The following is a 123,103-nucleotide window of genomic DNA, read 5'->3' on the forward strand; positions in this document are numbered from 1 at the left end:
GATCGAACTGCGCTGCAGAGGCTCCTGGCAGCCTCGCAGCCCAGCGCTCAACTGCTGTGCCACCAGAGGAGGCCCAGATCGTGGTTTCTTTATGTCCTTTGTGAATTAGTAGTAAAGCTTGGCACTGGGCAGACTTATTTTGTGTGATTCTGATTGAAAAGTGAGTTCTTTGGAGGAAGCCAGTAGATATTACTTGAACTAAAGACAGACTGAGTCCTCCTGCCAGAACTATAGAATTAATATGGTAGCAACATCTAGATCTCTGAGACTTAATGCTAAAGTAATTTAAAACTACGGAGCATTTGTGAGAAGGTAAAAGGAGAGAATTGCTAAAATAACATCATTATCTCAGAAGCAACTACATAAATGCTGCTTCTTTATAATTTTCACACTGAAGGTGGTAGACTAACAGATGGAAGGAATGGATGATGCATTCCTGACACAAATTATAGTACTGGCAGTGAGGCAAAATGAGGGACTTTCTGGACATCTGCTGGAAGTTTCAGTTGGCTAAAATCAGAGTATATGGTAAGTTCTTGACTTGTCTTGTTGATGACTTCAACTCCCTAAAGACAGAGCAAGAACAGAAACAAGGGTGAGACAAGCACAAGGAACTGGGGTGATAGTTCATGGGTGAATGGGCGGTGGGAATTTCACAGGGACTATAACCAAGATGAAAATGCATACATTGTACAAAAATGAAAAATTATGTGAAAAATATATAAAATAAAAATTTTTTAAAAAAGAAAAGAAAGTGCTATTCTAATTTTGACCATCTCCTCTAAAGAATTGGTGGAAAAGATGGAAATCCTTCATGAAAAGAATGCTGTTTTGGTAGTTAGTCTAGCTGGGTAGGGAAGGCTGGGGCTGAACTGACATGTTATTTAGAGATTATGAAGGTCAACTTCATAAACGTAAGGGGAAAGATAGACTCGTTTCCATGAGATGAAGTCCTACAATAAAAGAGTTGTGAGTGTATTAGATTTCTATTGCTGCTTTAAAAAAATCACCACATAATTCAAAACTAACAACCCAATCCTTCTCTCAAGGGTTTTGGGTCAAAAGTTTGGGGATAGTGTAGCTAAACTAAATTCTCTTTCCAAGGTTTCACTAGCTCAAACTTAATACATTATCTGGACTGGGGAAAATTCTAATTCTAAGCTCACTCTGGTAGTTGACAAAATTCATTTCTTGAAGTTACAGAAGTAAGATCATCATTGTTTTGGTGATTGTCATCCAGGGACAAGTCTTTGCTCCTCACTGCTGCTTGGGTTCCCTCTTATGTGTTTTATATGGTTCCTTCCTTTTAGTAACAGCACATTGAGTGCATCTCACTTTTTAAATCCCTCTGAATTCTCTTTCTGCTACATTTCTCTGATTCCATCTGGAGAAAGTTCTCTGCTTTTAAGGGCACATGGAACTAGACTGACTACACATAGATTATCCAGAGTAATTGCCATTTCTTAAGGTCTGTAATTTTATTTATATCTGAAAAGTTCATATATCTTTTCATTTTTTTAAAAAAAAAATTCATTCATTTATACAAGCACTGGGTACAGTCAGAAGCGTGGGAGGGTGAGAGAATTCACCAGAGCCAGAGTGGAGAACAGAACAGGCTGACTGACGAAGTACACTGCTGAGGGGAACAGCAGGCGGCAGGAGAGGTCTGTGTGCCATGTGGGACCCTTGCCCGGCGGCCGGGGATTGAACCAGTGCTGCAGAGGCTGCGGGCAGCTTTGCAACCCAGCACTCAACCGCTGTGCCACCGGGGAGGCCTATCATATATCTTTTCATTTAAAAAGACATGGCTAGCTCATGAACATATCTGGAGCACAATTCTGTATACCAGAGGGATTTTCTTGGTAAGATTGGAAATATATAAATATCAAAGTGAGCATGAAAGAGCCAGATAAAATGTCCCTTGATCTCAAACTTTGCAAGAGTATGTACAAGAAGATTTTAAACACTTAAATTTTAAGAATAGTGTCAAGAAGATTAGCACTCTAATTGAGCTACCAATATTTTAAAAAAATTACTGAAAGAACCATTATGTTTACATTTTCAAAAAGAAAACAAGTGGTCTTTTAGACCTGGAATTGACTGAAAGAAACATAACTTTCCTTTAAGATAATGACTGGAAGAAATTTAATTCAGGAACTATAAGAACTATCTGTTTTAAGTGCTAAAATAACTTGCATTTTTGTCTGATCTGTGTGAATATGTGCTAGGGTGGTGAGAGTGTTTAAGGAGGAACTCACCAAGCATAATCTTTGAGACATCATGTTTAATGGGAGAGACTCAATCAATACAGTGTATGAAGGCATTGACTTTGCCTATTTTATTTAGTAGTTTTGACAATGAAATATGTAAAAATACAGAAAGATTTAACACATATTAAAATATTCTAGAATTCTAACGTGTTTATTAATGCCTACTACCAATGAATGCTCATTCTGCTGTTATAAATCTATTTTGACACAAATGCACAAAGATAATATTCTTTAAAAGATAAGGAAGGAGGGCCTCCCTGGTGGCACAGGGGCTAATGACACCGCTGTAAAGCTCTCACCAGCCACTGCAGCATGAGTTCGATCCCCCACTGTCCAGGAAGCAACCCGCATGATGCAGCTGACCTCTCCTGTCTCTCCGCTGTTCCACTCAGCTTTGTATTTCAGGCAATCTGCCTTTTCTGCTCCCTACTCTGTCTCTGGTGAATCCTCTCACCCCCCACACCTCTGGCCTACACCCCAGTTCTTGTATGCATAAATAAAGAAATCTTTAAAACAAAAATATAAGAAAGGCTGTACAGTACCTAAAAACTCTTTACTTGTGTGAGACAAAAGTATAAGATTATATATACAAATTCTAATATTGATTTCTAGTTTAAGTACACACATATTTTCTTACTTTGTCAGGGGACCCAGGATCAGAGGGACCCACTAGCTAAGAGCATGTCTAACACCCAGATCTTGTTTTCTAATGCTATTTGCCAATAAAAGAAACTGAATGTCCTTGGAGATTGGGGCAGTAAATATTTTAGATGAGCCTGTAGTATATTATTGTGTCAGTAAAGTAATAAAATGCAAGCCACGTTGAAAGAGGTCTGTCAAAGGAGTACAAGATTCAATTAATAATTCTCCCAGTGCCCAAAGCTGGAAAATATATGCAACCAAAATAAAATAATAAATTACAATACAGTTTATAAAATAAATGATTGCATAAATATAGAACTGAGGGAGAAGAGACAAATATCATTTGCAAAAGAATTCCATATAATTTATGCCTATACTGTGCCCTTACGTGGTGGCACATAACCTAATTTTCCCTAAGTGAGAGCTGGATGCAGTGATTTCATTCCAAAGAGTACATTTGAAAAGGAGTGTAGGGAAGAGTAACATTTCAGTGGAGAAACTTGACAAATACTATGTTAGCCAACTGAGCACGCTCAATATCAACAATGACAAATTATGTTGATAGTTTGTACCCTTGATGTGATGTGATAAAAATGACAATTTACTCTTGTGGTCTTCCTTCCTGTAAATCTGTAACCACAGCCTAATTTTGAAAAATATATACAAACAAACCCAAATAGAGGGTCATTCTACAAAATATTTGATCAACAACCATCAAACCTGTCAAGGTCAGGAAAAATAAGTACATTGTCACAGTCAAGAGGAATCTAAGGAGATGTGAATAAAAGGAATGTGGTATACTGGATGTGATTTTGGAGCAGAAAAAGACCACTAGGTAGTAACAAAGGAAGGATGAATAAAATGTATAAACTTTCATTAATAATAGTGTTTCAATATTGGTTCATTAATTGTAATAAATGAACCATAATAATGTTCATACTAGGAGAAACTGACTTCATGGGAACTTCATGTACTATGTACAATTTTTCTGTAAATCTGAAGCTGTTCTTAAAAAGTCACCATCTCTTGAAAATGTGGATTACATAATTCATTTATATATATATATCACATAAAGCAGGATTATACTGTATTACATAGATTATGTTATATAATGTAAGACTTGATAAGAGAGTGTGTGGATGAAAGGGCACTATTCTATTAACTGGGTTTCAGCTTCTTAAAAAAACAGCTTGTAAACTGATCCTATTATGATGGTAGGGTAGATCTTGGGAGGTTGCAAAAAATGATAGTACATTTGAAATGAGGTGGAGATGCCAGATATGCCTTAGCAAAGGACTAAAGAAAGTTCAGAAGGATGAGTAATATAAGATTTTTGTACCCAGATAAAATATTTCCTAGTGTGGCTCAGAGGACCGTGTCTTAACAGGAGATTAAGAAATGTGCTATGGGGAGAGGGATGGACATCAGTAACATTGAGAAGCTCAGTGGTGACTCTCCTTTGTTGGGCATGGTTGGTGGTAGAAATACTATGGAAAAGTTCTCTTGTGTTAATAAGACAGTAGCTTACAGGATGAGTAGGAATCAGGAACAGCACCTAAACAATAGAGACAAATTGGATAATGTTAACATAATTGGCAGTTAACCAAATTGCCCCAAATAGACACCAATGCTGAGGGAACTATGCCAATGGCTGATCAATCTGAGTGTTCCTAGGGAGAAGATAAATTAAAAGTGGATAAGAAAGTGGCTGATGTCACCCAGCAATGGAAAATTATCATCAGTCATTCAATTTCCATTTATGAGTCATTTATCAGAACAAGAGTCCATAAATTGAAGAACAGGGTGATCCTTGTAAAGATGGAACCACAATAACTCAAATGTATATAGAAATGATTCCTTCTGTCAACTCCTCTAAATTTTACTACTATTTACCAGGATAACAACACACTGAAATGGAAATTTCCAAAAGCTTTGAAGGCTGTTCATTTCAAACCTACAATGCTATTATTAAGAAGTCATTAGAGGGCCTCCCCGGTGGCGCAACGGTTGAGCGCTGGGTTGCGAAGCTGCCCGCAGCCTCTGCGACGCCGGTTCGATCCCCGGCTGCTCCCCGGCCACCGGAGGAGGGTCCCACATGGCGCGCAGACCTCTCCTGCCGCCCGCTGCTCCCCTCAGCAGTGTACTTCGGTCCTTCTGCCTGCTCTGCACCCCGCTCTGGTGAATTCTCTCACCCTCCCGCGCTTCTGACTGTACCCAGTGCTTGTATAAATAAATAAAATAAAAAATAAAAAATAAAAAATAAATCTTAAAAAAAAAGAAGTCATTAGATTGGGGGCTTATGGAGGCCAGTTGATAGTTCTGGCATCTCTCACTATGATTTTAAGGAAACCATGGATCACCTATGGTAATTACTTGTAAGTTTCCTGATACCTGATATGGATATAGTTTATGTCTGGAAGAACCATCACAGTGTTTCCATGTATGTAAATACCAGATGTCTGTAAATTAGACTATCTTTGCCACTATAATAAATAAATTTGAATTACAATGTAATATTATTACATCAGAAATGTTTTGAACCACCTTCAAATATTTGAATACAAGCATAGTGATCCTCATTATACATATCCATGAATTTACTAAAGTGTCTCCTTCAGAATCAGTAGATTGCAGTGAATTACAGGGGAATACTATAAATTTTTCCAAATAATTGAGACAAGAGTGGTTACATCTGTGCAAACAATGTCTGTTCTATGTGTAGTGTGGTTAAGACTGACCTGGGAGAGCATGACATCAGCCCACCTATGGTATTGATGCTATTGATCACACAGGCCCCTTGGTTTTATGGAATAATCTCAATAGCCTTTAGTTAAAATAGGTACAACCACCCTGGAGGGAGCAGTGCCCTTGGTATCAGGGATGGGAGAGTACACAAAGGAAATATACCTGCCCCTTCCCTCAAATGCTGCAGAGCAGAGACAGCGGGTGCTTAAAGCACAGGCATTTATCAATAGATCTGATACATGATTCTGACATAAGACCTTATAATATATGAGCTCAAGCCAAAGGGTAGAGCTCAAGCTGTTGGTATTCCAGAACCCAAAACTGCCTCCACTACTGTGTCTGATGTCAATAAGTATTATACAATACACCAGTCAGGGTCATTCTGGAAGCCTGAGCTTGTATAATCAAGAAACAATTCTCTCTCAAGCTTAACCTCTAGGGAAAAAGCTCATCCAAAGGCCTTAAGATGAACTCATCAGCAGAAGTACTGGAGCACCTTGGGTCATATGGTTGACCCCATGCATAGGACTGAAATTTGGAAAGTGCCTGAAGGGGAACCATGGGGTTCAGGAATTGCAGAGGTTTTGGTCTGGGCCTGCATCTCTCCTCTGGGTGAGTCCTGCTGGCTTCAACTGACCCCAGGCACAGAAGAGGAGGGGCTTTGACAATTTTGAGCAAAGTCCTTCAGTATCTAGGGCCCCTTGAGGAACAGAACCTGGGACAGGAGCACCAGTTGCCTAGAACTAAGAAAATTATTGGTCTCTGTTATGAGCTATATGGGCAGCAATGTGTCTGTTTCCCATATATGAAGAATGTGTGGATTGGAACTCGTTTGGTACACAGTGAAAGATTACTTAATAATGACAAAATTTTCACTTAGGGTACCAGTTCCTTAAATGTAAAGTATGTATAATAATACCTTTCTCATAGATTTTTAAAAACATTACTGTGATACGTTGTGTGATGTTTTTGAAAGAGTGACTGGCACAGATACACTTTATACATATTTGTTTAATGAATGAATGAGAAAATGATTCCTGGTTCTCATTTACAGAGGTTGAGAAGTTGTCAATTAATTAAATATAAATTTCGTCCTCTCCTCTCCTTTTTATCTTTTTCAAAGAATAGAATCCCTGGTGTTCCATTTAGCACTGTTTACCTTAGTGCCTGCACACAGTAGGTGCTTAATACATTTTGTAGAACACATTTAATTTCACACAACTAAAATCAATTGATTGTAATGGCAGTTCTTTGCCTTGAAGTATGCCAGAGCATACATAAAAGTTTCTAAGTTTTTCTTAGAAAAACTAAGTGTGTAGAGACCTTGAAAATTCTGAGAAAAATCTGGGCTTAGGTTTAGTTTGAGAGACTTCTCATTAGAATAGATAAATAGTGAATAGGTTAATGTCCTTGTAGTTATTTCCATTTTGTCTTCTACTTAAAAATAACACTCAACAGCTCAAAGAATACAGAAAGCCTAATATTTTGAAGCACATAGAAAACATGCTCCTTTTTCTTTTATTCTTTAGTTGTGTACATTTTAAAACAGAAAAAAATTTAATATTTAACTCATTTATACAACTCATTCATTTTAATAAAAAATAGACTGAGACATTCATATTGTAGCTTTCCCTGGAAAGTATTTGAGGGCTAAGATTATTCTTTTATACATACATAAAACCCTCAGTCTCTGGCATATTTTATCTTAAAATAACATCCAGCATTTGAGAAAAATGTATAATTCTTTGGTAGCTAAAAGGTAGAAATACTCTATTGAGATTTTACATATTCTGGAAGTGAATAAAAGAAAGCCTGTGTAATCTTATATGAACTTGAGGTCAAAGTCATCAAAATGTGTACTCTTTAATTTAAAAAATACACACAAAATAGCATTAATATGCAAAGCCTTATCACAGTATCTTAAAGCATTGGCCACATGTTTCTTACCTTCTTCATATGATCGCATTAGGATGGCAGCTGTCAGTATGATCTTCTGACATAAATTCAGGAGTCTGATCATTTACATCGTCGTATCCCCAGCTACCCATGAAGAGGTCCATCTGCTCTGGAACTCTATGCTGTGAGGATTCCCAAACCACATGGAGAGACAGTGAAAGTGAGTAACTGTAGTACATTCCCCAGAGGATTTCCCAGCCAATAGCAGCAAGCTCAACCAGCTTTGGGAGTGACCACTATGGATGTCAGCCCAGGAAAACTTCAAATGAGTCTAGTCCCAGATGCTCTCTGGCCACTATTACATGAGAGACCCCGAACGAGAAAATTCTAGCTGAGCCCAGTCAACTCTGAGACCCATGAGATACAACAATGCATTTCTTCAAAGAAAAAAATATTTAATGTGAAAAAATTATAAAGTGAGATAACTTGTATGCATTGGATGTTGGTGTATGTAGGAAGAATTAGGACTTTTCATGACTTCAGTTATAGCTGCTTCACTGAAACTCTCTCATTTATGCCACACACAGTCATTCAGCTTATGCTTGGTTATGTTCATGAAATCCATTAGTGAATGATGTTCTGTAAGCAATTGTCACTTTGAATTCATTTAGATAAAATCTATTGGCAAGAGGGCCTAACATGGCACATGGGACTTGAAACTCCTACCTTTTTTTGCTTTTGAGAATCCTCATACACTATCCAAGAATTGGTAGAAGGGGTAATTGTAGGGATTACTTCATTTTTTTATTGCTTCTTTTTTAGACTCAATACCACCACAGAAGTCCATGCACAAGTCTATCAGACTTTTCTGAAAATATGAATTTAATAATATACTAATGGAAATAGTTTAGAATTGAATATTAATTATTCTTTGTTCTAAAATATTCCCTTTAGTCACAAGAAAGTTTTATATGCATTCCACCATAGCAGCTGGTATTTAATATGCATTTATGTTTCTTGTTGGAGGAAAACATAGATGATTTATTACATGCTTCTGGTCTCTTCTTTATTTCCTTTTAAGCTTTGGTTTTCACAGTTGACATCAGAATTGCTAAATGAAACAAAAACTTAAGTACATAAAGGAAATGTCTTAATAATACAACATTTACTAACAATTAGTAATTGGTAAATGTCATATTTAATTTTATATTTTTGCCTCTACTACAGAGTTATTAGACATCTTCTGAAATGGCAGGACCTGAGAACTAGAACAATTTTAAGGTTATAACATGTTTAGGGATGTCAAAGTCATATCCAAAAATCAAGTCATTACAAGTTGTGTTTCTTCTTTGCTTTTATGATAACACCATACATGTCTACTTGACCATTCAAGATACATGGGATTCATCCTTATCTTGTTTCTCTTTCCTTCATTTCTTAAATTCAAATCTTTTCCAATGTCTGTTCTCCCTGTTGAATAACTCTTGAATTTTTTTTTTTTTTTTGTTACTGGTCTATCCCTACTGATCACACCATGCAACATCCTCCTAACTAGTTTCTCTGTATCTAATATTGACTCTGTTCACTGTTTTTCACATTGTAGAAAGAGTATATTTCTAACATGAAAGTTTAAGTGGTTCTTCCTTTGCTCAATTCAGTGGCTCTTAGTGGCTTTTATGACACAATCTAAAGTTAGATGGCAAATATTATAGGCCACCTGTGCATGCTTTTAATTTTCCTTTTCTCTGTACCAAAGACCCTAGTATCTGTTAGTTCCCCATGGTTTTAAGATACTGATTTTATCCGGGCTCTAAGGATTGAGCAGAAAAAATGGGTGAGGTCCATTTCAATATCTAACTTTCAGGTGACCTAAGTTGACCCAACCAAATAAATTTCAGATTTTTTCTGTAAATAAAAGCCACCTTCTCTTTTTTCAATTCTGGGTGTGAAGTGGAAGTAAGTAGGTTTGGGAGCTGTGCAGAGTCACTTTGAAACTATCAGCACAGATGTTGGGGTGCCAAGAATGAAGTCAGTAGTGAAGAATTGGATGCGAGAAAAGGAAAGAATAAAATAGTTCTTAGTCTAATTGTTTGCACAGCTAGCTCAAGATTTAGAGGTGTTTTTTCTGTGCTTGGTGCTGAAAGCATCTGTTGAAAACATCTTAACTGAAGCTTCTTTCCCCTCAGCTTAAACTGGACAAAAGAATTTTATAGATGGCCTTTCAATTCATTCTTTTATCTGTGGGTCTTTGCACATAGAGTTCTCCTATATTGAACAGCTTCCTTTTTTTCTGCCCATCTCTCAAAAATGTGTCAAATCTGAGTTTTGATTTCAGAAAGCCTTCCTTTAATTTTACAGTTCATACCTCTGCTTAAAAATTAAATATGTAGGACCTCCCTCGTGGCACAAGGAGTTAAGACACAGTCTGTGAAGCTGTCTGCAACCTCTGCAGCATGAATTCAATCCCCGACCGGCCGGGGAGCAACCCACATGGTGCAGCAGACCTCTCCTGCCTTGCCTGCTTCTCCCCTCAGCAATGTACTTCAGTCAATCTGCCTGTTCTGTTCCCCACTGTGTCTCTGGTGAATCCTCTCACCCCCTGCATCTCTGGCCTGTACCCCAGCTCTTGTATGCATACATAAATAAATCTTTAAAAAAATTAAATATGTAATAGTTTAGGTGGTGGTAAATGCTATGAAGATGAATAAATTAGGGGGGAAACAGTAAAGAAATGAATAAACCACAAAGTTGAACTTTTGTTTTCTGATTGTAATGTTACAAAATTTGAGAAACTTAATTCTGTTCATGGAAGCTATTCTTAGCAATTGTTTTCTAAAGAAAAGGCTTTAATTTGTAAATAAATTTCTAGCAGTTAGAGCACTGCTTGACCATCTCTGAGGTTTTCTTAAATCTCCCGCCACAATACCTTTTAGTGCAATAATATTACAGTAATATTTCTAAGAATCTATCAACACCTTCTTAAATTTTATTCATTGTGTTTGAATAGTTCATATTGTTATTAAATATAGATTATTATAGCTTAAAATAGTAAAGTCTAGATAAAATTATGAATATTTAAATTCCTCTATCATATCTTTGAACATACTGTCAATTTAAAATTGCCTTTAAAATGATTTCTCAGTCACTTTTTTCATTTTCTTTCTAGACTCACGAATTATAAATTATAGTATAGACCCACCTATGAGAAAATACTGAAAAAGAGGTAGTTTATAGCATCTTTGAAGTGGTTTTAAATTACCCTAATTTTAGTTTTTGAAACCTGATATGATTTTCTTTGAAACTGTATACATATACTATAATAAAGGAAAGAAGTTTTTGTTGTTATTTTTATGAATACTGATTGACCTTTGAAAAAACTGGGAAAATTTCCATTTTTTCCTGCAAATTATAGTTACTTGGAAATACAGGTTTCTGGTCTGGCAGCAACATTTTGCTTCTGGTTTCTGTTTTTTTGTTTTTTTTTTAATTATGTACATAGAGCCAGACTTTTAGTTTTCTTTAGAAGGTCTGTTTTCCTTTACAACACTAACAAAAATATCTAACATATCAGCATTTCTTTAGTCATTTTACATAAAAAGTGATAGGAAAAAAAAATTAACCAAGAAATATTTTGTGCCTATCACTGTGTGCTCACTACTCTCAATTATTTGATCCAGAATATTCATATAATATTATTAAAAACTATCAAATAGAATTCCATAACATTACATCATGAAATAAAAATTCCTTGGGTTGTTTGGAAATATTTCTGTGGAACTAAGATAAATTCTGAAGCTCTGAAATCTTAAAGGGTAAAGAGGGAAAGGATATTTTCTTTGGGAGACATATGAATAAACTGGAGTATGTAGATTTAAGTGGACATGAAATAATAAGAAGTTTGCTTAACTTTTTATTTAATTAGTAACATGTGAGAGGGATAGTGTTACATACATTTGTGCTTTCATATTTTTTTAATTTCCAAGTGAATTTTTCAGATGGTTATGCTTCTTTGCATTTTCATCTTAAATGAGATTAAAACCCAGGCTTCTAAAATTTCCTGCTTTGTCAATACACCTTGTCTGGGTGTTTGGGATGAGCAGGGCTCAACTTACACAGTGAATAATGGCCACACCTGCTTGGTGTGTTAGCCTCGAAGATGCCACCTATTGACCCTCCCTCTTTGTAGTTACACCTATGTGTGCTCCCCTGTTACTCTGTGCCAGGATTGTCTGTGTGATTAACAGCAATGAACAGAAGTGTTGATATGTCACTTCCAAGCGTGGATGTAAAAGACTTCAGCTTTTGTCTTGGGACATATCTCATTTGAACTGCTTTTGTTAGAGAAGTTATCAATGCTGAAAGTTCGGCTCTACAGAGAGGCCCACTTGATAGATAATGGAAGCCCCATCAGAATTCACGTGATTGAACTTTAAAGATTTATTTATTTATTTATACAAGCACTGGATACAGTCAGAAACATGGGAGGGTGAGAGAATTCACCAGAGCCAGAGCAGGGAGCAGAACAGGCAGACTGATGAAGTACACTGCTGAGGGGAGCAGCAGGTGCGGCAGGAGAGGTCTGCGTGCCACGTGGGACCCTCGCTGATGGCCGGGGATCGAACTGGTGCTGCAGAGCTGCGGGCAGCATCACAGCCCAGCGCTCAACTGCTGCACCACCAGAGGAGGTCCGCACGTGATTGAACTTTAAAATGGATTTTCATCCCTTTGCGGACTGAAGTCCTGGCTAACTAGACAGCAATCTCACGAGCGACTCTTACTAGACCCATTTCAGTTCCCCTCTTAATTCCTGACTTTCATAAACTGTGAGACAATGCATATTTATTAACTTGAACTTCTAATTTTTGAGGTGTTACATAGCATCAGAGAACTAAACTACCTGTAAATTTTTCAGTTTTTCTTTTGGTTTTATAAAGTGTGTCTGGAGTTCACACAGTGAATTTTCAGTAATGGAAATCTGTAGAGTCAAGAAAACTTACATAGATTGGCCATTTTTCCACGAAGTAGAAGTTATTTACCCTAATTTTGCAGTCTTATTTTCCCTTCAGTTCATTGCCATGTTTTTAATGAAAGAATGAAAAGTACATTACTGCTGATTATCCTAGGCTGATGGACAACTCTTACCAGGCAGGGGAAAGGTGTTGGTTAGGTAAAGGAGGTCACTTTTTATCTTTTAAAGCCTTTTTTTTTAAAAAAAGATTTATTTATTTATGCATACAAGAGCTGGGGTACAGGCCAAAGTTGTGGAAGGTGAGAGGATTCACCAGAGACAGAGTGGGGAACAGAACAGGCAGATTGACCGAAGTACATTGCTGAGGGGCACAGTGGGCGAGTCAGGAAAGGTCTGCTGTGCCATATGGGTAGCTCCCTGGCCAGGGGATTGAACTTGTGCTACAGAGGCTGCGGACTGCTTCATAGGTTGCATCTTAACCCCTTGCACCACCAGGGAGGCCGCTTTATCTTTTAAAGCTTTAACAGATATGTTTTAATCTCAAACTTACTATCAGTGCCTGAGCTACAATTTATTTTATCTTTAATAACACTTAACAAAAGTATACTTTTTTGAAACTCCCCTACTTTCTAGTAGTTAGTTTCCCCCTACTTTCCAGTTTTACCCTGACTTAGAATCCATACAATTCATCAGACTCTGTGCTCATTGACTTGGGCCTCTCTTGAGGGAAGCCTAGGTCTTGGTTCTAGAAGGGCTGTGCAGTATCCATGACACCCAAACAATTTAACTTTGTAATGGCATAGCACTGGCGCAGTGAATCGGGTCTCACTGAATTATTTCCTCACTGAAGAAAATAACCCAGAGATTCCTCTGGGGCCCCCAGAACTTGAGGCCCCGGTTCATCTGGTGCTGTGATGGACAGCTGTTGGGATTTGTCCAGTAACCAGCAGCTGAAATAAGCTCTCAGCAGGGGTTCTCCCCGATCCTGTACCTTGGGCAGCAATTCCTAGTATTCAGATATATTGTAGCCTTAGAAGCAGGCACTCTCCTTGGGATCAAGAACGGATATTTCCTCCACCAATCCTTTAATGCCTGACCTGCCACCATACATCACATCCATGCTGATTTGGCCCACCACTGGCTAGTCATGCTGCTGCCTGAAGGTCTTAATTCTGGCCTGGTCCTTAGGTGTCAGATCAGCCAGCAAGTCATTCAGATTCATGGAGGAAGCACTGGGACACAGGACAGCAAGGATAGGCAGGACACATTCTTGGCTCAGAAGTGCCAGGGGGCCCTCAGTGAGTAAAGCCCTGGCATGTGAACTCAGGAATCTGTTAAGGAAGTGATAAGGGGAGAGAGCCAGAGCTGTGCCCACATGACCTGGTCGAAAGGATGTAGCTGAGGGAAAGGATAGATAAACCTGGGGTGGCACCCAGCTGGGGAACCGCTTCTGTTTTATTTATTTTATTTAGTAACATCCACAAACACAATGTGCACCAACAAAGCAACCCCCTCTTTAGTCATGTTGTGGTGGAGCTTTTTTGTTGTTCTATGGTGATAAAATATATAATTTTCATTTCAATAAAGAATTAACTGTATCTAGGCTTTAGCACTAATATGTCAAAGGATACCAAGCCACTGACCTGCACTGAAAATATGTCATTTTCCAGATAATTTCTCATTTAAAATTGTTTTTTCATCAAGACAGTGGATTTTTCTTGTAGCAGTAGCTCCTCAATTGGAGTGAAATCATATGATTATGCAGCCTTGCACAATCTGCTTCATTTCTTTGGCAACAACTGCTGAAAGGACATTAACTCCAGGGAGCCTTCATCAGGCTTGAAGTGCTGTGGCATCTGGCATGTTAATCAGGGATTTTTGTAAAGTCAGTGAAAACAAAATGTCTCCTATGTATTTTTAATTTAAAAAATTGAATGCTATGGGCATTTAAATATTATCACTGTAGCAATTGAATAACCATAATCAATCTTTTTGTCTATTGAAGTGAAGGTATTATGGGATTTCCTAAGATTTTAGGAAAAAAAAAACTCTTGTTCCTGATATTGTGCAATAAATACTATTCAGTTCATCTTTAAAGGAAAATTAAATGCCCTTACTAATTTTTATGGAATAATTTTTTAGATGGATTCTACAAAATAAGCAACTACCAGTTAACTGAATTAATGGTGTATACATGTGTCATATTTTCTGTAATTTCCTACTTTTTTTTACTTTCATATTTTATATTTATGTACTATATAATTTTTACTGTTACACACTATAAGCAATAACTAAGATACATACAAATATGTCTTATTCCATGCCTGGAATAAAGTGCTTGTGTGTTAAATTATAGGCAATATAAAAATATTACACTTGTCCAAAAAGCAAGCAATACAATTAGCATGTAATTCTCAGAATCATTGAATTTTAGATTGAATTTGGTGCTTGTCTGAAAGATCAACCTCTTAACATACTCATTTTTGCAGACAAGGAAGGGAAAAAAATCATTGAGTTACCTGCTCATGATTTTTCAACTTACTAGGTTCATATGTTCCTCATATTCAGTGTTTCCTAATGACCCATAAATCCTTTTTCCTAAATATCCAGGTAGAAACATTACTCACATGAGTAAATTCTTCAACTGTAACTTAGCAAATAGATGAGATCGGTCTATTATGCACCAAATAGTCCCTTGGTTAGTTACTATTTAAATCTCAATTTGTAGGAGAATGAACTCTATGGAAAGGTGGAGATAATTTACTGGAAATCATTAGAGTTTTGCTTCAATCATTCATTCTTTCATATAATGGTTACATATGGATTATTTGTCAAGTGTCATGCACTGTTGGAGGAGCTGAGGTTATAATACTATATAAGTACTTTCAATAGGAGACAATAGAAAGGGATTATACAGACAAATGAATGAGTAAGCAGGGTACTTACCTGTGAGGGGAGGCAGAATACACCACCCAAAATGTACCATGTCAGCACATATATAATTTTGAGTTGAAAACAAGTAAGATCTAGCAGACCCCAAAAAGGAAAAAGCTTTTTTACCTCTCCCTTGACTGTCTAAAGTTAGGTAGAAGGCAGCTACCAGAAAGAGAGTTATTATCAGAGATAATTTTTCATTCCAGAAGGACTGACCTGTGTAGCAGGGAAAACATCTGTTTACCAAAAGTTCGCTCTTCTCACCTTGTGAGTTGTCTTCTCTTTTGAAGGCCTAGAGCTATGTTCCCTTCTTAGCTCAGGACAGTGGATAAGCCTTATTTGTCTGATGGCCTTCGAATCTTCGTGTCTTTGCTGTACTCCTGTACATATGTAATTAAGTTTTTTTCCTCCCATTAATCTGTATTATGTCACTTTAATTATTAGGCTAGTCAGTGAGCCTAGAATTAAGGAAGGGAAAAATTTTCTTCCTATACATCTGAAAATCTGAATTTTTAACACCCTGCTACAATGGAAATATGCACTGTGAGAGATTCTATATATTCTTTGAAGTAGATGAAACATTGATTATATTTTAGTGTTATGTATCTGTAGAAATTTCTTCAGTAAGGGCATTGTTTACCCTTTCACCAGCATTACACACTAGGATATTATGGACTTTGGAATCTAGGACACCTGGATTCCAATTTGTATTTATCATTTATCTTATTTGTGACTTAACTGTGTATCTGTATTTTCACCTGTAAAGTGGACTTCACATTATGCCTAGCCATATTACTTACTCACTAAATTCTATTTTTCTTTTCTTCCATAGTTCTTGGGGCTTGCACCATGTTGAGAAATTGATTTAGTGTCTGAGAGAGACTTGAATATACCTCCCATTGAAGTAATCTCTTTCCAGAGTCTACTTCTATTAGAAGTATAGTGGGAATAGTTACCAATTTTGTATTCTATCTGGGCACATAATTGAGTCTTCACTAGGCCTTTTAACCCATTTTATGGGTGATAAGACCAGTTATCCTTTTCTTATATCTTTTGTCATTTGTTTGATGGTTAGAAGTAGTGTAGCATGGAAAAAAATGTTGATGAAGTAGACATTTAGTCCATGAAAATTCAAAAGCACAATGGCTGTCTATTTCTACAAGAATGTTTTATGCCTTCCTCATGGTAGAATATATACAATGTAGTCAATTTGTCATCATCTAGCCTACTGATTTTATTGATGCAGGATTACATGCTGATGATCTAGAGTTAGTCACCACTTCCGAAAAACATGGTGATAGTTTTGACTGGTGGTAGACAGATCAGTCTTCATAAAGACAATTGGCATGAATATTCTATGTCCATGCCCCCATGGCCATCCATCTAGCTCATGAGCCCACTGAGAAAAGTATTAGGTTGTTGGAAAAGAGGGTAACCTACATCCAGTATGGATAAACATATCCGTCAGATTATTAATGGCTTACTTCACTGTGGAAGTGTTTTGTTGAGTATTTCTTCCCTAACGTCCTTAGTCACAAGTCTTTAATCTTTGTTCTTATGAGTCCCTGATCATTAGCCAAGTATCCATTAGCCACAGCCCAATAATTGGGACAGCTCCTTACATCATACCATCCATCTTTCTAGGAGAAGTGGACAATGAGATATATGGCTGATATTCTGTCTGTTGAAAGGGTTTCCTTTAGTCTATGACCTTCAGAGTCTTTCAGGAATGTGGCTTTTGGATCTGTGTCTGGGCTTTAGACTATTTCAGTCATCTATTTGTGTCTGTGTCATGTGGTTTCGATTATAAATACTTTATGGCAACTTTTAATATCTAATAGTAAATACTTCCTCCCTGCAGTTTTCATTAAGATATTACTGCCAATCCTTGCTTGCTTCTTCCTCTATGTAATTTTTAAAATCATTATCCTATTAAATAAAAAAAAATGTTCTAGGCTCTATTTAGAATTTCTTTAAATTTATACATTTTGAGGTCAGTTCTCCCCAAAAGGGCCTGATGAACTTTTTTCACTAGGTGCAAGAGTAAGCTTTTTGTCACCTTGTTATAGGAACTAGAGGTCAATCTAGGGCCTGTGAACCTTGGGATTTTTATCACTATTATTTAAATGATGCAGGTACATAAGCATCGAGGACCTTCAAGACTTGAGAAGCTTATTTCTTGCTTGAGTCCTTTGCCCATTTTTTTAAATCAAGGAAATAATCACTGCGCCCCCTTTTTAAAATAACCTAGAAGAAGGGAGGTTTGGAGTTCTCATTTGATTGTAGAATCTCACCTTTGCTCTCAGCATAAGAATGAGGTAACCCCTCCTTGTCTGTCAAGTTAACTTTCCCCCTGCCTCTGCTTAATCTCTCAGTTCCGAAGCACAGAATAAATATCCCTGATTCATTTTGCTATTCTTTAGAATTTACAACTATGTATATGTATATTAATAAATGGATTGTTTTTCCTTTGCCTACCCATCTAATGCTGTATTGATTACTTGTCCAGCCCAAAAAGAATCCAAAGGATTCTGAAAGCAGATTCAGGAGTACGGCTAACTAAAAATATTGAGCCAGTCAAGTGCAGTTTGATGCTATAATTTTGTGAAGAAAATATTAAAGCATAATAAATGCAAAGATGATTATAAGTATAGGTGTTATTTACTGATAAGTTACATAGTGGAATGCAGTATTTTACAAATAGTATTTTAAAATAATTCTTAGGTATCACATTAGTGTTAAAGTGACCTTTAGTTATAATCAAAATATGAAGTATATTTGAGGTTTTGAACTGTTAAAATTTGCTCTCCTCATTTTATGTAAAAACAATATTAACTTAGTCAAAGATTCTCAGGAAAATAGAGGTCCTCCATTAAGAACAGTGGGCCTGATTACTTTAAGCCTAATTAATTGCTTAGATTAACATTCACCTGACAATGTAGAATGTAATATTTTAAAACTTGTATTTCTGTTATGTTCTTATTGGATTAGCAATATACAGAAAGGATTAGTAATATACAGAAATCCCTTTATCTCAATTATTTTTCTTTTCCTCACTTCTACCAAACCTTGAATCTTCCCAAACTGTAGCATTAACATTTTATCATTTCCCCTCAAATTTATCTGTTATCTCCACAGGTGAAGTATAAAAGATGAAAATTAAACTGAAATTAACCATAACCAAAACATGATTTCACCATAACTCAGTACATAGTCTCTGATGAATGGAAATCTTTTGTCTTAATATCCAAGAATGAAAGTAAATTACATGGAAAAACTGCCAATAAAGAAAAGGGGAAATGAATGAGTTAATTGCAACTAGAGGGCAAATGATCAATCTAGGAATATTTCTGTGTTCTTTAATTATGGTGCACTCTTGTGATGCCAGTATTCAGTTATTAAATTCAAGCTACTACTGTTTGACAAAAGGTATGTCCCAGGGCATAATAGAATGCAAGCACTTGTTGTACAAATAATACTAATTAGAATTTTTGTTGAATATTGAATTGGTGACTAAAATTTGGTTTTGATGTTTTATTTATATTCTACATGTGCCCAGCTGTATTTGGATGTTTCATTTTATAAAGAATTATTTTTCTATTTTTTTATCTTTTTGTATCCTTCCAATAATTCTGTTAGAAAACCATTTTTCCCTCTTTTTGTAAAGCAGAAAATTGAGAGTTAGTGAAGTTAAGTGACTATCTGACACCAAACTGGTGCATATCAGAACTGACACACATATAAGATTTTCTGGCTCTTTTTCCTGTATGATGATCAGGCTAAAAGAAATACTATGTATGTATGTTGTATACTACCAACATTCATTGAATGCTAATTAAGTACTGAATGCTAATTGTATACCACATTGCTCAAGGTGTTGAGGCTAATAACAGCAGGATCTCTTACCACATATAGATAACTTCCATTAACATTTTTGTTGAGTTAGTATGTTCTTCAGTAAAGAATTTTCTCTTTTTGTTAAGCTTATGAAGGTAAAATAAATGTCATCCTCTCTGAAAAGTGTGAAGAATCAAATTCCCTCCCAGATTGCTTTTATTAGGTACCCGTGGGTAGGTTAGGAAATGTCAGTCAATGCTAGGAACTAGCCTAAAAAAAAAAAAAAAAAAAAAAGCTCCTAAGTCCAATAAGCATTAAAACCTAAGTACAGTTTTCTGCCATTTGCTAGATTTTGCACAATTTTAGCCAGAAATACTGTTGTGCTCTTCTTTGTGCATACATGACATCAACTAGTGAATTTTTCCAAGTGCCACTTTTTAATGAGTTATTTACTAAATGAAGAGGAAGGACATTTACCTTTTTTTGAGTTGTTTGGCATATGAACTCCTAGTAGTTTTTCACAAGGAGCAATTAGTATATACTTTGAAATGACTTTTTTATCCTTTGGAAACAACTTATTTTTGAACTAGTAATGGGAATTTTTTTTTATCCTCCAAATTTTGATTTTATAAATGCAATTTCACACTCTGATTAAGGTTACTAAAATTATGGAGTGGAAAATATTTACTTTTAACCAAATGTTTTTGGAAACCTTTCTCTCAGTCTAAGCACAAATTCTCTGAAGCATAAATAACCTGATAAACTGCATACAAGAAGTGTGATTCTATTTATAATTTTGTATGGCGGTACTATCAAAATTCTAAACTTGAGACCACCAAAGTGAGGTCCTTGCTGAAAAGACCTATCGGTTCCTGCTGCCTTCCCATTGCCTTCGATATCCAGATGCTAATATAGTGGCTTTGAGGAAAAGCAATTGTAACATTTGTATAAAATACAATTCTGGGATCATGGAATTCAATATGGATTAAATCCTACCCCCTACTTTTAGAGACTATATTTAATATTTCTTCTGTGATGCTTGAGTAAAAGAGTACACTAGGGGAATCTAGTCTTTTGATAACCACTCATATATTCAAGAACACATCCACACACACTACAGATATCTGTCCGTAGAAAGACAGATAGATATAAGAACCAGTTCAAAAAGTTTCACAGTAAAACCTGTGATCAGATCATTTCCCTGCCTGATCCCTTAAATCTCCCATGTGCCCTTGACCCTGTTGAAATATGTCTCAATTTAGCTCATTCTTGAGCTTTGTTAATACAAAATTTTTAATGTAGTAGGAACTTTCATGTTTCTTATTTTTAAAAATGATAACAATTGGGGCTCCCTGGTGGTGCAAGGGTTAAGTCTCAGCACTATGAAGCTTTCAGCAGCCACTGCAGCATGAGTTCGATCCCCAGCCAGGGAGCTACCCAAATGATGCAGCAAACCTCTCCTGTCTCGCCAGCTGCTCCCCTCAGCAGTGTATTTCAGTCAGTCTGCCTGTTCTGCTCCCCACTCTGTCTCTGGTGAATCCTCTCATCACCAGACCCACCCCCACCACTAGCCTACATCCCAGCTCTTGTATGCATAATTACAATAAATCTTCAAAAATTATAGTAATTTATCAATCTATTATATACGAAAATAAGCAGTGAGGAAAGTGGCTATGTGAGAAACAAGAGACTAACGTTAATTATCACAAAAGACTCAGTACAGTCTTATGTCTGAAGACATTTGCCCATCAACCGTTGAAAGATGGATATAAGAACCAGTTCAAAAAGTTTCACAGTAAAACCTGTGATCAGATCATTTTCCTGCCTGATCCCTTAAATCTCCCATGTGCCCTTGACCCTGTTGAAATATGTCTTGAGACTTCCCCTTGGCCATGGACTCAAATCATGATTCCTAGTCTTACATAGCCACATTCCTGATTGTGCTACAGCGTGATTATTTTTCTCTTAGGTGACCGCTCTCAAAAATTCTTTGAATGAATACCTATGAATCAGATTCCTTAGACAAATCTATGTGATGGAAGAAAAAAAGTTTTTTGAGCATTTTTGCCTGCTCCATAGGGTACTGATATATATTGAGACATATTTGTAATTACATTTTTGAAAAAAAGCTTTCAGCTTATGTCATGATCATTCTCATTGGATTCTAAATGATTTTGTTTTTGTGGTATTTTCCTGTCCCATTAAGATTGATGTGAAGTATTGTGGGATGTTTTTTGATAAACAGCGTAAATTAAGTTAACTGAGTGCTTCAGTAATAAGCATGAAAATTTGCTTTGTAGTGTAGTCACTTTATCAAAGGTTTACCACAATCCATTAGGAAAAATTGTTCCTGCCTCACTATCCATGGAAGGTACTTCAACCATGATCTTAAATTTATACAGATTTGCACGTTTTTTAGGTCATTTGATTCATTAAGTATTTCTTTTGAAATTCCACTCCTTCAGTAAATCAGTTTCCTCTTCCCCTGAGTTTTTAATTTTCAACACATTCTGTTATATAAATATGATGCTTGGGATGCTTGCTGGCATCTGTGATAATTTTGGCCTTATATATATGATTTGTAACATTCAACTTTTCTTCTAATATGTGAGGTTTTCTAGGGTTCTTAATTCAATTACCTTCTTCTGAGCTTTTTACCCTTTGAGGAAAGCTTTTTTTAAACTTAACAATGTGAAAGAGATTATAGCCATAATACACAATACATTTAAATGACAGAACTGTGAAACATGATCCTGTTGAAAGAAAAGCTGAGAAATGATGACAAATTCATTTTACATTTTCTTCTCAGACTCACTGGCATTTGCATTTAGATTCATTAGTGTGCTTTTGATTTGGATACAGAATTTTGAATACACATGATTACACTTCATTGAAGCTTATATTGAGACAGAGAAACTTCAACTAGGAAGAATTATTGTTCCCATTCATCACTCCTTCAGTAATAGGATTATGAATTCACACCTTTCCCTTGTAATTTTGCAGTACCTTGCCACTGTGGGCAGACTGCACTTCCCTACACACCCCCAGTCTTTGAGTCCAACAAGTGTCTTGCTTTGGCCAGATATTTGCAGATATAATGCACACAGAGACATGGAAAGCCTGTGTGTTGTGCCTTTTTTTCTTGTGCCTCAACCACTGCCATGGAAAGAACATTCTGGGCCAGTCCAGTGTTCCCAGGAGGCGCATGACTGATACCTACAGCAGAGACAACTGAGCCTAGTTGACCCTAGATCAAACTTTTCGGTGAATGAGCCTATGAGACTAGCAGAGGCATTCAGCAAAATCTAGACTAAAACAGACTAACCCACTAACTTGTGAGCTAGATGGAATTTTATTGTATGCTACTGAGATTTAGTTTTTCCTTTTTTAAATGTAGAATTATTGTGTGGCCATACCTAATTTATATGGAGAAATATTATAAATAATGCAAATATAGTTTTACAAAATAATTTCTTTCATATGCTCACTGAACCTTATCAAATGTAATGGAATCTAATTTTTTAATAACCATATTATTACACTTTTATTCCCACTTTTTAAAATTTCCATTTCATTATTTAAAAGAGATGATTGCAATCAATTGCAATATATTATATAATCATTAATGGATGTCCATCCACCTTACCTTTATCATTTTGCTGTTGCAGTTCTCCTGGACTCCTGTATGTTCCATGGCAGCACACGTTCTATTATTTTTTTCCACATTAAAAATCAATCAGCTTTATTAACACATCTATTAAGTTCACATATACTCTAAATATATAGATATCACTGTTTGCTCCTTGGTCAAAATCGAGATACAGGCATTTAAGAGGCATTCTTGTTCTTCTGATACCAGGATCTCGGAGGTGGTGGTCAATAGAGAGTTCTATAATTAAATTAACATTCAGTTTGGAGATCGTCTTAATGTCAAGAAAGAGCCTGTGAGAAGCAAAGCCAAACCCAAGACCAGAATGATTTCACAGGTAAAGATACAGCAAACCACTTATAGATTTAGACAGTTTATTTTTTTTCCTTTTTTTTAATATCTTTTGTTTTTTAAGATTTATTTATTTATTTATTTATACAAACACTGGGTACAGTCAGAATCGCGGGAGGGTGAGAGAATTCACCAGAGCCAGAGCGGGAAGCAGAACAGGCAGAAGGACCGAAGGACACTGCTGAGGGGAGCAGCAGGCGCGGCAGGAGAGGTCTGTGTGCCATGTGGGACCCTCGCTGGCGGCTGGGGATCGAACTGGTGCTGCAGAGGCTGCGGGCAGCATCTCAGCCCAGCGTTCAACTGCTGCGCCACCAGGGGAGGCCCTAGACAGTTTATTATTTACCTGGACAAGAAAAGAAGATTAGGCCAAGGGTGCAGTTTCTCTGTGATTCTTGTCTCAAATACCAAAAAAGGATGATACTAAAACAAAAGGTGCTGGATGACTGAATGTGATCTGTTGGACAGACCATTGGTAAGGAACCAGAAATAAAACAACAGTTAAGTGGGTTTATTTTCTGACACAATTCTGAGACAGGGTGGGGTTAAAAACCCCAGACCTTAATAAAACCCAGAGGGCCTCCCTGGTGGCGCAGGGGGTTAAACACTGCACTATGAAGAAATCTACAGCCTCTGCAACATGAGTTCTATCCCCAGCCAGCCAGGAGAGAAACCCATATGGCGAGGCAGACCTCTTCTTTCTTGCCCACTGCTCCTCTCAGCAGTTATTTCAGTCAGTCTGCCTGTTCTGTCCCCTGCTCTGTCTCTGGTGGATCCTCTCACCTCCCTGCATCTCTGGCCTGTACCCCAGCTCTTCTATGCATAAATAAATCAATCTTTAAAAAAAACAAACAAAAACAGAGATCAAGAGAAACTATGACAATCTCCCAGTGGCAAAAAATAAAAGAGTTAAGAAAGAGATGGCTTTGCAGAAGCTCCTTCCTTCCCTCCCTTCCTCTCCTATTCAAAAGGAAACATAAGACCACATGCCAGACTCAAATGAACTGGTGTTGGAACCTTTGTCTGTATGGATATGTGGATGCTAACCACCACAACGTGGTGGAGTGGTTTCCCTTACAGTTAACACCTTAATCTGTTTTTGTTGCAGCTCAAAGTTCACAGACTTTGTGGAAGTGTGATGTGCCTCCAGTCATCTATGCAAAAATAGTAGTGGCCTCCTTTATTTGTTGTCTTAAATGACTACACAGGAAATATACTGATGTCTTTTTTTTTTTCTATTGAAGTAATGTTGCATTCTAACATTATGTTTTGGGTGTGTATCGCTAAAATTTAAATGTGTATCTGCTGCATTAAGTTCACCTCTAATTCCATCCTTTACCATACTGCCATCTTTCATATAGTACACTGAGTAACTGATTTATGGCTCTGAGATAGTGATTGTCTCCCCAGTGATTAAAATTATACAAACTCTTGTGACTCAAGGGTTACTTTATTTTTTAAAAAAGATTTATTTATTTATGCATACAAGAACTGGGTTACAGGCCAGAGGTGTTGGGGGTTGGTGAGAGGATCCACCAGAGACAGGATGGGGAACAGAACAGGCAGATTGACTGAAATACACTGCTGAGGGGAGCAGCGGGCAAGTCAGGAGAGGTCTGCTGTGCCGTATGGGTAGCTCTCTGGCTGGGGATTGAACTCGTGCTGCGGTGGCTGGGGATAGCTTCGTAAGTTGCATCTTCACCCCTTGTGCCACCAAGGAGGCCCCTCAAGGGTTACTTTAAAATGCTGCTGGGTTGCGAAGCTGCCCGCAGCCTCTGCAGTGCCTGTTCCACCAGATGAGGGTCCCACATGGCGTGCAGTCCTCTCCTGCAGCCCGCTGCTCCCTTCAGCAGTGTACTTCGTCAGTCTGCCTGCTCTGCTCTCCGCTCTGACTCTGGTGAATTCTCTCACCCTCCCGTGCTTCTGACTGCACCCAGTGCTTGTATAAATAAATAAATAAATAAATCTTAAAAAAAAAAAATCCTCTTTGGGAAGGAAGAGTAATTTTCTGCTTGAAGCTTAAGTTAAATATGGACTTAGGTTGGACCCTGCCATATGTAACACTATATATTTTCATCCAGAAGCAATTTTCAGAGACTTTGATATTTATAAAGTCATTTCATTTGATATTAGTACTATTTTATTATGACTATGCTACAGAAAAATACTGACAAATAATAGTTTGGAATTTATATTTTAAATAGTATTATGATATGTGGATTACTCGTGACCAAATTTTGCTTCAGAGTATGTGAAAATGTTATCACATTAGATCAGCAAAAATACTCTGTTTGATGGATGCCTGCCATTATAGATTTGTCTAAACATATAGAATGTACAACACCAAGCATGAGCAAGAACGTAAACTGTAGGCTTTGGGTGAGTACGATGTATCAATCGTTGTAACAAATGTGCTACTTTGCTGGGGCATGTTGATAACCGAGAGGCTATGAATGTGTGGGGCAGGGAGTATATGGGAAATCTTTCTACCTTCCTGCCTTTCAATTTGATGTAAACCTAAAATTTCTCTAACAAAATTAAGTCTTGAAAAAGACGAAAGAATTATAGTTTAACCTTAATCTTAGATTTTCTAAAAAGCATTTGCTGCAAAATAACTTTCATTTACTTATTAATATAGAAAAGTATAGATTGGACTATTAATTTTTAATAGCAATCAGCAAATATCTTTTTTTGAACACTGGGATAATTATAACTAATAACTTCATTAAGTTTTTCATGAACATACATCACTTGATTTTTCTAAGAGGTGAAGTAATTAATTCTGTACAGTTTTTGCAAAATGTTTCAGTTCATGAATTTATCAAAATAGCAATTTATATCTCTTTCGCTACCTTCTATAGCACATAGGTAAATGTGAAAATATCCCCAAATATTAGTGCTAACTCTAATGATTTAAAATAGCTATCCTTGAAGAAACTTTGCATAACAAGGTTAAAATTAGAGAATGGTTGATGCAAAGATGCTAAAAATAAAGAGAGAAAAGAGTGTTCCTTAATTATACATTGGTAACAATTTCAACACTTTATATAAAGAAGACTATTTCACAACTTTCCTAGAAATTACACTGGAAAACTCTATTTTTTTTTCTTTCACCTTGAAATAAAACTGTACTCTTCATTTAGGGATCCCCTACCTCCTCAAACTACACTCTTCCATTATAACCTTGTCTTGTGTCTCATGCATTTGTACCTAATATTCTTTGACTCACTGAGGTCAGAGATAAAAATGGTACTGGAATCCAAACATAGCTCTCTGGTTGAGAAAATCATATATTTTAAAATAATCTAAGACAGAGAGTACTCCTTTTGGCATGGCGCACTCGTGTTAATCATGCTCTGGCAGGTCATCAATGAACAGGGTGTTTTCCTGTCCTGCCCCAGTAGGAAATGCTGCTAATGCCAGAGCAAAAAGCTCCCTTAATGTTCATTCATGCATAATTCAACATGTGTCTTCCTTATTTCTGAAGACTGTGTCTATTGTAGCAAAAGAAAAAAAAAACAAACATTGAAACAGAAAATATATGTGATAAGGTAAAATACATCACTCTGCATGAGGAAAGGAAATATTCTTATATATTTTTATTAAAATACTATCAGGAGCACATTCTAATAAAATCCTATGACATGATAATACAGTGAAAATTAAGTCTATTTCCATTACAGATCCACAACACCTCCTTCCTCAAGTAATGCCCATAAGGAGATTTTTGTCTCATTTCTGAAATGTTACTCTATGTGTTTTCATATATATATGTGTATATTTACACACACAAATATGTGTCTTCAAAAGAATATATTCTTTTTTTTTTAAATAATAAATTTTATTTTTATATTCCCCCATACAATTGCAAAAGCCCCATTCTGACCCCAATCCTTCCGTTCCCGCCCCCCACCCCCAAAAAAGTGTCTCTGGTTCATAGTTTTTTGTTGATTTTGATTTTCACTTTCTCAAAAGAATATATTCTAAAGCAAAAGAAGGTATATATTGAGAAATATTTTAAATTAATATATTTTATGCTAGTGTTAATATAGATAATAGTGGACATATTTCCAATACATATATTTAAAATATTTTATAACCATTAGCTAAGCTCTCCTTATAGTCAACTTGCTGAAGAAAATTTAACATTACCTGTAAATTATTTTAATATTTTACCAGATTCCTATAGGAGACCTATTATTCAAATAAGATAGTAACTTGAATAATAATAATGAATAAAGTTAACTGAGTGCTCACTGTGTACCAGACTCAAATAATTTAGCTGTATTAATGTGTTTAATCATGATACAAAAGTCTGCTAATTTTATATCTGAAGAAGCTGAATCACAAAAAGACAGTAAAACTGAAAACTCACACAACATATAAAGAGCAAAGGTTGGATTTCAATCCAGATCATCTGACAAGATTTATATATTCTGCGATATTAACTCTCAACATTTAAATAAGAGCTGTTTTGTTATTAATCTGAAAACATTATCTTTAAACATATCAAAGTTTTTTTAAAGATTTATTTTTATTATTTTATTTTTTTAAGATTTACTTGATTTTTTTAAATTTTATTTTTATATTCCCCATACAATTGCAACCCTGTTATTTTGACCCCTATCTCTCCTTTTTTGCTCCCCCCCCACCACCCATAGTGTGTCTCTGGTTCATAGTTTTTTGTTGATTTTGATTTTCACTTTCTTACAGTTATTCATTTTCCTGGTCCCTTATTTAAGTTTTCTAGATTCCTGCTATGAGTGAGACCATCCGGTATTTTTCTTTTTCTTTCTGGCTTATTTCGCTGAGCATGATCCCTTCCAGCACCATCCATGTTACTGCAAATTGCATGTGTTTATCTTTTTTGAATGCTGAGTAATATTCCATTGTGTATATGTACCACATCTTCTTGATCCAGTCATCTATTTTTGGGCATTTGGGTTGTTTCCATAGCTTAGCTATTGTAAATAATGCTGCTATAAACATAGGGGTGCAGGTGCTCTTTGGAATTGATGTTTCTGTGTCCTTTGGGTAAATACCTACTAGTGGAATTGCTGGATCATATGGAAGCTCCATCTTTAGCAGGTTGAGGAATCTCCATACAGCTTTCTATAGTGGTTGGACCAGTTTGCACTCCCACCAGCAGTGCAGGAGAGTTCCTTTTTCTCCACATCCTTGTCAACATTTGTTGTTGCTAGTTTTTTTTTTAATATGTACTATTCTCACTGGTGTGAGATGGTATCTCATTGTAGTTCTGATTTGCATTTCCCTGTTTGCAAGAGATGTTGAACATTTTTTCATATGCCTGTTGGCCATTTGTATTTCCTCTTTGGAGAAGTTTCTTTGTAGCTCTTCTGCCCATTTTTTGACAGGATTATTTTCTTTGTTTATGTTGAGTCTCGTCAGCTCTTTGTAGATTTTTGTGATCAGTCCTTTATCATTAGTGTTGTGTGCAAAAATTTTCTCCCAGTTGGTAGTGTTTCTCTTTGTTTTTGTTATTGTCTCTTTTGCTGTGCAGAAGCTCTTTAATTTGATGTAGTCCCAGCTGTTTATCTTTGCCTTCACTATCACTGCTTTGGGCGATGTGTCTGTAAAGATGTCTTTGAGGTGCATGTCTTGTAGTGTTTCACCTATATTTCCTTCTATATATTTTATGGTTTCAGGTCTTATGTCTAGTTGTTTAATCCATTTTGAGTTGGTTTTTGTGCATGGGGTGAGGTAGTAGTCAAGTTTCATTCTTTTGCATGTAGCGACCCAGTTTTCCCAGCACGATTTATTGAACAAACTTTCTTTGCTCCAGTGCATATTCTTTGCTCCTTTGTCAAAGATTACTTGACCATAAATCTGTGGGTTTATTTCTGGGTTTTCTATTCAGTTCCATTGGTCCATGTGTCTGTTCTGGTTCCAGTACGATGCAGATTTTTAAAGATTTATTTATTTTTATATAAGAACTGGGGTCCAGGCCAGAGGTGTGGGAGCATGAGAGGATTCACCAGAGGCAGAGCGGGGAGCAGAACAGGCAGACAGTCCAAAATATACTGCTGAGGGGAGCAGCAGGCATGACAGGAGAGGTCTGCCGTGCCATGTGGTATCTCCCTGATCAGCTGGGAATTGAACCCACACTTCAGAGGCTGTGGATAGCTTCACAGTACTGCGCTCACCCCGCTTCACCATCAGGGAGGCCCCATATCATAAAGTTTAAAGGAAGGCCAGATTATGACATCTTACAAAATTTCATAATATTCCCTTTACTTTTTCTTCTGTGTGTTCCAAACACAAATGACAGAAAGCTCTTCTTTTTCCTCCACCATAATACACTCTGTATGAATTACTCTCCACAAGTTATATAGCTGTCATTCCCAATTTTTTCTAGTAGAACTTTCAGAAATATAGTTTCTATGGGGGTGTCTTGACAGCTGCAAAGAGAGTGCGGGGTTCATCTTACGTATATGAGGTTATAGCTTGAGCTTCTGGTCTCATGCATATCCATCAGGAAGTTGACTTCCTGTCACTCGGTGTTTTGTGATTCAGCTCAGTGATGCCTGGGGTAGCTTTGGACTCTTATTCTTGACTTCTCTTTCCCTATTATTCCCACCAAAACAAAAAATTCCTTTAGGTGTGTTAATTCTGCTGGGACTAAGTCTCCTTTAAAGGAGTTACGATTTTACAAAAAGTCTTCATCAGTGTTTCGGAAGTGATGACCCACATTATCCTCCTCAATAACAACATTCTGCCAAGAGAATCTAGTGCAGCTGTGCATGACCAAAATAATTCCACATACAGTTTCCATTTGTCCTTACATAGCAGAAGTGAAACAATGTTGCTGAAAAGAAAAATAACTAAGATTTTGAAGGTGTTTGTTTTTGGGGGTTGGTGGTAAGATCTCATCTTTCTGAGATCATGTCAGTTAGCACTATAATTATTTGCTTATAAGTATTATTTCTCAAATTATGAGACCATTAGATTTTGTCACAAATAATAAAAGTCATAGGAGAGAAAAATGGGAATGCAAGGTAAGGGAGGTGTTCCTAAAGTTTTTTTTTTTAGAAAAATATTGGCCTTGAAGTCTGCTATAATCCTTTTCACCTCTGCAGTAAGAACCTTGCATTTTACTTTCTATCTATTTTAACTATGAGGCTATTTGCATCCTTTTAGATGCATTATCAAGGTAGGACTACTTGGTGCCAATTTGTAGATTTTTCAGAGGGTACAAATCAGGAGACAGCATACAGATTGGGGAATTAGATTTTAACTGTTTAAAGGATTCTCCTCAAAGATTTATACGCACATTTGATTTTGAAAAATATTGTTGTCATTTAGCTAGTATATTATAATTATGTTGTGGTTCTTAAAGCTATTCACAAATATTTCCTTTTTCTGCTGACATGTGAACAAATATCTCTGTAACTTCCAAGTATTTTCATGCCAATGTGGGAAGGAGACTATGTCAGTTTGGGTCCTTGAGTGAACTTCAAGAATGGCTTCTCTGCTGACCTGAATTAGATACGGAATACAAGGGAGAAAAAAAACCTTTATTATCATCTTAATCCACTGAAATTTGGGAGTAATTTGTTACCCCACTATAAGATACCCAGTGTTGCCTATCCTGATACACATTCTTTCTCTCTTCTGAATAGATCCTCAGTGGATCCTAGATTAGTTAAATTTTTATTGAGCTGTCTTGTTGGGAACACACTAGTTTTGTCATCCTATTTCTCATATATTGTTTTAAGTTACATTCCCCATAATTCTTATACTTTTTCTACTCCTAGAAGAAATTATACCTGCTGCTTTAGCCACCACTTACCTCTTTCAGGTCACATATGAATCATCTCTGATCTTATGATGTTAGTTGTCATGCTTTCAAACAACCTCAACAATTTACATTAAGGGGAGTTGCCGCTGATTATAAGTTTGAATCTTAAAATTAATAAGCATCTTGAATTTTATGATATATACAATCCCTATTCACATCACTACCTGTAAGGGGGGGGGATATATCAATCATTTGAGAAGCTTCTCTGATCTCACAAGAAATTTTTTCCCTTCCCCCATCTATAACATGGAGGAAGACTTTCTGTTTCATTTAGGTTGGCAACATTTACTATATAAATATAATATTCTTTGAAAGGCTGATTCTACAGAATCTTATAGAGTTTACTTTAACACCATTTAAAAATAAGGTCTCTTAGATTTTAAGAAGAAAATGGTGGTTATCAGAAGGGAAGGGGTAAGGGGGATTGGATTAAAAGGGTTAATTGTATGGTGATGGATAGAAGCTTGATTTTTAGAGCTGATCATAATAATGTATATATAAATGTTGAATGTAATTAAAAAAAGATTTACTGTTCTACTAGAACTTCTATTGAGGGACACATACAATAAATACATGATACACAATAGACAAATAAATACATTGCTAACTAAATAAACAAAAATAGGATCCAGAAGTAATGTAACTATTGCTAAATCAGCTTTTTATTCAAGAACGTTTTAAATTATGACTATTAAGGAAGACAAATTTCACATCAGTCGTATCTTTAGAACCTGTGGTATTATGAATCATATTTATTTTTCAAGAAGTTTGTCTCTTTCAAAATTACTCCTTTGTGACAGTTTTGAGTATTTCAAAATAGTCATATAGATAATCTTTTCAACACCCTGTACTTTCTGGTTTTGACCTCCATTTACTATTGGTCTCATCCTTCATCCTACCTTAACCTCTAATTTCCTTGGAAACATCCTAGAGACTTATCTTTGCCGAACTTATAGACACCCCAAATTTCATTTCATGTATGCCACTTTCTAAACACATTCTCCTCTTTTATCTTTTGAGTTTACCCCAATTATCCAGACTGCAGATCTCCTTCAATACAACTATTCCCTTCACTCCATATTCATATTTCACTGTTCTTCACAACTTGTCTTTTTCTCCCTCTTAAGCTTAAAATGATGGCCTGTGATTGTAATGTCTTATGTGTATATACTCCCTACTCCTTTTTCTTTATGCTGCTTTTGCTTTGCTTTACTCCCTTAGCAAAACACAAATCTTGTTAAATTACGCTGTTCTCCTTGAGACTTCCACCCATGCAACATAAGGTTGGGGGGAAAAAGCACAACTGTGTTAACTTATCTCACTTTAAATTCATGATTTTGAATCATAGATGGATCATTTATTTCACCAAGCAGTGATACTCTGTATCCCTAATCAATTCATATTTCCTCGCCTTTAGAGGACTGTTTCTTTCTTTCCTCCCCAAATTCTAAGTATTTCTTCATCCACACATGTAACTTCCTACTTAGCTGAGAAAATTGTCACAATCATGACCAAATTTACCCAGAAAGATGCTACTCCATCTAACCATCTACCAATACAGTACCTGCATGTTGCAATCTTCCTGCTTCCTTCTTCCTGCTATTAATTCATAGTGTGTCTATTTAAATACAACCCCTCTAGTCATGCACTGTATCCCATCTCTTATCACCTACTTCATATCATTATTCCAGGAAACTTCCCCTTTCCATCATGATTATTATATTTGCTACAGAATCATTACACACATATAGTGTTATTTCTTACTGTGTTTTCTGTCTGAAAATAAGTATTTCCCCATGAGCTCCAATTTCATTTTTTATAAAGATGAGACAGAGGATGGGAAGATATGTCACTAATCAGGGGGAATGAATATAAACCAGAATCCTTTATTATTCATAACTGTTAGAATGATTATAAAAATGGCAAGAGGGAACACATGTGGGCGAAGATGTGGAGAGAAGGGGACTTTGTACACTGTTCATGGAAATAGAAATTGGTGGAATCATTATGGAAAACTGAACAGAGTTGCCCAAAGTTTAAAAATAAAACTACTATATGATCCAGTAATCTCACTTCTGGATATATATATATATATATATATATATATATATATATAATCTGAAAGAAACAAAATCATAATCTGATAGTGGTGTCATGGTCATTGCAGCACTATTAACAATAGGCAGGATATGGAAACAATCTAAGAGTCTATTTATAGATGAATGGATAAAGAAAATGTTACAAGATGCACACACTGGACTATTATTCAACCATAAAATGAAGAAAATCCTGCCATTTGTGACAACATGGATGAATCTGGAGGGCATTACACTAAGGGAAGTAAGTCAGATACAGACAAATAATGATGGTGTTATTTATGTGTGGTACCAAAACTAACAACAAAAAAGCCAATAGAGAATGGAATGGTGACCAGGAGCTGAGGGCTGGGAAGAAATGGGGAGAAATTGGCCACTGTACACAGTTGTAAGATGAACAAGTTTAGGAGCTAATGTACAGCATTGTATCTATTGTGAATAATGCTATATTGTATTCTTGAAATTTGCTGAGAGTAAATCTTAAGTATCTCCATACACAAACACTATGTAAGGTGATGGATGTGTTAATGAACTTGATTATGGTAATCATTTCACAGTGTGTGTGTGTGAATATATATATATCTCAAATCATCATGCTGTACATTTAAATATATACATTTTAATTTGTTGATTATACCTTAAAAAAAGCTGTGAAAAATTGCTATTTTAGATTAAATACTTTTTAAATAGAATATGATCTATCCCAGATTTAGCTGCATTTACACATTTGTACACATTTTTTGTTTTTAACTAGTTTTTTTGATTTGTATAGTTTTCTTATGAAAATCTATATATTGATTTTATATTGAAAAACTAATTACTGTCCCATGAAATAATTGATTAACTTGACATTGCAAATTTACCTAATGAAAAATATATTCTTCAAAGAATGTTTTGCCAAGACATTGTTAGCAGATTTTTCAAAAATTTTTCTTTCTATTCTCACAGGTCCTATATAGAAAATGGATATAATGTTGTAATGTGTTCTCCATTCATCTGTATATTTGTTCAAGAGTTTTGCTAAATATGAAAAGGAAGTTGATCTTAAGTACCATAAATGGTATAGATTATTCTATAGGGAGGAAATATCACATTTAAGTCATGTGTCTGCTTATTCTATCTATATATAATTCAAAGATATCTTTGGTCAACTCAAAATAGACTCTTGCTAACTTACAGACTAAAAGTAGAAATTGTAAGGAAAATACAAAATGGGTGATTCTTGTTGCATAATATTAGTGGCAGATTACTCCTAAGTTTTTTGAATTTTTGGCCTAATTTTCTTTTTTTTTTTTAATTTTTTTTCTTTTTTTTTTTAAATATTAAATTTTATTTTTATATTCCCCCATACAATTGCAAACGCCCCATTCTGACCCCAATCCTTCCCCTCCCGCCCCCCACCCCCCAAAAAGTGTCTCTGGTTCATAGTTTTTTGTTGATTTTGATTTTCACTTTCTTATATTCATTTTCCTGGGCCCTTATTTAAGTTTTCTAGATTCCTGCTATGAGTGAGACCATCCGGTATTTTTCTTTTTCTTTTTGGCTTATTTCGCTGAGCATGATCCCTTCCAGTTTTTGGCCTAATTTTCTTTATGGATTATGTTCTACATATTTTGGGTATATGCTTTTTACAAAATTTAGTTAACAAAAATTGTTACCGTGTTTAGTAATTCTTGTTCCCAATTAATAGAACTGCATTTATTTACCTGGAAAATGCTCTAAGATTCTTATATTAATTAGGGTATAATTTACAAAATTTTAAGTCATTTCCTATATTGCATATATTTGATATTTAGTTATATATTTAAATATGATAACATCTTATGTAAAATATTTTGAGCACCTTTTTTGAAATTGTTTTTATAGTTAAGTTTACAAACAATGAAAGAATTACCCTAATAAAATTCACTGTGAATTACTCCATTTCATTGGTATTTATATGTATTAGGAAAACCATATATACAACACATATGTGTATATGTACATACATACATATATACACATACTCAGTCATCTAGCAAATTCTATTGACTCACCTCATTTAAGCATTATCAGTCTTCAACAGTCATTTACACTTTCATTTGTAATCATGACTTTTTTCCTAGAAAACTAGACAAGATAATGAGGTGAGATCATAGTCTGAAAACTGACATAACTACTTTAAATTACTTTTCTCTTTGAAAACAATCACCATTGGTGTGTATGTTTTTATATTATATTTAAAATATTTCAGTGCACTTTTTAAAAATAGTTTTTAAGAGTCAAATTTGTGAGTGATAAGAGAATTAGCTTATTGTTAGACTATATATAAAGGTAATTTAATTGAAGTCAATCCCTGTATTTTTCAAACCAAAACAACTCTTTGAAATATTAACCTGCTCTTCTTGGGAAGCCTATCAGTTTGAATTAAGAAAATAGTAAACATAAAAAAAAAAAGAAAGAACAAACTTTTTTCATATATTAAATTGAAGTGCCCATGGAATTCTACTAATTTTTGGTATACATTGCTTTAGGGGGCTAGTGGAGAAAGCTTATTAGGGAGCATTGTTACACATGTAAATATTAGCTGGCATTATAATATAAATTCAGCCAGAATCAGAGTCCTCTCTTCAGTATATCATTGGTTCTTTTCATCCTACCATGGTGTAAAAGGCATGAATTGGCTACTGGAATTATTTATTGATTTCCTCTGTCTAGAAAGAAAGTAAAATATTTCATTGGAGCCAGTCCACCAACAGTGAAGTTATTTTTCTGACAACTAGACAATATTCATACTGGTTTGTTTAGAAAACCAATTAAAGTAGGTTATCAAATCAATTGCTAGTCTCTTTCTGTTGTAGTCAAGTCAATACCATGCCATTCTCTCTCTTATTTTTTCTCATATCTTTATTTTATGAGAGTAGTCCTGTAGCATGTGCTGACTTTCTCTGTTTTCTTTCCAGTCATGGATTCATTGGACTGGTAAGCAGGAAGCACTTGTCCTCAAATGATTAGTAAAACATATAAGTGCCAGAAAATGAAAGATAAGCTCCATAAAACTTGGAAGCTTGCCACCTTTATTTTCATTCTAGGAGCCCAAAAGTCTGCAGCATGTCAGGTACTTTCTTTAAAGTACAAGACAAATTTCTGTTCCTTTTGCTACTCATCCATAAAGAGGCACAACATCTGTTGAGCCTGTCTGGATTTTGGTGGGAATAGAGACCACATCTCATTGGGCTGCTTGCTGCAGTAACATGTACACTCATTGAGTAACCCATGACCTTCAGTGGAATCCAATAGGAGAGGCCTCTGTGGAGAGGGTATGTCATGGTACCCACTGTCCTGCTCCTTGGTTCTTAAGATCCAGAAGACCCAATGGAAATTGAATATTTGTGCCAGATATTGCCTCAATTATAAATATTTAAGTATTTTGTATTCCTGTTATTAGTCTGTAAGTTAACCTGAATTTTTTAAAAGGCATACATAAGCAAAAATGTTGACTAAGCATAGAATAAAAGGGATAAAAGTAGAATTTGCTTTTTATTTTATTATTTATTTATTAAAATTTTTATTTACTCATATACAAGAACAGGTTATAGGCAGATGTGCGGGAGGGTGAGAGAATTCACCAGAGACAGAGCAGGGAATAGAACAGGCAGATTGACTGAAATACACCGTTGAGGGGAGCAGCAGGAGAGGCAGGAGAGGTCTGCCATGCCATGTGGGTATCTCCCCAGCCAGCTGGGATGGAACATGCACTTCAGAGGCTGTAGACAGCTTCACAGCACTGTGCTCAACCACCTGCGCCACCAGGGAGGCCCAGAATTTGCTTTTTATAAAATTAATTTGCTATGAGAAACAAATAACAGACCCACAAAAACTAATACTGGTAGCTTCCAATTAGTTAAATAACTCATAGAGTCACTTAACAAATGTTTGAATATTAGTCAATTTAAAGTATACATTTTGTCAGTCATTGTAACTCTTTTTAGCAGTACATGTTGATAAAAAGTTGAAAAAAATAGCAACTATTTAGTTCTTTTTTGTTGTAATTTTCCTTGTGACCTGGCTAGTATGCTATATGATAGTAGGTAATGTGATATAACAGTTAAGATTGTGGACTTTGTAGTTAAATTTTATATAATAATGAAAAAACCCTTAGTTTTTTCAAGTGTTAACTATACTAAGGGTTTTTTTTTATTATTTTATACATTATTCAAATGTTAACAGTACATTATTCAAGTGTTAACAGCACTAAGGTTTTTTTCATTATTTTAATTTTTAAAATCATATTTTTTAATTGAGGCAATATTTTGTTTACAACACTAATTGTAATTTAAGGATATACACCTCTTCAGATATATGTTACCATGCCAGTTACCACACCACATCCAACACCAAAGCACCCATAATACTCCAACATTGACCTTTGGGCCCCCTCTGTGTTTTACTCACCCTGCTATACTCCCCTTTTGTAGCCTCAATTCAATATTAGGTGTCTAGGGTTTGTTTTGTTTTAGTCTTGTCTGTTCTTTTCTGTTTCTTTGTATTCCACATCTCAGTGAAGTCATCCCATATTTGTCATTCTCCTTCTCACTTTTAAGTTGGTGGCCCTTAGTAGGTTTTTTAAGTTCTGCAAACTTCTATTTTCCCTATGTAAAAATGGGGATACATGTGATACTGGAGCAGAGATTGAGATGAGGCCTAAATAAAATACAATATGTAATGCACTGGCTATAGAAAATCTTCAGTAAATATTAAGTATAAATATTCAGGACTATATTTTAGCTTCTTCAGTTATAAAATCACAAGACCTTTACAGTCTACACTTAGTAGATTTCTGTAATTTTAGGTCATATCTGTACAAATTGAAGTGAATAGAGAAAAGAACCACTATTTAATCAAGGTTTATGAACAAATTATTAAGGACCAGTTACATATTAATGATCTACTGAATAATTACCTTTTTTTTGAACTGTAAGTAGTCAGTCTCATTAGACCTCTTTTAAAATCATTAAGTTAGACCATGGACCAAGGTATATTATATTGTAGTATCTTTGCTCCCTACCACTTAAATCTTTTCTTTCAAATTATATTATTTCATTATTTCCCTCAGATTAAGGAATTTGAAAATTTAGACATATCACATATATATATATATAATATGTAAATAACAATTTAATTTAGGTTGAAAAAATGTTTTCATTTTGTGTTTTGTGAAAAGCCACAACTTTTTTCAAAAAACATCTTATTATTCTCTTATCAATTCTATCAATGTTAATATGTGTTAAAGATAATAATATTAGTGAAAATTTAGGTTCATTTTCTCTTCCAATAGAAGGCAAAGCAAACAAACAAAAAAATCTTTTTTGGGCCTTTGCAGTAATTACAGATGGTCTCAGAGCAGAAAATAACTGGGTAATTGCACTGTGAGTTTAGAGATCACAAACAGAATTATAGCATTTGCTTCATTTCACTGCATGTCTTGAATTGATAGAATAAACTAGTTGGGGAAGATTTTGGTTTCAAAATACACTGAAAATTGTCAATCAACATTGATATCTCTAAAAATCCATGTGTGATGAATGAATCTTGTGCTTTTAATGATGACTGCCAAAGTGGCCAACTGGTGCTCATTGTGAAGTACAAAGTTGTTACAAAATCAGCTTGCATTAGGCTTTCTGTTGTTTTCTTCAAATTGTGAACTGATTTCTCATATTTGGATTTCACTGTCTGACCTAAAATTAGCTTATTGATCATGATCTGTGCGCTTTTAGTAATTATTTGTCAGAAAAATCTGACTTACATGTTAAATGTTAAATAGTTTGTGTATGGGGGGACATCAATAATGAACCCAAGAATAAAATATATGGTATATAATGAAATATTTATAATCTGCAAGATATAGATAACACTGTGACTGGCAATTTCCATTGAAATCCTTAATTATAAGGACATTCATAAATTAATATTGCTCAAGATTGTAATCCAATCTATGGAAAACTGTATTTATGAATGGTAAAAGAGAATATCACAAATATGCTTTTAAAAATTAGCTTTACTCAAGACAGGAAAGGAAAGACTTCCGATCTCTTCAGTACTTTTGTTACTCTTAAACTAGATCTTACAAACTCAAATGCTTGAGGGAATTGTGCTGTTTAGATAAATGGGTAAAGAGAGGAAAATATCAAGCAATAAATGTGTTAATGGAACCCTATGCCAATTCACTGCTGCTTATCACAAACAGCCTGAACAGATTATACTTTTTTAGGCTTTGTCATTTTCTTGAATCTGCAGCATGTATTGCTTCTACCTCCCATCCCCATGTAACTCAAGAACACCCTGCACCCCACTGCACTGTTCTTTGAAATAGCCAAAAGGATTATATTTTCCAGTTCAAATGCCCTTTGTCTTTCCTTTGCTATTTGATGCAAATTCCTGTATCTACCATTGTCTTTCAGCATTGACACAGTGCCTTCAATCTCTGATTCTTTTATTACTTTCTATGTTTCTGTTGAGTTTTTAACTGCTTTCCATTCAAGCAATATAACTGTCCTTGAAATTTGAATGTTTTTAGAATAACTGAGATTGTTTAGCTGCTCTCTGCTTCTAAGATACAAGATTTTTCTGTTTTCTTGCACCTGGGTTTCAATTAGACCTCCAAGATAAAACAGAAAACACAGTATACTTCCATTTGGTATATGTATGTGTGTGCGTGTTTCTGTGTATTTATTTATTTATTTAAAGATTTATTTATTTTTTTACAAAAGCTGGGGTATAGGCCAGAGGTGGGTGAGGGTGAGAGGATTCACCAGAGACAGAGCAGGGAGCAGAACAGGTAGACGGACTGAAACACATTGCTGAGGGGAGCAGTGGGTGAGGCAGGAGAGGTTTGCTTCGCCTGTGGGATTCTCTCTGGCCTGCAGGGATTGAACCCGCACTGCAGAGGCTGCAGACAGCCTCATAGCGCGCCGCTCAACCCGCTGCGCCACCGGAGAGGCCCTGTTTCTGTGTGTTTAAACAATGTGGGCTAAAACTAGTGATTTGAAAATTTAGCCTGGTGTTCTGGAATATACTTATTGCTGGAATTAGAAAATTGCTATTGACTGATTTCGGGGTGATTCTGCTTTATTATTGCAATCTCTCTTAATTAAGTTTCTATTAAAATTGATTCTATGACTGATAGAAGCACATAGTTCATTGTCTACTTTTCTGAATAAAAGCAATGATGTGTATCTAGGGTGTAGCATAAAGTTGTCTTTTATTTCATTTTAGATGTATTTTTTTCTGGTCTCTTTAAAAACACTATCCACATTTTGATTCAATCATAGTTTTTATTTTAAAAAATTGGATTTCTTATTGCTGAATTAATTTATATTTCCCTGCCCTTTTCCATTTCTTTGGTGTACCACAAAGTTCTAAAACTGTTCTCTTGGTTTCCATGTTTATGAGAGTTCAGGTTATGAATTAAAGCTTTAGTGTCAGATTCAGTTTTAATAACTCCTCTCCCAATTATCTCTATCTTGATTAAGATACTTAACCTTCTAAGTTGTAGAGAAAATGTAATACTAGGAACCATGACAGACTTGGGAAGATTAAATCAAGTAATGCATGTAAAATAGATTACAAAGTGTCTATTATGCAAAGTAGTATATAGCACATAATAAGCATCCAATAAATGCCAGTAGTTGGAATGATGATACTGCCTCTGCTGCTTTGTCTTTGTCTGTTTACACTGTAATATCTTTGCAGTGCAGCTGTCGCTATGTTACTTCAAACTATAATCATTGTAATAACCATCACGTTGTTTCAGTGAGATCTTCTACAGTGTAGCAGGCACTATACAGGTGGAGGAGGATCCAGCAGTATGTAAACAGATAAAAATCCCAGTCTTTTTGAAGTGCGCATTTGAGTTGCTGGGTAATGATGCAAGAATAAAAAGTTAATCATGTTGTTTATTTCAGCTAATGATAAGTGTGTCATGGGAAAAAAAATGAAGTAAGATCCAGTATAGATACTTAAAAAGCAATGGTGACATTTTAAATAGGGTGGCCATGGAGGTCCTCTTAAAAGGGTGATATTTGAACAAAGACACAAAGAGTTGAGAAAATACATACATCAATTTTCCAGGAAATAACATTTTTGATGTTCTTACTAAGTGCAAAGTTAGAATATGATAAGATTGAAGACTTCTTCAATCTTCAGGGTGTGGTTGGACATCAGTTCTACTATGATGTAGGCCACTGTCTTACTTGGCTTTTCTTCAAGTGAAAGAAGAAAAAAATAAGCCAACAAAACAAGAGTGGAAAGCAGAAGTTTTGAAATTGTCCACCCTCCTATCATCTACTGCCAAACAAAAAAGTAAACGAAGCCCAAAACCATGAACCAGTGGTTATGACAAGATTAAGACTACCATTAAAGACTAAGGCTGCAAAAGTGGTAGTCCATGTTATACTCTATCTTATTTGCATTCTTGGATCTGAAAAATTGGGATAGATATTAAGAATGAATATGGAGATCATGCTCAGCGAAATAAGCCAAAAAGAAAAAGAAAAATACCGGATGGTCTCACTCATAGCAGGAATCTAGAAAACTTAAATAAGGGACCAGGAAAACGAATAACTATAAGAAAGTGAAAATCAAAATCAACAAAAAACTACGAACCAGAGACACTTTTAGGGGGGCGGGGGTGGGAGGGGAGGGATTGGGGTCAGAATGGGGGGGCTGCAATTGTATGGGGAATATAAAAATAAAATTTATTATTAAAAAAAAAAAAAATGAATATGGACTCTCAGATTTAACAAAACAGTGGCTCCCGATTAGCACTGGCTATTCTATAGACAATTTCAGAAGTCCTATTTTTCTATTCTTGTTCTGTCTGCATTTTTTTTTTTTACACTTTTGTTAGCTCCTGTCTATTTTTTAAAATAAATTATTTTATTTTATATATAATTCTTACATCATTTTTCATTTTTTTATATTCCCCATACAATTCCCACCCCCCCTCATTGAGTTCTAGGGACATCAAAGTCTACTAATCTACTTCATAATTTCCTGAAGATCAAGTTCCCTTGCCTGTTCCCCTGAATCTACTGGTAGTTTTAGTGATTGCATCTCCTTGTTTCTATTAATTTATCCCTGCCACTCTATATTTTGAGGCCTCCATCATTCCATGAATGTTAATGATAGCAGCTCATTAACCTACTTCTTTCTACCATCTTATCTAGACTATGGAAGAGATCCATCCACATGGAATGTCTTAGTCATAAGACATGTCTCATCATGTTCCTGGAGGACTTGGTAGATGGTGTTTTTTCTGAGACCTTCCATGGATCATAATCCTTGGTGAGTATTTTGGGCTTATATTACAGCTTTCTCAGCCTCTTCATTCTCCCTTTTTATTCTGTCTGGGTAACTCAGAAATTTTGACATCATTTGGTTTTCATTGGTAAAAATGTGGGGAGTTGAGAGAGCAGAAGCTGATGTCTTTGGTCAATTAAGCTCCCTATGGTTGGAGATACATAAGACACACCTTCATGGCTGCCATTTCAGATGAATAAAATAAAATATATTAGTTCAGAGGGTGGAGAGGAGTTACTTACAAATTCAAATAACTATAAGGGTGATGCAGGTAATATAAATGAACAAAGTAGGCAGTCTGGCTATTAGAAAGAAATACTGTTCAAGCTTGAAGTGAACTTGGCTTCATTGTTGGAAAAATAACATAGTTTGTTGCTAACAATGAAGGAATGATTGCTAAGTGGAAAAATTGAAATTGAGTATTGCCAGATCTTCTGATATTTTTTAAGAAGCTCAAATGTAGATATTTATATGACATGAATTTTACATACTGAAAATTAATTTTTAAACAAACCTGTTGGGCTAGGATAATAGAGGACTCAAAAAATTGATTTTAGCTTAAAGACTTCTGCGTGTGCATTACTCCATTTAATGATGTTAATACAAATCACTTGTCGGCTTTTTGGCTAAGTTCAAGTGTAGTGATGCTAATAAAAGATCCATTCTTCTCACCTTCCTCTGTGGTTATGTATCTCAGGGAATATTATACCCCAGTTAGCTAATTCTGCACCCTAAGTATTACCTGCCTTTTCTTCTCTGTGCCTGCAAGTACTTGAATTTGTGGTATTGTTGTACAAAGGCAAAAGGGTTTAAGATAGTCAGCACAACTCCTGTCTTGCCTGCTGCTCCCCTCAGCTGTGTATTTCAGTAGATCTCCCTGTTCTGCTCCTACTCTGTCTCTGGAGAATCTTCTCACCTCCCCCTGCACATCTGGCCTGTACCCCAGTTCTTGTATGCATAAATAATTTAAAAAAAAACATAGTTAAGGTAGGTTTATTCCTGTGCTAAGTCATTGTAATGGTCACTGCCAAGAAGGGTCCAATCCTTTCCTACTATTGCCATTGATATACTCTTTGGAGTTTTTTGTTTTTTTTTCCCCCTAGTCCTTACCAATATTCTTCCCTAAATCTGTTGCTACCACTGTGTATGTGTTACTACTGCTGCATATCTGTTACTGATTCAACTTGAAAACTAATAGTTGTATGTTATTGTACTCTCTAGGCAACATACTTTTCATATATGTGCACCTCCTATATGTGCACCTACAACTTACAAACTCTATTATTTCACAGGTTGACAAATTGACAAAGTTGTAATTTTTTGCATTTGATATTTATTTAACTTATATCATTTTTTCTAAAACTAGGTAGGGATGAGGTTTGCAATGTTAGAATGTGAGTGCTCTTCCAAGTGGGAGTACATATTCTTTTTAAAATTACTTGATTGAATTCCTTACATCATTGTTCATTTTTTTACAGTATTTGATTTCTCCCCTCAGGGGTACCTTTTTTTTTAAAGATTTATTTTATCCATACAAGAGCAGGGGTACAGTCCAGATGCGCGGGAGGGTGAGAGGATTCACCGGAGACAGAAAGGGAAACAGAACAGGCAGACTGACGAAATACACTGCTGAGGGGAGCAGCGGGCAGACAGGAGAGGTCTACTCGCTAAGTGGGTTGCTCTGAGGCCGGCAGGGATCAAACCGGTACTACGGAGTCCGCAGACAGCTTCACAGCGCTGCACTCAACCGCTTGCGCCACCAGGAAGGCCCCCATATTTTTTAATTTCAATCTTCAAAGAGTTCTTGACCCAGAAAACATATGTGAAAATTTGTGTTCTTGATGGTTTATTTCCTGATTCCAAAGCTCTTTTTATAAGGGATCTGTAGTTGGAACCAAATACCTTTAGAAAATTTTTCTGTGCTGTCTTTTCCAGAGCCATGGCTTTCTCATCCACCATTAGGGAACTGCATTTTCTCTCTTGCACACCCTTCATACCCAGACTATCCTTTTTTAGAACTTGTCACACTCAATAGGTATGTGATTACATCATTCTGCTTTTATTTGATTAATTATCCATCTGAGTAAAGAACAGTTATCTTAAGACTCCTTCATGAACATTATGTTCAACTCCTACAGCCCCTATTTGAAGTATTTAAGTATTTTTTTAAATATTTATTTATTTTTAACAAGAACTGGGGTACAGGCCAGAGGTGCAGGAGGGTGAGAGGATTCACCAGGGATAGAGTGGGGAATAGAACAGGCAGATGGACCGAAAGCACTGCTGAGGGGAGCTGTGGGTGAGACAGGAGAGGTCTGCCACGCCATGTGGGTAGTTCCCTGGCCGGCTGGGAATCGAACCCACGCTACAGAGGCTGCAGACAGCTTCACAGCACTGCGCTTAACCTGCTGCGCCACCGGGGAGGCCCTGAAATATTTAAGTATTTATTCTGAATGCTAAAATCAGTTCAAAATAAGTAATGTTATTACATTGTAGAAATGAAAGACTCAGCCTTCCTTTTCCTTATAAAGCAATGCTGTGAATCTTATATTTACCATAAGAATGTTATTGAAGATGTCTTTGAGTGCATTAAAAAGGTCTTTTATGAGGATTCAGAGGTTCAATTTAACTCTGATCTCAGAATGATCAAAGAAGAATTATTACTTTCTTTGGGAAGTTATTTTTTATCTTAAGACCCTGAAAAAGTAACCAAATAAATACCTTTCTCCTGGAAAGCTTGGAGTCAGTCTGTGAACTGTCCAAAAAAGTTAACGGTATTTACTTTTCTGTTAAGCTCATGTTCACTCCATTTTATTTTCCCATCTTTTTTTTTTCCTTTGACTCATTTTTCTTCTCTTTTTTTAGAATTTAATCTTGCCTTGCTCTACATATGTCTTTCATTGCATATCTTTTTTAAAAGTCCTTTGTGTACAAAGCAAGATATAAATAAAATTACATATAAAGTCAGCACTCCCCCAAGTAGCAAGTTCCTAATTATATAAAATGGCCACATCTAAGACCTAAACATCATGTAAGATTTTATGAGGGTCGTTGGTGTGTCTGATTCAAAGACATATTACCACAGGTGGGATTAATTTTAGAGTTGTTTCCTGAGTACATGGGACATTCATTCAAAGCACATCATAGAACAAATACTTGGAGTGTATTTTGGTTTTGTCTGCCGGCAGAACTTGTGAAGTGTGACTGCCGAAACTGACAACGCCCAACCCCTGGTTTTCACCCTTGTCAAGACAGTCCTGAGATGTGACTTTCTGGGGGAAAAAAACTCCAAACTTTTTAAACTTTGACTTTTCTAAAGCAGAGAATAAAATACAGTTCTTCCATTCAGATAGGTGTTACGAAGGCACCATTTTCCCCACCCCACTTAACTAAGGGTGGAGCTGAGCAACCAGGTGAAGGCATGGGGCTCTGACTGGGAAGGCAGATTGGCTCTTAAGTACTCTACTTTTTTTTATTATTATTGTTTTGTATATTTTTGCATCATTTTTCATTTTTGCACAATGTATGCATTTTCCTCTTGGTTATGGTCCCTGTGAAATTCCCACCACCCATTCACCCGTGAGCTATCACCATGGTCCCAAGAACTTTTCTCAAGACTAAGGTCTTGGGACCTCCCTGGTGGCTCAAGGGGTTAGGTCTCAATACTCTGAAGCAATCCGCAGCCACTGCAGCACAAGTTTGATCCCTGGCCAGGGAGCTACCCACATGGCTCAGCAGATCTCTCCTGTCTTGCCTGCTGCACCCCTCAGCAGTGTATTTCAGTCAGTCTGCCTATTCTGCTCCCCATTCTGTCTCTGGTGAATCCTCTCACCCCCCTGTATGTCTGGCCTACACCCCAGCTCTCGTATGCATAAATAAATAAATCTTTTTAAATAAAAAAATCTTTTTAAATAAATCTTTTTAAATAAATAAATCTTTTTAAATAAATAAATAAATCTTTTTAAATAAATAAATCTTTTTAAATAAATCTTTTTAAATAAATAAGGTCTTCTGTAAATAATAGTCTTGTCGTGTCTATACGGCTACTTCCCATGGTTCCCACCAAATAACTTCCTATCACATCAGTCTTTTGTTTATTTTATACTGATTACACCAATCAGTTTATTTATTGGTTTACTTTTTTAACTGTTATTTTTCCATTGGTTGTAGCTCCTTGAGGGAGTGAATCAATTTGTCCTGTTGATTATCTACCATTTCTATGACAACCTGGTATACAGGAATCTTGGCTCAACACTGTTTATTGTTATTTTAATGAATTAAATAAAAATTAAGCAGAATGGCTTATACAAACAAGGTTGGCTTCTAAACTCAGTAGTATTTTGTCACATTGGTGAATGACTCTCTCAGTAATAGCTTCTTTTCAGTAGCAGGGTTAAGGAGGACTGGGGATATTAAAAATTCCTTTACTGAGTAAAATGTTTTTTTTTTTTTCTTCATGGAAAATTTGGATCCATGAAAAATCTCCATTAATTTTACAAGCCTTTTGCTCTGTGGCACCATAGGGCATTATGTAAGATTTACTTTTCAATTGGGTAAATCTCAGTGATTACTCTTGAAAACACTGTGTACTTTCTACTTGAATCTCTTAATTGAAAATTATATATATTTGACTTGTCTGTGTTATTTTAAAATTAGTCTCAAATCCTTGAAACCTGGAGTTACACAATGCGATTACATAAATTTGAAAGTCATTTGAATGAAATTCCCTTCCAAACTCCATGTTACTCAGTTTTTATTCCTGTTTTACCACAAATTTGATAGTAGAGCTATTTCATGATTTAACTTCATATTGTATTCAAATTATATGTGAGATAGTTTGTGGAAAACCGTGAGATGATAATAATAATAATTGAATTTATATCATGTGCCAATTGTTTTTCTAAGAAGATTGATACTTTATATCATTTATTCCTAAAACAAACTTTTGTGGCAGTATTATTATTAGTTCCATTTTACACCTGAGGGACCTAGGTAGAGTTAAGAGAGAGTGTAGAATCAGTCTTTGAATCTGGGTAATTTTTTAAAATTTATTTTAATTTTTAGTTTTACATATTTTTTACATTATTTTTCATTTTTGTGCAATTATGCATTTTCACCTTGGTTATAGTCCCCGTGAAATTCCCACCACCCATTCACCCATGAACTATCTTATGAATAAATAGCCTTTGTAGCTTTCAGAAAAAAGAAGAAAGAGCATTTTCTTCTTTCTCAGCAGACTTACTGATGGACAGCACTATGCTTATTTGCATGATGATAGTCTGGACAGGTTGTTAGGTCATTTGCTCTGGGAGTGTCTTCCAGGATCTTCCTTCCCTTCTTCCAGGTTTACCTGCCCATACTCATTTTAGTTGTGCCATTTAATCCTTCTTTAAATATTTCTGTTTAGTTTGCTTTTTTTAAATTACAGAAATACTTGCTTACTCTAGACAACTTCGTAAAGAGTAAAAATATATTTATAAAACATTTTTAAATCTCCCACAATCAGCAAATCACTAACAATTATTACTTTTCTTTCAGGATCTATATCATGTCTTCCCACTTTAAGTAGATATTTTGTGACCCTATATCCTTTTGTGTTGTTTCATGTCTTTGTAGCAGTAATGTCAATTACTAGACATGCAAGAGATTTGTTGAGGGAAATACTTATGCAAGGGGAGAGCCAGAAAGGAGAGGACTGGAAGAATCTTAAACCATGATGAAGAATCTTTAGATCATGATCCCAGTAATAAAGAGAAATAAGGAAAAATAATTGAATAGGAAGTTTCCATCTGTAGGGCAGTTCTGAAAGTTTCATTGTAGTGGTGGATCAGATGTAGCCACTGGATTCTATCAATTATGCTCAGGGTTACTCATTATCAGGGTCACCAGGATCTACCCCATTGTACAGAAAGCAACTGTTTCTCTATGCACATTCCAAGAGCAGCTACTCCATGGTTCCCGAGGTCCTCTCAACCTGAGGAGAATATGTAAGAGAAAGGTTAGTTATATGAGCAACAGCCTGTGTACCTTCTATTGACCTTTTGCTGTAACTTCTGAGGCCTGTGTATCTGCTTTATCTCCATTACTATCCAGACAGTAGGAGAAGAATAGCATAATGAAAATAAACACTGCTCAAAGTATCTCCATTTTATTCAGTTGATACACAATGTGAAGATGAATCTAAGAAGACTGAGCTAAGTAAGAATGAGCATTGTCATACTGTGTACAGCAAGCTGGAAGTACAAATATGAAAACAAAGGAAATCCAGTTCATGTAATAAGTTCAGTTCATTAGGATTCATGATCAGCAGAAATGGACCCTGTTTAAATTTTCCACTTGTTTTGTATTATCATTCTCTTAAATTCTATTTTATATACCAATTTCTATAAGGTCTTCTAAATGGGAATACATTTATTAAATAGTAATTCCCAATGATAAAATTCATTATTTTCCAAAAATATTATAATCTTTTAAGGTATCATTATTATTTTTGCACTGATCAAAACTACTTTATGGAAAACCATGAAGTAGTTGGTGTGTGTGTGGGGTGTGTGTGTATATACACATTGTCGATTATAAGCCTTATACCTCTTCCTACATTATCTAGTGTCTTGTTTTATACTATACAGATTCTAGGTTTTTATCTACACTATTGTTTTGTATTAAAATGCTAATCCTCATGAGGAAATATCTTCTTTCCTCGAACAGATTTAATATAGTCATACACAGGTGTATTCCCAGGACTTTTAACTATATCCAATGAATAAGCCCAAGTTAAAACATGATTGTTTTTTATATCATCAAACTCAAGGACAGCATTACTGGGGCAACTGTCTATAAAATTAAATGCATATAGCACTTTTGTTGCAGTTACCTAGGAACACATTATATTTGAAAATGTTTCCAAGAGTCACAGTAAATTTGTAGAAGTTGAATTGAGCCAAAGTAATGTTATTTTATGAGTTCAGTTTATACTACATTTCTTTAAAAAAAAAAAGTCTCTGAGATGGGGTGGTAAATTTTCTCCTGAGTTAAATAGAAAAAGTCTGCCTCATAATTAGTCATATTTGAAAAAATCCTAAAAATTGCCACATCTTTTCTCACATGATTTGGTTGCTAGACTACAGTTAATGATGTGTAATCTATGAAGGTGTGAGTACTCCCTTAGTATTCTGGCAAGATGTTTCAGTTAATTATTCCTCCTTAAAATTTATCTTCAATTTAGAGGGTAATTCCAGTGGCAAAAGGTTTATGAATAAAAATAACCTTTGCTTCTGGTGTGAGGAAATATCTGGGTCTGGAAAGTGTAGCAGCAGAGGAATACTGGACATTGGGGAGCACAATGGGGGAAGCTGTGATTTCCATGATATAGATCCTGAAAGACCTACTTTTGTCTTTCTTGCTTATGGGTGCTTTAGTTAATTTTTTTTTTAATAAATTTACTTATATTTTCTCTGCTATTTTTCAAATCTTTATTCCCCTCCCTATCACTTGTGTCCCCTTGTCCTTTTGTTAGTGGGCAGAATGAGGGACACTCCAAACCCCCAGACCTGCACACTCTAAATGGGTTCTGCCATCCACCTCATAAAGATAAAACATACTCTAGTGTGTAAGATCTTTAATGGAAAGGAACTTTAATACAACTAGTGTGAGACAGAAGAGAAGAGAAAGACTATAGTTTAAAATTTCCTCATGGGGCCTCCCTGGTGCTGCAAGGGGTTAAGACGTAACCTATGAAGCTATCCGCAGCCACTGCAGTGCAAGTTCTATCCCCAGCCAGGAAGCTAACCACATGGGGCAGCAGACCTTTCCTGACTTGCCCGCTGCTCCCCTCAGCAGTGTATTTTGGTCATTCTGCCTGTTCTGTTCCCCATCCTGTCTCTGGTGAATCCTCTCACCCCCACACTTCTGGCCTGTACCCCAGTTCTTGTATGCGTAAATAAGTAAATCTTTAAAAAAATAAAATGAAATAAAATTTCCCCATGAAGCACTCAAAGCCACTCCATGGGTAAATGCCCAGCCAAGCAGGGTTGGCCAAAGCAGGGCCACTGAGGTTCAAAACCTCAAAGGTCCAAATCTAAGACACCCTCTGGTGGGCCCATAGCAGATGGGGCTAGGTAAGTCTGAAAGGAGAAGAGTAAAATCTAAATCCAAATCAAGAGAAAGGCTGCCAGTGTCAGCCTCCACACTGTTCTCTCACCCAAGTCTCTGTCTCTTTCAAGTGTCTCATTCCATATTTCTGTATGTAGCTACCTCATATTTTAATTATCTTTGTTCTATTGCTGTTTTAAATCCTCTGTTGTTTTTTTTTTAAATTCTGTCAGCATTGTTAGAACCCCCTCTTTTATCATGCTCTGCAATTCCACTGAATCTGGGTCCTTTCTGGAAATACACACACATACATACATATGTGTGTGTGTATGTATGTGTTATAGGACAGGGAAAAGGGTCAGCCCAAACCCCGCAAACCTGCCTATTCTAGATGGGTTCTGCCATCCGCCGCATCAACACAAAACATATGACACTTTAATGGGAAGGATCTTTAATAAAAACTAGGAAACAATACAGGTGAGGCAAAGAGTCTAGTTTCTAAATGAAGCACCCAAAGTTACCCGTCCCCTCGTGGGTAAAACTCCATCCATATGGGGTCGGCCCAGAGCAAGGCCCCAAAGTCTACCACAAGTCTAAAACATCTTCCAGTGGGGACCCACAGAAAAGGGTCACAAACAACCAGACAAGCCCGGAAGGAAAAGAGCAAAATCAACATCAAGATAAAAGCTGCCATTGTCACCTCCCCACGGGTCTCACCCACATCTGTGTCACCCAGTCCACGACCAAAAGACAAGCGCAGTTTCTTCACGTGTCTCTAGGCTCCATGCCCCTCCTCCAGGTCTCTTTGCTCCATCCTGCTTCCTTCCTTCCTCAGTCTCTTCTGCAGCTTCCCCTCTTCCTGCTCAGCTCCACCCTCCCTTGGGTGGGGCAGGGAACCTCCCCCTTTCCTGGGGACCACCCTGTTGCAATCCCCCCTTTTAATTTTATTCCACCATATCTATGGTGGCACAATCTCAGGGTGTAGTCTTAGGAGACAGTGTTTTTTTCAGGGTTACAATGTGTGTAAGAGAAGCAACAATTAGTCAGCAGCATTGTCCATGAATGTCCAGTATGACAGTTTCATCACTTAAAAATAGTCCATTATCCAAGCCAAAAGAAAAAAAAATCTGGAGAATTGGCTAAAACAAGATAGCAAATATATCAAAATCACAGGGAAAAAATGTTAAAATGGTTCAACTGATGTAAAACACAAATTTTCTCAACCTTGATCCCAAACTTTTAACAGCATAGCAAAAGTTTGCAAACTAAATCTACTTTTAAACCATTTTTCCCATTTTTGCATAAAATCACAGGGCAGAAACAACCAACAGCAATTTCTAGCTGGCTTTGTTGAAATACTCCATATAGGATCAGAGCGAACCGTTGGCATCCGGTCGCTGCAGGCTTCAGGTACAAAGTTGGTCTCATCAGACTCCACCTGGGCTTTCCTCTTCGCGAGGGTACCAGGGCATTTTCGTTGGCTGGGTTGTCCAGTCCTGCCAATGGAGGCAAGCGTCCTCACCTTCTTTGGAGGTCTCTGGAACCCTACAAACAAGGCAAACAGGTTCTCCTCTTCTTGGTTCAGCTCTTTTTCAACTTTCTGGAAGAACTCCACACAAAGCCACACAATCAAACTCACGTCCAATTTTTTTGTTAAAACAGGCAAAATCCCTATGTAAGTTATGCAAAAACAGACTCTAAGATAAGTAGCAAAATTACTACCACTATTTGTATGCCGTGTTGGTATCAAGGGGAGAGAAAATGTGACAAGTTAGCTTTGCTGGAAAAAAAATTGCAACCGTGCTGCAGATCCTGGTTACTCAAAACAAAACAAAACAAAACAAAAAAAAAAACTTCGTGGGACAGAAATGCATAAAAAAAAGTTCCAGTATGTCAAAGAAACCTTAGTAAATGTCAGGTGTATTTCCAGGTCTATTCAGTCCTTTGTAGGAAAGTTTTTTTACTCTCAACAGTTCCATCAATAGGAATCTGTTGAGACCTTTTCTCCCTATATTTCCGGAAACAATTTCTGTAGGTGTGAAACAATTGAATTATACAATATTACAAGGTGACAATCACCATTGACAATTTACATACATACCAGATACTACTGTTAACATTTTGTACATACCAAAGTTTTACCATTTTCCCAAGTGACAATGCTTCCCTTCCAGTTTTACTCTACTAGGTGAAAGCCAAATAGAACAAATTCATGTAATGCCTTCCCAGGAGGAAAGGGAGAAACTTCGTGGAGTGTCTCAGGAGCTCTACTGAGGTTCCACAAAATTTCCTTGCATCAGCCAAATGACAGGCTACCAAATTTGTACTTGAATTTAGATTTCTGGGAAGCTTTGCCATAAATATCAGAAAATTAACAGAAACAACAATATTCAATGTCTATGAAGGCACCGGCTTAGTTCAGTAGCACAATGTTGACAATCAAACCATAACTTTTTGTTTTTTTCATAACTGGAGACTGTCTTTTTTTTTTTTTCCAATGTCTATGGGCACCATGTATACCAATTTGTCAATCACTGGAGGTCAAGACAGACAGAAGGACATACAGACATACAACATATAGACAAAGACAGTTTTTTTTTTTTAGTTATGCCACGTAGAATATGTTATGTAACTGCAGTTTTACTCCATAGGCTCAGAAAAAAAATGTCAAAGTCCAAAAAAAAATGTGGAGTGTTGCTGGCAGAAAAATTTCCAGTTGTCATCCTGCAAACCTAAGACTTTGGAAATAGGAAGGAAAAGTTTTATTAATCACAAGAGTTACATGACCTTGTTTATCACATTAGGGATTTCAGTGTTGAAGACTTTTTGTTAGAAGTCAATCCTGGGGTATTCTGTACAGCAACTGAAAGAATAAAAGTAACAGTTAACTTTTAAGCAAAAGGAGTCATCTCTTGTTAGCCACCAAGCAGGCACTCCTTGGGTTTCCTGGAATAGAACATGAAAAAGCAAAATCAAAATATCAGTAATTAACTTTCAATTAAAAGGAGTCATCTCCTTACTTCTGTTAGCCACTCTGGGACAGAAGCTGAAAGAGCAGATTAAACATCTAAGCACAGATTACACCTCCCCCACACTAGGGAGGGACAACAACAACACAGGTATGAAAACCTGGTACAGTTACATGATGCACCCTAAAGAGTGCTTTCCATAACAGACCTTCCTCAGTAGGAAGCAGAAACTTAGAATCTTGTCTTACACCAGCAATTGAACAAATCCAGTATTCAAAATGGCAAACATGCCCAAAACAAATTGTGTAGACAAAATTCACAATAGCAAATCCTTCAAGACTCAGACAAAATCTTGTTAATTTTTCTGATCCAGACTTTGCAAAAATTCAAGTTATCTCCAAGAATCCATCAAGGATACCAGCGATTACCAGTTACTGATAAGGCTACTCTTTCCTTAACACCCAGGCATACATTTGCTAATTAAAAACACCACCACTCCACAGTTGGCTTGCAAAACCGGTCAGACACAGGGCAGGAAGTAGTCAAAGACAAAGCAACATACCACTGAAGAACCATTATTGCCTTTAGAAATGCTAATGAGACAGTAGAGATTACAAAAAGAAAGAAAAAAAAAAGTTCCAAGTGGCCTCAGACGCCATCTTTGATCTGGCCACATGGTCCAATGTACTGCCTAATCTTTTGAGTAAAACTGCACAGAACAATTTCCACAAAATCAAATGTCTTAGAAAGTCACTACAAACAAATTACATACAGACACACAGATCTTCACAAAGCCCAAGCCAGTTTCTCAACAGCAAATCGACATATGAAAACAAACACACCGGAGAAACCAAAAATCACATTTGCGCTTATGGTAGCCAGTGCCATAGGGAAGCCCAATTTCCCCATGGGGCTGACTAACCACGGATGGCTCTGTCCTAAATCACGTTGGACGCCAAATCTGTTATAGGACAGGGAAAAGGGTCAGCCCAAACCCCGCAAACCTGCCTATTCTAGATGGGTTCTGCCATCCGCCGCATCAACACAAAACATATGACACTTTAATGGGAAGGATCTTTAATAAAAACTAGGAAACAATACAGGTGAGGCAAAGAGTCTAGTTTCTAAATGAAGCACCCAAAGTTACCCGTCCCCTCGTGGGTAAAACTCCATCCATATGGGGTCGGCCCAGAGCAAGGCCCCAAAGTCTACCACAAGTCTAAAACATCTTCCAGTGGGGACCCACAGAAAAGGGTCACAAACAACCAGACAAGCCCGGAAGGAAAAGAGCAAAATCAACATCAAGATAAAAGCTGCCATTGTCACCTCCCCACGGGTCTCACCCACATCTGTGTCACCCAGTCCACGACCAAAAGACAAGCGCAGTTTCTTCACGTGTCTCTAGGCTCCATGCCCCTCCTCCAGGTCTCTTTGCTCCATCCTGCTTCCTTCCTTCCTCAGTCTCTTCTGCAGCTTCCCCTCTTCCTGCTCAGCTCCACCCTCCCTTGGGTGGGGCAGGGAACCTCCCCCTTTCCTGGGGACCACCCTGTTGCATATGTATACATATATATGTATGTATATGTATATATTTGCTCTTTCATTTGTATGCTGTTCTCTCTATTTTTATTTTGCATGTGATTTAGTAAGAATAATTTTTTTTAAAGATTTATTTATTTATTTATACAAGCACTGGGTACAGTCAGAAGCGCAGGAGGGTGAGAGAATTCACCAGAGCCAGAGTGGGGAGCAGAACAGGCAGACTGATGATGTACACTGCTGAGGGGAGCAGCGGGCGTGGCAGGAAAGATCTGTCATGCCACGTGGGACCCTCGCCTGTGGCCAGGGATCAAACCGGTGCTGCAGAGGCTGCAGGCAGCTTTGCAGCCCAGTGCTCAACCGCTGCACCACCAGGGGAGCACCCTAGTAAGAATGATTTTTTAAAAAGATTTATTTATTTATGCATACAAGAACTGGGGTAAAGGCCAGAGGTGTTGGGGGGTGAGAGGATTCACCAGAGACAGAGCAGGGAACAGAACAGACAGATCGATGGAAATACACTGCTGAGGGGAGCAGCGGGTTAGTCAGGAAAGGTCTGCTATACCATGTGGGTAGGTCTGCTGTTCCATCCCTGGCCAGGGATGGAACTCATGCTGCAGTGGCTGTGTAACAGGGTGGTCCCCAGGAAAGGGGGAGGTTCGAGGTTCCCTGCCCCACCCAAGGGAGGGTGGAGCTGAGCACCTGTCCTATAACAGCTGCGGATAGCTTCATAGGTTGCATCTTAACCCCTTGAGCCACCAGAGAGGCCCAAGAATGATTTTTCAATTGCAGTTTTGTAATTGTTGAGATAGCTGGGGAACTGGTACCAGCAAGGTGTTGAAAGAGGACCAGGGCAATAGACATCAAAGGATCACCCCAAGTTGATTCAGAAAATGTGAAATTCCTATTATGTAGCATTTCTTTGAGGGGGAGTGCCAAGCGTTTTAGGATCACAGCTGGGATGGGAGGGGGTGACAGGTATTTCTGATGATCTCAGCCTGGAACTACAGTCATATTCTCTTTATAAGAACTTTCAGGCCTCCCTGGTGGCACAGGGGTTAAGTCTCAGAACTGTGTAGCAATCCACAGCCACTGACTTCGATCCCCGGCCAGGGAGCTACCCACATGGTTCAGAGACCTCTCCTGCCTCACCTGCTTCTCCTGTAAGCAGTGTGTTTCAGTCAGTCTGCCTGTTCTGCTCCACATTCTCTCTCTAGTGAATCCTCTCACCACCACCACCCCCTGCCTCCATACCTCTGGCCTGCACCCCAGCTCTCCTATGCATAAATAGATAAATCTTTAAAGAAAAAAATAAAGCAATTGCAGGTGCTCTGACCTGCTTCAAGCTAGAGCTATTCTGTGTTATGAGCCTCCATGTCAAGCCAGTAGCCCTTGCTTTGTGCCTCAACCTCTGTAGTTCCCCAGCAATTCATTCTTCATGGTGGGTCTTGCTTGTGCACCCCATTATCTAATGCAGGGCCAGGTGTCAGAAGCCCAAGCCCAGAGCTGTAGGGGGCTCTGCATTACAGCCATTCAGCTTTCATGTGGGCTGGGCTGCCTTGTTACTACTTTAAACTAAGTTCACTTAGAGTTTTTTCCTACCCCTTTCAGTGAGTCTGATGCTACTGTTCTGTTTGCTGATAATCTGTCTTTCCTCAGGGATTTTTATTCTTTGTCTTTTTATCAGTTTTGCTGTGCAGGTCTGGAGGAAGGGAGCCTGGTGTCTTTACTCTGCTGCTATCTTGCTGAACTCTCTGTGGATTCTTTCTTTTTACCATGTGCTTCATCTTATTGTATTGTCAGTCACTGAACACTACTTCGATTGGTTTGAATTTTAAATAAAATATCCTATTAACTAGTACAGAGATAGCTGGTGTAAAAAGCAATTTGTCCATGACCTTAATGTAATTAGAGAATTATGTGATGACATAATTAGAGTTCTGATTGGTTTTATTTGATTTGGACAGGCAGTGATACACATCTCAAAGATGCGGGAAACATAAAACATTCCTGCAGCAATCATAATACTGTCTGAGTTTTATATTTAACATGATATGTGATAACTTATATTTGTTTTAAATAATTTTCTAAAGTGACAGTTCAACAAATCCAGCAGGTGAAAGAACCCAAAATGCCAAACTCATTTACATTATATCAATAAGCTAGACAACTTGTGGATAGAGTCTTCCATCCTTTACGATTACTTAGGATAGGCTCAAACTTCCAAACCTAACTTTTGAAAGCTTAAACACTTTCTCTAACATTGAATGAATTTGCTGGAGCTTCTGTAATTTTGCATCCTCATTCTTTGGGCTTATGCTTTCACAGTGCTTTCCCTTGCATATTCGGAATTGAAATTCACCCCATTCATAAGATTTTGGGGAAATTATCCTACAAGAAATAAATGAAAAAGTGTTCCATGAAATATTGATTGTGAAAGGTATAATGATGCATAAAGGTATAAAAGTATTACCTCACCTTTGCAGAGTAGAGGTAAAAAAGTAATTAGAAAGTAGATAATTTCTACGGGGTACTTTACAATGGTTTTCCTGCCACATACCATCATTCTGGTTCTTCTAACTCTGTTGCTGTTCTTTCTTTGTCTCCAGAAAAACAACAACAAAAAACAAATTACTATCCTTCTCTTAGAGAAAAGTGTAGCCACAACTCTTTATATCTTTGATTTTTTTCCCTAATACTAATGTCCATAAGACTCAACCTCTATAGAAAGTAGTTTAGTAGAATAATTGCCCAAATATATTTCCTTTCTTTGGTAAGTTTTTGTTTTTGCTTGTCATAGGAATTTTATAAGTGAAATGCTCTCAGGTGGATGAAATGGAAATGGTACAATCACAATGGCTGAGGGTTTGACATTTCCCAGCTGGGACTGCAAAGGACAACTTGAGGTTGGGCATCGACCTAGTGCCTAGCAGAATGATGGCTTCATCAGTATTTAAGTTCACACTATATAGAGACCTTTGTAAATGTAAAGCAATATAGGAAAATCATTCAATAACATCTTCCTCTGGCTTCAAAGGATCAAAAGATGTGTCAATTACTACTTTTTATAGAAAGTGAGTCACCTCCTTTTGTTTAGCAAATGGTAAGTATATCCCTGGCCTTTGCAATTTTAGGGAAAACCTACATTTATTAAGTGATGAATTACTTGATTTTAGTGTTTCACCTTCATAATAAAATTACATTATGTAAAAATGGCCAAAAATTGATGACAGGATCAAGAATATGTGGCATATATACACAATGGACTATTATTCAGCAATCAAAAAAGATAAACTCATGTCATTCACAGCAACATGGATGGAACTAGAAGGAATTATGCTCAGTGAAATAAGCCCGAAGGAAATAGAAAAATATCAGATGGTTTCACTTATAGCAGGAATATAGGGGAACCAAATAAGACATCAGTATAAAAAAAGTAATAACAGTACAAAACACAACAAAGCAAAAAACAGGCAATTATAATTCAGAGACATCCTGCAGGGGAGGAGGAGGGAGAGCATCAGAGGGAAGAAGGGAGGACTGAGGTGATGGTGCACAGGTGCATTGGTGAAGGAAACTCTATGGGGACTACACCTGAAGAGGGGGAAGCAAATATTGTTTAAAAATGAACAATGATGTAAAAAATTTTAAATAATTAAAAAAAATTCTAAATTGTAATATATTTTATCAAGTCATGTAATACTTTCTGGTATTTTTTAATACCTTTTGGTATTTTTCCAGAAATAGTATCTATAAAATGTCCTATTTTCAGAGCAGAGTCATTGACGTAGAACATCTGACTGGTTTTGTCTAGCAGAAGTGCTACAATTGTTACAACAAAGAAAACAAAAGCACTCAGAAAAATTCTGTCTTGAAAAGCTAACAGGGCCCATAGAGAATTGAAAAATTATTTAAAGTGAATCCAAACACGTAGATATTTTTGCTTTCTTTCATACACTATTTATTCCTCCCCTTTTTAAAGATTCATTCACATTCCGAATATATATATACATGCATGCACATTTAATTCTTTTGTGAAAAAGAATATTAAAAGTATTTATTTTGAAAACAATATACACTGAATTCATGAAAATATTAGACAATGTTACAGACTTTGTAGCTAATAGTTTAGAAATGGCCTCATATTTAAGAATTGTTTTACACAGTTGCTTAGCAACAGTCTGGTCACTCAATTCAAAAGCTATTTCTAAATTACAAAGCCTTTTGTGAAAAAGAAATCAAATAATCTGACTTTTTTTCCACTAAAGGAATAAATGTAGCTAGTGTCTTTTGTTTTGCATGAAGGGACTATTGCTTTAGATGCTGAAAAATAGCTTTCTGATTAAATTATTTGTTGTGATCTCTAAGTCTTTTTATTTAAGACATTAATAACAATGAAGTCAATTGTTCCTCCTTCTGTTCAGTTGCTAGGTAATGTGACATTCAGTTTATGTCCAAAAGGTTACGTTTATATGGAGAGTCTACTATTTTAAGAAAAACTGGATGAAAATGTGGTCCTTTGTTTTCTGCTTTTGGATTGCCTGAAGATGAGATTAAGTAGGAATTTAACATTTAAAATGCATAAACATATTTTATATGCACAGCAGTGATGCATATGATATAGAAAGTTATATTCTTCTTGGTATTAGAGTTTTGTACATTTTATTCTCTACACTAGTCTCTGTCTCTCTTAAATCATAGCCCTTTCTTATTCATCTTTAAATTACTATAATCCAGTAATATTTTCTATAAGACAGGCACTCCAAAATGTGTCAAGTTGACACCAAAAAATATATAGAAGCAAACAGAGCCAAAACACTCCATGACATAAACCTCAGAAACCTCTTTGAGGATTCTTCTCCAGAAGCAAGGAAAACAAAGGAGAAATTAAATAACTGGGACTACATCAAACTAAAAATCTTCTGTACAGCAGAAGACACAATAAACAGAGACATCCTACTGAATGGGAGAAAATATTGCTCACCATACAACACACAAGGGGCTGATATCAACGATCTACAAAGGACTTACACAACTCAACAAAAACAAAGCAAACAACCCAGTCAGAAAAATGGGCAAAATAACTAAAAAGACACTTCTCTAAAGAAGAAATGCAAATGACCAACAGGCATGTGAAAAAGTATTCAACATCACTAATTATCATAGAAATGCAAGTCAAAACCACAATGAGATAGCATCTCACTCCAGTAAGAATGGCCCACATTAAAATAAAAAAAAAAAAAAAAGCCAAAAACAGAAACAAATGCTGGAAAGGTTGTGGAGATAAAGGCACCCTCTTACAATGCTGGTGGGAATGTAAACTGGTCCAGCCACTGTGGAAAGCTGTGAGGAGGTTCCTCAAAACACTAAAATTGTATCTACCATATGATCCAGTGATCCAGTGATTCCACCCCTAGCAATCTACCCAGAGGACACAAAAACATTAATTTGGAAGGAAACCTGCACTCCTGTGTTCATTGTAGCACTATTTACAGTAGCCAAGATATGGAAATATCTCAAATGCCCCCAAACAGATAATTTAAAAAGTTATGGTATATTTATACAATGGAATATTATTCAGTGATCAAAAAGGACAAAATCATGTCATTTGCTGCAACATGGATGGAGCTGGAAGGGATTAGTCAGAAGGAAAATGATAAATACTGGATGGTCTCACTGATATGTGGAATATAGAGAAACCAAACAAAAGGTTAAGAAAAGGTCAAAACTAGCAAGCTGATGATGGAAATAAGGCATACAGCAAAGGAGGGGGGTAAAAATTGGGGAGGGATGAACATAAGGGAATACGGTAATTGTTCATGGATGATATGGTAGTGGGAGAATTATGGGGGCTACAATGATATAAGAAAAACATTTTAATTAATTAATAAAAAGGAAAAAAACAAAAATCAAAAAATGAAAATGCCCAAAAGTTTCAAGTTGAATATTTTAATAGTAATAATAATAATGATGACATTTTCTGGCAGTTATCTGTGTATGACTTTACCAAGTACTGTATTTTAATTGTTGAAACAATTATGGTTATTGTTTTTCTGCTTGTATCAAATTAAAGGAGAGGATAGTCTTAAATTATAAATGACCCCAAATTTGCAATCTTCAGTATTATGATCAGTAAGAGAAATTAAGATGCTTATGTTTTTAGGTGTTGATGGATTTAACAATTATTATTCAAAAATTTAGATCACAAGATAAACCAGGGATAATTGACTATATTTTGCTGTAGTGGATATCCATTGATTGAGACTGTGCAACATTTGTCCCCTGTTTTGATAACAACATCCTGTCCCAGCCCCCAACTCCAGTGGTGTGAATATAATCCACCATTGCAGTGACCTTCCAAATGACCTTCACTTGAGAAATGAAAACATGACTCAAGCATGAGAAACAATTGGGAACACTAAATTTTGTTGCAATTGGAGAAAGAGGTGTGTTCTTCTTATTGGGAATATTGAGCTGGTTGGACTTGAGCATTGTCCCTGGAGAATGAAAATAGTAAGGAAGGCAAACATCACAAAATGATTGTTACCAAAAAATATCCACCAATGGATGGTAAAGTCAGTGAGTGAATTATTTAAGGTGAAATAAGATATTAGCTTGGTTTTGAAGTTTCTCCTCCAAGTTATTTATCAATGAAAAAGGGGAAAATGTTCAATTTACCAGTGGGAAAACTAGCTAAGAAACCTAAAGCCATCAATCAAGGTTAACATCATCAGAAATAAGGGATATTGATATTGTGTTTCCTTGATATAATGCACTTCCTAAGAAAAAAATCTTTACTTCTGTGGTTACTTGCCAAAAGTGCATAATCTCAATGTAAGCATGAAGAAACATCAAACTCAAGTTGAGATATATCTACAAAATAAGTGATTTATCAAAAGTGTCAAGGCAATGAAAGCCACGGAAAGACTGGAAGAGACAGAACAACTAAGTGCACTGTGACTGCCACACTGGATATTGGAATGGGGGGGTGGTAAGGATTTTAGGGGAAAAAATACCTGGTGATATTCAAATAAGATTGTAGCTTAGTACTGTATTGTAACAACATCACTTTCTGCTTTTATAATTGTGTTATAGCACTCTAAATTGTTAGCAGTAGGGGAAACTGAGTACAGAATATAAGTACTTATAAGTACTCATTGTAATATTACTCTCAATTTCTTGTAAGTCTAGAATTATTTCAAAATAAACAGTTTAAAAAAAGGAAGGAAGAAACCGAGTGAAGAGACTACGAAACAATAGATTTCTGGCAGATTTATTTATCTCATTCCAGCTAAACTTGACCATAGGTGCCACTTGACATTTCGGATACATGAATTGAAAAATTCTTTAAACCTCTTAGTTGCATTTCTCTCACTTCCAAACACAAGAGATAAGGCAAATATGTATCTTTTCATTTCCAGTGAGTTTACTATAGTCTGTCTAGAAAAACTCTCATGACCAATGAATATGTTTCACATAGAGAATTTTCCAGACACTGAAGGCAATATACCTTTTTCATTTTTAGTAATTTTGTATGTTGGTGTTTCTGTAATGTACTTTTCACTTTCCTGTCTTTGTTGTGAAGTGTCCTGAAGATGATTTTTCATCCTTTCAATGACTAAGTCCTCATTCTGAACATAAATCATCCTCTATTATAGAATGTGATGATATTATTGTAAGTTGAGGCTTGGAATTGTATGTGTTGATATTTATACATCTGATTATTATGACTTATTTAGTCTGTCCATTATAATTTTATGAACCCCCCTCAGCTTACGTAGTTGTACATACATTTTTCTGCTATTCATTTATTTTAGCAGCTACTCCCTACTAAAATTTGCTGCTATGTATTTGCTATTAGAAGAATACAATCTTACTGAAATCAAACTAGAACAAATATAAATGATGCTTTCACATATAACCACAGTTCATGGATTTTGTGATACCTATTATGACCAAGGTGATTTTGTTGGTGTTTTCTTCATATTCGTAACTGTGGTTTATGTTTATATGGTGAAATTACATAATTGGGATATAACAGCATGATTCTATTAGAAATTAAAATTTGTAGCTTTTATTTTTAATATTTTCCAGCATTTTTTCCCTTAATAAGTCACCAGTACTGCTGTGCACTATGATACATTCCCCAGAATGGCCTAAGGAAAATGAAGATCACATGATGACAAGAAGAACTAAGAATATGTCCCTTGGGCAAATTAAATGTGTCCACATGCCAGAGCCTGTGATTACTTCTTCCTGCTTACAAAGCCATTCATGACATCTTTGGTGACAGGTCTTTTCTCAAAGCTCATGTGAATGTAGAGTTTTCTTTTTCGCCTGAATGTATCAATTCCGTACAGTGACCTTAAATGTCTCTCCCTTTTTATATTGGCCTCCTTCAAAATTTGTCCCTTGCACATGCATTGGGCTTGTAATTATTCTGAGCTGATTGCATTTTTCTTCACTGCTCATATTCAACTATTATCTATTCTTTTTCTTCTTCTTCCTTCAAATCAGCAGTAGCTATATTGTACTGTCATTTCTTTGGCTTGGAATCAATTCTCCTTTCCTGCCAAGTGCCATAGATCCTACAAAGTGCTTCTGTTGAAGTAGTAATTTTGTTACCTAATATAAATGAACAGCACAGCTTCAAAGCCTTTACTATAAATAGCAAGGAGTTTCTCAAAGGTCTCCCACAGTTTGTTCACCAGACTGATTTAATCTGTGCTAATAGTCTTAATTCATAAATTGACATGGTTGCAGTTCTTTTTGGAGTTTTCCCACTATAGTATAGTTAATTTTTCTTCTTGTTTGTTTACTTTAGAGCATTTATACATAAATATTTTGAATCTTAACTCTTGTAAACTATTTGTCCAACATTGAACACAATGTAACTGTGGATTTATTCTGTGAGTTTTATCAATTGCGATCATCAGCTGATAATGTATTGATCACAGACTATGTTCAGAGTATACTGTTCAACAAAAGGAAAATGATGTAATAATGTAATGGAGAAAACCGGGGCAGGAATCGAGAAGAGGTGAGTTTTAGTTCCAAATATGCCAATATATTTCTGTGTGCTAATGTGTAAGTTCAATTCCATTTTCTGAAATTAGTTAGATTTGACTTTATGAAATTAAATTGCTCTCATCTCTAAGATTTTATGAGACTAGAATTCTGTGTTCCTTGAGGAATTTACAGTTTAACTCTGATGTAGAATGAGAAATGTGGCATCGTCTACTGTTCCTATGAGAGTTTTGTAGTATGAGGCCCGCATCTGATCCTTTTTATGGTCCCAAATCCAAACATGGTTGGAAACACAAATTCCAGATTTTTCCTCACTGAGGCACACATGACAGATGACATTCACAATCACAACATGTACTCAAAGGAGTATATAGGATTATGAGCTATTTCATGTCCAAATGATAACTTTCATGCCAATATACTGCCAGAACTGAATATAGTAATTATCCCTTGCCTTGTATCACTATTAAGGTCAGAGTAGATGCCTGTCTCTAAGATAGGATGGCTTATTGAAAAATAACATGCAGTTCCAGACTGCTAAAGACAGAGAAATTACAAGAGTCTTGACTATAGATTCTTTTCATTTATAGGTGGCATCCTCGATCATATTCATGGAAAGCATGAATTTGGGACTCTGGGTTAAATTCACTTATGACTGGTTCATATTCTAAAATGTATTTTCTACTCTTCTGTGGTCTTAGAATCTTTAGTATACCCTAATACAATAAGGGTAATGGCTATCCTTTTATTTTAAATAAAGTTGTTCTGGAAAGTAAAATGATATGAAAGGTTCATATTTTATTATTTAAGTTAATTTAATGCAAGTATATATTTTATCATACCTGCATTAGACCTGGTAATTAAGGTAATGGTAAGTTGGATTTGGTGTAGGAGCAGAAGGACTATTAATTTTGGAATTTAGCCACAGTGTATAGGAGGAAGTAAACACAATAGATTACTCCATGGTTAGATGTGGGAGACAACTAATGACAAACACTCCAAGACCAACCATATCTACATTATCTCTTTCTTTAATACTGAAGCTTCCATGATTTAGCTTGGTATGGGATTACCAAGTTTGACTAAGTTTGATTAAGTGAACCAGTTTGACTAAGTTTGTCCCAGTGAGCATAATTGGAAAAAAAGAATGTCATTTGTAGTCATGTCCCTAAAAAGACATTCTTTACTGCATATTTGTATAAAATATCAAGGTTGGAGACTTATTTTTGGAAATCAGCATTGTAGATGGTATGTACCCTATCTCACATACTTTTTCATTTTCAACCTTTGTTGAACACTACAGTGTTTTGAGTTGTTTAGCCCTTATGTTATTTTCTGCAACTCAACTATGGTTGTCTAAGTTGCTGTTCTTTATGGTCTGTTTTGATAACATACATTGGTAACTCAGTCTTGCAATGTTGTGAGAGCCACATCTGGAGTTTGAGTTTTCAGTGTTGTGATGTGTCATACAGTTCATGCTTAGTATTGTCTTGAGCAGATCACTTGTTGTGGAATTTCTTTAGAAGGTGTACCCGGAGACATATGATTGGGCAATAGTTAGATGTATGTGAAATATTCATTCTTCTTAAATGGAATGCCTGGAACACCTATGGATTGGGGAATAGAAAGGTCTTTTTCCTGGCTGACAGCAATCAATATAATTGTACCAGCCTGCTTCTTAGACAGCCATTGCTCTTAAAGTCAATTTGTACCCAAAAAAGAGAAAGTAGAAAGAATAGACTGTTCTTATATCGTGTCCCCTTTCACTGTGAGCTTTCATTTATGTCTGTTTCTTTTCAAAAGTATTTTGATTACATTTTCCTATATGACCTTTTTTTTTTAATACATTGTAGCTTTTGGGATGTATTCTGTTATTTTTACTACATTTTAAACTCTGTAAGTATGAGTTGGGTCATGATATTTTTTATAAATCCAGTATGCCTATATGAGTGATTTATATAGAGTAGACATTAGGTAGATATTTCTCAAATGAATATTGGATCAAATGATATGATGACAGATACTCTCTTGAACAAATGCCATTAACATAACTAATTACTTTTTTCATTTTTTATTTTATTTATTTTTTACATGATTTTTCATTTTTTTCCAGGCATTCCATTTAAGAAGAATGACTATTCCACATACATCTAACTATTGTCCAACCACATGTATGCATTTTCATCTTGGTTATAGTCCCCATACAAATTGATTTATTTTGGTTCCTTGATATTAAACTCAAAAGTATTTTTAACAAATCCTTTTTTCTTTCTTTTTTTTTTTTTTTGTTTTAAAGATTTATTTATTTATTTATACAAGCACTGGGTATAGTCAGAAGTGCGGGAGGGTGAGAGAATTCACCAGAGGCAGAGTGGGGAACAAAACAGGCAGACTGACGAAGTACACTGCTGAGGGGAGCAGCGGGCGTGGCAGGAGAGGTCTGTTGCGCCATGTGGGACCCTCGCCTGTGGTCAGGGATTGAACCGGCTCTGCAGAGGCTGCGGGCAGCTTTGCAGCCCAGTGCTCAACTGCTGCGCCACCAGGGGAGGCCCAACAAATCCTTTTTTCTTAAATAATAAATTAAATAGGGCCTCCCTAGTGGTGCAAGGGGGTAAGCACCGCACTATGACGCAATCCACAGCCTCTGCAGCATGACTTTGATCCCCAGCCGGCAAGAGAGGAACCCCTATGGCGAAGCAGACCTCTCCTGTCTCGCCCACTGCTCCCCTCAGAAGTGTATTTCAGTCAGTTTGCCTATCCTGTTCCCCACTCTGTCTCTGGTGAATCCTCTCACACCCTGCATCTCTGGCCTGTACCCCAGCTCTAGTATGTATAAATAAATAAATCTTAAAAAATATAAATTAAATAGAAACAGTGGCATTAGTAAGATGGAAGGGTAGAAGTTTTCTCCACCAAACATAGATTTTAAAAATTACCTACAGATAAGAGTAACTTCATAGACATCCAGGAGTCTAGCAAAGAAGTTCTAGCATAAGTGTTGGAGCAACCAGTCGGAGACTATTAACATCTCAAATCCAAACATTCACAAGGATGCGAGAACAGCATCACCACTTTATCCAAATCACCCACCCCCAAGGCAGCACAGCTCAGTGCCCAAAATATTGTAGGGTAAGTGAATTGATCAGGCTTTTTACAACACTAGCCTCTGTGGCTATCACCTACAGCCTTGATTGTGTTAATGCAGAAGATGCTCGGGAGCATGGGCCTGGCCACACATGCCTGATAGTGGACACTGGATTATGGTGCGGCCATGCCTGAGTGTGCACATCTGGGCCTAGAAGGCAGGGATATAAGGGTGGTGTCACTCAGAGATGGAGGATAGCAATGAGAGGGCAGGGATGTAAGGGCAGCTACGAGAGGATGAATGACTACCAAAGGAAGAGGTGAGACCACAAGAGAATGCCAGAAAGAGCCCAGAGAAGGAGTAAAAATTTATGGGGGGCTGAGAGGCTTGGTTGCTGCATGCCTTCTGGCCCCCCTGCCTGGCCTGTGCCTGGTTGCCCCACTACAGCTATATATCCCTTTAGTGAAGGATTTCTTGCACAAGGAGACAGAGCATGTGAGTGGGCACCCAGGTGCCCTAACTGTGGGATGCTGTCCAAGAAGCCTACTTCTTTTTCACCCTACTAGTTATTTGAGGTGACCCACAAGTCTAAAGGACTGGGAGAGGTTGGGAGCATAACAATCAGGGCACAGAGCTCCTCAAAGTCAGGTTACTAACTGATTCATGGTTTGTCCTACTAACGGCATCATAGACTTCATCACTAGCTGCTGGGGATACCTTTCCCTGTCAAACCTAAAACTGGCCCATGGGCACCCCCAGTGCTCCATAGGCTTTGCTCCCTTATTCCAAACCACCATCAGCTCCTCAGGACAGCAAGTCTGAGCCCTCACAGGTGACTAGCAAGCATGTGGAAAAAGCCTATCCAACTCAGCAGGACAGAATTTTTGCATTTGATGAAACAAATAACCCTGAAGAGTTGACATAATATTTGTATAGATTATGGTTTTGTTTATATTATATAAAATTTAAGTTGAATTTCACTTGGGAGAGATAGACTTATGACTCATCAAAGATGTCTACATCCTAATCCCTCAAATTTCTGAATGAGTTACTTTGCATAGCAAAAGAGATTTTGTAAATGTGATTGAATTTATAAGACTTGAGACAGACTCCTATCTGATGCTTTTACTGCAAGCTTCTTCCCTATAAGCAGTTTCATTGCAAGTAGTTTTTCTACTCAACTAATTGGCTATAAGATGATTTTGCCATAAGAATGAAAAAGATATGAAAGGAAAGACATTCGTAAGGATGCAATGGAACATGGTATTTTCCCTCTGTGTGTAGACTCATGGCAATACTGTGCAAAGAATTGATTTTCTTTTGTGTATTGTACCTAAGGGCTCACCTTCCCAAGTTGTCTTATACATTGTAAAAATATTCCTTAGTGATCAAATTTACTGGAAATGTGAAATCAGTGTAAATCCAGATCACATGCTACTATATGCTAGAAAATGATAACATCCAGCACGCAATGATTTTAGTTTATTTTGTCAATGGAGAAATTAAACCAGATTGCCCATCGGTTAGCTTTTTACTCTTTTATGGCCAGTTCATGGATACACGCTTGTGGCAAAGATGCTTGTTACGAAACTACCTAGGGCTGAAGAAGTTATCCTGGATTATCTGGGTGGGCCTAGTCTAAATGCATGAGTAGTTTTTAAAAGAAACAGTATTTGTGGTTTCAGTTCTGACAAACAAAGAGCTTGGGATGTGTTACTCCTATCTTTATAATAAGAAAAATGTGTTACTCCTATCTTTATAATAAGAAAAAGAAATTTTCTTGGATTTAACAAAATTGATGTCTCAGAATCATCCTCCACCCTGAAATCTGGAGAGACAATATAGAAAATCACAGCTGAGCTCAGTTCACCTGGAGCAGAAGCTGCTGGAACTCTAAATTGGTAAGAACTGTTTAATGGTAATTTTGACAAATCTCCAGAGGAGGCTAAGTGTGGATTATTTTAACAGTGAGAAACTCCTCAGAGCCCAGGCTTAGATGAGCTTCAAATTTTTATGAGTTTTACCTGTAGGAAGCCCAGCAATTTCTAAAAGCTGTAAAATCAACTCATGTTTTGGGTAGGAAAGGGAAGAATTATAATTTTGAAATATAACCTGTATTCACCCTAAAATGATTTTGAAGAAAATAATATTCTAGAGTCTTATGTGTTAGTGGGAAGGGCAAGTAGTCAGTTCTAGCTTCTGGCTTTTCTGTTTCATTTGAAGAGAAAAAAAGACTATGAAATACACTTAAATGCATATTGTTAAGTGAAGGCAGTCTGAAAGGTTACAACACTGTATACTTCAGCCACATGACCGGAAAGGGAGCATTACACAGTGGTTCCCAGGAGCACTAGCATTAAAAAGGTGGGCAGGGTAAGTAGGAGAATGAAGGGAGTGAAACTTTTCTGTGTGAAACTGCAGTGGTGAATACATGTCATGTGTTTTTCAAAATCTGCAGAACTTTAAAACACCAACAGTGAATCCTAATGTATAAATTCTGCCTGTGGATATTAGTCTATAACCATGGTTTCAGCCTGCTGTTTCTGATACCTTAGAGCCAGTGGATTTTAGACTTGCTTAGCTGATTCATATGATTGCTTAAATTAGCTATTTGCAATATATCTCTTGAACCCTGACTAACACAGTAATGGGTAGGAAATCTTTCTAATTCCGGAGCTCTACTGGCACAATGGGTTAATATGCTGTACTTATATGGAAATCTTTCCATTTCATTATTTACTATACGTATAATAAACTTAAAAATGGATTTAATGCTGCATATTCTAATATATCTATTTTCATTAAAATCTTTATCAATTTAAATTTTTTCCTTAAAATTTTCAAGTTAGATTAAGTTGGAATTAATTCACGTATCTTAATAAAGTCAAAAACATTGACTGTATAACATGCACAAGAGACTGTGATATTAACAGTATTAATACTGTTCTTCACTCTAACAATGGATTTCTTGAGAGGTCAATTTAAAATCTAATGCCAAGTAATATCTGGCCTCCAGATTGGGAATTACTGCCTAATTATATAGGGTTTGTTCCTTTCCAATAAGTTTGCTGATACATACACATATAACTTATGTTGATACAGGAGTGTCCAGGTTTAAAACAAGCAAACAAAGCAGAGAAAAAACAGAAATGTTAGAAACTGCACACTACAAGGCAAATACCCTTTATAGACTCATTTTTCCCAAGTCACCAAAAAAAAAAAAAAAGAAAGAAACTAAAGACAAAGTATTAACAACAACTTCGAGGACTGACCAGTAACCAACTTTGTACAATGTTATTAAAAATGCTCAACTTTCAAATAAAATAATTGGACAAACAGGGAAATGTGACGCATCAATAAGGAAAAAACTGGCAACAGAGTATGTCTTTGGGGTGGCCCAGATAACAAAACTGGACTGAGCAGACAGACTTCAAAGCAGTTGTTATCAGTATGTTTAAAGAATTAAAGGAAACTATACTTAAGTAATTAAATAGTTATGATGATAATATTTCATAAAATGTTGGATAAAATTAGATTGTCATGATTGCACAGCCCATAAATGTACTGGAAAATGTCCAAAAGCGAGAACTGTCCTTACTAAATGGATGAACAGTACAATGTGTGAATTAAATTCCAACAAAGCTGTTTGAAAACCAACAGCAACAACAAAAAAGAAATGATGCATCATGTGCAGAACTTTCCAAAGCTGAGCAGGACAATTTATTGGGGCTAATATGACAGAAGTTGGTCTATCCTAGGCCCCTGCCGTCATAAACTATAGAACAAGACAGCAGTTTATTTCTTTATCTTAAAAACTACTAAAGATGATTTTCTAGTTGAAGCAAATGAAAGGAAAAAGAAAACTTTGTTACAGATTTCAAAAGTTTCTGAGCACACCCTTAATAAATGATTGGACAAAAGCATACAAGTAAAAGTTTTGCTTATAAGAAAGTGAAAGCACAGCACCCAAAAGATAAATGGATTAGAAGGGATTAAATTAATTAAATTTACAGCCTAGATGGGGAGGAAATAAAAAGACCATATGGTGACTGGAGCTGGTGGCAGCACAAATTTCTAAATTTTGTAAGAAGGCAACGATAGTTCAGATATCAGCATGAGAAGAATGGGAACTCGTACCTTCTGATTAATTGTTGTATAAACCAAAATGTCTAAAAAATAAAAATCTATTTTTTAAAAATGGGGATTTTAAAAAGTGCATCTAGAACTGAGACATTTGGTGGGGCCAAGGAAGAGGAGAATTGCAGGCATAAAGCACAGTGGACTATGGTGGGGATTTACTTGTAGGAAATGCAAATGATTTCTTATGTATTAGAAGATTAATAAGCAACCTCTGTTGTGATTTCCTGTTCTCTCTCTTTCTTATACTAATTCTCTCTTGCTTTTCTTTGTGACATATGATAAATCTAGGTTTCTAGGGCACTGGTTCAAACATTAACTGAACAATACCTTCTAAACATTAACTGGGCAATACCTTCTAACTCCAAGAAGCAAAACCAGCAAACTAAGTTTCTGAATCAAAACGCAAATTACCAAAAGAGAGAATAAGATTAGGTTACCTGGCAGTGCATACCCACTTTTCTCCCCATCAGTTGTCTTGCAGGAAGTCACAAGTGCCTAAGAGGGCAGCCCTCTGCTTCATTAAACTGTGGGTCTGAGTAAGGTTCTCAAAGTATTGATTAAAATGGTGTCCCACATTATATAGATAGAATCACAGCTTTCTATTATTATATTTATGCCAGGTTCTCCTTTGTAACTATCAACAAGCCATTGAAATATTTCATCCCATAATTGCAAAATTACCAAAATTATCAGTGAGAATAAATGAGATAATTATATGCACCACTGCAAAAATTTTACAAAAAAAACAACTCATTGTATTTTTAGGTTGTTTAATTGCATATATTAAAATGGGAGTAGTTGTTTAAACTTCAAAAGTTGTTACTTTTTTTAACATTAAGTTATTATTGGAGATTATACTACCTTGGGAAAGATAATCACAATCTATTTTTTTTTTCCTAAAATGATGCTATTTTCAGCCCCAATTATTGCTCTGCAACATTTATTTTAAAGAATCTTTTAAAGTGTTTTAATTGCACTCTGGAATATTTATTTTGTTTAAAAATAGTTTTCCCTGAATTTTGTCTCTTTAGTGAATTATATAAAGATTGATTTTTGTTTTTCAAGAAAGTATTGAAAATGTTGTTTGTTAAGTAAAACTCTTGTTTTCTTCCCCATGTTCTCTTGAACTTTGGATGTTTTTATATTTCTTTCATTTAGTTATACTTTAATGTTTTACAACTTGAAATGTTTTACAACTTTTCCTGGGGGGACAAATTTGCCTATTTTGGTTTTCCTTTCCATTAACCAGTCATCAATAGGAACAGTATTTTTCTAAGGTGAAAAAGTATTGGTTGGAGTTGATTCCCAGGTTTGCTCATTGGACTTGTTATATTTAATGTTTGTTTTAAGCCATGTGCATATAAAGCCAAGTGTCTTGGGAAAATGGGTGCCATATCTTGATGGGAGGACTGGAGAAACATTGAGGTCATTTTTAAAATCTAGGGATCCTCATCATCTAACAAAATTTGAAAATATCAATTGAACATATTTTACAGAGCTTTCACAAGAATTGAATGCTATACAGTATTTGTTTCAGTTTCTGGCAAGGAATAGTCACTCAATAGATAGCACTTTGTCAGCTGCATAGTTATTGTTAGATTTGATTATTAAAATAACCTCTTGGGTAATAAGCAATGGGATGTATGTCTTTATTGAAAAATTGTGCACTCTGTGAATAAAAGGACCTCAGTATTCTTATTTTTAAAATAGATTTATTTATTTATGCATACAAGAGTTGGTATATAGGCCTGAAGTATGGAGGGCCAGAGACAGAGAGGGGAGCAGAACAGGCCAATTGCCTGAAATACACTGCTGAGGGGAGCAGCAAGTGAGACAGGAGAGGTCTGGTGTGCCATGTGATACAGCTCTCTGGCTGGGGATTGAACTCTTGCTGCAGTGACTGCCACTACCTTCATAGTGCTGAGACTTAACCCCTTGCGCCACCAGGAAGGCCCAATTTTCTTGTTTTTTTGATACAGGACATTGCACACGCCAATTTTTTTTTAATAAAGATTTATTTTTATTTATTTATACAAGCACTGGGTACAGTCAGAAGCGCGGGAGAGTGAGAGAATTCACCAGAGCCAGAGCGGGGAGCAGAGCAGGCAGAAGGACCAAAGTACACTGATGAGGGGAGCAGCGGGCGGCAGGAGAGGTCTGAGCGCCATGCGGGACCTTCCTCCAGTGGCTGGGGAGCAGTCAGGGATAGAACCAGCCCTGCGGAGGCTGCGGGCAGCTTCGCAACCCAGCGCTCAACCGCTGCACCACCAGGGAGGCCCACAAATATTTTTTTTTAATGTATGAACTGAAGATTATACACTGCATTGCAAGAAATTTTTAGAAAATGCAAAATCTGCTTCCAATTATTCTGCTTTCTGTTTTCCTCCAAGGGCTCCCCATAGTGTTCAAAATAAAATTTAAGCTTCTTATTTTAATCTACAAAACTCTCCATGATTTGGCCCTGCTTCTGTGACTTCCTCTCTTTTTTTTCCTCTACATCTTCTAGCAGTTTTCTGAATCTATCAGGATTCACTGAAAGAGGTCCTCTTTTCTGGAATAACCTGATCTCCCCTCTTCACCTGGCCCAACTCCTACATGTCTCTAAGATACAGGTCAATAATTTCTTCTTCTTGTACATCCTCAACATTTTAGCCTTGTCCAGATGTCAGTCTTTCTATCTCCTAGTGTAATATCCGTAACTGTCAAAATAATTATGAACATTCAGAGTAGGTCATGCATCGTTCCTTTGTAGATGACCAGCAAGTCATATTGTAGTAGATGGATTGTTGCAGGTGCTTTATGATTATTATGTGAATGATAGAGGCAGGATAGTAGGTGTCGAGTAAGTGTAGCTTTAAAATCCATTGTCAAGGGGCCTCCCCTGGTGGCGCAGGCGGTTGAATGCTGCACTGTGAAGCTGTCCTCAGCCTCTGTGGCGCCAGTTCAATCCCAGCCAGCCAGCGAGGGTCCCACATGGTGAGGCAGACCTCTCCTGTCGCGCCCGCTGCTCCCCTCAGTGGTGTATTTCGTCAGTCTGCCTGTTGTGTTCCCCACTGTCTCTGGTGAATCCTCTCACCCTCTCGAGCATCTGGACTGTACCCCAGTTCTTGTATAAATAAATAAATCTTAAAAAAAATAAAATCCATTGTCAAGAGTTCTGTGAAGTACCTTAGGTTAGCCTCAGGGGCATGTATTTCTTCCATTATTAAAATCTCATTAGAGCTTTCTTCCACTAAATGGATTTAACTGCTTTCTTTGATCTTAAAATAGTTCTCAGTAGTGAGCTTGGTGTTACTCTATCCCCAGATGACTAGTGCCCAAACTTTCCTTTGCATTGAAGCCTGACTTCATTTCTTTTTGATTGCTTTAGTTCATTGAGCAGGTGGCTTATGTTTTATTTCTAAACAATCTCAGAAGAATTAAACTAGACTTAAACTAGTGCAACTAAAGTTATGTTTGCACGATTCATTTGGTGGGGAGTAAATTATTTTGGCATCTTGAGTAGAGAGCCAGTCTCAACTTCTTCCATCTAATAGTGACATTGTGTTCAGATAAGTGCCTTCAGGAAAAAAGAGAAATTCAGCATCGATTTGACAAAGCTAGTGTTTTAGTGGCTCTTAACGGAATTTTCCTTTTAATAGAAAGAGAAAACTAATAGTTATACAAATCACCATGTGAATCCTGTGTATTCCCTTGATACGTAAGTTGAAGTAGCCCCAGACAATTTTTAAGTTACTCTTCTTTGACTTATTGTCTTCCTTAAAATAGATTTTAAGTGTATTCTAAACAACTTTAGGTTACCAAGTGCTTTTCCTTATTTGTCAATTATGGGTCAGTTCTCTAATTTCATAACTATTTAGAGGAAGAGCAATAAAAAAGCATGTAGCCAGCTTTCTTTTAGTACAGGAAAATACAGCAGACTATCACAAATAATGAACAATATGTAAATAACCACAGTTTCTCATTTCTTTTTTTTTTTTTTTTTTTTAGTTTCTCATTTCTTAAGAGTAAACTGCAGTTAACCCTTCCATTTGCATTTGACAATTACAAGGATTGGAAAGACTTCCTTTTGGAAAAATGGCATCCTTTATTTTTCTTTGCAAAGTTGCCTAAGATAGAGCATGTGTTTTCATGCTTTATCAATAAATTCCTCTCCTTAATGCACTAAATAGTAATGGATAATCTTAGAAAAAACCAGGAACATGGAGGCCAGAGGAAAGCTTGAGTGTGCCATAGGTAAACATTGATCTGACGGTCTGATTTATAACAATTTCTCCTTTTTTCTAGAAATAGTCTGTGTATTCATGAATGGTCATCAGAGACATATCACTTTTTTTTTTTTAAGATTTATTTTATTTATACAAGGGCCAGGTACAGGCCAGATGCGTGGGAGGGTGAGAGGATTCACCAGAGACAGAGTGGGGAGCAGAACAGGCAGACTGATGAAATACACTGCTGAGGGGAGCAGCGGGTGAGACAGGAGAGGTCTGCTTGCCATGTGGGTTGCTCTGAGGCCGGCGGGAATCGAACTGGCACTGCAGGGGCTGCTGCAGCTTCACAGCGTGGCACTCAACAGCCTGCACCACCAGGGAGGCCCTGAGTTATATCACTTTGACTCCTGCCTATAGTTGGATATTTAAAGAGGGTTTAATTGAATCAAGCTGATCCATCAGATTCTTGTTTTAAAAAACTGAAATTTGAACTGGGCAATACAGAAACCACATATGGTAGACTTGGTCGAGGCAAATAAGCAAAACAAGTTAACTAAAAATAAAACCACAGTCAAGGCAGGAAGAAGAGGAGTTTAAAAGGGTCTTAGCTGCCGAAGAGAAAGAAATATTTGTTAGCGAGGGCTGAAAGAAAAGTATAGGACTGAGAATGTTTTTGCTTTTGTAACAAAGGCACATCCAGAAAGGGGGCAGTACCATGTTCCCTGCCTCCATTTACATGCAGCCTTCTTGGATTAGGGGGGTGAAATGAATGGCCAGATGAAGCTATGTAACTTAAAAGGCAGGTGGGCTCTAGAAGAGACACGTGGAGAATAAAGGATTACTTGCTTCTAGGCTTTGGACTTGCACAAGGACATTCTGGGGACTTGGAGGATACATGGAAAAGAGACATATAGAGGCACTCAGAAGAAACATGGGTGAGAGACACAGAGGGACTGACCATTATCTTGATTTGTACTTTGACTTTGCTCCTTTTGTCCCAGACTTGCCTGACCCCTTTTGGCACATTCCTATGGTTCCCTGAGAGAAGGTGCCTTACACTTGTGGCAACCTTTCCAGCCTTAATTGTCGCACTTTGGGACAAACCTGTTTGTTGGGCATCTACCCAGAAGAGGATGGCAACTTTGGAGGTTTTAATGGGAAACTTTATCCTTTCTTCTCCTCTCTATGCACACAAATTCTTTTTTTAAAAAAGATTTATTTATTTATTTATACAAGCACTGGGTACAGTCAGAAGCACGGGAGGGTGAGAGAATTCACCAGAGCCAGAGCAGGGAGCAGAACAGTCAGAAGGACCGAAGTAAACTGCTGAGGGGAGCAGTGGCATGGAAGGAGAGGTCTGCACGCCATGTGGCCATGTGGGACCCTCGCAGGTGGCTGGGGATCGAACCGGCACTGCAGAGGCTGCGGGCAGCTTTGCAGCCCAGCGCTCAACCTCTGCGCCACCAGGGGAGGCCCCTCTATGCACACAAATTCTATTAAAGTTTTTTTATACTAAGTATGTTTTGTAATTGTGGGCATATATGGCTGGTTCCTTTAGAGTGTGTGAGTTTGGAGGTCTTGGGGCATCCTTACTCTGTGCTAATTCTGTTATACTTCTAGTTTTTAAGTTATTAAAGATTTGAGTATATTTTAATGCATTGGCTACTACATTCCCATCAGTTGAACTTGCTTCCTAGATCAGCGAAAACAGAATTTAATAGAATTCTTCAATTTTCTTGTACCAAACCTGCGAATGATCAGCATCTGTGTTCATTCTTTTGTCCTTTGCACTATGACAATGCAAAAAGATGGTTCTCTGATAAATTATGCCACCGTAACATTATATTCCGAAAATTAAATAACTTAGTCTGTTGGGGTCAGTTTATTGTGAGATTAATGAAATGAGGCTAAGCTCGTACAGCTACCCATCCTGAATTCCAAGGGTCTGTCTGTAAGGCCTAAATCCAGTTTATTCTGGCCGGGGTGTGGTACCATCTGATAGCTGCTCCCCACTCTGGTTTAACCGTGCATGCATGTGATTCTAGGAATAAACATGGGCTGTGATGTCTAGAAATGTACTTGCAACTCAGGGAATATTCCCAGTTGTTTTGCCCTTGGGAAACTGAGACTGAAAAGTCCTGATAACACAAAAATCTTTCAGTGCCTGCAGTTTTCCTGCCTGACTCCAGCCTCTTGCTATTCTTTTCCAACTAAAGAAGGGGAGCTGGCTGTGGGGCAGGAGCCGATTGCCTGATTTCACACACTATCAAGTTTCTCCTGTTTTCTTCATAGTCTCTAGGATTATTGTATTCTTATTACTCTGTTATCAGTACATAGCAGGATCTCAATACAATTTTGTGAAGTATGTGAATGGAAGGACAAATGAATGAACAGATGGATAATTTGTGCAAATTGGAGAGTCCAAGATCCAGAGTACATAAGAAAGGAAACATTTTAGGGAAGAGCTTCACTTTTTGTCTATTAAGCACTCTCTGCTCTGCAGGCATTATGCATCCTGTCTTGCCTTGTACTACAAAGGGAAAAAAAATCACAGAGTAAGCATTTGATCATTTTTTAAATTCTCAGAATGGTGTTTTCTGTGTGAATAAAGAATTTTAATAATTGGAGATATGTTTAAATGTTTACTTCCAGTTTTTGTTTCCTAATGAATTAATGAAAGTAGTCTGATACAATTTACTTAATTTGAAACAACCAGCATTATTAAAGTAAGTTATCTTGGATTTAACAACTGCAAGTTTTAAACTAAGCATGGCTATTAAAACAGTGTATCTTGGGATTGAAAACAAAGTGCTTATTTACATTGTTACTACTAAAATGTAATTCTGTTTGATTAAAATCTTTGGGTTTTTTTTTTAATACATGCATAGGCTTTTAAAATGTTGTTAACCTTTTCTACCTTCTTTAAAACAGGCAGAAAATAAGTCCTAGTCCTTATTTTGGAAAATGAATTTATGTTAGGCAGACGCAACTATATAGAGTAGACTTTGTTTTATTGTAAATCTACTAGGTATGAATTGTGTCATACTATCTGGGCTTTATTGCCAAAACCCATCTTGAAACACTGTTTCTCATTGATAGGTCCTTTCTGATGAATGAAAAAATATGCAAGTCCCTTAAAAATATCCTTAATTGCAAAGTACTGGAAATACTTCAGTGTATAAAGAAATAATGAAAAAGTGTTACTTGAATTGCACTGTAACTCTGTGCTTAGAGTCCTAGCTAAAATTACATTGTCAGGATAGTCTACCTTGATAGTTAATTTTGTGTCAATTTAACTGGATTAAGGGAAGTCCAGATAACTGATAACAACATTATTAATGGGTGTGTCTATGGGATGTTTCAGAAAATTAGCATTTGAATGAGTAGATTGAATTAAGAGGATGAACCATCATCTGTGTGGGTGGGCATCATTCAATCCAGTAAAAGCACCAATGTCACAGGACAGTGGAGGAAAGGCACATTCTCTCCCTTCTCTTTATGAACTCGCACATTCATCTTCTTGGATATTGCAGCGCCTGGTTTTTGAACCTTCAGTCTCAGAATTACACCACTGACTCCCCTGTTTTTCAACCCTTTAGTCTCAGACTAAATTAGATTATCAGCTTTCTGGTTCTTGAGTATGTAGACAGCAGACCAAGGAACTTCCCATCTATATGACAGCCTGAGGCAATTCTGTAACAGATCTCCTCCTCCTCTCTTTCTCACATATACTCTATCTCTACACACACATGCATTTCCTTTCTCTGGAGAACACTGACTAAAACATTTGACTTTATCTTTCTGAGAGAAAAATGAATGAGATAAAGAAGGAAACTTGCAATTAAGAAAGTTAATATCTTATGTTATTTAAATGGTGCTGTTCCTGTTGTTCAAAATTAGACAAGGTAACTAAGATTATAATTGGTGTGATCTATTGGTATTTCTGGTTTTTCTTCTAACATAGAGTAGGATTGCATTCTTATGCTTCTAGATGAAATGGCCATGTGGCTTCTTTTGGTAAATAAAATGTAAGTGGAAGTGACATGTCACCTGAGTGTTAGAAGACTTCGAGGACTGATTCATCATTGTTCTTCTGCAATGCTCCTTTCTTCCCATTATGACAAAGCATAAAATTTCAGGAGGTGAACTCTTCATCAGCCTACTATTAATGGACAGACTGTGGAGCATTCTGGGACCCCCCAAGCTTGCATACTCTAAAGGGATTCTACCATTCTGCCACATAACAAAGCCTCTTCTTGTTGTGAAGAAACTTAATAGAATTAATGTGCATAGAAAGAAAGGAGGAAAAAAAGGGTAATTATTTTCCCAGTAAAACCTTGGAAGTTACCCACATTCCATCACTGGTAAATGCCTAATCAAGGGCATTGCTTTGAGGGTTGGCTCAAAGCAAGGCCTTTGAGATCCAAAAGCTTACCATAGTCTAAGGTATTCTGGTGGGGAACCATAGGAAAGTGGCAAAAGGAGCCAGATAAGTCTGTGATGAAAGGAGCAAAATCAAAGTACATCAGGATATGAGCCACCATTGTCAGCCTTCCCACATGTCTCTCACCCACATCTCTTTAAGTGTTTCCTTCCATATCCCCTAAGTCCATGGTGCGATTCCAAAGCCAAGAAGCAAGCAGGCCATTTTTCTTCATATCTCTCTGCTCCACATGTCTACTATGTCTTCTCCAAATCTTCTAGTCTTCTCTAGCTTTACCTGGCTGCTCAACTCCAGGTTCTAGGGAGCCTGGAATCTACCCTTTCAATGGAGATTCCTCTGTTACCCTAAAACTCCAAAAGAGAATGAAGTGCAGTAAAATCCCCTGCTGATCCAACATGCACAAATAGCATGCATGAATGAAAAAAAAAAAAAAACTTAAACATATGATGGTTCGGAGAGGTATCATTTTCTCCACCTTAGTTAATGATGGGTGGAGCTGGGTGCCCAAGTGAAGACAGGTAGCATGAAAGATTAGAGGGGGAGATATGTGGAGGAAAATAGCACTTGCTTTTTGGGTGATGGAATCTTTAGGTTAATTCCTCTTTTCTTATTATTATGTTGTTTTGGGGAACAAGTAGTTACCTTTTGTAGTGTGTATGAGAGTCTTGCAATCACTTCTACATCACAAGTGAGTTTTTTTTTTTCCATCAGTTTTATACGCACGACTTGCTTCTATGCTTATTTAACCCATCTATCAATGTTGCTATAAAATTCAGTTGAGCTCTCCTTTTTATTCTCTTGAGGGAGAAATTTTTTGACAGTTCAATTAATTTTCTACAAGATATTTGTGAGATATTCATTGTCATTCACACAAGACTTACATGAATTTTGCTTAGATCATTACTGGAATTTTCTCTAATCAACAGCATATTTTTAAGTGAGGTTATGATTTGGTTGTTTAAATTGTGGTTAAAATGTATGTTTATTAGTAGATTTTTCTAGCAGTTGGCCAACATATTATAATTTTGAAGTTGTCAAAATATTTATAGTCTTTGGCATTTTGTATAAAAATATAAAACATTCACTGCATAAAATATTTATAAGATAGACACATATAAAAAAGAAAATGTTGCCCATATTTTTCTGACCCAGATATAGCTACCATTAGCCTTTAGTTGTATTTTGAAATAAAGATAAAATAGACTTACAAATGAAAATATTACACTAGGAATTTTAATTTTCTTGGTGAAATTATATTCACATACACATTTCTCCATTGAAGACATACAAATGGCCACTAGGTACATGAAAAATATTAAACATCACTAATCATCAAGGAAATGCAACTCAAAAGCACATTGAAATACCATCTTACACCTGTTTGGATGGCTATTATAAAAAAAAAAGAGCACATGTGTTGGTGAATTTGTGGAAATCTTGTTTAAGATTAGTTAGAAGGTAAATGGTATAGTTACTTGAGAACTAGTGTGGAGGTTCTGATATGAACTAATAGCCACTTCTATGAGACAAATTGTTCAGCAGCTGAGATCAACACTGAATGCCCAATATAGCACCAGTCCCTGGGGCAATCAGCCAGGTACCTGTTGACACACTAATTGCACTTCTATCATGGAAGAGGCAGTGGACACTTATTTTGGATATGGATTTGTGTTCCCTCAATACTACTCTGTCCTCATCTGAGGATTTACAGTATACCTTATTCAACTGTCAGTGTGTTAAATGTGTACTACTTTTAACCAAGAAACTCACTGCATAACAAATTATGTGCATTGGTGGGCCCATGTCTGTGGAATACACTGTTTTATCATGTTTCCCACCATCCTGTATCAACTGGCTTGTTAGAACACTGGAGCAACCTTTTAAACTTAGTTATAGTGCCACTACGTGGCACACCATACAGGACAGTGGTAATGTTCTCCAGTTGACTGAAAATGTTCTGAATCAGTACTAAAAAAACAACATATGGTGCTGTTTTTCAAGTAGTTATTTTTTTTAGTAAAATTCATGAGCCCAGAAATCAAGGGGTGGATTAGGGAGTTGCTCCCATCATTTCTACTTCTAGCTTCAAGAATTTGCACTTCTCATGTATCAATCAGCATTGTAAGAAGGGGATTATGATAAATAATTAGAATGATGAATTAAGGTGATTTCATTCTTATGTAATGTGTATGTGTATATATATGCTATATATATATATATACACACACACACACACACATACTTTACACATCTATGAGAACAGAATAAACAAAAACAAAACAAAATGAAACTCTTGAAATCCTACTGCAGAACTGAAACTATCAGAAAGGGAATAAAGGTGGGAGCAAATGGGGATGAGCTCAGTGGACTAACGGATGAGATTATCTGTGCTTTGTTGCTGGACATGGTCTGATAATATACATTTTAGAGGTGTGAACCTATATATGTAAAACATACAGTATTGTAAATCAATGTTATCCCATAAACATAATTAATAAAATAAAATTTGGACTTTGGCCCTAAATATTTAATGAGTACTTAGTGCATACCAGGAACTATTCTATACACTGATTAAACAGCATATAAACAAAGCCAGGTTCTCTCCTCTAAGAGGCTACATTCTCTCGTCATTGTAAAGGATGTTCCTCAGAAGGAAATCAGCAGCCATTGGAGGGTCTTTAACACAGGAGAGAAATGTGTGGAAGCAGAATTAATAGTGTACCCTACTTCTATAATGAATTGTCGTGCACATATGCATCCTTGCCATTAACAAAGTACATTCTAGGATAGACAAACTCAAACAAGAAATGAGTCACCCTTTCTCGTTCTAATCTTCCAAATAAATAATAGAGTGTGCTTTTTTCATAAGTTATAATAAAATCTATAGAAAAACACCTTTATCAACTTGCAATGCTAAAGTTGAAACATGCGATGATTTTGTTTTATAATCACATGTTTGAAAACTGCTTACTGTCTTGAACAGATTAATATAAACTTTATAAATTATTCAGCTTTTACTTTCTTTAAAACATTTACTTTTTGTTGATAGAAATTGGATGATGAGGTTAAAGAGAGAAAAATTGCTAAACAAAGTCCTCGAGTATTAGGTGTGCTAGTAGCATATGAACAACCAGCTCCTTGGGGAAAAGCTCTGATTTGTAACATTTGCCAATATTTGTTGTGTAAATACTTATACAAATTTTTATGGTTTTGTTCAACTTAACTGTAATTATGCCCAGGAAAGGTAAATGTATCTTTACTAAAATGGGTCATTTATCCAGATTTCTTACTGGTATTTTTTTTTTTTTGAACGTCTCTCATCAACATTACAGGAACAATGCTCACGCACCATCACTTCTAGAAGAAAACACTGCACATACACTCATCTCTTGTTTGATATTACAGTAATTCTGTTCATCCTCCGTTCAAGTAAGAATAATAGAAATACAATATTAAAGCCATTAGCTTGATAATAAAGACACTAAGAGAACTGAATTAAATGGTGTCATTAAATTCAGTCCGTTCTACTCCAGCAGACTAGAATAAATTGATTGAAACAAAGCATCATAAGGTAATTTGGGAAATCATGATAAAGAATATTGGTCATTTCTAATATGGTAAAAATTCATTTAGCAGTCTTCCCTCAGTTTGAAATGATGGTTTATACCATATAAAATGAGTATAAATTTTTTTCAATAAAATTTAATTATTGGTCATTTGTTTATATAACTACATAAATTTGGTACAAAATTAATATATTTAGATGTTGATCCAACCAACCTCTGATTTTAAGTTTACACCTAGAGATTTTAACTATTGGTGGTAACCAACTGTAATATTTTATATTCATTTATATGCTCTATGTGCCTATCTTAAACTACATGGATATAGTCTGAGCATTATAGTATTCTGGAGACTTATAGCCTTCCAACTTATTATAGGTTTTAAAAGAAAACATTTTTTTCCTAAAATATGTTTTAGGAACATAAGTAAAGAGAGTGTTGGAACCTATGACACATTGACCTCCCCAAGAGGGAGATATGAAAAGGGATTTGCATGTGGAGTTTATTAAGGAGATTTTCCCTATCTTTTGAAGGAAGACATGGAAGCAGTTTGGTCAAAGGCCTCCACTATAGCCTCAACAAAAGCTTTAGCCAACCCCACAACAAATTATGAATGTTGTATGACCCTTCTGAGTTTTTTGTGAAGTTCCTTTCCCCCACACCCTCACCAATACTTCTTGTTTCTCATCTTTTTCATTCTCACAGGTATGAGGTTGTATCTCATTGTGAATTTGACTTGCATTTTCCTAATAAGTGATGATGAAACTATTTCCATGTGCTTGTCAGGATCTATATGTCTTCTTTGTAAGAGTGTCAATTTAGCTCTTCTACCTATTTTGTGATCGGGTTATTTGTTTTCTTGTCATTGAGTGTATGAGTTCTCTGTATGTTTGGGATATTAGTCCCTCATCAAATGTATAATGTGCAAATATTTTCTCTCAATTGCTAGGATATATTTTTATTGTTAATGATTGTTTCCTTGGCTGTGGAGAAGCTTTGGTTTATTTTCTTTAAATATTTATTTATGTAAACAAGAGCTGGGGGGGTAGGCCAGAGATGCCAAAATATATTCTCAATTTTGGCATTTTAATAGAATTCAATTTGGTACTTTGTACACAATATAGCATCTCAGCATATTGTTATCTACAGTATAGTTTTTTGCTAATCCATCTGCTCATCATAGTAATAACTCTGTTAATACAGGTGTCTCCATGATACATTTATTGTCATTTTGTAACAATTAAAGTGCATCCTCAAAATTGCTATAGTTGCAGAAATATATTTGCTTTGTCAATGGGTGACTCCTCTTTGTACAATAGTTTACTTGAAATACAGCTCAGTTTACAATGCAAGCATAAAGAAGATAAATCACAGAACAAGTATTCCCAAAATAGCCAGTGATTACCTATCAGCTCCCTGAATTTCAGATTACTATAGTAAATTATTTCCTTTCTACTTGATTCAGACAATACCCATAAAATCCAAATGGCTAAATATGAAGTAATGGTGTTATTTTAAAGTGAGGATTTTAACTGTGCATTCTTCTAATGTTTGCACATAACTTGATGTAGTAAGGCAAATCTATATATGCTATTAATGACTTTTTAAAAATTCTCTGCTGATGGATAAATCAACATTGCAGTCTTCTGCATGGAAGTCCCCTTAAGCTCACACCTGAGCATAATTTAATCTCTAAGTAACCACATGGGATCCCAGAAGATCTTTAATGAACTGGGGCAGAATTGCTGGGATAAAAATTAATCTTTCTACAGGGAGTCCTCCAAGTTCTTTATTGTCTAAAAGAGAAAAGTTAAGAGGGAGGAGATGTTGGTCAAGATGTTAACTCAAAAATAATGTTAAGTATTTTTGTTTATATAGCCATATAATCCCCTTTGTATTGTAATTACAATTTTAAGCTACATATAAGACAGTTTTAATTTTCACAGTACAGTCTAGCAATTTACTAATTATGCAAAATATAAAATACCAAATAAATAAGGTGTTAAAGGCAAAACATATTTTGGCTCATATCAAATAAGTTCCTATGAAATCTGTATTTTCTCATTCATATCCACTATGTCTACAAATGGCAGAAGAGGGTTATATTCCTCTATTTCCATAAATCCTTTTATTCAGTTTTTCTGTGTTAACTACCTATGACATTTGTCTTCCTGATTTATATTTAAACAATTTATCTGACATCTCTTCACTCCTGGAACATAGACCCCCCAAACAGCTCTTTTCAATTTCTATACCTTCCAAGTCTTTGACTCAGTAAAATATCTCACCTCAAAAGATTCATGGATGTCTTGAGATGAGATGATGGATGTCTTGACAATTTAAACATATTCTATATGCATAAATTGTTGATAGTATTGTTTCAACTTATTGTGCAATTTGCTTTGTATCTTTAACTATAGCATGTGTTTTAAAAATGTCCACTCTTGTTGGAAACTTTGTTCTCTTCATCTTTGTAACTTGGACTTGATAACTAATCTTGGGCACTCATTCTTTCTAATTGTTAGTGATTCCTCAGCTCTGAAGCATACATACTCCACCCAATGTCATATTTCTGTCCTATTGGTTAACTGTTTGAATATGTGGTAGGCCCATGTTCATATTACACAATTTTGGGGTCTGCTTAATATCCCATTGGAGTTGTGCTGTCCAGGAAGTAGGGATTCCCTGTGGATAGGCAAGAGAAAAAAATCTAGTCTTATAAAAATGTTTGTTAAGAACATCTATTGTCATTATGTAATTAATTTATCTGACTTCATCTACAAAGACAGTCAAATGGGTATCCATAACATCATCATATCACAAAAAAAAAATGCTTCTGGGGATGAGAGGTTATTACAGTTCCCCAGTCCTATGACTTAAAAGGCAAAATTACAGTTTGTTCACAGATCAGTTAGAAAAAGGGAAATGCCTCCTCAGTGCTGGATAATCTACTGCTGAACAAACCTCACTCTAGATTAAAATAATGACTGCTATATTAACTGCTGTGGGTGTTCATCTTAATTTGACTAATCCATCTATACTTTTAAAGATCTAAAAAGTCTAAGTTCATTGAAAATCTTGAGAGATTTTAAAATGAAGTTATTTAAATTTGTTGATTTTTATAACAGTTAAAAATGCAGTTTACATATGATACCAACTGTTATAAATTCAAATACATTGTATTAATCCAATCATCTGAATTTTCCTCATAGAATTAAGCATCCCCACTTTGTCTAGTACCACCTGACAAACTTAGAGCAGATTATACAGGCCGCTGAGGTCCATCTCTGCTGTACTGTTTTGTTCTCTTGCTTTCACCTCTTTTTGTGATAGAAAGGGAATGGGAGAGGGACAGGAAAGATCAATGAGAAATGAGTAGGTGATCTCTGTGGTGCCCTCAGGCTTGAAGCATGTGGGTCATAAGATTATAAAACTAAACTGCCCACTTAATTCCATTTCTGCCCAGGTATATACCTGTATTTAGTGTATATATTCCTCAATTATAATAAAATGAAGCTTTGTTGTAATTCCTGTGCCAGGATTATTGTATCATTTCATTCCAGGGATTTTTATTGGATTCATAGACTGTTGTCTTTTTTATTTCTTTATTGATTATCCTCCCCATTTTTGCTTTTATATAAAAATTTTGTAACAAAGTATTGTGGATATAACTTGAAAATACATGACACTAAAAATCACACTTTCCACTGCCAATCCTAATGGCAATCATGTTTCACTCTGTCAGTGTCTCTTCTTTTATTTTCCTACATATTTTTAGGTAACATGTTGTTTCTTAATTGTGTCTTTGTATAATATGCACTGACTTCCTGTTATGGCAGATAAAGTTTTAATTTCTTATCTTCTTGTTATTCCCTCTCTTCCACTCAGTGTGGAAATAATTTTTTTTTTTTGTAAAATCAGTAATCAGTGTTTAGGTTATCATAACTATGTAAGTGTTATTGATTGTTGAGTTTATTGTGATTTTATCTGTATATTGGCATATTGTTGATACATATTTTTTTCTTAAATATATTTTCATGAAGTTAATAACTTTTTCTCTTTCAGTTAAGTTTGTTGGTATTGCTGACTTCTCTGATGAAAGCCTGTAATCACAAAGATAATAGGAAATTATGGAAGGGGAACACTGAAGAAGACACACTAATGGGAAATTTAAAATGTGAAAAGTTAGGCAGGGTTCAGTAGAGAAACAGAACTGATAGGAGGGGTGTGTGTGTGTATAAAGAGATTTATTAAAAAGAATTGGCTTACACAATTATGGAGACTGGCAAGTCCAAATCCGCAGTGTGGGCTGGCACGCTGAAGACCCAGGAGAGCCAATGATATAGTGCTAGTCCAAAAGCCAGCAGGCAGAGATCCAGGAAAGTCAATGGTGCAGATGAAGTCCAAGGGCATCTTTTGCAAAATTTCTTCTTGCTCAGGGACGCTGATCTGAGCCTTCAGCTCAGGTTCTATTCAGGTCCTCAACTGATTGGATGAGATCCACCCACACTATAGAGGGCAATCTGGTTACTCAGAATTTACTAATTTCAGTGTTAATATAATTCATAAACACACTCCAAATTAATTCATGAAGTTAGCCATCACATCTGATTTTGTCAGTATTATATTTAAAAATACAACCCCACTTAACGAGATATCCTCCCATTATGCAAATCTCATGAAAATTTTGAAAAAAATAGTCTCCTTTCTTTACTGTTATATATTTAATATTGTAATTTTAACAGACTGCTATAAGCTAAATCTGAATTGTTTTTGTGAGGGATGTGAAAGGTAAAATAAAGAGAGAACACACGTTTTCAGTGACTAGAGTAAAAGCAACATGGAAGAAACTGAAATTATTTTTATATTGATCTGCAGGCTACTGCCTCTCATTAGTGTTGCATATTTTTAAATGTCTTTCTCTTTCCTAGAGTAGACCTGTGCTGTACAATGTGGGAGCCAGTGGCCACCTGTGTTCTTTAAATCAATTTAAATTAAATATGATGAAAAATTCAGTTCTTTGGTCACATTAGCTATACTTCAAGTGTTCAGTAGCCACATATGGTTACTATACTACATAGTGCAGCTATCAGGCATTCATATCATTATGAAATGTCCTGTTGGATAGAATTGCCCTAGATAATGAATTATGAATCATGATATATATGTGTGTGTATGTGTGTGTATATGTAGCACGTTTAATTTTTTATTGAGGTATTATTGATTTGCAATACTATTTATGACGTGGGGTAATAGGTTCATGACTTTTCAGATCTCTTGTACCACACCAAACCCACCACCTAAGGACCTGCAGTTCTCCATCATTGCCAAATTCCCCTTGTTCCCACCCCTCCAGCAGCCTCAATGCCCCAGTCATAATTCTTGGGTTTGTTTTGGCTTAGTATAGTCCTTTGTTTCTCTATATTCCATGTATGAACAGATATATTGTTTCTGACTTAAGAGAGGATTGAAGCACAAGTTGGACATACAAAGACTTTTGATTCTCTTCAGTATGATACATGCTTAGACATCACTTCCTCTATTGGCACCTCCTGATCCTGTGTTCTAAAATATCAGTTTTTCCAAAATTCTAAGTCTTATTTGGTGATTCCAATTTAATCTTTGGCAACAAATATTGTCAGTTGTCTTTTTGAAGTGATGGGCTCACTCTGTTTATTTTCAAGTAAATGCCTGCCAATTGCCCAAGTCCAAATAACCATAGTTTATCTGCCAGTGTTTTTTAAAGTAAAAATGTTGTTTCATGAAATAGGTAAAAAATTTTCAACCTTCAACACAAAGAACTATAAAAATTCTTTTCCTTTGGACAACCATGATAGTTTAGGTATGCTGCAAAAGCAATTTATATACATACTTCCTGTGCATACTCAATGGTCAAGATTCAATAAATTTTTTTTTCACTGTTTCATGAAAGACAGTCTTAAAGACAGTTCATTAAAGATGTTTTATGCAAGTAAATGGCAGTGAAGATGTGATGATTAGTGATGATTAGTATACAGTATACAGTTTGATAGCTCTACTTGATTCATGCCAAAGCACAATTGTTCTTCCTACCATTATTTTTAGACTTTCTAATTTTCCCACAACAACTTGTTAGGATACAGAGTAATGTTAAAATAAATGCTGAAGTAAATAATTTTATTTATTATTATTAAACAAATTATAAAATCTAAGCTTAAATATACTCAGAATAATGAATGAGGAATATGGATGATGGCATCTATCTACCTATCTATGAATAAAAACACAAATGCACAAAATATACTTAATATCAGGAGATATAATTAAATAAATATTTTTAAGTTAGAAAAGGTTACCATGTCCAATAATATTTCATTATTAGAAGTACTTTATGGAATGGATTATTTCATTTGTTACCACAGTCTGTCCAGTAGAAGATGTATATGGAAAACCTGAGGAAATTTTTGACCTAGAAACAACATAATAATCCTTTATTCTTTGGACAAGTAAAGGGGTAAGATAAGCAAGAAAAATATGTGTTTATAACAATAACAATGAGGTACTTCATCATTCATATTAAAATGTGCATGAATAGAGAGCTTAAGGGAATAGGATAAAAACTACAATAATAGACATCACTTTTACCATCATCACCACCATAACTGTCATTTATTGAGCACTTAACTATACGGCAGGTACTGTCCTATGCTCTTAATGTGCCTTAACTCTAATTCTTTACAACACTCCTGTCAAGAGTTCTGTAGATAAAGAATTGAGTTGTAGTCATTCAACCTGATTATTTTTTATAAGAAACTATTTTAAAGCAGTGGAAAACAGGTAAATTTGTTTATGATATAAAATTATTTTAAAAACAGGTGATACTGTGGTAGTCAACAATTTGCAAAAATACAAAATTATACCTTTACCTCACAATCCTAAAATTTAGCTGTAAATGTAATTAAAACTATAGCGGTTATAAAAGTACTCTAAAATATTCTTGCATTTTGGAATGGATAATCTTTCTGATAATCTTACAGAGACTATAATAAAATGAGATGTTTGATGAATTTCTTTATTTGTGTAACAAAAGACAGGCAAATGATAAAAGACAAATTGTAATGCTTGAACATGTTTGCAACATATATGGTATGTGCAGGATGAATAACATAAATATATCAACCTAAATGACTTAGGTTTAAGAAGTTTACAAAGAAATATTTATTTATTTATTTTTAAAGATTTATTTATTTATTTATACAAGAACCGTCGTACAGGCCAGATGCATGGGAGAGAATTCGCCAGAGACAGAGCAGGGAATAGAACAGGCAGACTGACGAAATGCACTGCTGAGGGGAGCAGCGGGTGAGATAGGAGTGGTCTGCCGTGCCATGTGGGATTCTTGCCGGCTCACCGGGATCAAACCTGCACTGCAGAGGCTGGGGACAGCTTCGCAGTGCAGCGCTCAACCACCTGCGCCACCAGGGGAGGCCCAATGAAGAAATATTTAGAAAAGGAGAAAGAGAAAAGTCATAAATATAAGAAAAGTTTTATTGTTATAAAATCAAAGGATATATGGATTAAAATGATATCAAGACCCTGTTTCTCACATACTACATGAATGACTGAAAAAGTAAATAATCAATATGGGAAAATAAGTTTTCTATCACACTTGTTGGGGAATTTAAATTCCTAGAATTTTCTAGATGAAAATTTGTTATGTATTAAAAAGTCCTCAAGACAGCCGAACACGATGACAAGAAATCAGTTTACCATATTTTATCCTAGGATATAATAAAATATATTGTGTAAACAAGTTTATAATACTGAGGCACTATTTATTATAGTAAAAAAAATCTGAAAATTCTAAATGTATATGAATTAGTAGCTTGGTTTGAAAATGATATTTTGTCCTTTCCAAAGATGTGTTTATCCATGTTACTGACCTAAGACAATACCAGTATATGTTTGTGTATATATAAAATAACCTCGAAGGTTCTATACATAGGGTAGTCAATATTACTTTTTATTCACTTCTTTATTTACATATTTTTTGGCAATGAGGCTTTAGTCTCTATTAAAACAGCATGAAAATGTATTTGCTAATACTGAAAGAGAAAGGTTAATTTGTAAGGACTATACTTAATCAGTGTTAAGAAACAAAGTCATGGGCCTCCCTGGTGGCGCAGAGTTAAGAAACAAAGTCATGGGCCTCCCTGATGGTGCAGGCCGTTGAGAGCTGCACTGTGAAGCTGTCCACAGCCTCTGCAGCGTGGGTTCAATCCCTGCCAGCCGGCGAGAATCCCACATGGTGAAGCAGACCTCTCCTGTCCTGCCCGCTGTTCCCCTCAGCGGTGTATTTCATCAGTCTGCCTGTTTTGTTTTCTGCTCTGTCTCTGGTGAATCCTCTCACCCTCCTGCACCTCTGGCCTGTACCCCGGTTCTTGTATAAATAAATAAATCTTTAAAAAAAAAAAGAAACAGTCACTAATGATTAAACTGGCGTGAACTTACTAAATAACACTGATTATTTTTTTTCAATTAAACAATAACTGCATAATTTGGGAAAGGTGAATATAACTTGTAACAGGTGAAGCAGAGACTAGAAGAACTGACAATTTAGAACATGCTAAATGTGTCTCACTGATTTTTTTTAAATGTTTCTCACCTATTGTTTTAAAATTTCTGTTGTAAGATTCATTTCCTTGGATTTTTCATTTAAAGCAAACATTTCACAAAAAATCAGTAAGACAATTTTAAACTTCCTATCTCTGGAAAGCTACAAATAATGTGATATGGGACTGGATTAGATTCTTAACTTGAATGTTTCACTAGGGACTTTTTTAAACCACACAGGTACTTTAGTATAGGAATTACAGGCTACAGTTCCAAAGACAGAATATATTGACACACTTTGTGCCACACAGATTGCAAACTGAATGCTGACTTGTCACAATATGTCTGTCGGTATGTTTTCTTGGACTCACAAGGTTTCAAAAATAAAGAATTATCTGACAGTTTTTAAATGTTTAACTTCATAGCAAACTGAAATTTGGGATTTCAGGTTCCCGTCTTGCTATTATTCTGCAAGGCAAAGATCTTCTGCAATAAAGCTGTTGCAGAGCCCTCTAGATGGAGTCTTCACACTCAAGAGAGCCACATATATCAGTGTTACTTATGTTGGGACTTCCCCAAATCCTTTACAGTATTTGAGTTGATGGTCGCTTCTCTAGGCTGTGTCCAGTCTTGCCTGACAGAAAATTATTTGCCAACATGTCTGCTATGCCTCCAAATTCATATAAAGCCTTTTTTTGTTTTGTTTTGTTTTATGAAACCCTACAAATTTCCAGGCAGAGAGCAGATGTGTGCCATGGGAGAGATTAATCATTTCATTCTGTTATTAACAAAAATTGGTTTGTTAATGCCTGAGTAGGGAGTAAAGTTCCTAGTGAAGTTGATACAAAGATCCGTAAGTGTTCATTGGGAATGTACTAGAAGTACTGGTACCACGCATCTGTAAAAGTCTGAATGAGCAGGCTGTGGAGAGGAGCATTAAAATAAATGGTAGCAGCACCAGAAGAGGAGGATCCTGTAATTGCAAAATACAAGTAACAATGTAAACCAGTGGTACTTCCATAGAAAAAGAAAAATAAAAAAAAGTAACCCCACAAAACCAGACAGTAAATAGAAATTAATAGTTAATTTGCTTTTGAAATTAATGTGCACCAAAAACTGCACTGTGATGAACACCAATACTAGCAGATTCAGATTAAAAGGCTATTCACCATGGTGCTTTGGAACAATTCTGAATCAGTTGTAGACGTTTGAAATCTACATCTTTTTTTGAAGAAAGGAACCAATCCATAATATGTGTGATATTTTGTGGTAGTTTGATATCTGAATTGCCTTTTAATTCTAATGCATTTGTTTTTCATGAAAAATAATTCTAAAGTCTGTTGTTTTCAAGACACATGCAATTAGTTGAGTTTTGATATAGCTCCAAGAGTAAACATTATTAAAATTGCAATGAAACCATTCATAAGTCATTAATAAAAATGTGAATTTAATCCATATTTATTTTCATTATTTAATTTTATGCAATGGTTTATTTTTAAATTTTTTAAATTTTATATATTTTTACATCATTTTTCATTTTTGCACAATGTATGCATTTTCTTCTTGGTTATAGTCCCCATACAATTCCCACTCCCCTTGTTTTGATCCTACTCCCTTCTCCCCTCCCCCCCTAGGTAGTGTGTCTCTGGTTTATAGTTGCTTATTGATTTTGATTTTTACTTTATCATAATAAAGTAAGAATTTAATCCGTATTTAAGCCACTCACAGTTCTGTTAATCTCTTCAACTTTTTGAATTTTGTCTCTAGTAATTTTGGAATTGGTGTTTACCACAATCAGCAGTTGTTAGAAGGGTTTTCTAACCTAAGGGATGATAAAAACAGAAAATGTAAGTTTAATTTGGGGACTCCTCTTACTCTTTCAAAATATTTACCAAAATCTGACTATATGTTACTTTCACTGGTTCATGCTGGGATTACAGTGAGGATGAAAGCTTCCTGCTTGTAGGAAGCTAGTAACTTAGCAAAACAGAAAGATAGCTAACTAGTGCAATGTGATGACTGTAATAATGATTTGAGACAACCACAAAGGGATCCCAGGAGTGAGATTAATATTGCTATGAGAATCAGAAAATTTTCCAAAAAAGAAATAACAGTGAATTAGACTTAGAAAGACTATGATTTTATCACACAGTGAAGGAATTTATGAAAGCACATGACAGGTTCAGGGAGCCATAAAATAAACTCACATGATTGGAAAAGTACTTTGATGAAAGATCAGACTACTAAGGGTGTTGGGACCAGAGGGTAAAGCATTTGATATTAAGGCATTTTCCAAGGAAAACAGAGATAATTGGGATGTTCTGTATTCACTGAGACAACCTCCTGTCAAAGGCAGGTTTTTTTTTTTTTTTCATTCATTCTAACTTTAAAGGATGACATTTGATGTCAGAGCACATGAGTGGAAATTCTCACTCCAGCACTTTCTACCTGGGTGACCCTTAACAGTTGCCTTAGACCTACCTTCCTCAGTTTACACATCTGTAAAAATTGGGATTAAAACTAATACTTTGGGGCCTCCCCTGGTGGCCCAGCGGTTGAGTGCTGGGCTGCGTAGCTGCCTGCAGCCTCTGCAGCACCGGTTCGATCTTCAGCGAGGGTCCCACATGGCGCGACAGACCTCTCCTGTCTCGCCGTTGCTCCCCTCAGCAGTGTATTTTGTCAGTCTGCCTGTGAATTCTCTCACCCTTCCGCGCTTCTGACTGTACCCAGTGCTTGCATAAATAAATAATAAATAAATAAATAATAAATAAATAAATAAAACTAATACTTTGAATTTGGTCCTAAAATATGAATCATTTGTGGTCCTAACCTCCCAGTACTTGTGTTATTACTTCACTTGTGAAAGGGACAACCCCAGGAGAAAGAGGAGGAACTGACTGGTGGCTCCTCAGCAGTGTGCTTTGCAATGCAGGACATGACCAGAAAGCAGACACCCGGAGAGAAACAAATGGGTTTATTTATATAGGGAGTGAGGAGAGAGAATTGGAACAGAAAATGTATTGACTAACACATGCCAGGTGCCATTTTTTTCTACCCCAGAGAACCTTTGCTCAGCTGAAGCCAGGAGCCACAGGTAAGGAGCCAACTGAGCAAGCCCCTAAAAGGCAAGCAGGCAGGAAGCAAACAAAACTCTCAAAAAGCTGGCAGGAAGCCAACCAAGAAAGTCCCCAGTAATCCTCGGAAGCCACAAGCTGAGTCTTTTTCACTAGCTAGCCTTGTTCCATCCCTTGGTTCCAGCAGCCCTCACCAAGGAAATTAGTGGGTGGAGCTTCCAGACTTACTGCTCTCTGCAGTGAGAGACAGATGAGTGGTTTAAGATATTATTTATATACACAATGGAATACTACTCAACTATTAAAAAAAGATGTACTTTTGCCATTTGTGACAATATGAATGGAACTGGAGGGAATAAAATTAGGTGAAATAAATCAGAAGGAAAAGGCAAATATGAATGGTACCACTACTATGTGGAATGTAGAAAATAAAATGAAAGGTCAGATGAAACAAATCCAAAAAGAAACCCTAGAAATATGTCTGTAGAATTAAGGCTACCAGCGGGGGAGAGGAAGAGGGATGAACTAAGTGTGGTGGGTGGTCAGTGGACTGTGGAGAAGGACTGGGTGACATACATTCGAACAGGTGTGATCCTGTACTTCCAAATCTTACACAGTATTGTAAACCCATTTTACTTCTATTAAAACAAATTTAAAACAATTTTTCATCTGTGATAATCGATGAGACTGAAATTGACATTTGCTTTCTGATGCCATCCTTAGCTGGTTTTGGCATCAGTGCCAAAGTCACTTGGAGAGGGAGAATGTACTCACCTTATCATTCTCTGAGTAGATTTACTGGTAATTGAAATGTTCTGTTTCTTGACTACATAGGACTCACCTAGAAAAACACTTGAGACCATCACATTTAGTGTGTACTAGTTTATATTTTTAACTACTAATTCAATGCATCTTTTAAGAGTTTTATTTAAAAAATAAGTTTTGATATTTTCTAGAAAATAGCGCATTTTACCTGCGTCTTCAAGAATGAGACTACTTTGAATTAAAGACATTTTGTTATTGAAAATTTTCTTTTTTTTAAATTTTATTTTATATATTTTTACATCATTTTTCATTTTTGCACAATGTATGCATTTTCATCTTAGTTATATTCCCCATGCAATTCCCAACCCCCCCTTATTTTGACACCATACAAATCCCTCCCCCCCCATAGTGTGTCTCTGGTTTATAGTTGCTTGTTGATTATGATTTTTACTTTATTATAATTAGTCTTTTTCCTGATCCCTTATTTAAGTTTTCTAAATTCCTGCTATGAGTGAGACCTTCTGGTATTTTTCTTTTTTCTTTCTGGCTTATTTCGCTGAGCATGATCCCTTCCAGCTCCATGCATGTTGCTGCAAATGGCATGAGTTTATCTTTTTTGATTGCTGAGTAATATTCCATTGTGTATATATACCATATCTTCTTGATCCAGTCATCTATTTTTGGGCATTTGGGTTGTTTCTATAGCTTAGCTGTTATAAATAGTGCTGCTATAAACATAGGGGTGCAGGTGCCCTTTGGAATTAATGTTTCTGTGTCCTTTGGGTAAATACCTAGGAGTGGAATTGCTGAATCATATGGAAGCTCCATCTTTAGCAGGTTGAGGAATCTCCACACAGCTTTTATTATGGAAAATTTTCAAACATGCATCAAATAGAAAAACTAATAAACTCCCTCGTACCCATCACCCAACTTCAATTGTATGTAATTATTTAAGTATTCTATTTCATCTATCTACCTGACACATATATTTTGGTATAAATATGTTAGAACACACCCAATAAATCATATAATTTTATATGTAAATAATACATTATTGATTAATAAATTAATAATCTTAAATGTATTCTCATTTTCCATCTGCATTTAATTGTGCTCCTTTTAAAAATATATCATTTTGAAAATAGTTTCTAAGCTCAATCTGGTTTTCTCTGCAGTTTCCCACTAAAATGAATTTTAATGCTCATGATTTTTTCAGTCATATTTATGAATAAAACTTCTGCAATTAGAGAATACTGTATTATAGAAAAATATATTCTATTTGAAATTAGGGAATCTGAATTTTGTTTCCAGTTACTACCTACTTAGTAAGATATTTAGGTCTTCTACATCTGTTTCCTTAATTGGATAATCAGAGCAAAAATGCCTAACTCTAACTGAAATGTAAGAATTTAAATATGTTAATATACATTTTTAAATGCTATACAGAATATCATGTATAAAAACAATGTAGAATTCTGTAATTATACAATTTTTTTTCTTCTGAACAAAATACTCAATGTGCATGGTGTACTGATGGCATTTAAGTAGCCCCATCCTACATCTTTAAGAACTGTATTTAAAAAAATAGATTTAGACTATGATATTCAAAATGAGCATATTTTTACAAAGGAACATATTTAATGAAAATCTTAGCTGCTGCTGATTAAAGTTGTGTAGAAAGGTGATATATTCTATTTTTTAAAGGTTTGTCTTTTATCCAATGGCAAAAATAAGAATTTTTTATTATTATTATACCTTGATGATTAGAGCAGACGTGCTGAGGCTGTATGCATCGATATATTTTCCATGGATACTCACAATCTCTTCATTTATTCTTAGATTCATTTTCCTAACCTTAAGAAACTATGTGTTTCAATAGTGAAAATTCACATTGACTTATAAACTTAAGCAAGTCTATTTTTATTTGTTGAATTATTAATGAGCAGGAAGTACAAACAGAAAATGTATTATGTTGCCATTTTCTACTTGCTTTTTAAATCAAGGAACTGCATACATTTGCGTGATGATGGATTTTGTTTATCTTAATAAAGAAGAATAAAATGTACACATTAATGGTAGCTGAGTATCCTAATTGAACCTGTACTGAGATTTGAAATGTTAAAATGTGAGAAGTGTTGCTATTTCCTGCTTACCTTCTAGTCATGCATGATGTGATGTGCAGAAGTATATTAGTTACCAAAATCTGTTTCAAATTCTTAGTATACGGATATAAGTACACACACACACTTATACAAACACACAAACTTATCTTTGGATTTGCAAGTTTGCCTTTGTAACAAGAGATAATCATTTTTCAATCAAGGAGAAATGAGGGAATTGTCCTAGAAAAATATAAATGACACTGATGTATCATTCTATTCTTCTGTAATTCAGGTGATATTTGAATCCTAAATACCTACTTCCAACAAGCGCTTAAACAAAAATCAGTGTGACAATGGCATTAGCCCATGTCAGACTTTTCATACTAACTAATTTCCAAATATTTTATAGCTTTATCATTCTCCCCGATTGCTGGGAATGGAAGGAATTTTTTTTATCATACATTAAATTGACAAAAATAAGAGGGAGCTTAGTAGACATTTTCAGTGTTAGTATTTTGTTTCCACAGAAAATATAAAACTATTAAATTGGCCCAATTAAAAAAATCTTTCACTTCTGCAGATATTATCAAACTCTAAGATTTTTCACCAGGACTATAAAGCACTTTGCCATCAAAGTATAAAAAACTTCTGAGTGCTCATTTTTAATAGCACTCTGCAGGATTAATACTGAACCATCAAGAATGAGAAGAAAACCATGTAGGATAAGACATTGACAACTGCTTTGGCCACCAGGAGGCGAAATCTAATTTTGCTGGTGCTGATCATGTTGCTCTTGCTCTTTCTGGGCAGGGACATACCAGTATGCAGACCAGCAGGGTGTTCTGATGATTCACACAGTTATCATGACGTACCAGTTGCTAAAAATATGAATCATCATTATTTAGAACTTTTGTTTCTTTTAAAGTGATAATGTGGCATTGGGTTCTTTGCACTGTAGGGAAGATGGGAAGCTGTATGAGAAATTTCCAGAGATGGGTAGATTAGATGGGGAACAGAGTACAAGACAGTTTATTATCAAACTTGTTTCCAATAACTGGTTTTAAAATCTCTATAAAGTACCACAATTCAAAAGTGATGGTACAAATGTCTTCAAACAGGTTGGAAAACACAAGGACTAGGTCGTGATCTTGTGATTAGTAATTTTATTTTAATTGCTATAAAGACCATACTGCAGCTCTGAGACCATGAGAACGGAGCTGCCATTAGTGCTGTTGAGAACTTCACATACAGATGGAAAAGTGTAGACAAACTTGAGAAGTTCTTCTTGGAGAACTATGGTGAAGTGGGTGTTGTGATTTTTTTTTTAATTTAATTTAATTTTTTAAAAAAGATTTATTTATTTATTTATACAAGCACTGGGTACAGTCAGAAGTGCGGGAGGGTGAGAGAATTCACCAGAGTCAGAGCGGGGAACAGAACAGGTAGACTGATGAAACACACTGCTGAGGGGAGCACTGGGTGGCAGGAGAGGTCTGCGTGGCATGTGGGACCCTCACCCGGTGGCTGGAGATCGAACCGGTGCTGCAGAGGCTGACAGGCAGCTTCGCAACCCAGCGCCCAACTGCTGCACCACCAGGGAGGCCCGGGTGTTGTGTTCTTGAAGTCATCTTCTGAAGGCTAGGTGGTAGTAAAATTTGGGTAAAATATTAACTAATTTGCATAAATATCACTTCACAGCTGGCTTATCTTTGGCAAATATTCTCAGAGCAACCCATGTTACTGGCTTCATGTTCTATTCCAACACTAGATCTCATGTTTTTTGTTTTTTTTTTTCCCATTATGAGAAGAATAATTAAAGACTGCTTTTCCACTTATAAATCAACTATGCTTCATGGAAACTGTTCTAGTTAGTATATTCTGGACTGTGATAAGAATGGTCTCTCAATATACTTTGTCAACTTGTAATATGCAAAGCAAAGACACATTAACTATATAAAAATTAACTATATAAAAATATGTGCCAATATTGTCTACTGGAGTCTTTATTGTTTTAAAATAATGTGGAAAATTGGTGTGCTAAACTTCCTCTTTTACCTGGCATTACTCTTTGCCCTTTAAATATCTTGGAAATTGTTAGAAATTTTTCACACATAGTGAGGTGCATTTTATTTTGGGGATTATGCTAGAATTATTTAAAAATATATTAAAAGAGAGAAAATTTCTATTGTGATTCCTTACTAGGAATAAATAAAATAGAAATTTAAAGAAACAATCCAAAAGATCAACAAAACCAAAAGTTGGTTCTTTGAAAAAAAATAAACAAAATAGACAAATCCCTACCGAGACTCACAAAGAAAAAACAGGAGAAAACACAATAAATAGGATCTTTCATGTAGGAAAGTACTATCATCAGAATCATTCAGTCTCATATGCATTTTTACATGCATATTTTTTTTTTTTAAGATTGATTGATTGATTGATTTATACATACATACATACAAGCACTAGGTACAGTCAGAAGCGCGGGAGGGTGAGAGAATTCACCAGAGCCAGAGCGGGGAGCAGAGCAGGCAGAAGGACCGAAGTACACTGCTGAGGGCAGCAGCGGGCGGCAGGAGAGGTCTGCGCGCCATGTGGGACCCTCCTCCGGTGGCCGGGGAGCAGCCTGGGATCGAACCGGCGCCGCAGAGGCTGCGGGCAGCTTCGCAACCCAGCGCTCAACGGCTGCGCCACCAGGGAGGCCCTTACATGCATATTTTCATTTACAATGAATATTTGGTAATATTAATTTAGTGAATAGATTTTTAAAATAAATTTATATGATTAATATAGAAGTTCAAATAACTTTAAACAATTGAACTATGAAAGAAAAAAGCATAAAATTTAGACACGCTGATGTAATTACTAATAGTTCAAATAATCCTTCAAGATCTCTATAGACATGCTCACGCACATACACAGTTCCATATATAGCAAATTACATAAAACCATGATGTACGTGCTGTTCTATAACTACATGTCCTATTTAACAGTATAATATAAATTATACAGGAACAACTTTTAAGAAAAACTGCAATAAAAAAAGTTCAAAAGAATAGCGTAGTTGAGACATAGTGAAAGCTTAGATTATGTAGATTAGAATGAACATTATCTTTTCATGAGATCATTCAAATCTATGCCTGTATAAATGACTTATTTCAAAATAAGTCAGAAAGAAAAAGAAAAATACCGGATGCTCTCACTCATAGAAAACCCTTATTTAGAAAACCTAAATAAGGGGCCAGGATAAAGACTAATTAATACAAAGTAAAAATCAAAATCAACAAGCAACTACAACGAAGACACACTGTTGGCGGGGGGAGAGGAAGTATTAGGGTCAAAATAAGGGGGGTGCAATTGTATGGGGAATATAACCAAAATGAAAATGCATACATTGTGAAAAAATGAAAAATGATGTAAGAATTATATAAAATAAAATATTAAAAAACATATGCATCAACTAATAATAAATTTAATGCTGCAGTGCAAAATGTAACAAAATTATTCCTGATTAACTAACATATATGTATTTATAAATATTCATTTATAATTAAATATTTGTAAATAATAAATGACTAGTTTCTGTGACTTGTTTGTCTCATACTTTTTTTTAGGATTTTTTTTTTAAATTTAATGTAATTTTATATATTTTTTACTTTTGCACAATGTATGCATTTTCATCTTGATTATATTCCCCATACAATTCTCACCCCCCTTATTTTGACTCTAATCCCTCCTCTCCACCTCCCCCCCCCCACCGTAGTGTGTCTCTGGTTTATAGTTGCTTGTTCATTATGATTTTTACTTTATTATAATTAGTCTTTTTCCTGGTCCCTTATTTAGGTTTTCTAGATTCCTGTTATGAGTGAGACCATCTGGTAATTTTCTTTCTCTTTCTGGCTTATTTTGCTGAGCATGATCCCTTCCAGCTCCATCCATGTTGCTGCAAATTGCATGAGTTTATCTTTTTTGATTGCTGAATAATATTCCATTGTGTATATGTACCACATCTAGATCCAGTCATCTGTTTTTGGGCATTTATGTTGTTTCCATAGCTTAGCTATTGTAAATCGTGCTGCTATAAACATAGGGGTGCAGGTGCCCTTTGGAATTAATGTTTCTGTGTCCTTTGGGTAAATGCCTAGGAATGGAATTGCTGGATCATATGGAAGCTCTATGTTTACTAAGTCAAGAAATCTCCACACAGCTCTCCATAGTGGTTGGACCAGTTTGCACTCCCACCAGCAGTGCAGGAGTGTCTCATACATTTTTGCTTCCATATATATAGACTGACATTAATTCTGTGATCGAAAGCCATTATTTTGAGTGCAAGAACAAGATACTATACAGTATCTACAAAGGCAGTTTTGCCTTTGAGACATACTCATTCAGTGACGAGGAAACAGAATTAAGCATGTATAAAACAGATCAGTGACGTATATAGAAAACACAGGGATTTTAAGAGGAGTGTGGAATTCTTCCTAGGAAGAAAAATGGTCAAAAATTTAAAGAATGTCTGCAAGCTCTTTGTTTACCTTGTGAACTTTTAAGGCCCAGAGTAAGGAAAAAAAGAATATGAATAAGTCTCTCTATTCAAGTAAAAGCAAGTTCATTAGATTCAGTCAGTCAAGAGTATGAGTATTAAATTATAAGTAGTGGTACTAAGAGTAAATAAACCTAATTAATGAAACAGTTAAGCAGCTAAAAAAGACATTTTTCTAAATTCAATTCATTTGCAGTGATATGTGCTTCTTATTAGACACAGCTATATTGCTTGCTGTCCTGCTATGATGGTGAGATTAGATACTCATTTCAGTAAGCACTTGAGTATGTTTTAATTAAAATGACTTCTGAGCAAATGGAATGTCACATTTTTAAATAGAATTTCAGGTTGCTATAGTAACTACTAAATCTGTCACTATTTATTCTAAATAACAAAAAATATCTTCAAAAATGGCAATTCATTTTTGAAATATTTTGACCCTTCATTACTGATAGCGGGTTGAATTTTATTAGCAATTCGTTGAATGTTTTATGTCTGAAAAACTGCAGAAAATGTGTAAACGTGGAGAAAATAGAGCTACCTTTTGAATTAGATGGAAACAAATGTTTACTGTATCTTCTATAAAAGAGAAGACAGCTTTCTCTTCATTGGTCAGATCTGTTGAATTCACATTATGCAGTAAAAAATGTTTCTTGTTGTTTCTCACAAAAGCATTCCAAGCAAAGAAGCTTAAGTGTAGCTCTGTGAGGCAACCAATGAGTGACATAAAGGAGTAAGGCATCCTGGAATTATGGGGTTCTTATGGTCAAATTCCTCCAAGACTGCTTGTCTCTTTGTTGTAGATCTTCTGACTATGGAAACAAAAGACCAATTACAAGAGCTTAAGTAATTAAAAATATGTTTTTCATAGTATGATGAATGTAATGTTGAAGTCAAGAGACTTTCTGCTATCTTCTGGGAAGTCTAGTATAGTGACATTAAATAATACATAATCATGTCCTTATTTACTTATAATAATAATGGTAAAAATTTAAGTTTAAAAGTTAAGAAGAATGCCATTTAAAGTATTCCAGGATGTAGTCAAGTCTTAAAAACAATTTTTTCTTCTTAATTTTTATTGATATATCATTGATTTATAACATTAAGTAGATTTCAGGTAAACATTATAATTTGACATCTGTCTATGCTACATTATCATCACCACCAATTTTCAAAACTGATAAGTGGACATGGAACTAATGAACACCCCTTTCACTATTTTTTAAGAAATACCGTATCTACCATATTATTCGATTTGATCTTTTTATGGCCTCAGTTTTCTCATCTAAAAAATGGGGAGATAATACCTACTGGTGTATATAAAGAAATGATTTTAGCCAGTCCCTAATACCCTACACATTGGAAGTTTCATAGGATTTAATAAATGCACCCTACCATAGAAATTTATAGAATGTTTTTTGCTAATTTGAACTAAGATTGTTAAATAGAGTCTAAAAGTACTGAGGTTTTTTTTTTTTTTTTTTTAAAGGATCAGACCATCTATGGCAAAGTAAAATAACTGGTTTCATTGATTAAAAAGATACAAAAGTGATTCAAACATCCTTAGTCATATTCATTATGTAGATTTAAGAATTTCATCCAGAGACAAAAAAGAAGTTAACACAGATGGACATATACTTAACTTTTGTAACCCCAGTTTCCTCAGCTCTAAAATGGAGGAAATAGTTAACAGTTATGCATAATAAGTGAGGTATTATAGGTGATATCCTTTAGCAAACCAACACTGCTTTGCTGATGGTAAGCAATCAATAAATGTCATTACCTTTACATTTACTTTCTTTTTTTCCTCTCTGCATACAGTGTTATTCGCAGTATTAAAAGTTTATAATTTACTTCATAATTTACTTCATACTACTCCTCTTTTGACGTTAACTCACTGTTGATCAAGGTAAAGTGAGAAGTGAGGCTTAAGGAAAATTATGCTTCCTTTGTACATTTCTTTGAAATTTTAATAGCCATTAGAAAAGATACATAAATAGGTATTCACGCTTTCCCTGAGGAATATTATAATTACCAAATAATCAGCTTTTCATAGTATAATAATATTTATGTGATTTTTGAGAGGTAGAGGAAGAAACAAAATGACTATAATTTCTTCGACTACCTTAGTTTTTAAAATATTTGCACATCCTCAGTGTCACTGCATTTGTCAGAGTACTATACATTTATGCCACATATTTGAAGAACTTAACTGATATTTAAGGCTTAAAATATAAAAGGTAATTTTACTATTCCATATTGCTATTTCTGAATTCCATGTAATGTGTAATTAGTGCTGACACCAAGTAACACAAATAATTATATGCTCCTTCTCTAGATTTATATAATAACTATTTTCATTTATGCATTTGTGTGACCTTAACATTGGAATATGAAATACAGAGTTTTAGTCAGTTTTTAATAAAGCATTTGGGGAAAGATTTGGTGAGAAATAAGAGAAAAGCAATTTAAAAATTATTTACCACAGTTGTTGACTCCATGCAATCTCTATCAGCACACATTAGTCACTTAGCTTACCATTGTTTCTGTATATACTTCTGTATATTTAAAAATTTTTGAACTCTCAAAATGAGTTTTTCAATCATGCTGTAAGTCTGTAGATTTCTTTTTTGAAAAGAGATTAAAAGTTCACATAGGATAGAACTCCACTTCACATAACTTTGAATGAACACCAATCGTACCTAACACTCCTGGGTGCTTGATTGGATTAAATTAGATGAAATATATGTAGTCTCATATTCTAATTCTCAGTAGTTTGTGGGACACAGGGTTAGTGACAGAGCTCGAACAGTGTGAGTCTCTGACTTTTTGGCTATGAAGAAGGGATCATAACATACTCTGCCCTGCTGACCCCAAAAGTCTACTTAGTACCATAGAACAAATGAAAGCATTTTGTCCCATAAATGCGTTCCCGTAATTACTTCTTTTTGAACCATGTGTTTCTACCTGAGTCAGTAGCTCTCCTTTCCCAGTTGATATATGGTCCAACTTTTGATAGCAAAATAAAGTCCACATCCCACTTCTTTTTCTCATTTTAAACAAAACTAACTAAATACTACCACCAATATTAAATGATATCCTTTCCTATAGAACCAGTTATACTGTAATTTAGAAGAAAGGTAGCCAAGGATGGGAATATGGCAGTGTCCATTAATATTTTGAACATAATTTATAGATCTGGGCAATATCCTTCATTGTGTTATTCATCTTTAAGTCGCCTTATACTTTATCAACGCTGATTGATTGTATTTGAATTGGATATTTATGTCTTTCTCTGGATTGGATTGTGTATCAATTAGATAATCTTTTCAAGACTTAAGACACCTCACAAACCAACCAAACTTTCATCGATGCTTTTATAATGCTGTTTCTGGCAATTATTCTACCAAACTGTTTTTACTATACCTGATATGTATTGTACCATATGTCCATTATTATCTCCATGATTACCCAGAGTGAGTGTACTGTCTTTTTTTTTTTTTTTTTATGGATCCTGGTTGGTCCAGGACATTAAGGATAGTAGTTAGAAACAGAAACAACTGGATGTGAAGAATTTTTATTTCACTAACAGAATAGTGACTATCTCCTAATCATGGGGGCCACTGGAGGTTTTTAAATAGAACAAAAGCATTTTCAAATTTTTATGCTTATCTTGGTAGTAATTACCCAACATCATGGCAACTTAATATATTGACATTCTGAAATTTCAGAATTAAGCACTTTCAGATCCAGCGGCTTAATACAAAAGAAGAAACAAACTGTCTATGTCAGTTTATTTACTATCATTAAAGTATATTTAATGTAGGTGGGGAAAGATATACAAAAGAAGGCTTATAAATACTAGTCTTCCTGCAAAAATGCCTTCAGATTCCTCATGCAAACATTCATGAACCTCTATTCTTTGACCATTTCATCATATGGGCAATTATTCTTTTCCCTTGTCCTACTATCTTGGAAGTATTAACTGACATCCTTCACATCTTAACTTGTTTCGATTTGTGTATAGTTCTCATTTCTGAGAAGTCTCAGGAAATTCTCCATCTTTTATCCTTTATAACTTGTTAAACAATTTTTCTTACTGCCTTTTATAAAAGTCAGCGACTTCTAGGCTTGTTCCTAGAAATGTTCTCGTTATCTATTCTTTTCAAGGCTGTTGGCAACTTTTCACAGAACTTCCTGTTGCTCAATCTTTAAGCAAGTTAAATGAAGGGGAGCAAAGGTTTCCATTCAGAATTGTGTCTGTGGTCTACAGGAATCTAAAAAACCTATGAAAAGTTGGATTTATTTTAGAAAAAGCATAATGCTATATGGTGGTTAGAAAAGAGAGAAAAGGCAGGAAGACCATGAAGGATGCTGTTTCAACAGCACAAATGAAAGAAGTTGAATGAGGCTAGATTGTAAGAAAGAGATTAAAAATTAGTCATCAAAGTGAGTTTGTTGACTTAATGTGGAAGATGATATTAATAATATTGGCCATAGTTAAATTTAAGTGATGGTTGCTAAATGATGTAATTATTTCTGTTGTTCTATGCAGAATCTCATATGTTGTTAGTGGCATTATGAACAGGTTCTTTCTTTTTTTTTTTAATGTAATAGTTTCATAGTGGAAAATAGCTGTTCTTGGCCAAACATGGGTGGAATATTTGTATGATGTTTTAAAAACAATTTTATCTTAATGTTAATTTGACGGTCATTTTCATTACTATATAAGTTTGAGACTACATTTTTATACTTCATATGTGTTCATACTTCACTCACCCTCTACCAATATTCCCTACGTATGTGGTCTTTGGTTAATGATATTTCAAAGCTAAATGGTACTATCTGATATCTCTCTCTTTCACTTTCTGACTTATTGCATTTAGCATAACTACCTCAAGATATATCCATTTTGTCCCAAAAGACACTCACTATTTAATCATTTTTGATAACTGAGTGGTATTCCATTGAACACATATTCTGCAATTTCTTTATCCAGTCATCTGTCAATGGACACTTATGTTGGTTCTAGACTTGACTGTTACACACAATGCTTCTGTGAACATAGGAGTGCATAAGTCTCCTCTAACGAGCATTTTCATATTCTTTGGGTAAACACCTACCAGTGGATTGCTGGATCATACAGTATTTCCATTTTTAATTTTTTTAAGGTGCTGACTTCTATTCTCTCTTGCACCATTCCAATTAGACCTTATCTTGTACTTCTCCAATGGAAGTTGTTGAGTTTGTCACTGACTTATGTGTTGGTAAACTCTAATAATAGTCAAATGTGTTCTCATTTTATGTGGCCTCTCAGCAGCATTTGATAAAGTTGAATACAGTGTACTCATTCATATACTTTTGTCATTAGTTTTCTGGATATTACACTCTTGATTTTATTTCTTTCTACTCTTCTGTTTCTTTTTTACCGGTCCCTTTTCAACCCAACCTTTGTTGCTCCAGTGCCCCAAGGTTCGGTCATTGGTTCTATTTTCTTTTGGTTGTAGAATCATTTCCTGATAGTGTTAGGTAGAATATTTCAGCTTTCCCCATATTTATATCTTTAGTTAAGACTATTCTCTCAGACTCCAGATATGCAAGTATCTTTGCTTGGATGCTAGATAGATTTTTAAATTTTTTTATTAACTAATTTACTTGCTTACATCTTTGTTAACTTCAGGATAGTATGAGGGACTGTGGTGATGGATCATGGGTGCTATAGTGTTATAGTGCTATAGCGGTGAGAGAACAACGGGGATTACACCAGAGGGAAGAAATCAAATAGATATATTTTATTTTTTTAAAGATTTATTTATACAAGCACTAAGGTACAGTCAGAAGCGTGGGAAGGTGAGAGAATTCACCAGAGCCAGAGCGGGGAGCAGAGTAGGCAGAAGGACCAAAGTACACTGCTGAGGGGAGCAGCGGGCGGCAGGAGAGGTCTGCGCGCCATGTGGGACCCTCGCTGGGGGCCAGGGATTGAACCGGCACTGCAGAGGCTGTGGGGAGCTTTGCAACCCAGCACTCAACTGCTGCGCCACCAGGGAGGCCCAAATAGATACATATTTTAAATGTAATTGAATACATCCAAAATTAAACTCCTCACAGAAAATTATTTTCTTGCTAGCCTTGTCATTTCAAGTGATGGCAACTCAGATTTCTGGTTGCTTAAGTCAAAAGTTTTCAGGTTATCGTGCCTTCTGTTTATCTTTGCACACTACAAACATTCTTTTAGAAAATCCTTGTGTCCAACTTTCAATTGTTCCAAAGTCTAATCACTTCTTACAAAATCCAAATGCTACAGCCTTGATTCAAATTACCAATAACTTCCACATGGGTTTTTGGTAGAATAATATTTTGTCAAGTATTATCTAATTTTATTAGGACATTTTCGCTACTGGTAACTCTCATTTGGCTTTTCAAATGGAAGTGTACATTTTCTTGCTTTTGGAATATTTTTATGTATTTTAAAATTTAGCATTATCTTTGTTTCCAAATTTTATTTTACTTTATAGACAAAATAAAGTAAAAATAATAATAATGAAAATAATGTACTATTTTGTCATATGGTTTAAAAATAAGGACCTTTAAAAGTGATATTACCGGGCCTCACTGGTGGTGCATGGGATTAAACACAGCACTTTGAAGCTATCTGCAGCCTCTGCAACATGAGTTCAATCCCCTGGCAGGCCAGGGAGCTACCCACATGGTGCAGCAGACCTCTCCTGACATGCCCACTATTCCCCTCAGCAGTGTATTTCAGTCAGTCTGCCTGTTCTGTTCCCCACTCTGTCTCTGGTGAATCCTCTCATCCCCTGCACCTCTGGCCTATACCCCAGTTCTTGTATGCATAAATAAATAAATCTTTTAAAAAAGTGATATTACCATGAATACATGCAGTAGAAAAACAATTAAAAATAAAGTACAGATCAAACATTGGCATATCTAGGAAAGAGACTAGAGTTTCAGTCTTTATTATTAGTCAAATTTTTATTTCTGAAAGAGAATGATGAAATATACCTATAATATTCATAATAGTCCCAAGAAACTATTAGGAGGAGTTTCTACTGCATACTACATAGTAGCAATTATAATTATTTTGTAATCAAAGGATAGAGTATAAATCAGAAATGCCAAGTATTTTGACTGACATACATTTATTCTTTCCATGAGACAGAAAGTTTATGTCACTCTCTCCTGGTTCTTTTCTATATAAAAAGAACACATAAAATGAACTAAAATAATTGTCTTCAGTGACAAAGTGAAAACAATGCAAATGTCATCGCTAAAGACAATAAAATTTCTCATAAGGATATGGTTTATAGTTTTAATAAGTATCTTAATTTTATACAAAAATTTCCATCTTGATTTTAGACCATGAGTTAAATGAAAGTGGGTTGATACTGTAAATTTTAAAAGTTGTATTTTACACAAATCTAAGTCAAATATAAAATAGGTTTAGCATTGTTTTTTTTCTTAGAAATGTTATCCAATATTGGTCTTGATCTTTAATATAACATGATTAATTCAGACGTAAGCAAATCAGCACTAAAATTATCATATTAAAAATATTTTCTCCTGCTTAAATAGTGATACTCAAATTCTTATAATGTGGTAGGATTTCTTAGTCTATTAGTTAAACCTTTTTTATGCCTTCATATTGTATAAGCCATTTGATATTGATAAATAACTTGCTGATACTTTAATGTATTAAACATAATTCTATTTTGGATCAATAAGAAAACCTATACTACTGGGGAAAAAAAGAAAAGGAAAAACCATAGTGGGTTAGCTGATTTGCATCCTCTGAGATGTTACCAGCTGCTGCTGTTAATAATATATGAAGTCATCACTTTTAGCAATCTGGAAAATAAACTGAAATAATTATGTTTTCAGTTTTGATTTAACTGAAAAACAGTCAATGGAAGGGGAACAAACATTCTCCCAACTGAAAAAAAGCTGCAGTTCACTGACAACCAGATCAAGTGTGTATTTATTACAGTGGCCTAATTTACTGGTATGTATATTCACTGAAGTGAAGAAGACCTCAGAGAGCCTTAATGCAGAGGCCCAAGAATAAAACTCAAAGAGCTCTATAGTCACAGTCACCAGATATTACTTACAGACACTGTTTGGAGATTATTCAGTAGTTTCTCAGAAATTTTCTGATCATTTTATATTAATAGCTAACACTATTGAGTGCTTAATCTCTAGTATGCTTTCCTATTATATTAAATATCACATTTAATCTCTCCAATATACCTGAGAGGAGGTTGATGCTATTATTATCTCTATTGTAAATGGTAAAGAAACTGAACTATATTCATTTGCCCAAGGTCATACAGTTAATGAGCACCAGATCTTAGATTTCTACAGTCTTTCTGATTCAGAGTTGGAGAATTTTTTTATCCCTGTGATACTGGCTTCCTAGGGCCTCATTATTAAACTCACTATTTTTATGACACACAATTAATATGTAAATTGCATATTTTGTTTAAGAAATATTTTCAAGGAAACAAAACAATTTTATATACATATAGCAGCTACATCTAGTACCATCAGTATTTAAGATCCCAGTATTACAGAAGACATCATTAAATGTACCCTGCAGATAAGTTAAAATATTCACTTAACCTGATTTTATAAAGTTAGTAGTTGGAGACCAAATTATATTTAACTCAGGACTACAAGGCACGGTTGTGGTGGTATAACACCTAAATCTACTGAGCGCTATTCATCTTGCAGACTGTGTAACTTGGATGATGCACAGTTAAATGATAAGTATCCAACTCCTGTATATATGCTTCTGATAGTTTGTATTTTGGTTTCAAAAAGTAACACTGGAACACATTCCTTTTCTACCTACCTCACCAAACAGAAAATGTCTAGGGATTATAAATTTCCCTCTTTTTAATCACCGACGAAAATGCAAGTTAAACACACCATAATTCTACACAGTCAGAGGCTTAAATACCAAACACAAGGACGTACCAAAAGCAATATGCTGCTTGTCAGGATGTTAGCATTTTCTAGAGAAATAATAGGAACTCTGGGGTTAGTTTGCTTGAATTTATAGTCTGTGTTTCTTTACTAAAGTTACTTGACCATTTTATACCTCAGTTTCCCTTTTATAAAAAGTAGGTAACAAGAGTGAGTATCTCATAATTAGTAGCACTTTGAGTTACATTTCTTTCTCTTTCCACAGTCTTTAATGTGGTTACTTATATAATTTTAAAAATTGTTTACAATATTTCATAAAATACAAATGATATTAAATAAATTTTCTGTTGTTTTCATGGTCTACATTGGAAAGTTATATGGAGAATTCCCTGTGGCAGACTACAGAGGAAATATATCAGAATTAAAACCAACCACAAATTAAAAACACAACTTTTTTTTAATTGTATTTAGGTATAAAAATTTATAAATTAACAGTGTTAACAAGTAAAACAGTGTCTCCACATGAGCTAAAAGTAGAGGGACTAGACAAGAATGATGAAGTATTTATATTAAGCATTTCATATAAATAATAAATCATGCAAAATAAGATTTCACTCTAAACAATAATAACTTCTTTAATGTCTGTCAGAAGTCAGACGTTATATTGCAAATAGGGAATACAAATTTAAAATGTTTAAAACATGTAATATCCTTTTTTTTTTTTTTTTTTTTGAAGATTTATTTATTTATTTATGCAAGCACCGGGTACAGTCAGAAGTGCGGGAGAGTGAGAGAATTTACCAGAGCCAGAGCAGGGAGCAGAACAGGCAGACTGATGAAGTACACTGCTGAGGGGAGCAGCGGGCAGCAGGAGAGTTCTGCTCGCAATGTGGGACCCTCGCCGGTGGCCGGGGATGGAACTGGCACTGCAGAGGCTGCGGGCAGCCACCGGGGAGGCCCCATTGAATATCCTTTTATTAAGTTTTGGGGACATAAAGAGAGATAAAATATTGTGGGGAAGTTGACATCAACTAAATCATGAAGGATAAATAAAAGTTGATAAAACAAAAAAGTTAAATGGCAGAGAATACAGTATGAGCTCTACTGTCTCATACTGAAGAAAGATAACTGAAGAAAGAAATAGCATAGTGTATTTGATTAGGAGAAAGGCTGCTCAGTATTCTTATAAAATAAATTACCAGGCAGAAGCAGCAAGAGTAGGAGGCAGAAAGACAGTGGATCATAGAGAAGCCACTATGCAATGTTGAGGAAAATAAGCCCAAAAGTTCTTTGGCTTTGGATCATGGACCTCTGATAACCTGATGGAAGTAACCAACTCACTTCCATCGAAATTATATGTGAAAGGTATACCAAAGACTAGAGGGGTGCCATTGTACTTAGGTTAACCCCAGAAATAATAGTGTCCACAGCATTGATACTCTGGCCAGAGCTGACTTGATCAACCTCACTGATTCCATGTTCTACTTGAGCCCAAGCTCTAGCCCAAAGGCTTCTTATCCTCCACCTATGGGTTTGTTCCCACTTCAGATCTTTGACTCAGCTTTCTTTAGTTACCTCCTGCCAACAATCATCTCATGATTGATTCCTTCCTATGACTATCATCTTAGTTCAGATGTTTTCTCCTGAGAAAGATATTCCCTGATAACCCAATCAAAGGACTCTACTGTCCTCCAGTTACTATTTTAATCTCTTTTATAGTAATTATAGTAATCATGATTATTTACATTCTTAGTATTTTCCTCTTTCCCCACACACTCACCCCTAAGAAGAATTTGACTATTTTCTTCTCACCATCCCTACCTGCCTGGCACATAGTAGGAAGTCAATAGATATCAGTTAGATCAGTTTCTCTAGATGATGGAGACTGTAATAACAGCATTTAGACTGTCTAAAATATTAGTTTAATGTGTCTCCTGAGCAAAGGTGTTAATGAATGTATCCTATGTTTTAGATTCTGAGATGAACAATTAAACTTTGTATAGGTTTAGGTTTATGAACTGCACTCTAATTGGTCTTATAGTTATCCCTTTTTTAAAAAATGACAATTTTATGTAAAAATTCGGTATATCTGTATATATAAAGGGAACACAAAATTCTCTGTATTTTTCCAGTCTGTCTCCTTTGCCAAGTTGTGTTCCTGCTTATTTGAAGCATAAAGGAAACATTGCTGAAAATTGTTCTGGAATTGCTGCTTAGGTACCATATAGTCAGTTCCAAGTTTTTGGAACTAATAAAGTATAACTTCAAAATTTTACTGAAAAACAAAAAAGTAATGAACATTTAGTGTAACTTATGATTTTTTAACCATTATCAAATATAGGTATGATAATGATATGTTTTTGTTCACCTCCAATAGTCCTATTTTATGTTTCTATCTTATCATAATTGTTCATATTTTCCCTCCCAAAGTGTCCCAAAAATGGACAGTAAATTATTTCACAACTAAAACTCTGGGCAGTATTAACTTGGGTATCAATTATTTGTCAAATGAGGAGAAATGATAACAATAGCATCTACTTCTGTAGATTTCTGTGAAGATTTAATAATTTGGTTTATATAATTTGCTTGAAAGGTATTTGTATATAATGCATGTGAAATAAATATTAACTGTCTTTATTGGATTATCTGTACTCTCCAATGTAAAAGATAGACCAGCAATAGCTGAAACAACAACATTTAGTAGGTCTAGAAAGACTGTTCCATCATAGATATATTTTCTTGCTTACTTATATTTTATTTTTATCTGATATTTTTAGTTTCCCGAATTTCCTATGTGTATAAACACCAAATACCATCCTGGTTACCTATATATTGTCCTTGAAAATAATTGTTTTCTTGATAGTTATATTTTTTTCTGGCATTTGATTTCACTAAGAAAAGGTTATGCCAAATGAAAAACTATGACAAAATATAACATGCCACATAGTCATATTTTGGTTAAGAATACAATTTTCTTTTCATGTTGAGAGGAAGTTAAATTTTGGATAGCGTAAGCACAGAAAAGGGAGAAAATCTGTTTAATTAGCGGTATTATGCTTTAACCAATGTAGTCTCTAGTCTTATAATGGAATTTATATACCTCTGGAAATTAGTCTAATGTAATAAACTTAGACATGAAATGAAAGTATGTGCATTATATCCCTGGCTGGCAGCAAAGGGCTATAATGTTCACATGTACAGGAGCATTGTCTTGTGTGTTGTGATTAAGAGAGGTTTTGGAATTCTTTTGTGACCCCATTGAACAATATTCGGTAATATTTAAGAAATATAATTTTTTTCATTAATGAGAAGACAATTTTATAACTATCAATTTATGGAGATATGAAGCAGGATATTTAATTTTTGCAGGAAATTTCTGTAGCAGTAGAAACATCATTAATCAGGAGAGCCTCACTCTTGAATATGACTTTGTGAAAGTTCATTATTTCAGAATGTTATCTTTGTAAATCAATTACAAAAGAATTTTGGAAATTATTGCTGATTTACATTTGATTTTTAATTGAACTGCACTGATCATCATCGGTCCTTGGTTTATATTGTCATTTATTTCTAAATACATTCTTCCATAAAAAGATCTTGAAAAATCCTTAGAATCATTTTGATGATTGATAGAAAACACAGTAATTTCCTCTATTCCCATATTTTATCTCAAGAAAAATACTTTTTTAACATTCATTTTTAGTCTAAATGTCATCAAACCATTTTTTCTCATGAGTGTATTTTTGCATGTTTTAATTTATTTTTTTATTTATGTGTCAAGGTGGCAAATATGGTGCACTTATATTCTTCATCATGGCAAAAATACTCTTATTTAAGCTGAATTTATAATCAGTGTCACTTGGTTGGATTTATAATACTTTCTATAAAATAAAACAAAATAGAGATTATTTGCCATTTAATTGGTTGTAGAATATTTTAAACCAGTGTAATGATTCCTGATTTGTGAATGACAGAAATCCTATGTGATTGTAGGGAACTGGAGGATGATGGTCTTTCATGTAAAGTACTGTAGTGAAAAAAACAAGAAACTGATGACAGATACTGTGGACATAACTGAGAGAATGAGAGGAAGGGCAAAGAGAACTTAGAAAGAACTTTTCTGATATAGAATGTCAAATAATAACTTCTGTGTGAGATTGGATTTGTACATTCAACAAAATTGATTTCTTGTTTATTATAAATGGACTGCCTAAGATTTAGTTATACTCCATTGAAAAGATAATCAAAATGTAATATTATCTCTTTATCAAATTAACCTTGGGGTCATTCTGGCTATTGACTCTCTTTAACATAAATGAAGGCTGGAAAACAATTGCTAAACCCTTATCCAGCCATTTTTTAGTGCATTACCTGAAGTCAATATAGAGATGGCTACAAACGAATTTTAGAGCTGATTATCAAGTAGGGTTATTAATTTGTTCATTTATCAAAAAAATGTGGTAGTAAATATGAAAGAAGAAGGCATTCGTTCTGCAAAATCCTGGTGGTTTTTGTATTGCCAGATGAATTTGTTTTCTTGAGATAATAAGAAATAATTCATGTATCAAATGGCATACTAATAAAAGTGTTAAAAGTTGGATATATATTCTCTCAATTTAAAGATAACTAAAATTATTTTATAGAAAGAATTGATTGATAAGGCAACAAAGTAAATATCAAGAAAAGCATTGCTGATTACATTTATTAAACTTTTACTATAGGTGAGGCTATTTGTTAAGCTATTACAATAACCCTAGGTCACTTGTATTAGTTTGAGTAGCGTGAGCACCTTTAAATAATGGCTCAAACCCAATGCTTCAGTTAAATAGTTAAATTCTGGTAGGTGGGCAGCTGTAGTTCCTGCAGCGATTCATCTGCCTCCAGCTCAGGGGATTAGAAAAAAAGAATGCAGGAATATTGTTCTCTTCTTAATAACTTGGCTCAGAAGAGACAAACAATATTGTTGTTCAGGCTCCATCAGCAATAAGTAGTAACATGGCCACATCTGGCTGCAATAGAGCTGAGAAATGGAGTCTATATATGGGCAAACATTTCACAACAAAACCTGACTATTGCTGAAGGCGACAAGAGTTGAGCAGCTAACCAACACTGCCTAATATGTGTTAATGTGATTCACATTTTACTATTGAGGCGCATGAGTTACAGAATTGTTAGGAAACTTTTTCCAGATTACACATCTAGGAGTGTGGGAAGATGGTGGCAAAGTGAAGATGCTGGGCTTGCCTCCTCCATATAGTCACAATTAAATAGCAGAGTAAAGTCAGTGTAGGGAAAATGGAAGTTACCAGGTTTTTTTCTGCCCTCCCACCATTAGCATCAGTGATCGACACTTGTGGTCTTACATGCAGGCCTGATGGCGGCGCCTGGAGTATGGTGCAGGCGGGCGTGAGAGGGCACATCTGAGCCAAGAGGCTGAGCATATAAGGGGGTAACAGAAGACTGGAAGAGGCAGAGGACTTTGCAGCTGAGCGAAGTAGAGACCAGCGGAGAGACCATGAGAGAATGCCAGGGAGCCCAGAAAGAGTAAAGATTCACCAGGGGCTAGAAGGCCTACCAGCCTCCTGGCCCCCAGGCCTCCCTGCCTGCCCTGCACCTGGTTACCTCACTACAAATGGTGTAGAAAGATCATTAAAAGCCTGAAAAAGCCACTGAGGGCTCCAGGACTCTCCTTTACCTGTCTGCCCAGGTCCATAGGGAACCTGCCCTATGCCTTCCTGTCACTATAGTCAGTAACCCCTGAAAGATAAATAGATGACTACAGCATCTACATCTGTTAGTACCAACAATCCAGTGGAAAGAGGTAGTAAAACTAGAATTGAACTGTGCAGTGATACTGGTACAACACAACTCTTGAGGGGGATGGAAGCCTGGCTCATGGAGCCCTTTTGCAATTGTTGATTCAGGGGCACATGCCCATGTCAGGGATTTTTGAGACCCAGCACTGCACTGAATAAGGAGGTATCAAGATTTGGAGTCCAGGATAGGGGGTGCACTATTGGAAAACTTTAGGAGCTAGAGTGCAGAGTGATGATTACTGAATTGAGCCTCTGGCTCCCAATATGGAACAGCTGGTGCCCCATCCAGTAGGGAGAGCCAGGATGGATCACCTGTGTCTCCTCATAGAAAGGATGTTATTTGCAGCCTGAGGCTGTGATTTTCAAAACACCTGCCACCTCCTCCCCTCTCCCAGGGACAAACAGAGACAACTGTATGTTTTCACTAACCAGAGTTTAAGCAAGCACCTGGATCTTAACCACAGGAGCAAGTATTCCAGGGTAAGACTGTACTGGGAAAGCAAAGGGATACCCTGTCTCAATGGCAGTTCACACCTACCATGGCATCTAGTGCTCAGGCATAGCCTGGAGGTTGAGGTTGGCATGAGACCAGTAAGATATTTGGGATGAGCAGTGACCTAGAGGAGAGGGTCACTGTGGAGCCCCACCACAGAACTCTGCTCCCCACAGCACAGTAGGAAGCTTGAATCCCTAATGCTCACCAGAGGTAATGGAAATACCATATGCCCCAGCTGTTCAACTCTTGGGTATTGTAATGCCAGGAAGGCACAGGGCAGGTTCTTTATGGATCCGGGAAGATGGGTAAAGAAGAGGCTTAGAGCCCTCCGTGGCTTTTTCAGGCCTTTAATGATCTTTCTACACCATTTGTGGTAAGAGGTAACCAGGTGCAGGGTGGGCTGCAAACCAAGAGGCTTGCAGTCCTTCTAGCTCCCAGCTTATCTTTACTCATTCTGGGCTCTCTGGCGTTCTCTCATGGTCTTTTCGCTGGTCTCTATTTCACTCAGCCACATGGTCCTCTGCCCCTTTCCGTCCCCTGCTACCCCCTTATATGCTCTGCCTCTTGGCTCAGGTGTGCCCACTCACGTACACTCGCACCATACTTCAGGTGCTGCCATCAGGCTTGCGTGTAAGACCATGGGTGTCTATCATTGGCGGGAGGGTGGAAACAATTTGATAACTTCCTTTTACTCTGCAGGTATCTATCCAAAGAATATGAAACTATCAATTCAAAAAAACTACACGAATATTTATTACAGCATTATATACAATAGCGGGGACATGGAAACAACCTAGGTGCCCACAAATAGAGGAGTGGATAGAGAAGATGTATACCACCACTATGGAATACTGTTCAGCTGTGAGGAAAGTTGAAGTGTTGTCCTTTACAGCAAAATGGAATGAGCTCAAGGGAATTATGTGTAGTAAAGCAAATCAGAATGACAAAGACAGATACTAGACATTAACATAGTGGACAATTCGACAAAACAAAATACTTTTAAAAGCTAGTGACGATAAAGAAATAAGGTTTCTGACATTGACAGTGAGGGGAGATGGAGACAGGGTGGAAGCGTTGTAAGAGATGGTGGTAACAAAAACAATTAAAAAAACCATGAAAAAATAAGTTACAAGCCAATATTTGAGCCTTTCATTGAGAATGTGCTACCTTTTCATTTCTATTTTCTTATTTTTCAACTGCTATTTTAATGAATTTATATTAAATTGCAAGTTGCTTTTTACAGTCTGTTAAAGTTTTTCCATGTTTACGGTTTTTGTTTCTCTAACTAGTATTTATACTTAATAGCAGAGACTGCCTCTTTCCATTTTTGTAACACTAATATTTTTCATGGCTCTGAGATCACTTCATTTCATAATTAATGTTTAATAAATCTCATCTGAATGTCTGATTACATGATAATGTTCAACCTAATTTAGAAACATAAGGCATGGTGCAGGAGTTGATGTCAAAAAGGAATGGAAGTAATGGTTGAGCGCAGCATCTTGGCAAATTTTCAGAAATAAATTACATTATAGGAAGTTAGACTTAGCACAAGCTCTGATCTAAGCAAATGATACATATGATGTAAAATGACTGAGTTCTATTCTTCTAGAATAATTTGGAAAGGTCCTTTCTATATAAGCTGTTCATATTTTACAACATCTAAGGGAATGATTGTTCTGGAATGCTTATCTTATTTTTAACTGCATCAAGGTCTATAGTAAATGAATAATAGCTATGCTTTTATGTCATTTTTTCCTAAAAAATGTAGAAATAGTTTGTATTACTACTATCCTGATAGTCAGATATAGTTAACTTGCTGAATATTCTCTCAAACGTTTGCATCATGTTTCCCTACAATTTCTGTAGAACATTCTGATTATACATCCAGTAGGAAAATGTGTTGAATATGTTATTTGGAAGGCAAGGTCAAATTACATAATCAGATTGTAGAATTCATGGGAAGTAGTCAAGAAAAAAATGTATGAGCCAGTCTAACATTTGACAGGTTGGCTGCATGTCGAGAATTTTGGGATGAAATGAATGCTGCATTTTATAGAGGTCATCTGGAGAAGTGATGTCTTTGTAAAAGAAAAATTAAAGTGGTCCTTGTTTTGACACACTGAAATTTCTGTTCACTATTTTGGTGAATATAGAATTTCTTAAATAGATTGCTTGCAAATCTTGAACATGTTCTTTCCCCAAATCCAGGCATTTGTATGTGACCTTTAAAAAGTTTTATCATTTTGCAAACTGTGTTAACTGTCATTTGCTAAATATTGTATTTCAATCAACTTCCTTTCTTTATTTGCTTAATGTGACTTATTTAAAAGAATTTGTCATGTCTTTTAAGGAAAAGCATCAATCTCCGTTAGTAGTAAATAACGGAGTATTTAATAAATAAATAGTAGTAAATCATATATATTAAATTTATTTAAATAAATAAACTATATTAAATTTTTGGTTTGTTTACAATTATTAACATGTTGCCAGAAAAGTATTACTTCCTACCAAATCTAAGAGGGTGTTAAAGACAAATAAACAACAAAATGAAAATTTTTTTTGAAGTAATTAGAGAGGGTGAAGATAGTACTTGTTTCAGGATGTGATTTAATTTTTTAATTAACTGTGTTCACATGCAAAAATTATCTTTTACCACCAGTGGGATTCACCAAGAAATTATACTGAAGATTTTAATTGTATGGGAAGTGCTAGTGTACTTTAGGACATTCTTGAGTTTTGCATTATTGTTACAGAGAGCATGAAAATTGGTTTACTTGTTCAGAATAAAATAGATGATGAGTTTTTGCTACAGCTATCCTCTCTGCTGTAGTACCTGTACTCCCATTTTAAATACTTCATCTTTTAAATCCCAAATTTAGTGTCATCTCTTCTAAGGAACCTTTCATGATCACAGTTAACAAAGCACCTCTTCTTGATTATGACTCTTATCCTGGAATTTCATCTCATAGTCTCTATCCCAAAGTTTGCTCCTTTTAATTAAGTACCATTATTAAGAGTGGATTTATATATGCTCACTTACAATTGATTGGCAGCACTTTGTCCTGTTTTTGTCATAATATTTTCTAGGAATATATGAAATGAACATGCAGTGCAGTTTTTCACTTTAAAATTCATGTAAAACTGAAAGCCCACAACAACCTGTTTCTTTTTCTCTTTTGAGGCATGAGATAACAGCACCTCTTTTCGTGGACAGCATGAAAAAGCATTAAGAACAAGATTCTCTGGGATCCTGACAGTAAGTTGAGCTATAATACATCTTACAGTCTGTAAGGTACAAGAGCTCTATGCAAGCAGTTAGCATCAATGGGAAATTATGGGTTAGGTATATAAAATATAAGTAACAGAGGCCAAGTCCCCAACTTTAGAGTATGATTCTGAATGTTCCTGCTACAATGATTTGCAATATGTTGTTTGATGTAAAACCAAGACTTTAAAAAAATGTGTTTATTTTTGTAATAATGCAAATGAGCCAAAATATAATTGCTTATTATATACAATATTAATTACCAATGACCCCATATCTCAAGAAAATTGATGATGAGCATTGAGCATGCCCAAAATGTTTGCTTACATTTAACATCTTTTATTGGCTATGTGATAATATCAATGGTCTATAGAAATAAAAAATCCCAAATCTGCTGAAGGGGCACCAGCATATATTTCAAAAGCAATTATTCATTTTAAGAAGATGGTAACCCCAGACAATAAGTAACATTCACTGTTTAATACATTGGTTTATTGGCAGAAGAACTTTGGAAATAGGTAAAGCATAATTGTTTCATATCAATGAAATAATTCCAGAAGTCCCACAAATTAGGCATACTTTAAACTTTTATGAGAAGAAGAGCTCTTTCTGGTCAGGCCAATAACACATTGCAAACCACTTTATTTGTTATTGTTAGGAACATGTGGTATTTTGCTCTAATTATTTTCCTTCATTCAGTGATCAGGTTCTCAGTCTTTATTTCTGAAAAAAACTACAGAGCATGTAAACATGGGTTGTGGTCGACATGAACCAAATAATACAAGACACTTGAAGATTTTGAACTTGATCCTCAGATTAAGGAAAGACATTGACGATTTTTAGATAAAATGACATGGTCATAATGTTTAATAAAAATATCATTTTTGGGTGTACAGATTGTTTGAGTGAAAATTAGTGAGGTGAAGTTCAGTGTAAAAGTTCAGCCTACTATTTTACCCTCATTTTGATTATAGATCTCCAGGCCTACCTGCTCTTCCACTTTAAGCTGATAACCTTGAATTACTTCTCTACTTTTTATGAACACTGTACTCATTAGAACAAGAACTTCAAAGGAGAAGCAAGAGTAATATCTCATGGAATTTGAATGTTATACTAGTAGTTAGTGAATGTTTCAAAATCTAGATTCCTTTAAGTCACTGCTCACATAAAATTCACTTAATTTCTATTTTTTGGCAAGATCATTCACTTAGCCATAGACAGATATGATAAATGTTAGGAATTAATGCTATATTAATATCATTTAAAAGTTATTATTGGAAGAGGAAATGTTTTAGAGATAAGGATACAAGTAGAACAAATAGAAAAATATTTTAAACGTTAATACTTAATTATTTTGGATGCATGAATTTATTTTGCCTCACAAAACTGAACATAAATTATATTTCATTTGATTAATTATTTTTTCTAAGCAATCAGATTGAGTTTATAAGTTTTGAAGTAACTTGCAGATTACAAATTTATTTTTTATTCTTCTATTTATCATATATTATGAACAGATAGAACTAATGTTTTAAAAGAAAAGAATAATAATACTTTAAATTGTATTTATGGCCTTAATTATCTTATTAAAACTGTTTCATCATCCAAAACCTTTTGCTTAGATTGTCTCAAAGGAAGATATATTATTTATATATGTCTTAGATGATATAGAAGTGCAAATTTTACATATATCCAAGAAATTCAATGTATTGTACTTTAAAATTCATGGGGCTAAAATTTTTCTTACACAGATATACTTAGAAAAAAAAATATAAACTTAATAAGAGTAATGCATTATCTCTTTCTTTTATTTTCGTTTTTGTACATAGGTTCTAATTTTCATATCAAATATTCATTTATATAACTTAATTAGGAATCTGTTAGTACTGAATAGTTA

At 35.6% G+C, this 123,103-nt stretch overlaps 1 long non-coding RNA gene across 1 annotated transcript; it reads left to right on the plus strand.

Annotated features, from left to right (window-relative positions):
* The first annotated feature begins 23,161 nt into the window (after positions 1–23,161).
* On the plus strand, positions 23,162–121,159 carry LOC129145952 (uncharacterized). Its single transcript, XR_008552191.1, has 3 exons — positions 23,162–23,279; positions 42,412–42,529; positions 121,123–121,159. It is a non-coding gene; the product is annotated as an uncharacterized LOC129145952 (long non-coding RNA).
* Positions 121,160–123,103: the final 1,944 nt, after the last annotated feature.

Source organism: Talpa occidentalis, unplaced genomic scaffold (genome assembly GCF_014898055.3).
Source record: "Talpa occidentalis isolate TD23 unplaced genomic scaffold, MPIMG_talOcc4v2.1 talOcc4.16, whole genome shotgun sequence".
Classification (NCBI taxonomy): Eukaryota; Metazoa; Chordata; class Mammalia; order Eulipotyphla; family Talpidae; genus Talpa; species Talpa occidentalis.